This window comes from Tetrao urogallus (genome assembly GCF_951394365.1).
Source record: "Tetrao urogallus genome assembly, chromosome: 3".
Lineage (NCBI taxonomy): Eukaryota > Metazoa > Chordata > Aves > Galliformes > Phasianidae > Tetrao > Tetrao urogallus.
The window spans coordinates 70,588,188-70,732,366 of record NC_136815.1 but is presented as its reverse complement, the minus strand read 5'-3'; the positions used below and the strand labels follow the sequence as shown (position 1 = coordinate 70,732,366).

The following is a 144,179-nucleotide window of genomic DNA, read 5'->3' as shown; positions in this document are numbered from 1 at the left end:
GCAAGTTCCTTTGATGTAGAACGGTGAGCTTAATTTGCATAACATTACTGCTACTCCTATCAGTGTGTTGATGAGCTATCTTTATTAAATTTTCCACCATTTTGGGATTATTTACATACTTCCTGATTTTATAATGAGATCCTGTTTCACTACATGGGGAGCCTTCTGATGAACATCTGGTACCTTATGAGTTTTGATACTTCTAGCATGGTATTTAAGATTTTGCCGCTGTTACAAATTATTTCTCTCCATCAGAAATGACTGCCATTCTTAATTGACATGCAATGTCTTGTCAGAGAAGTGTAGATGATAAAACAAGTAGTAGGATAATTAAGAACAAGTTCAATTGATGGTTTTGCCCTTTATTAATACGAACTTATGGAATATTTCCAAAATTAAAGCATGAAAATAATTTGTTGTTTCACAAATTATCTTCTAAAGTACAATATTCACTTTTATTCTGACTTCAGCTTCCTTTTCACTTTATTTTCTATAGCAGAACGTGTTTTGAAAACAAGTTTTACTGCCGAGTGGAAGAGTGAAGATCTTTATTCACAGATCCTTTGAATATAAGGAAGATCCAATTTTTGTCCAGGAAGTATACAGGTTGCTCCAAAGGTAATGCTTCCTATTCATTACCATGGAAACTACAATAGATGCAGAGAGCACGATAACACTATTACATAGAGCAAATTCTCAGCTACAAAACACTATTTTTCTACATAGTCACCATCATTAGCTGATTCACATGTATGAACTGATTGAGGCACTCTTCATTTTGTGATGTGACAGCTGTGTATGGCTTTCTGGAACATGGCTTGGCTGTCACATCACTGTCACCACTGCACCACATCCACTATATAGTCCCCATCAATTTCCAGCAAGCATCAGTGAAAGTTAATGGGAGCCATTATTTCCACATAGAGGAATTCAGTGACACACCTTAGCTTCATACACACTCCATGTCAGAAACCATTTTGCCAGATTCCTTGTCTGCTGCCATCTGTCACACGGCAGCAAAATGCAAAGGAGAAATGGTGGGAAGGTTCAACCTCTGCCGTTATATCACTAACATCTGCCTCCAAAGTGGTGGACCAACATAATAAAATAGGAGTAATTACTTTTGGAGTGGACCTTGTAGATTAATATTTTTGACATTTCATTAAACTTCATGAAATGAACATTTACCATTCTCCATGAATTGTTGTGGTTACAATATTTAATGTTTTTCTTGAAATCGTCATGGAGCATCACTCACTTTCCAGCTTCTTTGAGACATTTTATCTTATTCTCTAGCATTTTTTCTTTGTTTTTGGCAGCAAATTGAAAGAAGAGGAAAAAAATTGCAAAAATAAAAGATTTCCTTCTTTATTTCTTAGAATTAGTGCAAGAGATGGAGTCTTCTTTATTGGCCAAAAGAAGTGAAAATTCCTTGGAGCTATTCTGTTCTCACCCCATAGGTGAGATATCTTTGGAACTGGAAAAGGGAAGATACCACTGCACCTAAGACTAAAATCTAATACTTGCTAAATTTTGAGGCTCATCAACTGTGAGAACTTCACTTGTGCAATCGGTAGTCTATTCACAATACACACCCAAGAGAAAGTCCTTACTCAGTTGCAGCATATGCATTTAAAGCATAAACATGCTTTAAAACAAAGATTCTGGACAATTGCATCAAAGAGCTGCAAGCTTTCATTTCATGAATGTATATGTGCTTATCTTAGCAAGGACAAAGTTACAGACCACTCTCTAGCTGGCAAAGAACCATTTTTCTGCCTGACAAGTTCTGTAATTTCTTATTTCGTAGCTTTCCTACTTGCCCGTCATTTAACTCAGAGTATCCTGATGCCTGTGATTGTCTGAAAGTGCCTGTTAGCAATGAAGTTCTTCTTCCTGGAAATCATATTCTGGGTTCACTGTGAAATTTAAAGAATCTGCTTTTTTTCTATTTTAAATAGCAGTCTCTTAAACTAGAGTTTACTGAATAGTGAAAGCTATTTGAGGAATTAGGTATGCAGGCTTAAATCAGACATCAAAGAATTACATCAATTACTCGTTCCTAACAAGTCTGCTTTGTAATGTGTAGAACATGTCCATGTAGATGAATAAAATACAATGTAAAAAAAGCAAGATTTTTATTTGGCTCTCTAAAACATACGACCATTTGTCCCATGTGATTCATTTGGGTTGGGAATATTTCCTCATTTACCTCTTGCGACACAACTAGTAATTTACAATTTGAGTGATAGTATGTGGTAAAGCATTACTATTTCAAAACATTTTTGCATATCTTAAAAGTCTAGAATAGACAGCAGGTTCTCTAATTAAAAATTAAGCACTATACAAAATTCTGTAATATTTTTCAAAAAGCAAAGCCTTTTCAATTGTGCTTTAAATTCTTCCAAAAGAATGTGAGGAGTTTTGAAGGGTACATGGAGAGGATCACTTTTTATTTGATGAGTCAAGTTTATAATAAAATGCCTCCAAAGACCAAATAAAAAATATTTGAGATGGCAGAAGGCAGGATATTAACGCATTGATATAATCTGGGTAATAATACAGCATGTTCCCGAGCTTGGAGTTTTTAAGAAACTTTGAGAACTGAAGTGACTGTGTTTATTCAGGTACCAAGAAGTTACAAAGTACATTTTAAATGGCTTAAAAGGTATATTTAAAAATAGGTGGTACATGGATTGATTCATGTGCTTTTAGTGCATTGTCCTGGTGAAGCTGCAGAGTAAATACACGGACATTGACACTCCCCTGAGCAAATGTCCCCTACGTAGAGCGCCAGAGCATGAAGGGCTCACGCAGCAGCTTCATATCCAACAATGCAGGAGGCAATGGCACACAGAAAAGTGGAAGACTACACTGTATGAATGTCTCAGCTGTCCTCAGATGCCATAACAGCCGTTATAGCAGCAGGTAGCTTATTTGGTGGCTATGTTTCTACAACAGATAGGAAGGCATAAAACTCCTTAAAGCCATCTGTGTGCCATTCTTACACTCACAGGCCGAGCGCAAGTCAGCTACATTGTGGCTCAGTTCTTTAATGCAAGTTATATTCCAAAACCCTCCCTGTTTTCACTGTTCTCAAGGGTTAATTCAATAAACAAAAGCACAATAAAAGCTACTGAAAAGTCTGGAGCAGGAAGGAAGCTGGCTTGCTGTTCCTTAGTTTCCCATGTTGCCTCTGTTATAAATCACCATTTTCAACAAGGTGTCTACAGCTGACCTAGAATTTCACTTTCTTTTCTTCTATGCATAACTAAGAATCAATCTTAAAAGCATGAGATTTGGCATTGGAAGAGGAAGGGACTGAATAGTTTCATTGCTGGTGGGGAGATGCTTATGTGAAACCATTATCCATCTTCAGTAATCACTAAAAGACGGAGTGAGAAGCTCATTCTTGGAAACCTTGTTACAAAATTTCCTTTAATGTCTATAACAACAGGAATCTGACTTTTTAGTTTGCAAGAAAACCTGATGGGCATTTTAAGAACTGCTAACACTCTCTTATATCAACTTTTAAAATTCTTCTTGGCTTTCTTGCTCTGCCTGCAACTTGATCTTGTTTATAGGAAGGACTGACATACCTTCCCATACCTCCATATTGCTATGCTTTCCCTCTGTGGTTTTTGTTCAGTTGATTTGCTGAGCAGCTAAGTGCTTCAAAGACATGTATATTGTACTAAAATATGTTTTTCCATCACCTAATTGCACTGATCACTTCATGTACAGTGCTAACTCTTGGATTATGGCTTGCACTTAAATAAAAATTGATTCAAGACAATAGTTGAAGCACCTCAATTTGTTTTAGATGGCTTACTTCATTTTTATGTAGATTTTTCTGAGTTTGAGTACGACTGAAATGTGTGATAACAAAGAAAATGATACCGATTGACTCAAATCAAGAGCAGTGAATTACTACAGCTCATACAGTGTATCTCTTCAATGTGGTGTGAATACATGCAGTCCTGACCTAAGGATGTACATTCTATATGGAGATAATTTTTGAAACTCCTGGTCATTGTTTGCAGGACATTTTGGACCGTGTTTTAAAAGACATGAGCAATATTCATGCTCTTTGTACAAAAAAAGGGCTAGTTCCTTTATTCGGCAGATTTTCATACCATCCAGAAAAACAGGGGCTGCATGGCATTTGAGAGTTAGGCCTTTGTTTCGCAGAATCTGATGTGCCTCTGGGACAAGAAGAGAGCCTGTGCAACAGGTTTCTGCGCCCCGGCCGACCTGTTCAGACAAATTAACTTGTTCTGACCAGTTTTGCTCCGTCTGACTGAGGGGAGGCAGAGGAGTGTGGAGTGTCATGACGCTGCCTCACTTTTCTCGGTGAATGTTGTTGACTTGTAGCTACTTAATTTTATTTTGCACCCGTGATGCTCCCCCTCCCATCTCTGCGGCTGCAGAGGCCTCATGTGCTGTAAGTCTTGTTCTTGGGGTAGGTGCAGACACAAAGGACAGCTGCTTCCACCTTCCTTGCAAAGAACCAGGTTGGTCTCACCAACACTGGATGCGTATCTGTGGTCTCCTGGCTGTCAGCTGTTGTAGTGCCCATCCTCAGCCTTGCTATGAGCACTCATTGCAGAACAGCTACACAGAAGCTGTGGGCTTAGGGCAGGCGCTCCTTAAAGCACGGCTAATAGTGCCTGCCGTGCAGGAAACAACACCTGGGGCTATGAGTAGCACCGTATGTTTATTTCAAGTATATATGCTACGTGGATACATGTCATGGGATATGTGGATACAGGAGACACGAGTCAAAATATTTGTACCTGGAAGCAGGAAATTAGACTCTGCAGTCTGTGTGTCTGTATATATATACACACACACAGATGTCTGTATCTTGTTTTTCAAAGACAGAATACACTGCAGTTCCCTGTGTAGACACAGATATTCACTCTGTACATCTGAAAATCAAACCAATTGAAAACATGGACTGAAAAGACCGCTGGCAGGCACGGCAGTCGTTTTGCATGTGGCTCTCATTTAGACCCGCATTTCTGTAAGTCTTGGTTCTTTCTGATCCCACCCAGGGTGAGACTGTGCCACCTGGAAGTGAAGCACAGGAGAAACAAGCTCAGCCTCTTGCACGCACAGCTTAGGCAAGACATGGAGGTGCACACAGAAGCAGACATTTACTTGCAGCTATGGGCAGTGCTGCTTCCAGCTTACCACTCACTAGTGAGCAGGCAGATTCATATTATCCATTCCCAGCGATGGACTTTGGGCCTGCAGCACACTTACCCTTCAGAGCCTTGTTCCTCTCTGCATGCTCAGTGTGAGGTCTCCTAGCTTCCTGCTCTGTGTGAGGGTGGGTTAACGCTCTCTGAAATGTGGGCTCAGTGATCACAGTGTGCTGGCAGCAGAGCAGCAGGAGGCCTTGCTTGTGTCCACAAAGGTCTCTTTGTAGGGTCCACAGCCGTGGGCGTACAGCAGCTCAGGAATACACTGCCTGTCATTAGCAATTACCCAGGTGTCGTAACCAAAGATCTGCTACAACACCTACAGTCCCAAAACGCAGTGTGCTTCTGTTGTGCAGCTCATTCTCATCTATTCATTACTATGCTGAGTGTCCTTTGCAACAATCTGACTAATTAGAGGTCCTATAACACACCACTACGTATAGCAGACATACGAAGTTCCCTAAATGTTAATAATGCTGGAAGGAGGTGAAAGAGCTACAGAATAAATGAAAACCAATCAGACATATACAGTGTATTCATGGTTAGACCTGTGGAAAACTGTACATTCCCTATTGTTTAAAAAATTCTTTTTGAATCACAGAGACATCCATTTAGAGTCTCAGAGCTCTTCACAGACTACTTTTGAATAGAGAGTGCTGAACAGCCACTGGTACTATTTTCAGTTTTTTCTTTCTTTCAGCAGTTGTTTAAAAGAAGAGATTTATTCATTTATTCAGTTAAATTCACCGGGGATGGCTGTGCTGGAGAAGGAACTGAAAGCTCCAATTCACTTTAATTTGTCTATTTGCTTACATTCTGTGTTGGAATGCAGCAGCAAACACCCAGAAGTTTTTTATTCATGAACACACTCTTTAAACAAGGACATCTGAAAATAGACATTTAGTTCTGTAACCACGAATGTAAGTTTTGATTCCAGCAATAAATGAAGCAATGAACAACACAGAATTAAGTTCTTTGTGAGACTCAGTGTGGCAGAAAGTGGAAGTGTAAAGTCCTGTAGCCCATGCCACTGAAGCATTGGTTTCTCTTTCACACCGGGGCTCTGCTTAGAGCTTGCTGTTGAGCTAAACTATCACTACGGGGTCAACAGTAAGCAAGTACCAAATGTCACTGAACTCGTGCAGGGCTGCTACTTAAATGTAGTGTTGACTCAGGCCATGAGAGAATGGATAAACCAAAGAAACAAACAAGAGAAGTAAGAAAACAGGTGAGATCAAAAACTCAGCACATAGATTCAGTAGTTAACGCACCTAATGACACTGGCTCTGAGGCAGAGCTGTAGGCAGAGATGACAAAAATACTTCCCTGATTCAGCAAGGCAAAACTTTATGCACAAACACAATGCATAAACAAAACCCAGATAAACTCCAGAGTCCAGTGCATAGGTCTGGGGTACCACCAGTCCTCTTCACCTATAAGTCCCCAAATGGTCCTGGTAATGCATTGGCTGTCGTCTCTGCGAGGCTCAAGGCACTGTAGCTGCCATACAAAACTTATCAGCTCCAGCTTGACCCTAAAGCCAGGGCTTTGCTGTGTGGCAGGCCAATTGCTGCAGCTCTGGAGCAAAAGTCCTCAGCTGAGTCAATGCCTGCAATGTTCGGTGCATAACAAGCTAGCTAAGTCATACATGGTAGGTGATCAGGGGGCTCCTTCTGGCCCCGGAAACAATGACCACAAATTGTCCCAGCTGCACATGGAGTTGCATATGTTCATTGATTAGCCACAACAACTACATGTTTTTCTCCTTTTTTTTCCTATAGGCATGATCTACAAAGCAATGACAACTTACTAAAGGGATTTAAGAGTGTGACTTTCTTAGTTGTGTGTTAGATATCAAGTTTTATCTATCTGTCTATGTCTATCTATCTATCTAACCATTTATCTATTGTAAAGTTCTGATTTTGTTTTGTTCCCTTTTTGTGAGCAGAGAAAGTGAGTGATATTTACTATATGATATACAAGTATGTGGTCATCATATTTGATACATAATTCTCTGAATAATGGCATAAAATATCCTGTTAACACCAGCAATTAGGAACTGAAGTATAATCACAGAAACAGGATACCTGTTTAAGTAAATGCATGCTGTTGCAATTACATTTTTATTTCATTTCCATGTTCTCCTTCAACCTAAGAAGCTTTTCAGAAATTAGAATTTGTTCCTATGTAAAGCCACTTCTCCACTTCTCCTTTTTTTCCTCAAACTATTTCACATGAGAGATATGATGTGAAATGTGTCTGTCTAATTTAAAAGTTTAAAGAAATAAGAATTTTCTGAGCCATGCTTAATCATGCTAACAATATTTTGCTGTCTGTGGAATTACTGTCCCACAGGACTTTTTCTCTGGATGTTAAAATAAAAGCCTTCTTGTGCAAGTATCAAATATTTTTTGTTGCATAAGGGCATAATCATTTCCTAAACATGCAAATTAAATAACCACTTTAGCCTCAACTAATGTACAGAGAAGGTGGGACACAAAGTGCCTTTGTACCTATGTGTCCTCTCTGATGTTACAGAATCTCCATACAGCATTGCTACTATTAAAAAAAATCTGCTGTTTCTCTGCATCCCAGATGCCAGCAAAGCCAAATGAATTAGCTATGTCATTCTGAAAGCAACTCTTTATCAGAAACATCACTTGTATTTTTGAGCATGTGAAAAAACAACAAGGGTTTAATTACTTAATTCAAACTTTTTTGAGTAAAATGTTTTTTTTCTTCATATTTTTCCATGGGTATTCACAACAGATATTTTTGTTCCCTTACTGTTGAGCTGACTCTAACTTAAATAAGCCTATGTAGTGAGGACATTTATTCCAAGCGGTTTTTTCCTCTTGGCACCAAGAGGGCTTACAGCCCTCAGCCATAACCTCTGCTCCCCATTCTACTTCTGGGATGTGCCAGCCTCCTGTGGAGCCATGTGCTGCATTGGATGAATGTCTTCCTTGATGCTACAAGCAGCCTTGTCCGCACTCAATGTGCTCCTCAGGAGCAAAAGAGAGAACAGTAGAGCCATACACTTTGGAAACCAGTTCCACAAAAAAACAGCCATCTCAGTATAGCTATATTTTTCCCTCATTATTTATATTTTTCTCAATACTCTTGACCAATCATCGCATAGCACATGTTACTGCATAAATATTTGTGTATCATATCAAGCTATTATGAGAAGTTCAGGGCTTTATTTTACATAATCATATAGAATCATAGGATGGCTTAGGTTGGAAGAAATCTTAAAGACCGTTGAGCTCCAACTCCATGCCGTGGGCAGGGCTGCCACCCAGCATAATTTGAAAATGAGCATTTTCTGAGTGCCTGCTTCCAAGCCCATGAAGAATCACAAAAGGATGAGAGTGAGGTTAATCAGCCACTCACAGACTGAAATACCCACTTCATGATTTGCCACAGGCCAGACTGAGTTAATTACTTCTATGGACAGGTGTACCACTCCTGATATATGAGGGCAGAACACACACATTTAAATCATGATTAATACAGGTGCAAAGGCAGCATTTCTTGAAGGCAGAGTGTGACCAAGCAGATTGTATGAATTACTTCAGAATTAGCTTATTCACCTTCATTTGGTGATACACTGAATTTTAACAGAATAAATTATTGAGGATTGCTATATGGTCATACAGGCATGAAAGATGCTCGAAGACAGCAGAAGAAAGAAAATACGGCACAGAAAATCACAGTTTTCCCATTTTTATCCTACCTTGGTAATTGAGTGGGAAATAAGCTCAGTAAAATTCTATTCTTTTGAACAGTGGGACAACACATTTGGTGGTAAAAAAGGGTAATCAATTATGTCACTGACATAAATGAATTAAAGAAGTCATCATCAAGTGCAAAGACTGTAATTTATGACTACTCGGAATTCTGCAGTGCTGTTAAATAGGTAACAGCAGGTATTGGCAGACAGACAGCATCAGAGGGGGCAGAGAGTAAGAAGATGGCTGCAAGTGGAAAGTGAGGTGTGGTTGTTCAGAAGTCTTAAATAAAAGCAGCTTGCCAAGGAAAAGTGAAAATGGAGGTGACTTTCACATTTTAAGGTCCTTAGAGAAATGAGCTGAAGTACGGCAGTCCTTGGTACAGCCAGGAGTATTTTAACTTGACAAAAATGCTCCAACTTTATGAAGCTGAAAGATGAAATATTTTATACAGGTGGGATTCTCTTTATTTGTTGTTGTTTTTAAAAATGTATCATACAAGTTGCTAAAACTATGATTGTGACACAACAGATAAGGATGTGACCCAGCTCTGAAGATAATCTTCCTTTTCTTCAGAAACTTGGAGTTTCCTGGGACATACCACTTGAGTTCAGGAAGGTCATACACTCACCAAGGCCTCAGAATGTCCGAAGCAGCCTAAGCTGACAAAAGTCAGTCTCAGTGTGAATCATTGGCCTTTAGATGAATCATGTAAACTGTGTGGCTTAAAAAAGTCCATTGGAAAAAAATGTAACTTCCAGGGACTAGGCCACTGTGTTTTCTAAGTTTTATTTTGCGACTTAACATCTTTTGCAACAAGTCACAATATAATATCCATTGGAGCTTAAATTGTCTTGTACATGAACCTGAGAGAAAGTTCATGATCCAATATTCTTCTTAGGCAAATGTTTCCAAAGCAATAGTAAGTGCTGATGTGAATGGCAGGTGTGGTTTTCTCAGTATTTCACTGCCCTGTTATTCTCCCTGTTACATTCACTAGAAATACATGTATTTTTCTCTTCCTTTTTTACATATTTCTTCTCAGTGATCAGAAATTGCAGATTGATTGAAAGAAAATCTAACTACAGATATTTCAGACAACTTTCTTTTTCTTTGCTTTGTCATACCATTAGTCTTTTTCTAAAGAAATCAGTCTTCAGCCAGGGCGTGTATCTGGAATCAGAGAGACCACTGACTGTTTTTGTGGCACCTTATATACTTCAAAACAAGCATTGAAAATAGTCTTTTTTCTTTCATTGTGAAGGAATTTCTTTCTGTTTGTAATTTCCTGCCATGAAAGATTTCATGCAGATAATGGTTTTCAAAGAATGCAATCACTTGCGCAATTTGAGACAATAGCTTAGTACTTTTGTTTCCTGTCTCAGCCAAAGAAAAATAAGGAAAGCTCAGCAGAAGCCTAGCAAATTTTGGACCGCTTTATCCTTCTCCTGCTATGAAACAGAAATAATCAGATATGCTGAAATATAAATCATATTAATACTGTCAAAGTAACATTATTATTTACTGAGCTACTCAATCTATCATGCTGCAGCTTTTTGTATTTTAAGTGGAAGCTCAGAATACTCGAGAATGCAGGATGAGGCTTTATTAAGTGGTAGGATTTTTGAGAATGGTGCTTCTGGTCAGAATGACACACAGAACTACATTACAGGCTTCAAAATAATGCTGTATTGTTGTATTTTTCTGTATATTACAAACATGGAAATCAGGTTTATAATTGTATTGTCACAGTAAGGATTGTTAGCTTAATAAATGTACTATGCAACATAATGAAAATAGCAAAATTTTAATAATATTTTATACAATGAAAAATAACATTAAAAATGTTTTTCGGTATGAAAATACAGCAATATTTATATGCCCAAGGTGGCTTGGTATTCAAAGCCCATGTTAACCTTACTTTGAGATTTTGCTACCCAGTGAATAATTTTGTTTGTATATTGAGAGGGCAGGTCTATACCTGGAAAATCAAAGAGAGTTATGAAATGTAATTGTCCATGGAATTCCAGTTCTGCATTGGTGTTTCCTGTGAGTTGCTTGTCAATTCTGCAGCCTTCAGCACTTCAGTAGTATTCAAGAACTTTAGGCAACAAACTGTGACCTGTAAACACTTTGTATAAAATGTTAAAATAATTAAATATGTACAGTTTATTCTATGATTCTGTCTTGTGAACATTGAACACTGTTCAACTGAGTGGAGTGTTTCACTGTGATGATAGTCATTGACTAAATATATACTGACTTTATAATGCGCATATGAATTCTGGACAAACAATAGGATCTTAGCTGGTTAAAAATAAGGAACAAATATTATACTTGCCACGGCTCAGTTTGACTTGAAATTCATCACCATCAAGGATCATGAATCTTCAACCCCCCTGCCACATGCAGGGCCACCTACCTCCACATTTAATACTAGACCAGGCTGTCCAGGGCCCCAACCCAGCCTTGAAGACCTCCAGGGACGGGGAATCCACAGTTTCTCTAGGCCTGTTTCAGCACCTCACTACTCTCATAGTAAAGAACTTCCCCCCGACATCCAACCTAAATCTTCCCTCCTTCAACTTAAAACCATTTCCCCTTGTCCTGCTGTTATCTACCCTTTCAAAGAGTTGACTTCCCTCCTCTTTGTAGGCTCCCTTTAGGTATTGAAATGCTGCAATGGGGTTACCCCGCAGCTTTCTTTTCTCCAGGCAGAACAGCCTGCCTTTGTAGGGGAGGTGCTCCAGACCACTGATCATCTTTGTGGCCCTCCTCTGGATTCTCTCCAACAGCTCTCTGTCTTTCTGGTATTGGGGGCTCAAGACCTGCATGCAGTACTCCAGATGGGGCCTCACAAGGGCAGAGCAGAGAGAGACAATCACCTTCCTGTCCCTGCTGGCCACCCCTCTTGTGATGGAGCCCAGGATATCATTTGCTTTCCGAGCTGCAAGAGCACACTGCTGGATCATGTTAAGCTTTTTGTCCATCAGGACCCCCAGGTTCTTCTCTGCACGGCTGCTCTCAAGGACTGCTTATTCTGAGTTGCATCAAAAGAAGAGTGGCCAGTAGGGTGAAGGAAATGATCGTCCTCTTCAAATTCACTCTTATGAGACCCCACACAAAATACTGTATCCAGCCCTGGGGCTCCCAGCATAAGAAGGACACGCACCAGTTGGAGTGAGGCCCACAGAGATATTCAGAGGGCTGGAGCACCTCTCCTGCAAAGAAAGGCTGAAGCAGCTTGGCTTGTTCAGCCTGGAGAAGAGAAGGTCTCAGCGAGATCTCACTGTAGCATTCCATTCAGTACTTAAAGGAGACCCATGAGAAAGCTGGAGAGGAACTCTTCATTAAGGAGTGTGGTGATAGGACAAGAGGGGACAGATTTAAACTAAAAGAATGAAGATTTACATTAGGAAGCAATTATTTACTCAGAGGATGGTGAAGCACTGGCAGAGGTTACCCAGAGAACTGTGGGTGCCCCATCCTTGGAGGCATTCAAAGCCAGGCTGGATGGGGCCCTGGGCAGCCTGATCAGGTGGGTGGCAGCCTGCCCCCAGCAGGAGAACTGGGACTGAATGGTGTCTAAGGACCCTTCCAACCCAAGCCTTACTATGATTCTATGATTCAGATTTTGAAAGGGATCTTAGTCTAAGGAATAACAAATTATTCAAGTAGAAAATTATAAAATGATAAAAGGAACAACTACAAAGAAAGGTACAAATTAACAGATGAGAGAAAGAACTGACAATTATATAAGATTAGTTGGTTTATGGTTATGTACTTTGTATCAGCAACTCCGAATATCAAAAACTGGTGAAATATTCACATTAACAATAGGGTTTCTGAAAATAGAAATGCTAGACATATAAAGTGTAAACAGAATTATATACAATTTTATCATTTGACATAGTGTCTCTATGTTCTTCTTGACATAGAAAATTCCTAAGTGTATGGGAACTACATATTAGACAAGGCTTAATAGTTTGGTGATCTAGATCATCTGAGATGTTTTCTTCTGGATGGGAATACAGAAAGATGTGAGGAAAAACAACTTTTCTTTCTTTTCTTTCTCCGATTTTAGGTCTTTTATTTCCTCCCCATTTGACTTAGTTCTGTATCCCAAAAAACATTTTCCACGAAATTCCCTTTCTCAGATACATACCAGAGGATCTGGTAGACTACCAGCTCTCTTTCTGGCTTTTTCCATTCAGGCCCTTCCACTGCTATCTCTATGTGTTCACAAAGCTGTGAGGGAAAGCACAAGAATTTTTCAGTACCTGTAGTTCTGGAGGAGCCAGAAGACCACGTGGGACTGAGCGCATGGCCAGGCAGCAAAGTTTTCTGTCTGAGCCCTGAAATCCTGTATACCGGGGGAGAAGACAGCAGGAAGCTTGTACTGTTTGTTGAGGTAAAAAGACACCATAATACAGGAAACAGCTGTGTTTGTCTGACTTTCCAGAGGATGCAGGAGAAATATGGGAGGAGCCAACTGTAAGTTCGAGTACTGATTTATTAAAGAGTCTAAAAACTCAGTTTTATGAGGTCGTCCCTGTGGACCTGGCCTAATTGTATCCTGGGTTTGTACTGTTAGCCATCACTAGTGTGTGCCATGATTTTGAATGTAGGTAGGCATGAAGGATGCATCCATGTCTAACATTTGTTTGTATTCATACTAGCATTTATTTCCTCAGAATCAGCCCAGCATTTCTATTTGGATAGGCAATAATACATGGTACTTCTCATTGGGCAAAAGCTAATTAGCAATCTCACTATGTTACAGGATTCAGTGAATATAAACTAAATTTGCAAACAGTTTAGAGGCAATAGAATAATTTCTACTCTAAGACTCACTGTTTTCTGAAGTCTTGATCTTTCAAAGCATTTATCTGTGAGGCTGTCCACATTTCCCAAAGAAAGCTGTGGGGCTGGAGTCCTACTCTTTGGTTTGACTTCTGCTACACCAAGGGAATTCAGTCATCGATCTAAATTGGCAGCACTTAAGTGAAGCTCCCAGAGGGCTCTCTTCCGCTTCCTGCCCTACCAATTGTATATGCTGGATGTGGATAGCACAGCTTGGCTGAAGAAACTCTCCTACAGCTGCTCTAATCTCCTGGGAGGCTGAGCAGGACACCTGAATCAAGAGACACAGACAAATATATCTTAGCATGGAGGGATTTTCTACCATCATAGTCAGAAAGAAGGATCACAGTCCAAACCAGCTAGTGTTGCACACAAAAATTACTGCAGATATTGGTGCAGATTAGACTCCATTAACTTTACAAAGTGTTAATCAAAAATGTTCTCATCCAAAATGTAATTCCCAGTCTGTGAAGACAAGAATTGAATTTAAATGCCACAGACAGAGATGGAGATAAGAGTAGTAGGAAAAGTTTACAGACAGACAGAAAGTATACATCAATTTTCAAATTAGTATTACATAATTGTATGAAAATGTTTCTGTTCCCTCTACTTTAAACAATTTCTCTGGGAAGGAAATCTTGAGAAACAGATTCCCAGTGACTTGCACCTTCCTGTCCAAGGCTGTCAGCCTTTCCTCAGCTCTTTTCTTGGTCTCTAACTTGTTCGGTGACTAAGGGAGTCACTTTGGCCCCCTTCCCAAGAGCTGTTTGGGGAAGGCGAGCTGCATGCCTTTCACTGCCATCAGAGGCAGGGCAACATTCCTCTGCTCGCGACCTGCACCCATCTGTCCCCCATCAGCTGGGGGATACTAAAATAAATCGGGAGTGGGCTGATGTAGAAGCAGTGTTACAGAAGGTATGTTCTCTACAGGAAATGTGTAAACAAATATTTGGATGGTCTAAAAATACGAACAAAGAGGCCTCTGTAACACAACAATGAACTTTGTGGCACACACTCTACATACTCCTGTTAAATAGCAAAATGAAATTGCTAAGTAGTTTTAAAAAGCCAAAGTTATAGACCCTTCAGCATAAAGGTAGCATCCTTAACATTTTATTTTGGAGTCCTACATGATGTTCTCCTTAGGCCCGACTTTTGTTATAAAAACAAACAAACAAACAAAACCACCACCACCACCACAACAACAAACTAAAAAAAAAAAAAACCAAAACAGGTTTATATCCATAAGATTTTTAAAAAATTCTTTAAAATATTTTGAGGCTGATAGCATGTCTGTATTTGTACCCACTGCTAAACTTCTGGGAATTTCCAACCTTGGCACCAACAGCTATGCTCCCTCACTGTATTTGATTGGCAAAAAGTTTGTGAGAAGCACAGTTTAGAGGCAGTGCTACAACATTCTACAACATTTTTACTCTTCCAGTCTTCAATCATTCTTCCCAGTAAAAGTACAGAAGTAATTCATATCCTGTTGCTCCAGGTCTGTCCAAGACATTCTGATGTCTATTACTCTTTTCCCTTGTGTTGAATCTCTGCCCAGCTATGTGTCATGAGCAGATTTCACTCCCTTATGTCCATATTCCTTCACCCTGGCCAAAGATGTGTATGTGAGGAATGAAGTCACTCCCAGTCATTACTGGTCTCTGTGGCACTCAGCTATTCATACTTCTCTTCAAATTCTTATTTTACACTATTGCTCTCTGCCTTTGCTACCCAAGCTAGCTCTTTTTTTGTGCTTACTGACCCTTCCAATTGAATAATTATTTACCTTGTAATGAGACTGTGACAAGCTCTTTAAAGAGGTTGCATGGGAAAAATGCTCTAAAACATCAGGTAAATTAGAATCACAGTTATTCTATAAAACAGTTTTGTTTTTCAAAAATAGTCTGATTTGTCAAGGATAAGCTCCCTCCTGTTATTTTACATTAATTATCTCCAGCTAAATTCTAACTTTCTGTGAGTTTCTTGACTTTCACACTAACCAGAGGTTTGTCCTCTTTGTTGACTTTGTATTCTTCTCTAGTATGATTTTCCTTGGCAGTGAAGGGCTGAATGTTAGTAATGGGATTTGTTTGTTAGGTCACAGCCATGTAGACATTTATATATTCTCTCCTTTGTTTAAATGTAACGTATTTAAGTTTGTTTTAGAGGCTTACTTTAGCAGCTGGAAAGCAATCACATACAGACTCTCATATCCTTCCATCACATCAATTATAGCTACTGTAACAACAACCATTCCCGCTACCAGATAGTTTTCCTAATGAAAAGGCTCTCAACCCCTCAGGAACAACACTAATTAATTTAGAGCTTCCTCTCATTTTTCTCAGCATGAATACTTTTGGGTCAGTTCTACGAGCGCTGCTCTGCTGCTCTCACTGCTCTGCCTTATTTCCTTGCTCTGCCTGTTGGGCCTTCCTTTTTAGAGAACCCATAAGGAGGGACAGAAGAGCACTCCTTTAAAGCACACTGATACTCTATGTTATTATCAGTGTGCTTCTACCACGTATCACATTTATAACTCCAACTGTAGCATAGTTTCTCATTCTCTTCTTAAGGTATGTTTCATAAGTTACTCACCTCTCTACAAGCCCAAACATTCTTCATAAAAAACATCTGGTCTGCTTTTGAGATGGACTATAACACCAGTGACAACTTCCAGTTACCACTTCTTGACCTTTCAAACCACAATCACAATTTCTCATTATGTTTACTGCTTAGACCTCCTGTCTTGAAGTAACTGTTATGTCCTCCTATATTTATTTTTCCTCCTCTGACAAATGCATGTAAGCTAATTTTTGCTATATGACAATCATGTCCAAGAGACATGTAAATTACTGGTTCATCTTTAGAACAGAGAAAAGTTCCAGATGCTTACGTCATCCAGTCAAAAAATCATGAATAAATCATAAAAAATTCAGCTTGTTGTTCCTCCTACTCACTCATAAGACAAAATGTACTTTCTTTTCTTTACTAAGATTATGATCATAATTATGGTGGACATTAAGTCTCTGCAGGCCTGCCATTCCCTTGCCTTGATTGATGGAGAAACAAATGAGACTAGGGAACTCTTGGAATGCCCAGAATGGCATGCGGATGCACAGGACTCTGCTAGAGTACATCTTCCTTGATTTTGTTTGACAGATTGCCTTTCAGGAACTGTAACAAGGTACAATTTCATACTGGTCTTATAATTTGCTTAAGAAATTATAATAAAATATAAAGTAATCCTCACATAGTCAAATGTGACCATGGATGTGTGAGGTGAAGATTTTATCATAGTTATATTCTGTTTTATTAATTTTATTGACATCAGAGATATAGATAATTGCTATGTTCCTCTTCTAGTTTTGATTGCTTTGGGATACAATACAATACAAGATGCCTTACCTTGAATATTGTGGTCTAGCAACTGCTGTAGAACCACCCTAATCTGGCTGACATATATAGAGGCGGAGAAGTGGGTGACATCACCATTATCATTAAGATATCACTAGATTTTTTTTCTCATGGTCACAGTACATGGACAGAAAAGCCATTGTAATTGAATACTTGTACTGTAAAGGAAAAAGTAGATTTTGGATTTGTGGTCATGGTGACAGCAGACTAGGATTTACAGCCTTTTCTAGCTAGGATTAGATGTATTCCAGTGTTTGGGATTACCTCTCCCTCTAGTGGTCGTTTTATATAAAAACTTGAAAACTACGATTATTCTGATTTTATTTTTTCACGGCTCCAGATAGAAGCAAACAAATTGATCAGTTCTTTTTCGCTTTGCTGGATTCAAGTAAAAGGGTAATGAAAAACAGGATAAGATTTGAAAGTCTTGAGTATCTTAAAAGCTTGATAGATTTAAATATGCCAAAGGCTGTCTTGAGTTTGACACATAAGCAAGAGTATGATGTCTGAACAGCTCTTTCATTCAACCCAGAATTAGTAAAGCAACATCTGGAACGTTGTTTTTTCCTAGAAATTAAAATTGGAACAAAAAATATTTCCATGCTTAAAGCTTTTCTGTAGGTAATATCTGTAAAACATGCACAGTAATCTTCACTTATAGAAATGTGTGGTAATAATTATCTCAGTAAAATAGTTTTCTGTTTTTGTAAGCATCAGCACTGTGCAAAGAAAAACAACCTGGCATCCAATTTACAATGACATGAATAGCTGACTGGATGAGAAGGGAGCAGTGGTTGTTGTTTATCTTGATTCTACTGTCCCACTTTAGTTATGGGATTGTCTCCTCTAAGATCTTCACAGGTAGACTGATAAAGTATGGCTAGATAAATTCAAATGGAGATGGACATGAGCAGGCTCATTTTAGTGGTGACCAGGAACAGGATCAGAAGCAACAGGCACAAATTCAAATACAAAAAATTCTGCTCAAATACAGGAAAAAAAAAAATACTACAAAGGTAAAACAGGTTGCTAAAATATTTTGATAAGTCTCCACCAATAGAGATATTAAAACCTCAGCTGAATATGGTCCTGGGCAATCTGTTCTTGTTGACCTGCTTTGAGGGGGGCTCCACAGGTCCCCTCCAGCTTCAGCACTTCTGTGATTCCGTATTACAGTGGAATCTTCAGTACCATTATTGATATTAGTCTCATTGAGGAGACTATGATATGTTTGTCCCAAGAGTTACAAAAAAAATTATAGAGAAAACATTAGTGATAAGGAGGAGTGCGAAATATGGAAATGTTATAATGAGCAAACCAAGGAGAGAGAAAATAAAAAAAGGAGTAATGCAGAATGAGCAGAGTATACTGCAACAAGTGAGTGGCTTAGGGAACACCACAATATTTAGTGCCTTTTTCTTTGGTCTTTATGAATTGCTGCGAATGACAAGTCTGTAATAAGAAGATGTAAGAATACAGCCAGAACAGAACAGCATCACATTCAAGAAATATTGTGAAATATTTACATAATTTAGAGCTATTACAAAAAATCAATTTCCCCCTCAACAAACAAACAAACAAAAACCCTGCCTTACAAAAAAATCATACACATGAACACTGAAGCAAACAAAGAAACAAAACCTAGGAATTGAAATATGCTTTTTACTGAGAATAATCTCCAAAACAAGATCAGGTATTATTTTTTTTTATTTTTGAGAAATATTGGTAAAGAAAGGTAGAATCTCAGGGACTTAAAAAATGTCAGGCACAGTAAATTTCTTTAGGAATAAGGGAAGAAGAGTTCTCAGTGTTACTAGAACAAAATATTATGCTACCATTTTCTAGCAGTTCAAGGGACAAGACAAAGAAAATATATCACACGGATTTTTCAAAAAGAATATGGGTCCAATCAAGCCAGCTATCTTCCCTGACAGTTTAGCTGCTTGACGGGCATGTATTCAACTAGTGGAAACTGATTTATAGCAAACCTTCCAACAGAACTTTCATTACATATATATAACATACTTCTAAGAAATGAGAGAGATACAATCTAGATAATATTACTATGATGAATGCCAGCAGCTGTTAAAAAATGTGTGTATGGGAAATGTTGAATTACAGCCTGAACCACTGATTGATCACCTGAAATAAGGATTGAGTCAGCCTTGGGAGCACAGGTGAAGGCAATTCAGCTGTGTGACCGGAAGGGGTGGAGCGTGGCTGCACCTCTCCTAGACCCATTTAAGGGCTGACTGCCAGTGGAAAAAGGATCTCTTTCTGGGGATCTCTCCTCTTGGGGTTTTTCTTGTAAGCCTTCAACATGGTTAAGCATTTTTCATCTGTTTCCAATTATCTCTTTCCAACATGATCATCTTTCCAGTTATATGATCTGTGGATACCAATATAACTATGCTATTATACAACATGTTAAAGGGCAAGCTATAAATTATTTTCTAAGAAATCCTGGGAAGATATGTACAGGGTCTTATTGGAGCCTGACTTTATAGGATACTGTTCAGAAGGGAACTGAGAATTTGTATTCATATACAATATCAAGCTGGGAGAGCTGATCCAGATGTGCATCAGAGGAGAATGAAACTCAAAGTAGTTTTCATTAAAGATGCAGGCATGAAAGAAAACTTCTGAAACCTAGTAATCTGAAGTGTTCCAGAAAGGAAAAATCAAATCCATAAAAATAGAGAAAATATGAATCTCCAAAAGTGTGTCAGAAAATTGTATGTGAAATCTTTTTTTCTGTCAAAAAGAATATGGAAACAATCCAAAGTGAAAAGAGTAAATCCTGTCTGTGATTTAAAATGTTATTTTTGAACCATTAGCAGGAAGCTGTTCCTCCTTCTCTATGGCTTCTAAGAACATTTGAACGTTCTTCACATGTCGCATTTCAGGAACAGGATTGGCAAACTGGAAAATCACAAACAACGGAATCTAGTAATTCCAAAGAAATGCTGAAATTATTAGCACTTGGTGAAATTAGTCAGCTTCTGTCCAGGAGAAAAAGGACGTAGAGAGAAAACAACATTTTCCACGGGAAGGAAATGAGAGAAGAGCTGGGTAGGACTTAGCTGTCCTCTCAGAGTTAACTTACAATAAGCATGCTAAAAATTATGACTAGGAAGATACTAGTCACTGAAGAAAATTATGATGAAATGTCTACTCTGAAGGAATAATTGATGTTAGTAGCAAACTAATGAAATCAACAAAATGAGAACTGCTTCAGGCTCTCTGGGCAGTTTGTGTAGTCCCTACCTTCCTAAAATTTTTAAGAGCAAGCTGGAAATTCCTGTTAAAGATTGTCTTGGCTCACTCATTCCTAAATGTTGAGTTTCTGCAGGTCTGCTGCAGCCCTGTGTGCACATTTCCACCGAAAAATGAGCAGGAGGCTCCCGAGTCCTCAGCTGCATCACAAGGAGCAGGAGAGATGGTGAAATATCAGCCTCAGGTTTAGGCTTGTGTTTCTTACCAATTTCTAAAAGAGCTTCAGTTTTTGCTGCTCATGAATCTATTGTCTGCTCTTCACTCCTAGTTTTCAGCTGTTGTGTGGACCTGGATTCCAGGTGAGCAAAAGCTGCTAATGCCTCAGTGTCAGGTTGCACATAATTAGTCTGCTGTTCATGTATATTTAATCTTATATAGCTTTCTGTACTGTTGTGTATTTCCTGTGGTGTATCATCCTAACTTCTTCATCCTGTTAAGGTGTTGAGGGGATGGAGACCTCCTTGGCTGCCTCTTTGTTTACAAACAAGTTTGGCTTATAGATAGGCAATTAACAGATTACTCTGTGTAACTGTGTGTCAGAGATCTTTATTTTCACTGGCAGATTATGGGAGAGAAACCTGATAACTTGATCCTCCAGCCGTTTAGGGGGGTAGAATTCAGTGTGTTACCCAGTTAGGAGAAAGCTTTTATGTTCGTGTGGCATCCAAGCATGCTACATTTCCTTGCTTTTTTGTTGTGCAACAGAAGGGCAGTGTTTGAAGCTGCTAGCTTCCCAGTTCCTTACTTAACTTCTGTAATGGCAGCTGTGAGACTGCAGAAACGCACATTTTTGGTAGTCACTGAAGATGCAATGTTAAAAGATGGGGACCTTTTTGCTATGTCTCAGGTGCTAAGGCTGCACCTGACATAGGCTTTTAGCAGGATTTATTACTGCGAGTAAATCAGGTCTCTCTCGTTCCAGAGAACGCTCCAGTACAAGCACTGCCCGTGAAGGGTTCACGAGGAATCCACGAAGCTACTTCCCCGGCAGGCTCGCCGCGGGGCTCCTGAGCATCTGTACCGCTGTCGCGGCTCTACCATAGCAGCACAGCCTGGAAAGCGGGACCGGCACACAGCGACGGCAGCCCCAAGCCCGCCCATCGCGGAGCTGCGGTCCTCTGGGGTCGGCAGGGGGCGGCGGCAGCGGCAGGACCCCTTGCCATAGCAACGGCGGCGGGCGATGGCGGCGGCGGGGCAGCGGCGGCTGGGCACTGCCGCTTCCCCCTCGGTCCGGCGCCGTCTCGGGCCGCAGACCCCCGCGGCGTCGGGCTGCCGTCACGAGGCTGCCGGCTCGGCCACGGCGCAGCTGGAGAGTGGCAAGGAGGTGCAGGTGCGGGGCTAGGGGCGGACTCTGCCATGTGCGGGGGCCGGCGGCGGAGGGGCGAAGACGAGGAGGGAAACAAACGGGATTCCGTGAGCGGCCCCGGAGCGCAGCGTGTAGGGGGGAGGTCGTGCTGGTGAGGGGGACGCTGCAGCTTCTGAAGTGAAAAATGAAGTTTGCGTCCCGGTAGGACTGTACGTATCGCGTGTGTTCTGCTCTCTTGTGCTCGTTCCTTATAGCTTAGCAGCTGCTAGATACCTGCTTGTGTTTGCCAAGATAGCTGTGGTTTGATAAAAGAAGGTCAGAAGAGGTGACTTCCATCGTGCCATCTCTCTGAGAAGCTACTCTGTAATAAAATTCACAAGCTGTTACAAACCAGACAAAATTTCTCGTGGGCAGCTGTTGGCAATAGCTGGTGATGAGACTTCAGGCATGGGAAGACTTAAGCTGTAGCTCTCACTGGAAGAGGGAAGGGGATGCTTTGGGGGGCTGCTGGGAAAAGAGAATATGATGTAGAGCACCTCTCCTATGGAAAAAGCTTGAGAGAGTTGGTCATGTTTAGCTTGGAGAAGAGAAGGCTCTGGGGAGACCTCGCTGGTGCCTTCCAGTACTTGAAGTGTATGCTTGAAGTTCCCAATGTTGAGGGATGGTTGGATTCCCTTGGATTCCCATAGCTATACAAGTATACAGCTATACAAATACACCTCCGTTAATTTTTACAATAACTCCAGGATGAATCCAAACACCAACAGGCTAATGTTTCTATACAATTGCAAATATCTCAAGATAAGCTATTAGAAAGTTACATTTTGATCATACCTTTATTCAGCTGAAAATTGGACTGCCTCATTTTCTTTATGCTTTCATGGATATCTAGATGTGTAATTTTATAGTCATTTTTTGTTTTTACTTCAGTGTACAGTCTGATCATATTTAACATTTAATACCTTAATGGGATGGAGACCTTTGTTCAGACCTATGTTTCAGCAGTTATAACATAGCAGGTAATTCCTAAGAATAATACCATATTCAGCAACTGAACAGGGAAGAAAGCTGCATGATATGTGTCTTTCTGAGAACATAGGCAAAGACACGAGGAGAGACAGTTTCAGCTATGGAAAGTGGAAAGAAAAAAAAATGTGTGAAAAGACAGACCTTATCTTTAAATATGCAATAAAAATAAATATTTTTTTTACTTATTTCTCTGTCTGTGGGAGTTGATTCTGTCTCTCTGCTCTCATGAGACCCCACCTGGACTACTGCATCCAGTTCTGGGGCCCCTAACAAAAGAAGGACATGGAGCTGTTGGAGTGGGTCCAGAAGAGGACCACAAAGATGATCAGAGGGCTGGAGCACTTTTGTATGGGGATAGGCTGAGAGAGCTGGAGCTCTTCCACCTGGAGAAGAGAAGGCTCTGGGGGACCTTACAGGAGCCTTCCAGTACCTGAAGGGGCCTACAGGAAAGCTGGGGAGAGGCTTTTTATAAGAGCACATCACAGCAGGATGAGGGGAAATAACTTTAAACTGGAAGAGGGTAGATTTAGACTAGTTATCTGGAAGAAATTAAATGCTGTGAGGTTGGTAAGGCACTGCAACAGTTTGCCCAGAGAGGTAGTGGATGCTCTCTCCCTGGAAGCATAAGATACAATTGTCTTGTGACCCATAGGTCATGGGAGTTACCCTTGTGATCTTAGTGCAGCTGTGAGTGGAGTTTCTAAAAACTTAGCTCAATTTAGTTCAGCTGTGTCTGAACAACTTTTGATTGTAGTGCAGAAGTACTGCTGAGTGCATGTACTTGAAAAGCCTGAATTCAGCACAAGTAATTAACAACATCAAGATGTTGGTATTGCATATGAAAGGGACATAAAAATTCCATTGATTAAATTATTTTACTTCTATGTGCACTTGTCTGAGCTTCTAGTGCTGGCAACTAAGTCTGAGTTGCCTGGCCAGAATCAAATGGTCTTGTCTGGTTGCCACTGATAACCAGGCAAAAATGTGTGCTTTTAAGTGGTTTTTGTTGGTAATTCCATGAAAAACAAACTATTCAAATAGGCATTTTATTATTAATAGCAAGCTACTCACAAGCTGTTATATATCAACTTTTGTATTATCTTATGTGAGTTGAATAGTAGCAAAAAATCAGACAAGTTTTTACTTTTGGAAATGTCTCTGTAGGAATCATCTGTATTTTATAGACTTGATGCCAACTTAGACTTAACTGGGAGAGAAGCGGTAACAAATTATCCAATATTAAGTCTTGGAGATCCATACTCAGAGCTACAAACAGTGGTTAACTCTTTTAGATTGTGAGATGCTTAAATAGTTGTAGAGAAAAGATATGACCCAAAACACAGCCATACCAGTTCTTCAGCTCTTGGATGTACGGATGATGTCTTGGATGTACAGATTTCTGTAAGCAACATTTCTGTAAGACACGATTGTTCAGGTTTGTATGGCCTGTTGAAAGTCCATTGGAGAGAATGTTAACTCCAAACATGAAGCAGATAGAACAGAAATGCTACTTGGCTTAACACTACATGCTACACAGATAATTAGCAATTCTTTACAATAAAAATAGTGAAATACTTTGCTTAAAATACTGAAATTCTCCAAATGGTGGAAAAGAAATGCTTCGTGGCTTTCTAGAAAATACACACCAACAGCACCTCTTAGCATCGAATTGTTGACCCCACATGGCATAAAGACAAAGCAGTCTTTGGGAATACAGAACTACAGCTTCTGTGTCACCAATTAAGAAGTTGACAGAGTTGTTCAGTCTTGAAAGGCTGTATAATTCTTTGTGATAGTTCCTCAGATAACTTAGTTTCGTTTAAGGCTTTGTTCTTACAGCTTTCCCCTTTCCCCTGCAAGTGCTTTGAACAATGCAGTTGCCTGGAAAACTCTGCTGGTTATCTCTTGCTTATGTAAGGACTTGCTCTTCGTTTTATTCCTATCCTCTTCTACCATTTAATCAATTTCCTTCCCTGGAGGATCATTTCCCTTATGCTCTTCTTAAAATCGTTTGACAATGGATCTTTCTGAAAGCTTTTTGCAAATCCAGGTCATTTAGATCAATCTTGTTTACATGAATGCTTATTAACCCCTTCAGTGAAACTCACCAGATTGTTATAGATGTTTCTCCCTTTTTCAAAAATCTTGTTCACTTCTTCTTGGGAAATAAAATCAATTGCCTGGCACTTAATTCTCTGATTATAATGCCTGTTATTTTACCTAGTCAGATTTTCTCATTCAGCTTGCAAGACTGAACAGGTTCATTTTATAAGTCCTCTGATACTGATGCAGATTATATGTCACTTCAGTGCGGGAGGTTGTCCTTTTTGCTTTTACTGTTATTTATCTGTGCTGGTTTACTTACACTTCAAGTGTTTCTGGCAGAAGCTATGCAGTTGCTCTGCATTTCTAGTACGTGTTTGCATGTTGTCTACAAGCATTTTATTTGTTTGACTGCTTGTCTTTACCATTGTATTTTCAGTGTTTCCTTTTTTTGAAGTGGTGTGATGTTTCCTTAGTGTACGTGAAGACTCCTGAAGTTCCCTGCTGATACTGCTTCCTGCCATAGGGGTTCCTATGATTGCTACTATCAATATTCCATATAATGTCTATTTAATAATAATTGTTGAAACTTGACTTCATTGGCCTTTAACTTACTGTCTGTTTGAACATGAGCTCTTTTACACTGATGTAAGCTTTTTAATCCTTCTTATTTTGTAAATATATTGATGTACATGATGCAGTGTTCCAATAATACCTTCTTTACGTTAAACTTTATTGCTCTTATGGAACATCTCAAGTTAGTGATTGGATTCCAGTTCCTCTAACTTTGTCCTATAGAACTTCTTAGACTTAGGTAGAAGCTGATGTGCACTTCTTTAGGATTTCTATTCAATTTTCTGTTTTCTTCCACCTGTCCTCTTCCTGCCTCTTGGTATGACTCCTGCTGTGGCAAGTGGCAGCCTCTGCTCTGTGACATGCATTGAGGATGCAAGGCTTCTGACATTTTATCCAAATGAGTATACTGATTGAAACCACATGCTTTTCAATGGCTACTAGCTTTTCCTCAGGATGGTTTTAAAAACTCCCCTCTGGCCCACTTTCTCAAGGGTCAGAGATCCTAAACTTGCTTCTTTCACAGCCACTCAATTTTAGCTGTGTCTCCAGCTTCCAATGAATTCGGACCTTGTTTCTCTCTCAGTCTTAAATTATGTGTTGAGGATTTATCCTTCTTATTAGACAGTTCTGTTTGAGGTAGCAAGGACATTTGAGCAATGTTAGGGGTGCTTGAAGAACATGATGGGTACAATATCCAGATAACTGATAGTGGGAAATGACAGAGAGAGTGAGAGATTCTGTAGCTGCTCAAAATGGAAAATGTATTATTTTGCATGGCTACTTGAACTGAAATCCATCTGTCCCTCAGAATGTTGTTATTCTATGAAATATCTTCACTGTAATGGCTGCCAATCTGATAGTTAGTTTGAGTTAGTAATTATTTGGTAAGGCCCAAACATCCTATCTATTCCTGTAAACAGAAGGTTAATTAATTTATTTTGGCTATTTATGTGTTTCTGCCTGTTTGTATATTCAGTATTTTTTGCTGTGTTTTAAATTGAGTTTTATTTTCCTAACAGTGCAGGAAACAGGAGAGCCTAGAGAGCTAATGTCTTGCATAAAGCAAAACAGGGAATTACATTTGGACTTCCTACATGATAGTTAATTTATCCTGATCAGCAGCAAGATGACATTATTTGCCTTAGGCATATCTTTTATCTCATCAAACAAATAGGTTGAAAAGATATTCTTACTCAGTAGAAATTGTATTTTTCAGCAATAATCGATTGAATATTTTGAAGCTTTAGTTTTGGTCAACAAAGCAGCTTAGAATTCCTTGTCTCAATTAAAGGTATTGAAAACTCCATTTGTTCAACTTTTAAAGAAGCTCAAGTGCATTAAGAAAGTCTACTATGAGCTTTGATTTCTTTCATTGCAGTTATATTAAAATAGAACAGCAGAGAATGATATACTTTTCTTTAGGTTCCTCTACTTTTATTCAGTGTAGATAATTATCTAGGATTTATAAGTAATCATCTCCATAAAAGACAACTTTGTATTTCAGTTTTCAAATGTTACCGTGGCTCTGTTTTGTGGTCTTTGAAAAAACAGCATAAATGTAATGTGCACTTAGGGCTTTCAACCACGAGATGGCAGCTAATTACCCCTAATGAAAGAAAAGTTGCTGCTGGAGTTCTGCATTGTAACACCATCAAAAAAATCTTGGCACAGTCAAGTGAACTTTCATAATGTATCAACTAATATGAGAACTGAATGTTCTGAAAGACACGATAGCACATGGAGAACCAAAATGATGACTGCCAACCACTGAAAGAGATTTCCAAGTGTCATATCCTGTACAACCAACCTGATTATTTTCTGTGACAGGATTATTGGCTGTAAGGACAAAGGGAAGGCAATAGTTGTTATTTGTCTTAAGTCTAGCAAGCTGTCTGATGTGGTATCCCTTAGCATCCTTAAAGTCAAACTGGTGATTTAAGTGCTAATTGTCTGAGCTAATTTAGGTGGAAAATTGGCTGGCATGCAGGTGGTACCAAAGCCAAGCTGATGGCCAGTTACTAGTGAACTCTCAGGGATGATACTGAGGCTCATATTGTTTAGTGCCTTTAAAAGTTAATTTAATTATGGGACAGAGCACGCTGTGACTCTGGTATCAAACTGGAGGGGGGTGATGTACCAAAGAGCATGGCTGCTGGACAGGCTTGAGAATAGATTTAGAGAAACCTCAAGAAATTCAACATAAACAAATACTAAGTCCTGCAAGGATGGAATGATCTTGTATGACAGTATATGTTAGTGGCCAGCTTGCTATATGCCAGGTTTACAGAGAAGTACTTGCCTTGAACATGAGCCAATAATGCACCTTGCAGCAAAGGTGCCACAGGCTGGGGTGAAACAGCCAACAGGTTGATAGAGCAAGTTTGGCAGTGTGTCATGACCAGGATACTGGAGTATATGATATATGAGAAGATGTTGAGAGAACTGGCTTTGTTCTGCACTAGGAAGAAAGGAGTAAGGGAGATTGTATTCCAGTCTACCTTTAAAGGCAGAGTGCAGACACAGCTGGGCTTTGAATGAACATGCAAGGTAATATGAGTCAACAAGACGTAAGTTGAAATAGAGGAAATTCCAGTTAGATGTATGAGAATGGTCTTCATGTTGGATGGTCAGATACCACTGGAGAAATTGTAAAATCTCCATCCTTGGATCTATTCAAAACTCAACTGCATACTTGTCTCGGCTACCCCTCTCTAATTGAACTTTTGTTGTGTAGGAGACTGGATTATATACAGATATCCTAATGTTTTTTTTTTGTTTGTTTGTTTCTTTAAGGTAGCTGCTATGACCTTACATCATTTTATGAAAATCTCTACTTTCTTAAGCTCTTCTTTGAGAGATGTTTTTCTTGGGATAACTTCTCTTGATGCAAGTTCAGACTGTTGGGCTGATTTTTTTACATTAGAAATCACACTCAAAATAAAATAATTCTTCAGTGATCTCAAATATATCCAGGAATCAATTCATTGTGTAATATTTAGTAACATCTTTAATATTAAGAGAGACCATAAAGAGTTTAGAGAATGAATGTTTAATTTTACACAAAGTGCATTTCTTTTAGATCTTTCTCTTTCAAATATGTCTATGTATCTATCAATATATAAATCTGATTTGACTGTAGTAGATGAGGAAAATTGCAAAGAAATTCAGGTAATGCAAGGAAAATGGCTTTTATTCATGAAAATGTTATCAATAAGGAGGCTGTTGAACGATTGTAAATGTGATTCACACTGATATCAGTAGGGGGAAAAATATTTAGAAGCGTTTTAAGCCTGAAATAGCTGTTAGAAAAAAAATAATAAAAAAAGGGCCTTCTTGTTTCTCATATTGGGTGATTATCTTGTTTTGCTTGGAATTTTCATGACATCAGATTTGGATTCTGTCACTGAAGTGGAAAAAATTGAAGTGATTTTGAGAAGAAAAAACCCAATATTCATTGCTGAAGAAAAATATTTTCATTAAGCACCCACTGTGCAACTGAAAAATAATTGAGACTGAGTGTGCTTGTATAAAAACTATGAATAAAAATTTGGTAGTTTAGTAGTCTGTAGGTAATAGCTATTTGAAAGCTGCTTGACTGCTGTTGCTATATATTTAAACAATCGCCTGTGACAAGGAAACAGAGATGTCTGTTGACATGAGGATTACTTAAGAAGCCTAAACACAAATCAGATATTGACTTTTGCAAATGGTTATGTTGCCCTTGAGCATGATGAATTGTATTAAGTGGTGTTTATATACAAACAGTATCACCTTAACAACGCTAGGTTGGTAGCAGTGGTTTTCAACTGCAGACCCGCTGGCAGTATATTCTCTAGTTTCTCAGTTCAGTCTTCAAGTAACTTAAATGCAGTTTAGAACTAAATTGAAGGGAAAAAAAAAAAAAAAAAAAGATGCAGTGCTAATCTTAGTAATTGTTAACCTTTTAGGTCTACTGTATTTTCTAGGTGTTTTTTGGTGTTCCTACAGAACAGGAATGAAAGAAATATGAACAAAAGCTGGGGGGAGAGTGCAAAATGATGAATGAAGAATCTTGTATCATAGTTTAAGGCTTATGTTGAAAATAGATGTTTATATCAAACAGTACAATGTTTAGAGCTGCAAGAAAGCAACTTTGGAAGCAGAGCATTGGCAGAGTTATAAAGGTAAGGAAAACAGAACTGTGGATTAGGTCCAGACTAGTAACCATGCAGCTTGAGTAAATGCTTAAATTGGGGTAGAGGGTCTGTTTTAATGTCTGTTTTAAAATAGTGTAAGTGGATGGTATTAATTTCATAAAACACTCTAATTAGACTTTGTTTTTTAAAGCAAGATATAGCATTTGGGATAGGTGTATGTCAAAGATAGGTGTTCTCTTGTTTGTCTAGTCTTGTAAATGGATCAGCCAGTCCGATAATTTAATTGGTATTAAGTATTAATTGGTATTAAATAACCAAGGCTTAGTTGCACAGTTTGTTTGGAAAGGCAGGTTTGTGCTCAGGTATTTGTACATTGATTGCTTCGAAAGTAATGCTTGCTATTTATTTCCTTGGAAGCTACAACAGATACAGAGAGCACAATAACAGTGTTTGAAACACTGTTTGATAAAGCAAATTCTTAGCTGCAAAACACTATTTTTCAACATAGTTACAACCGTTAGCTATGCTTTTTCATCAACCATGAACAGGAACCTGCGTGCCACGCTCACAAAAATCTGCTCCAGGGGAAGTGATCCACTGTTGCTGTTGCCACTGCTGAAATGCACCACCCACAACCTCAGTGCTCTTGCATCCATTGTTTGGCTCCATAAATGTTCAGAATTCAGTGACATGCCTTTGCTCCATCTGCACTTCCATGTCGTATGCCATTCTGTCAGACTGTCCCTCTACTGCCGTTTGTCCTGATAACAAAATGTAATGGAATATTGGTGGGAAGGTTCAGTCTCTTCTGCCTTACTACCAGTATCTGCCTCTGATATTGTGGGCCAACATCGTGAAATAGTAGGCATTAATTTCAGAACACCCTTTCATGTGTTTGTAGTATTGATACCTAAATCTTGTCCTGATTGTTTCAGTGCTATAAAATCACCAGTGTTTTAGTACAATATAGTACAATAAACATTTTCTTGCTGCATTTGACAACAAAGCAAGTGTGGGCTCTGCAACCGAGGAAATTTGATGGTGAGCATCAAGATATGGAAGCATGACAGACAGACTGTGTGTTCTTGAACTGTATTGTAGAAAATTATCAGGGAAAAAAATTTATCAGGGAAAAAATGCATGTAACTAACATTAAGTAGAGAGATATCCACCAGAGCAATGCAAATGCCTTACAAAAGTGACACATGATAAGTGCAAGTTTGTCTTAGACTGTTGAGAACTGTAGCTTTACTATCTTGTTCGTAATTGCCTGTGTTCTCTAGGGAAGGTTAATTGGTCTTTTAGAGATTTATGATATATTAAAAAATTCTCAGACATCATATATTGTTTAATTCTATGTGAACTCCTATATACAACAGTTAAAAGAAGTGCTGTAGGACTTGGGAGACTGCAATTATAGGATTGAATTAGAAAACGTTGAAAGAACTGAAATTAATACCAAGATGTGATTTTCTAGTTTGAGAAGATGCTCATGATTTTAGCTCATAAACAGCAGCTTGGAGGAGGAGCGGAGGCTGTGAGCATATGAAAGTTTATGCCTATGGGGGAACTGATAACCTGTGTATGATGAATTCTATTTGCTGCAGTGTATTTGGAACTCTGTACTGAAAACATTGCAGAGTACAAAAATTAATCTGACTGTATTTTGAGCAAAATACAAATAAGTTTTTGTGAATTAAAGAGAAACTAATTGGCTTAGTGCTTATATTTTTCCATGCTCAAGGTGCATAGCCAGTTGTGCTGAAGCTGTTGAAATAGCAAAGCTCTTGTGAACAGATTTGGCCAAAAAAGGTTGCTTTTTGTATCTAATTAGCAGAAAAATTTCATTCCTTCTCTGAGATATAGGCAAGGCCTACATCTAAAACACAGCTAAAAAAACATAAAATATGTATACAAATTAATGTACTACGCATTCTTCAGGCATATCTGTGTGAGAAATGCTATTTGTATATTTGTCATTAACCTGGAGAAACATTTCCAGTACGTTTAGTGTTTATGCAGATATCCTAGCAGTTATGAGTTTAGCAAATATCTGAAAATTCCTTCAGGAAGTAACAAAGAAATTTACTTAATGGTATGAAGTGTGCTATGCAGGTCCTATTAACTCTGCAGAAGCCTGTAGATAAGTCACTTGTGCATACTCCTTACAGTTACTAGATTTTTGACAGTCATCAAGGAAATAAAGATTGAACTTAATACCAATGGAACTTAATTCTAAATTTTTTTCTGAAAATGAAATTATATTAAATCTTGTAATCCACAAGCACAATAGCAGCAGTAACTATTCCAGAAGGCTATTTTGTCTGCAATATAATGAGGTGTCTTACATATGGGAATTCAATTTAATTAGAAGAGTAGGTATACTGCCTGAAGTATGGTATAATAGCAATAGTTAAGCACATTTATAAACACTTGAATACTTTGAGGCTTGTTGCTTGTTCTACTTCTAATTATATTAAGAGACAATGCATGAAATCTTAGCTTCCTCCAGCAGCGTTTATCTTTGCTGGTAAACACTTACGATATCTTCCACAAGTAACAAATACAGGTCACAATCCTGTGTTGATTTGGTGGTGCTATGTCAACAGATTGAAAAGCCAAAAGCTTGAATTGTGTTGAAGATGACTAGCAGGGTAATGGAGCTGTACTTATATTTTTTTCCCCCCTAGAGAGGCTTTCAACAAATAAGTAATACTGTACAAAAGGCCAGTGATAAAAATGTTATGATAAATATGATAATAGAACTCAGGAAATCATATGCAAAATTGCAACAGTCTGCTTCTAAAAATTTAAGTGCCTAAAATTTTAAACCACAAGTATGGAAGATGCAGTGCTGTTCATTTTTAAAATAAATTCCAAGATTTTCCTTATATTTGTCTTCAAAATTGTGATTTTTGAGTAATTCAAAACACTTTGTGTTTTATAACAGCAAAAGCTGAAGGAGGAAAGAGAGGCTAAGCGTGCTCGACTGGATGACAGGCATGATTACTTACTGGATATTGTTGCCACTTGTGTGAATCTCGACAAAGCAGAAATAGAGGAAGCTATTCTTGATGGTAATCAGGTAATCTGATTAATTTGCTAAGTGAAGCTCAGAGGGTGCTTTAAAATTGATGCCACCACTGAATACTTAGTGAGATAGTTGCCAGACTGTGGTTTCACAGATGCAGGAGAGTGCTGTCTGTGCTAGGCTGCATATTAATGTTTTCACTAGAGTGCTACCAGCATTTGTGAGACTATACTGTGAACTAGTTTAGGGAATTAAATCAGCGGAAAACTACTTGACAAAATAGGCTGGCTAGCGATCCCACTAAAGACATAAGTGTTTGTGTTGTTACTAGGTAAGTATTATATGCATTGGAGATGCATATATTTTGTGATTTGAAAATAAATCACTTTGTTTTTAAACTGAAGTTTTAAAATGTAGATATTCTCGTTTCAGTATGAATATATTGAAAGATCCAGTGGAAGACTACAAAGATGGTCAGGGACATAAAGTGTGTGAAGTATGAGAAGAGCAAGAACAAGTGATTGAAGGGCTGTCAAGTGGTTGCCTGCAATTGTTTGAAGAGTAGTTACAGATGGAGCTGAACTGTTCTCAGCAGTGTCAGAACATGTAACTAGGGGCAATAGCCACAAATTGCAGGTTGTGCAACTTAGAGATCCTTCTTCACCAGGAATGTAAATTGGCATGGTAGTAGGTTACCCAAGTAGTTCTGTCCTTGGAGACTTTCGAGACTCAGCTTCGGCAAGGCTTTGGATGAGCAGAGCTATTATTGGCAAAAAACGAGCTTAACCTAATAAGGTCCTTTCCAACAATTCTGTGATTCTGTATGAGACAGGAAAATGAGCTGTGGTGAACACTGTCTCAAGTTAAAGCACAGAACTTGTTTCAACCTTTTGGCATTTTATCTCTGGGTGGATTTCCTGAAAAATTTTATTGCCTGAGAATAATTATCAATGAAGAAAATATTTCCAGCTATTATACTTGGAAAATATTCTTGAGTAAAGCTATTACACTTTGTTTAACAATTTTATTAGTTGTTCTGACCTTCCTGGAGGGTTCAGCCAAAATTTCCTGAACATAGAGCAATTAAATTTATTCCAAGTCCTGTGTAGCCTATACATGAGATTCCTGGACTGCACTACCAATGTATAGTTCAAGGAAGACTGATGACAGCCTGAGGTTGATGGAGAACTGCAAAATTGACATGATGCTTAAAGTATAAATAAACATGGGCTTTCTCTGTTGCTATGTTATGGAATGTATGCTCTCTGTTTTCAGCTGTTTAGCTGAATGATGGCAAGAATAAAATGGGGGAAGGACTTCAGTGAGTTGCTGCTGCACTTTGACAAATGGAGAAATGCCCTCTGAGAGATGGCATGCAGTATGTGCATAAGTGGTTTCAATAAATGGAAGTGTGGCCTGACTATACTGAACTATGTTCAGCAAAAAAAAAAAAAAAAATCAAAATGCTTAAGTAGTGTGTGCTACTGAAGGAAAAAACTTGCTCCCTTTTTTTTTTTCTTCGAAAAGGCAGTAACTGATCCTGATGTAATGTTAGTACTAGGCATTGGTAATGTGATATGCATTTATAAGCACTTTTTGTTAAAAAGTTGATCACGTAAAATTTTTGTAGTGGATATGCCAGGCATAAATACTTTCACGTCATCTCAAACAGATAGAGCGCATTGACAAATTCTTGGACCCAGGAGGTCTGCGCCATCTGATGTTCTACTATCAAGATGTGGAAGCAACTGATACGGGTAAAGCTACATAGGGTTTACTGAAACATGTTGTGTTTCTTCTGAGCAGGTGTGCAAATTAAAAAAAAAAAGCTGATGTTTTTATTAATTGGGGCTTAAAGCGAGTAAAGTTTGGTCACTCAGGAATACCTGTCCTTGCTCATGAAATAAGGACTGATGAATTACTGGAGCTTATTAGTGCACTTCTATGTGGGTCTTTAGAGCCTCGCTTGTTTACCCTGGATGTACAAGAAAAGACATAGCTGACGTTAACACTGTTGCAGGAAAAGAGTTCAGATACCTAACTGTGCCCATTCCTTGCTACGAGAAGGAAGGGTAGTTCTGGCTCTACAATAACCAAACACAGAGTAATCTGGAACAGACTTCTCTCAGTGCTGGTCTGTGCTGGAGCCAGTTCTGCTTAAATTTGGCACATCTTTGGGAACAGCTATGAATGAAACCCATCTCAGGGAAAGCCCACTGTACTTCCGAAGAGTTGAGGAGAGTCAGCTCTTCCAGGGTGTGAAGTATCTATTTTTTATTTTAGAGATCTGTCTTTGAATATATGGAAGCCATTGCTGAAGTTCTCAGTATGTCTGTGTTTGCCTGAGAGACGCACCTGATCACATTTTTGCAATGTTTTGAGTGTGACTTTTAGTTTGTGGCTCAACGGCTTCTAACACAGTTTTCAGTAACAGCGCATCTCTTCTGAAGATATCACAGATTATCTACTGTATCTTTATACATCACGGAGATGTCCTGAAAATGAATTACTGTTGATAGTCTGGCCTTTGAAATTACTGAAGTGCGAGGATTGTGAAAGTTTGTGTTAATTAACAATAAATCAAATTTGTAAAAATCTCCAAGTCAAGACTGTTTAGGCGATGTACTTGCAAAGTAAAGAAGAAACTTCTTCAGGAGAAGGGAAAGAGGAAGATTATATGAACAGAAGTGAGGGGACAGATGTATGGGCATGTGATCCAAAATGGGGGATCTCTGCCACTCAGATCATATGACTGAACAAGAAAGGTGGAGTGGCACTGTTACATTTTGCCTTGGTTGACTATTTTCCTTTAATTACAGATACCAACAACTATTTTTAAAAATCTTTTTATTATTACAGTGGTTCACTGAAAAATATGTGCATGTGTGTGCACATGTGAATTTTTCTCTGAGGCAATGCTGGAAAACCATTAACAAACAAATAACGTGGTCAAAACCCAGACAATTTAAGATAAGACACTGCTACTTCTTGGTGACTCTTTACAATTGTTACCAGCAGTGTAAACCTGTGAGCAGCATATTCATGTTTGGGGAATAAGAAAGGTCAGGAAAGCCCTTTGTAGCTCCCTCATTTATTTTTTCCCCCAAGAATATTCTGTGGCATGACACTCCTTGTTTCCAGAAATGCTCCTATTTTTTTCTGCATTAGACTTAGGTCTGCATTTTCTTAAGGATAGACTGTTGATAACAGCTTATTTGAGGTAAACAATATTTGCTGATTTTTTTTATTTTATTTTATTTTAAGCAATAGAGCATTATCTTCAACTACACGATAGAGAGGGATTGCTATGCAAGAGCACCTTGACCCTGAACCTTTTATTAGAGTGAGCAGAAAACAAATAAATGAATAGGAAGAAAAGGCTTTTGATACGAAAATGACAAAATGAGATGAAATAATTCTAATGGTGCTCTGAGACTCTCGGTGCTGTGTGCATTCACTGGGAAGTTGTGGTGAAGCACCAAGGAACTGGGACTCATATATACATAACTTAGAAAGTTTTTCTTTGAATAAATGATAAGTGTTTATTAAATATTTGTTTTATTTCAACCTACAGAGCATTTTAGCTTTCCAGGAATTAATTCTCACTTGACAAAGAAGAAGAAACCTAAAGTATTTGTGACAGAGGGGAAGGAAGTTGCTTTAACTGGTGTATGTGTTTTCTTCATTAGATCTAGTGTTCTGAAAGCCATCACAGCTGAGAATATCTATCAGGTGAGAGTTAGTGACTACTATTCTTTGTATGTAATCTTGTTGAAAATTATTTTTCATCTTGGGGTATTTACTCTCAGCACATAAGTTGACAGCCTTTTACATGGTGAAATGAGCAAAAGGACAGTTTGGCTACATGAAATGCAGGGCAAAATGGAGGGGAATGGAAAAGCTGACACTGTGCAGTGGCAGCAATTTGAAGTGTATCATTGTGATGAAATAATGCTATGACAATTTGTGATCATGCAAGATGACGAAAAGTAACTGGTCACCTAAGTATTAAGTTTTTAAAGCAATACTGGATTCTACATTAAGCAAACAAAAATGCTTTTATTTTTATGAGTGTATAAATAAGTTATACACAAACAACTTTTTATCGGTGAGAGAGGTCTCTTATAAAATTATATTTTGGAAGTTTTCATGACAAACTGTGACCCTCTGCAAATCTCACAGGCCATGCTAAGAAGAATTCTTGTTATTGCATGAAATAGTAGTGCACTCACACATACTTGTAATTTTTGAGATGCTTAGGCTGTAGGACTGGGAAAAAAAACCAAAATGTTGTTTTCCATTTTAATATTTATTTTATGTCTTTTACAGGAAGTAAATTTTAATATGATGGATGTAGGCCGAGATGGCTTACTAAAAAGTGTTGAGCAGCTGATATTAGAAATCTTCGTTCCAGCCTTACGAATTACGGATTATGGCTGGGTTGGACTTGGTGAACATCAGCAAAATGACAATATTAAGAAAGAGTTCCTCACTTCCATTGAATCGTTTGTTAGTGTGCTCTCAGGAACGCAGCAAAGTCTGCTGGAGAAGGTAATATATTCAAGCAGCAGCTGGGAAACAAGCTAGCTGTGAAATGTCTTGGTCTGTAGTTCTTAAATTTACTGTTTTTGTAGAATACTTGTAAAATTGCTTTCGTTAAGCTGGTGAAAAGAAATAGTGTTTCTAAATATTGCTTGTTGTCATCAACAACTTGATATACGTGGATCTGTGGCTTTAACATCTGTGAAAGTTTATGGTTTTAACAATTCTGCAGCTGCTTCTGTTTTTTTTTTCATTCTGGTGCCAGTTCCTTTGAGCTATTCAGTTCTTTGGTGGCCTTTCTTATACCAAGACAATTAACATAAAACAAACAGTTACTTCAACTGTTAAGTCTTTTTGAAGGAGATGACAAGGAAGCACAGCTGCTGGGTTGGTGAGTTGTTCAGATTCTGGAGTTCAGTTCTAGGCTCAAAACAGTTTGCTTTAAATTGAAGTGGGAAGATGAAACGAGATACCCCAAGTAAGAAAATCAGTCTTTGTGTAAAGTTCCTGGATTGTTTGTCACAAATATTTCAGCATTTTGGAGTTCCTTAACTTGTGTCGTAGATCAGTCTGAAGAAATGTGAAACTTATGATCTGAAGAATCTGAAAGGACCTGCAGATTATCTGATGGTTGCTAACAGCACAGAAGATCTTGAGAGAATAGAGGTCTGCATGAAAGGATGGACCAAACAGATTCAGCAGGTAAATAATACACTGGACAGAGGTGAAATATGACTGATATGCATATTAGCAGATGTTGAAGTTAATCCTTTTGGCATATAGCAATCTACCTTTCTATAAAGATAAATGTGATTGATACCTTTATCTTAAGTTATTTTTGGCGTATTTTGTGTGCTTTCTTTTCTAAATCATAACATTACAAAGAGCTTTTTCCATCCATTTTTGTATGGAAAGTACAGTTTTATTTGGAGGCTTATTTCCCTGTTATTACTAATTGCTTCATCCATGCATTGATGAAACCTCTTCACGTGGTTTAAAATACTGTAAGGTCAGTGTACTTTTTACAAGTGCTGATAAAATTAATAAGTAGAAGTTAGTTATTTGTATATACATATATAAAAGTCCTAGTTATTTTCTGCTTTTCTGGGGAAAGGAAAGCCTTTTCTACAATGAGAGATGTGTGCAAGCAGAGCCTTATTTATATTTAAGCTTATAATAACTTATTAATATAGACATATTCTCACATTGTCTTGTTTTCAAAGGGACTTGAATTTGCATTTCTTCTTACGGCTGTGGCTTCATCATTTTTACAAACAAATTATTGTAAGAACTACTATTATTGAGTCAAACTAAAGGTCCTTTTAAACCAATGCCGTCTCTCTGGAAATGGGAAAAAGTTGATGGTGGAGAAAAGTAGAAAAGCAGAGTAATGATAGTGGTACCCACTAGATAAGGATCACAGTAATTATGCTCTTTCCTATTAATACTTCAGCATTTACTGTAATTTCCATCTGTCCATACTGCATTAGAGAAAATATTCTGACTGTGGTTATATTACGGTTACTGAGGTTCCTCTCTACTTTGTAATATACTCTTGGAACAAATGGACTACTAGAAAGATTCACCTTAGCCAAGAAATCGGTTTTTAATTCCTAGTGGATTTAATGGTCAAAATCATACTATGAAACCAGCTTTGTAGATTATTTGCAGAAAATTTCTGTACCAGCATTCTTGAAATACTTGAAACTCAAAACTCAAACTCAAAACAAAAGAAGGCTAGACAAAATTAAAGGCCTGAGTATATTAGGTGGTGGCTAGGCTAGGTGATTTATCACAGGAGTTAATACTGGGAATTAAATCATGAATTAAGCCACACTATGTGTACAGATAAAAGTATTAGTGTCAATCACTAATAATACTGTATGATAAAAGATTCTTGCAGAAAATGACCAGTTGAGGAAGGAAGCTGACAACCTTGGACCACGAGCAGAACTTGATTACTGGAAAAAAAGATTGTCTAAATTCAACTACCTTATGGACCAGCTGAAGAGCCCAGATGTGAAAGCAGTGCTTGGGGTGCTCACTGCTGCTAAATCCAAGCTGCTGAAGGTTTCTGTTTTGAATTATGACAGATGTAAAGACTAGAAATTTTCTGTGTAACCTACTTCAATTTGCTAATGTATATAATATTGCTGGTGAACAAAATACTGAAGTATCTTTGACTTTTGTTTTCCTCTGTCTTACATATTCCTCACTTTAAATATACAAAGTATAAATCTAGTTTAATTTCTTGCAAATGACTGGAAAGCCCCTTTGTCTAAAGTACAAGATCTGTGCTTTTGAACTAATTTAAAGGTTATTGACAAAAAAGGATAATCTCAAAATTTCATGGTCAAAATAGTATTTGAAATATGTTATTTAAAATTATTATTCTTCAAACTTTCTGTTCTTAGAATTGGAGAGTGCTGGACATTCGCATCACAGATGCAGTAAATGAAGCTAAAGATAATGTGAGATATCTCTATTCCCTGGAAAAACATTGTGACCCATTGTACAACATGGACCCTGTAAGCAAAACATTTAGAATCTAATCATTAATCTCTGGAGCCAACTGAAATGAACAGTCTGTCATTTATAGAATCAGTCTATAAATTGCGTAGTTAGCAGTTTAGTTATGCATATTCAGTTTGAGACTGTTCAGATATGCTGAAAGTTGGCTGAAGTGATTATAAAAGATTTCAGTCTAATGATGAAACTGGATTCTGTGCTATGGAATCAAGTAAAATATTTGACAATTGAAAAAAAAAAAAAGCCCAAACAACAAAACACTTTGTAGAAGATGATGGTTGTGTTTTTCTCTTCGTGTTGGTGTACAGGTTATGCTTAGGCTAACATTTATAGGGCAGTTTACGGCTTATTGGTACAGACTCACAATGCAGTCTGTTTATTTCCCATTGTGGCATAATGATAAAACTATTTTGCATTGGTGATTCCGAGTCCAGCATTAGAGGTTCACTAATGAAAGATTGGTGTGTTAAAGATACAGAACAAAGCACAAGTAGACATGCTTGCTACTGGCACTGAGCAGGGCCTGTTGAATTTTATCTCCACTGTCCTCCCCATTGCAGATTTTGTTATAAATACCAGTACTGTAAGGAAATTGTTCAGTCGTTGAGAGGCCGTGAGGCTTAATGCAATGTTACAAATTTGAAATAGGCCCTTGTCACTATCATGTTTATCTCACTGGCTGGAGTTCTTCCAGCCAAGCTGACGTCAAAATTATTTTCCCCAAATTGGACTTGTAGAGGTGGTGAGGGTAGGACAGGATTCACTGCAGGAGAGGCCCAGGGAAACAAGAGTCAGACACATTAGAAATACTGTGTTTATAACTATCCTGGACTCTCTAAATAGATGTTGAGCTAATGTATGATAACAGAAATATTTTGCTAAGTTCAGATACTGTGTGTGTCTTTGCAGGTGTCCATGGTGGATGCTATTCCAGGACTTATAAATGCAATTAAAATGATTCAGAGTGTCTCACTGTATTACAATACCTCTGAAAAGATCTCCTCATTGTTTGTGAAGGTAGGTGCAGACAGTGTGAAAATTGTCACTTTTTTGTTGTTGTTGTTGTTGTTGTTGTTGGTTGAATGAGAGAGAGAATACAAAGGGAAAAAGCGATTAAAGAGCTCTTTTATTGGTCAGTATAATGCTATTTTTTGAATGTAGAGAGATTTGGGAATAATGATAAACTTTCTTTGAAGTTAGAACTTATTTCACTAGGAATAATATGGAATTGTAAGAATCATCTCATGCTACTTGAAAATCAGGGCTAATATCAACCCTGACACGAGTAGATTTGAGGAACTTTTTTATTAAAATGATTTTTCCTACAACAAACAATGCTTTGCAAAAGTGCTTATGTTAACATAACCTTTATATTCCCACCTCCTTTAGATTGCTTGCAGAATAAACTAGAGTTGGAGAGACAACTTGTTATTTTCATGGTCCCATGGACCCTTGGTTTATCTTTTGTTTCAGAAATGTCAAAATCTTAAAAAGTTTTACTCTCAATGCCATTTTAAGGTTGTTACAAGGTGTTCAGGTTTAGGATGGATGGATGTAGCTAACCAATGACACTGTGGAAGCGCAGTAATCTACAGGCTGAATCCTGCAAGGAAGGCATGTGGTTTGTGTTGATGGTGTTTGGCGTTGCTAATTTGCAGGTCTTAGGCCAGTGGAGTAAGAGGTGTGGAATGAGACTGAAAGAAGGGTAAGAAGAGGGTAAGAAGTGCTTTGTCTTGAAGTGATTTTTCACAAGGTTAAAACTGCTTTTAGGTCACCACTCAGATGATCACAGCATGTAAATCTTATATCACTAACAATGATACTGCCACCATCTGGAATCAACCTCCAGACAGAGTTATGGAAAAACTACGTGCAGCCATTCGGCTTAAACAGGTAGGTAGGGCAGGAGAAAAACAGAGTATCGACTGAGATTTAAGTGTGCATGATTAGCAAAACTGTTAATTTTATACAAGGAAGGAATGTTATCATGAAGGAAAATGAAGCAACTGAAAAATGTCCTTTGACACTGGGTTGTTTTTGTTAGAGCTAATGGAAAAGTCAGTCCAGTATCTGATTATTTTCTGGAAACATAGATTTCCATACTTAAGCTAACTTAACTATGCTTCTTAAATGATGTCTACTTGTTTTTTTATATCTGAGTTTCTCTAGAAAGCTTATTCTCATATATGTAATAGATATGAAAATAGAGAGCCTCGCTGTGCTAAACGTTTTCTGAAGACAAATCGACAGGCTGTATCTTTAGAAAGGATGATGTAACAAACAAAAATCTGGCTGTTTGCGTTGACTAGACTTATTGGGAATATAGGCTACACTTTTTTAAAAACAATTTCATGATCATTTGGGGATTTTTTTTTTACCCTTTAGAATTTAGCTAATTCAGGTTGAAAGGGTTCTCAGCAGTTTTCTAATCTGATCTCTTACTCTAAGCCAAGGCAGAAGCAAGTATGAGTTCAAATGTGGTTGTCTAGGACTTTCTTCAGTCCTGCCTTTGAAATTTTCCAAGGCTGGAATCTGCATAGCCTTTCTGGGCAACATCTTCCACTGCTTGACTCTCCTTTGAGTGAAGGATTTTCTCCTTAACAGCCAGTCAGAACACCTCTTCTGCTCCAGTTTGCACACTGTCTCATGGCCACTGTCTGTATTCTACTGGAAAGAGACTAGCTTTGTCTTTTCAATAACCTCCCTATAGGTATCAGAAGGCTCACAACAGGTTTTCTCTTTTATTACTTTTTCATTTCTTGATAATAACATGCATTTATAAATACAGATTTTTATCCCGACACCTTTCTGAAGCAACAGGTCTTTCATAGTTATTGCAAAAATTAATATAAATTTATGACTTCTTACCATCAGAACAAACTGTAAACGTGTATATTTCTATTAAGATGTAACAGATTTTTCATCTGGGGATTAAAATATGTTGAGGGATTAGGTTTTGATAATTACAAAGTCCAAAAGCTTTCATAAAATCAATAAAAATCTGAGTCCTTTGTATTAATACCTGTCAGTTGTGATTATTGATACGTATATTTGATAGAAAATAATGGAGCTTGTATTTGAAGTACTACTCTTGAAAGAACCATTTCCAGCAAGTTTGTTGCCTATTTAATTTGAGAATAATTTAATTTTAACAGGTTTGGAGTTAAGTTTGTGCTCAGCTAATGAAGCAGAATGGAAAATTTAAGTTGCAGTGGAATAGCGTTTTAGCTTCAGAAGGGATTTATTCTGAAAAGTGATGTTGGAAATACATTTACTTAGTAAAAGTGCTGAATACATAATCATTATTTTCAGTCTCTGAAAAATGAAATCTGGTTTATCGTGTTAGATGGTGAGTAGATCCATGTCCTGTTTTAAAAGGAACGGAAGAAAATACCACACTGACTAAGGATGGAGTGCACAAATACATCTATGCAGTTTATTCATTTGATGAAATGTGTGACCCCAAAATAGTACTGTTGCAATGTTTGTTTATTGATCAAAATTCTACTTACTGTTGAATTAGAGGAGATCATATCTGTCTGCATAAATTTTATTCTACCTGTTAGCAATGTTTTTTACATGCTTGAAATTCTTCTTTGAACTTCTTCATTTTTAGGAGTATCAAGATTGCTTTCGTAACACGAAGAAGACTCTGGAGCAAAATTCAGCTGAAAGACAGTTTGATTTCAGTGAGGTGTATATCTTTGGAAAATTTGAAACCTTTAACCGACGTCTGGTAAAGATAATAGATATTTTCAATACTATGAAAACCTACTCAGTTCTACAAGAGTCTAAGATAGAAGGTTTGGAAGAAGTGATCACAAAATATGAGGTACATAGTAGCTTTTGGATATCATGTCAATCTGACTTGAAATTGAAACGTTAAATAATTTTGAAAATCCGCATTTATCAAGAGAGAAACTAATTCTGCAAGCAGTGCTAAAATTGCTAGGAAATAGTTAATATTGCAATGTGAATTACAATATTACTGGGATGTGAAAAAGGGCAAGTGGCCCTGTGAAGGAGCTGTTTTAAAATCAAAGTTGATTGAAAAATCAATGAAATAGGAAGAATTTATAAGAAGAGCAATTGGTGCCCTAGTTTTGTGTTATGGTCAGACAAAAAAGTGAGATATACAACATTTTTCTCTTTAACAGTGTTTTGTTGGCTATGAACGTGTACTGTGACCACTTCATCTCTGGCCCATTGCTCGTGGGGCACCTGGTCATTGCCTGCCATAGAGGCCAGTTATGTTACTCTGGAGGCTGTTGCTGCAGTCAGATTTTCCTTACAGCTTGAAGTGAAATGACATCCAGTCCAGTTTCAATGATGCATTTCTGCAAACAAATTTTGATTTCTTGAAATAAGTTATTTTTAACAAACAGAAAGAAAAACAACTTGAATTCTCAGATTTACTCCATTTCATTAAAAAAATAGCTTTATTTCAGCAAAGCAGATTATTAAATTTACGTAAAATTCTACTCACCTAGAGCATTGCCAATAGCTTTGTGTTTCATGAAAGAAACAAAGTGTTAAGTCATAGATTTTTAGGGTGAGGGAGGGGAAGAAATGATATAGCTTGTTTGCTCTGGAAAGTTATCCAAGTTTAGGCTTTTTTTTTGTAAGTTACTTATCTTATTACCTTTTTTTTTTTTTTTTTTTTTTTTTTAACTTCTTTCCTGGGATGTTTCTTTACAGCAAAGTAATAAAATTGAGGCTCAGTTGGCTTGTGGTAAAGTGGTAGAAGTCCGCTGTGCTGAACATGTGTTGAACTTTATAGTTGCTAGTAAACTACTAGCAACCTGAACAGCGATTCATTATCAGAAATCTTTAAATGTGTGTACAGCTCATGGGAGATGCTGATTAAGATGTGCTTTTGTTAGAGCGAACAGCAGCTATGTGAAGGAAGGAATGATAAGACATGGGCTATTAGCATGCTGCACCTTACTGCGATTTTTAAGTAGTCTGTTTTTCTATTAAATGAGTTAGAGACATGGAAAATACTATTATGAAAATAAACTGTTAATTTTGAAATAAATCTAATGATCTCCTGCATGAGAAAATGTTTAATGGGAAACAGTGGGTAACAAATGCCTTTTATGGAGTGGAAGTCTGAATATCCTGCCAATTCTAATTGACTTAAAGCAAAAGTAAATAAAAAAAAACTAGAATTCATATGGCCATTGCTCTAGATTGCAAGTATGTCATTTATGTCTTTTGCTTACATTGCTCATCAAATAAAGATAACTAATGACTAAGTTAAAATGTAAGTATGCACAACTCATAAAAATTCATAAATATTTTGATGTGTTTCTTGGGACGATTTTATGGTGATAATTCTGTTTTTCTGTAAAACTATTTAGAATATTGTTGACATCATGAAGAAAAAGGATTACAATTTCTTGGATCAACGGAAGGCTGATTTTGACCGAGACTATGAAGAGTTTTGCAAAGAGATAAATGATCTACATGTAGGTTTTATCAAAGAATTGAATTTACTAATAATTCCTGAAAAAAATAGTACCTCTGAGTTACCACAGAAAAATTATGGAAATCTGAAGATTTCTATTCTGAAATTGAGAAATAACTTGAATGCTGGTTATTATCCAGCATTTAAACCAGGGAATAGGCAAGGGTTTCTTGTTATTCTATTTGAATGTAATAGTGGGAAGACTGACATAAAAATGCTTGATTTAGTTGGTTGAATGGAAATACACAGTACAAATGGCTTAGACAATTAATTTTCCCTTTGTTCTGATTTCACAAAGTGATGGAAGAAATGTGTAGGGGCTTAAGTGCAAATTTAAATGAAACACTTCACTGGCTTTGTCTGCCCAAGAGTTAAGCCAGCATTCTTTTAGGGTCCCAGTATGGTGGAACCTTTGATGGTTCAAAAGCCTTTTCTGGTTGCATAGCTACAGAGGGAACAGTGGAAGGAAATGCCTTGAAAGTTGACTGTATTTTGTTTGAAATGGGTGGGAAAGAGTGAAAATTGATACTCACTGAGTAACTTTCACATAAACTTTGTTCTAATATAATACATTATAAATCATGTAAAATCACACCTGGTATATTTGAGGTACGTGCCTTATGTCTACTATAGAATTATTTGCTCTCCTTCAGGATCAGTTAAAGACTTTTATGGACAACACCTTTGAAAATATTCTGAACACTGAAAGAGCACTGTGTATGTTGAAGAAATTTGAAAGGTACTATGTCCTATTTACTTTGTTGGAATTCTGCCAGAAAATGGAAATGATACTTTGAGAATGGTGAGAAAGCAGGAAATAGAACAGGTATCTCCTTAAATACAAAGCAAAATCAATTTAATCTCCACTCCATCAACTGCTCAGCTCTGGTAAGGGATGTCTGTTCAGTTATGTAGATTAATAAAAAAAACCACATATTTTTATGTATCAAAAATGTAATGAATGGACTTCATGTTTTAAAACTATTATATGTATGGGAAAACTTTGTTCTGTTAGCATATTTACTTTAGTTTTCTTCTTGAATAACGAAACTAATCTGTTAGAATGCTTATATTAGGAAATGTTAAAATTTGCCTTGATAAATTCAGATTATTTCTCAGTCTCAGTTTTTCTTGCACCATTTTTTTTTTTTTTTTTTTTAACAATATTCTGCTTAGTAGAATAGACGGCTAGTGGCAGATTGGTTACAGTTTGCACATAATTTTAGTTCAGTGTTTGAAAACAGTGACAAAATGGAAAATGTGTAGGCTTACTTGGGAACTTCTATCATCTGGCCTAAATCTTGGTTGCTTGGAATCAAGTTGTGACAGTATTTGTTCAAGCTTTAGTGGAAAATCTGCTACTAAAGTAGTTATTTTCAAATGAATGCAAGGTTGTCTGGGAAAAAGTTCCAACAACGCATGAGAAGAATTTCTGAATTTTTCAATGATTGTTCTAATTATCATTTTTCTAATCAGATTACAAATCCCTAATCTTGGCATTAATGAAAAGTATCAGAAAATCCTTCAAAACTATGGATATGACATAGAAGCAGTCTGTAAACTCTACAGTAAGCAGAAGCAGGATCCTCCACTGGCTCGTAATCTGCCTCCAATAGCTGGTAAAATCTTGTGGGCACGCCACCTATTCCATAGGATCCAGCAGCCCATGGATTCTTTCCAGCAGCAGCCAGCTGTTCTGCAAACGCCGGATGGCAAGCGCATAATCCACAACTACAACAAAGTAGCAAGAGTTCTCATGGAGTTTGAGGTGATCTATCACAGGGGATGGCTTCAGCAGGTAAAATAGCTGATCTTGATTAAAATATTTCTCTTTAAAAATATGCTAGGTTTTTGTTGATGGTAGATCAGTGCAATCTAGGTTTGCAGACCAGACTGGATTCTGATTGTGCTAGGCATCACTAAAACACTGGGTAGCAGCAGTTCGAAGAAATCTCTGGTTAATAGTCAAGTGTGCTTAGCTGGCTTTAAAAGTATGATTCTTATGTTTTAAAGTGATAATCCACATTTGCCCTCAGTGTGGGCATATGTATAAAAAGCATCCAGTCTCAACTAATAGAGCATCTCATAGAATTAATAAGATATTAAGTATGCAAATGTATTTTGTACCAATTTGCTTCCTGTCAAACATCTGTTCAAGTAGAACACTGTAGTATAATATTCTTCAGAAAACACGGTTTGCCTTAACTTCTAAATCTCATTTGACCAATTCGATTTCTTGGTTTTTGTATGTAGAACCTCTGACTGCCTTCGTATTATCAGGTGGCTTCTTCAGACACTACTTTCTAGCTTTGAAATTTCTGCAAGTTTCTACTGTGCTATACACACGTTTTTCTCTTGCAGTTTCTCTGTTGCCTTGGCAAAATCACATTGTAGAAAAATTGGCCTCAGACTCTTAAATATCAAAAGAAAGGAATCGAAATCTCCTAAAAACTCTCTTGAAGGTTCTGGCTCAGTTATCAATGCAGATACTTGTTCTTGTAGCTCAACTCCATCTTCTGTAAAATATGAAGAACTCTGAGGCTGATAAATATCAGTTTTCTCAAAATTAGTCTTAGACTAGAAGACTACTTAGACTACAGACTGATGTAGACATAAATATCAGAGAACACAAGGTGGAGCTCATGCTCTGTTCCTGAACAGTAGTAAAATGGGAGATGGGCAAGTGTCATATGTAGAATACAAATGCAGTAGAAATAGGGCTGTGGCATACTAATTTTTATCCTTCTATTCAGTGGAAATAGATAGGTTTAGTGGCTCTTTCTTTTTCTCTTTTTATTTTTTAACCTTTTGTGAATACCAACCATTTTGTTTATCTGCTTCTTTTTACTGCATAAGTTTTAAAGCCATAATTTTCATACTATGCATAATTCTACTCGGACATATTAAACTAATAGAAGATGTGAAATTTACTATAGTACTATGACAGTGTAAGATTCTTGCATTTAACATACCCCTGATTTTTGTTAACAGTGTGTAACATCTTAGTAATGAGAACTGCCTAAAAAAACCCCCACGTTTACAAACGTAAATGGGAGAGGAAGAAAGTGAAAGTAAGATTAATGAGTTTCCAAAGCCCAGAGAAGAATTGAGTAAGATCTGGCGATGAACATTTTGAGAAAAAAGTCAGTTGCCATTTGAGGCAGTTGTACAGAGTAACTGGCTGTCAGTGGGTAGAACATGACAACTTTGTTTACAACATTTAATGTTAACTTGAAAATTGTGTAAAATTGCATTGTAACATATGAAACTGTTGAATCAAGGAGTATTGTCCACTGTATTTTAGACATGGAAAGAGGATGCAAAGTTTCAGGGAATTACATAGAGAAGGATGAAGTGCATGGAAAAAAGCAATGGGTTCTGAAACTGTTACTTAAAAACAATCTCCAACTAAAAGTAAAGTGATGCATGACATTTGAGAAGTGAATAATGAGCTGAAGTTATGTCAGCAAAAGGACAACTTGAAAACAGGCATAACAGGAAGAAATGACTGATGTCAGCCAAATTTTCCATGAGTGATCTTAAGAATCTTCTCCCCTCTAGTTACCTGGAGAACAAATGATATTGTTGTATTCAAATGAAACAGCTAAATCTATAGTGTGACTAGATTTCCCTTTTAAGAATAAAAGAATTATGACGAATGTGAATTTTAATCTTTTTTTTTTTTTTTGGTCACAAATTGCCCAGAAAGCTTGATAAAATTAGGGATTATAAAGCTGTTAAGATTGCAGAGTTATATAACTGTTAGATAATGGAAAAGAAGCTAAAGGAGAAACCAGGAATCAGTTATAAAAGAAGTCTAAAGAAATTATCCAAGTCTAAGTTCAATTCATCAAGGAGGTGCGCAGCTTTCAAAATGTGCATTAAGTTTTATGAAAATGAGACTTAGGAGAACTGAAGTCAAAATCTCTATGGTTTTGAATCTAATGTTTGCTTATGGAATGGGACTTAGGATATCCAGGAACCCAACAGAAAAAAATGTCAGTCAGATGATGAAAGTTCATTTCATTGTTAGGTTTTTGAGTGCATACAGATTGCATCAACAGTTTTATTTTTGATTCACCATATCAATCTTGATTGTCAGCAATACCTGATTTTATTATCTCTTTGTACCAAATTGATATTTACCTCCAAATCAAAGTGTTTTGTTGTATTAGCTTGTCTTATCAGGAATGATGACTTTGTTTCCTGCAGATTGAATTAACTAAAACAAGACTTCAGGCAGCTCTCTTGGTAAAATCTCCAGAAACAGGAGAGTTATTTGTGAATTTTGACCCTCAAATATTAACTTTAATTAGAGAAACAGATTGCATGGCTCACATGTGCCTTGATATCCCACCATTTGCAAGTGCTATTCAACAGAAGAGAGACTGGTATAAGAATATTGTCCACAATTTGCAGGTGGGTTCATTTTAGTTGTTTTATGTATGTATGGCGTATGTTAAAATGACTTGGCTCTACACACATGAGAATTAAAAAAAAGATCAATATTAAGACAACATTGATAAGTTGGGTTTTTTTTTTTCTTTCCTAAGACATTTTTAAAATGAATTTCCAGGCTTTGCATGTTCTGTGAAGTTGCTTAAAAGTTGCACAGGTTTAGGAAAGTACTGCAGAATTTGGGAAAGAGGTGAAGAGGGGGAGGGAAAGGAACTTACAAGATGCCTCACTCCATTGCTAGCTTTCTAAATGATAATCAGTTTATCTCTCATCCAACAATGGAGTCAATTATGGTTGACTCCAAGTCAAACAATACACTTGGTTTTAAGAGGATAGTTAGCAGATGGCGTGCTTTTAAAAAGTTCAAAAGATCCGGCAGACATCGTGTAACAACATAGTTCCTGCATCAGTGTTAGACGTAAATGTCTGTAGAGAAGATTAAAATAGAGCAGCTAAAGCTTCCTCTTCTCTCATTCCGTAATTCTTTTGGGTCATTTTGTCTCCCTGTGAACAGACAGAGTTCTAGATGAGTGAAGACAAGGATTCAAAGATAAAGCATGTCTGGAAAAATAGTGTTTCAAAGGGCTACTTGATTCTGAAATGAGATGAAAGTGTCATGTTACATCATAAAGCTATTACAAGGGTATTTTCTTCCAAAATGTGAAAATAGATCAGTGGGTTAAAGAGGCGTTTAAAACTAAACACCATATTGAAGTTCTTTTAAGACAGCTCTAATAAAACCGCTGAAAAGTTAACTTAGATGATTTTTTTCTTGGGATTTTTTTTCTCTGGGAACGTCCATTTAGGGAGTAAGATATTTACAAAAAAATCCTTCTTTATATCAGAAAAGGTGAATTTCCCTATGAATTAGTAATTCCACTATTGTAAAAAGCAGCAAACCTTGAACTTTTGCCAAAAATAATGGAAAAGATCCGAAGAATTTTATTATTTCTCACTAATTTCAGTAATGTGGAATAATTTTATGTCTTAAGTCACAATGAATGTATGTATTTGAAGAGGTTTAGAACAGTGTGTATTAAAATGCTTTAATCCTCTGTTTGTTTCAGATGATGCTAGCAGAGTATAAAAGAATTAAACTAAAAATAAAACACCCTGTTGAACGATTGATGATCCCTTGGTTAGCAAATATAGATGATGCTATCCAGCCAGGTCTGATGTTACTGACCTGGACATCATTGAATATTGAGAAATATATTGATACAATTTTTAGCAAGTTAGGTAAGTCATTTGCCTCTTTCAGTAATTTCTGCTTGTTTCTGTACAAATGCAAATTTCATTATGAAGTCTACTGCTATTTATATGATTTTTGCTTAATTGTAATTAGAATATTCACCTGTCTCCTTTACTTCATGTAAACTCTGCTTCTAAAAAAAAATCTTTATTTTTTTATTTTCTGACATCTGTTTGAAATTTTTTACTAATGTGAATGAGATGGCAGTAGGGTTTAACCAAGCATAAGGTAGTTTGCAGAAGTTCCTGTATATTCTTACATCAGAGAAAGATACCTCATTTTTTAATAATATCAAGGTTTCAGACTTTTTGTAGTCTATCCTTGTGTTTCTTCAATAAAAATTCTCAAGAAATAATATCTTCCCTGAGTTGGCACTGTTACTGCTCAATAGCTTTTCCTATTACATTTTCTTTTTTTTAAGTGAGTCTCTTTAACACTGATGTTGTTTCCCCAAAAGATGTGCATGCTTTAGAAAACAGATGAGCTTTTATTCTGTTAGTAAGATTGCACTGATATGTATTGTTTCTGAAGCTGCTAAATTCCTTTTGCTTTATCTCTATTATTACATCAACTTAGATTGTTTTTTAAAATGATGTAAGTCATAGCAGAAGTTTTCTTTAGTTGAAATGGCAAATTAAAATGCATTTCAGATGCTAGCCTGACATTATACTCAATTTAATTTTGAATAACATAAGTCGTTTGAGTCTGGAAGAGGCACCTTGCTGTTATTTCAATTTCAGCATTGAAAGCGAATTGGTATAAAACTGAAAATTCTAGTTATTGGTGTCCTTTAACTATTATTTGGTTTCTAACATTTTTTGAAGGATGGTCATTTTATTTATCAAAAATTTCTGTTGCTGTTGGGTTCTCTAAGTGGTAATTTAAATCACGCTATAAGAGTAGTATTACTGGAATGCCTCAGTTGAGTTTTGATGTCTTTATTTTTTTCCGTTTGTGTTTGAAATGCATATATTTCAAGTTAATCTTATATATTTGTGTGCAATTTTTGCCTACTGTCTTTTAGAATATGTACAGAATATACTAGATGAGCATATATTGTGCAAAACACTAGTTATGAGTCCACTGGTGAACCTTGCCAAGTAAGTTTAGGTGTTTGAAATAAAATGGATAAGATGTAAAATTAATATGAAATTGAATATGTTATCTTGTTTGAGTATGAATTTAATCAGGGCTCTGCAAAACTGTTATTTCAAACTTTTAAGCTTGTTTTGAATCTTCTCTTTGCCTCAAAAGCTGAACTGGAGTTATTGCTTGATAGAGTGAATGACTTGATTGAATTTCGTATTGACGCTGTCCTTCAAGAAATGAGTAGTGTGCCGCTCTGTAAATTACCAGAAGATGAACCACTGAGCTGTGAGGAATTTCTCCAAAAGACTAAGGTTATAGATAAGATTTTCGTAAATAAGTGTTTAATATTTCAAATTAACATATTTTCCTTTTTTAAATGAGATATAATAATTGCAGCATTGGTGGGAAAATGGAGAAAGGACATCTGCAGTTGTTTTTTTCACTGGAACATTAAATAGGAACAAAAATACAAAATGCTATGATATCTGAGCTGAGGCATTCTTTCCTCGCTTTATTAATGTCAAGCCAACTTCTGCATGATATTTCTTCTATGCTGTAATACCACTCAAGTTCTTTTCTTTTGTGATAGTATTTTTTCGGTCATTTTTGCTTGTTAGTGCCCTTACATAACAGAATTGCCTGTCTGATGCTTGAGAATAGTTCCATAATAAGTGCACTTGGTTTCCTGGGAGAGTAAATACTATGGAAATGATTGCGTACTGAATATCTTTCAACATCTGAAGCTGTCTTGAGTTTGTATATGCAAAATATGTTCAGAAGTACCAGGGTGAAAGTATTCTGGGAAATGCCACTTCATTTGCACCATCAAAAAAAATATTTCTGAATTTTGTTAAATCTCACTTTTTTTTTCCTTCACACAGTTAATAATTTTTGTGCTTATTCCATTCATGAATTCAACTTTGGATGGATTTTATCTCCTATCTGAGTGTAAAAGGAAAATACAGTTGGCTAATGCTCCCTGTGGCACAGCCAAATATTGCAAAATAGAAATGATCAAATGAAAGGTTAATGTCTCCCATGCCTACCTTGGAAAAATAAGAAAATTAAGCAGTACTTGCTTTTGAGAGCCCTTTAATGCAGTTATGTATTGTAAACATTAATTCATAATAGCAACTCTGGATTAGTTGTGTGATTTAGGAAACAAGTCACAGCAATTTTATAATATGTTTATGATGTTTTATTTGGGACAACAAAAAATCAAAAACTAAATAGAAATAGGAAATAAAAATCAGAGCAAACAGATTTTAAAATAACGTCGTACACTGATTGTGTTTTTCACAAATGTGAAGCCTTGAAATTTGTGCTAATAAAGGATGCTATGATTGTGAAGTAGAAATAAAACCAGGAACCATAAGAATATATGTTTGTTTTGATCTGATAAATAGGAGCTCTGTATGAAAGGTTCCCAGACTTTACATTTTAAAAGCTCACTGGTGGAAGAAGCAGCTAATGAGCTGATTAACATGTTACTGGACACGGAGGTACAGGTCAAAAAAGATGAGAAGTCAGTTGTTTCCACTGGTGAAAGAAGGGGAAAAAGCACAGGTAAGATTGTACTGCTCCTCTGTGCTTATTCTTGTGCGTGGTCGATATTGTTGGTAATGTAGAGGGGGGGGGAATGCTGTATCTCAGCTGGCTGTAGTATCCATCAATATATGATGTCTAAAGACTTCTGCTTTATGGATCATCTAATGATGGATCATCTAACAATCATCTGCGAAATAGGACAGTGTTGTCAGTCTAACTTTCATGTTCAAATATTGATAAATTGGAAACAGCTACTTACAGGCCTTGATTAAGTGCTGGACTTCCTAGAGAAAGCAAGAAAGATTGTTACTCCAGTTTGAACTGAGTAGAGAAGGTAGTTAGAAATAAAAGGACCAGCACATATAGGTACAGATGACAAATGAGTATTATTTGCACTTCTGTAAGACTTACCTATGTTTCACACACCTATGGAAGTGTTGCTTTATTGTGTCTTCAGTCCTCCTACATAGATTTAACTAACTTGATTTGTGATGTTTTAGCAACAGAGGAGGAAAGAAGATCAAAAAGCCTGACTTCCTCCAACAATTCATTTGAGATATGGGCTGGACTTTCTCCGTCGGCAAAGAAGAAGAGAAAAGATACAGAAATATTAGAGGAAGAAGCCAATGAACTACTTTCTTACTTCAATGGTTGTAATGTTGATGCCCTTCTGAAACTCACTCGAAATACTCTGGAGAACATACGGAAGCGTGTCCATGCATCTTCCATGATCAGCCTCCCAGGTAGCCATATTGCAGTACTTTGCCTGCTTATTTAGCCTATGGAAAGATATATGTAAATGTAGTATTGCAGAACTATATCATAAAAAGAGCCAGATAAGTAAGAGAAGGGAAGACAAGCCTAAGCGAGCTGTCTTGTTAAATCACAGTTGATAACACAGTATTTCTCCAGAGGATATTTTTTTCCCCTGTAAACACAGAAAAGTATCATTTTGATAAAGTTTCTTTTAGGACAGACCCTATGTTCTGGAACTGGTATTTGGAGCTGGACTTGACATTTAAGTTTACCTATTTGACCTTGACTTTTACATAAAACTATGAAAAAAAAGACAAGAGAGTGTTTTGTCTTTCTCTTACTAACTGCTTTCAGATCTTTCTATAGATTATGATAATGTACTCTTTTGAAGTATTTTTTTGTTACTTATAAGAAATAAAAATAAGGGCATTCGGTTTTGGTCTCTATGGAACATAAACCAAACAATATGAAGAGTGGAGTTTTCTTGCCCAATTTAATATGCTGTCTGTGAGTATAAGCCAGGTAACAAGGTTTTCTGTTGAACTGAGCTTAGCTGCAGAGAACAAGTTAACAAGGAGTTTCATGAACAAAAATAAGATGGCACTTAGTTTTTGCTTGTGCTACTATGGACTTAACCAATACATCTTGTAAACTACTCATGACTTTTTTCTTTAAGAAATTACACTCATTAGTCAATATTGTGCTGTAGGAAATGGTTTATATAATCATAAACCCTAGATGGAGGTCTTGAAATAAATGTGAAAAACTTTTTTTTGTTGCTGTTATTTTCTTTCATTTAGAAAATCATGATGCCTCTAAGAAGAAAACAAGTGCTCATCCTATCATTAAGACTAGCATTAACCTGTCTATCCCTAATATTGTCATGAAACCTTCTTTGGATGAGGTACAGCAAACGCTTAACAAAGCTGTAGACAGTATTGTGAAAGTAATGAAAGGAGTTGGGCAGTGGAGTAAGGAGAGAATATCCAAGGTTTGTCTTTATAACTGTCCTTAATACAAAATTAAGGTTTAAAAACTACTGCAAATGGAAAATGAACTTTTATTTCTTCCACAGAAAGAACTATTAGAGAGAAAATTAGCTATGTTGCAGTGTGAGAGTGGAGACAGTGATTCTGAAGATGGAATGAAAGAGATTGGAATGAAAAACACGCATGGTAATGATAAGCTCTGATATCGCTCAATTTGAGTTTTAGGTAAATGTGATTTATACAGTATGTGTAAAAGGATTTAGACCTAAAATACATCAAAAGCAAGGGAATAAAGACTTCACAGATTTTAATCCACCTTGGAGAAGAACTAGGATACAACAATGCCAGAGCTTTTCCTACGTATAGCAATTAAGGTGGCGTGAAGATATTTTCTTGTGGGAATTTGAGTAAGGAGATTTTGTTGTAAAATTCAGAGTTGTTCTGCTTTGGATTCTGCTTGGAGTGTGTGGGAAACTGTTAGTTTGCCAGCTTTGGCGGCACAGCAGAAATTTTGAGTGAATTTGGAAAACAATTATAGTCACTGCCATTGCACAAAATCTTTTGTGATTTGCCAGTGTGGTTTGTGACTTGGCATCTCAAGATGATCTTTAAAATTGTGTTAACATTCTTTTAAGAAGGATAAATTAGACTTAAACAAAAACTGTTGTTGAGTAGAGATATCTAGATAAATCTTAGTATTGGCGGAGAGGTTTGTGTGAAGGATTGAATAGACTAAAATTGCTAAAACTAATTAATATGTTTTGGGATCAGACTTGAAATTAAGTTATCAAAGACATTCATTTAAGCAAATTTAAGATTCTTTTGTCTTAGGTTTCTGTTTTTTTTTTCCTATCTGATTTTTTAGAATCAAACCAAATTAATTTTTCTACTTCGTACTTCAGGTAATTGAAAAGTATATAGATTGTTTTTAGGGTAACATCCTCTAGTATATCTAAGAAGTAGGTAAGTAATCTTTGAACTGCATGAGGAATTAAATTAGTTTTTCAAAACCAAGATTTTCTCTTGCTTGAGATGCAATATGAATTTCTGAAAACTTCAATCCTGTGGGTATTTCCTAGCTAAAGGACATTCTGCTTATCTTTTATTATATATCTGTTATTCTTTAATTTTCAGGCCTAACCCTTTCAAAATAATCTGCTAGGATTTAATGTTAATTTCTATTTAAAATGATCAATTAACCAGAGTGTTTAGAGAAAAATGAGTTAGTTTTGTTAGAAAAAAGTTTTTAAAATGTATGCTTATTGAAAAAGTCTTTATTTTTGCTGGTAGCAATTTGTACTAAACCTTCTTTTGTGTTTGACTTTGCCTTTGGAGATGGGGCGTCAGATACAGCATCTCTCAGTTTGTCTGAATCAGTGCAGAGCAAGAACTACTTCAAGAGTGTTTCAAATAACAAAGAAATTATTAAACTGGTATCTTTACTCACCACTGCTATTAATTCTACAAAAAAGGTAAGACAATAGGGATGTTAATTTAAGTTACTGTCTAAAGCATATAAATGTACCGATTTTAATATCTTTGGGGGAAAAAGGATAGGCATTGAAAGCCCTGGTTAAGCGTATGAATGAGAAAGTGTCGAGTGGTGGATGGCAGATGTGTTGCAAATTTACAGTTCTGCTTTGAAAGTAATGTTGGGTAACGTGTTCTCATTGTTCAAAGATGCATGAGATTTTGCATATTATTTAATGTTTAAGTCTGACTGAAAACATATCTACAATTACTAAAACACCATGAAATGTGTCTTAACTGTAGTTGGGTCTGCATATTTGATATAGAAATGGTAGTAATTGCACGAATGTGTTAAATACAGTTTTATTCATATAGAAGTTGTTAGTGACTGAAAAATCACTTTATTGTAAAATACTTTAACTGATTAGACGAATTGACTGTGGCTAGCAAACAGTGCTAAGGATTATGATTGCTGATGAGCCTACTTTAGCATAAGTTTACCAGCAGCCTTCTGTTTTACTAGGGTGAGGCAAACCGGCTCCTCTTATGAATGAATGCTTAATACACTAAGAAATTATGTGTGATGTATGGTTTGCTAATCTTTTTGTGAACTTGTAATGTGTTTCAGGAAGTTCTTACAGCTATGGAGAGTTTTAGTTGTTACCACCATATATGGCAGAGGGACAAGGAGAAGACTATTGAAAAATTCATGATGGGAAACCCATTACTCTCTGAATTGGAATCTCAAATTCTACTTGTCAAAGACTTGGAGATGAAAGTCAGTTCTGAGCCTGAATACATCTGTGTGGGAGCTATTGCACTGTACACTGGTAAAGTTCAACTTTGCACTTCTTTCTAGAGTATTATACTTTCTGATTCCTATAGGGAGGAGAAATGATGTTTAGTTGTGGATGAGTGAGCTAGGTTAAAGATATGAAGCAGAAATGTGGAGTGGCTGTATTGTTTGGATGTAAATGCATACAAAAATACATTAAGCAGGGTATTGTGAGGATCATTTGATGTTTCTTCCCCTGCCTGGACATTTCTGTTCACTTATGGAGTGGATAGTAGAGTTTATTCATTCTTATGTCATTGGCTTCAGTAAGTATATGTATTTTGAGAGGAGTATACTATGCTTATGTTGCTTTTCTCCTTGCCTGGCTGCACGTGATGAGAAGATTTCAAACACTGATTTCAAATGAAAAGTTGTCTATTTAATACAGTTAATTAAGCGATGCATACATGTTGTTACTGATTCCCTTTTTGCTGTGGAAGCCCAGCATCTTCACTTTTCTCTAGCTCAGTTTCCATATCACATAAGCATTTCATATTGCTATAACAGATATGACAGGAACTATGATGGAATGTAAGAAATATATGCAGCTGATTTACAGTGAATGACAAATCTGAGAGAGCAAAATGGCTTCTTCATTAGGAGGAAGTATCAAACAAATGTCTTTTGTTACATGTAAAACTTGGCTATTAAAACTCGATGGAGATAGGGTGAGTCTGATATTTTATAGATTGAAAATACCATCAGGTATAAGAGATAAGCATGGAAAGAGATATTGTGTAAAAAGGAGGAAGCACTAGTGAAATATGCACACTGAATGAACATCTAGCTGTAACAGAGTTGAATTTATATCCAGCTAAAATTTTATGTAGTGCTTGTACTGGTTTGGATTTTTGACTTCTCTTGAGAACAATGAGAAAGAAATCTGAACTGAAGGGCAGAGCTATAGGGAATGGGCTGGATTGCTGCAAATTGGGTATGAACTCAGCAAGATTTCAAGTTTCTCTACATTTTGGTCCTTGGTTCCACTGATGCAATGGAATCTTTAAAAAAGTATCCGTTTGGTGGATATAACGGTTTCATTAAATATCAGCTTCAGCTTCTATAGTCAGACTTTTTGATTCTACCCTGCATTCGCCCCTGATTTTTTTAAAGTTTATTTTTGAAAAGTTTTAGACATTGATAAGGCTATTAATGAATTTATTAGTAGTTTTTGGGACAAAAATGTATGTAATGCTATATCAACAAAATGAGAGAAATGTGGAGTCCAGCTTCCTACTGGAAAGATGATGTATTTTGAGAAGGTTATGAGGAAAACAATCCTGAATTGCAGGTAATCCTATAAATTACTCAAAGGTGTCAAAATAATTTCATCTTCTGTTTGCATGGAAAATTAGACTGAAAAAAAAAAAGCAAAAACAGAACAAGGAGTGAAAAGAATACATGTTGAAATAAGATTAAAAGTACATCTTAAAAAATATCTAAAATATTGAAATAACTATAAATGTTCACTGTTTTCAGCTGATCTAAAGCTAGCACTGAGAGCAGAAATCAAAGACTGGATGAGTGTTTTGGGTCATCATTGCAATAAGAAGTACAGAACAGAGATGGAAACAATTTTCACTTTTATAGAGGAAACTGACAGGAAGTTAAATCGTCGCATTGAGGACCTGGATGACATAAGAACAGCCATGTCTGCACTAAAAGACATCAGAGAATTACAGATTTCCATAGACTCTCAAGTTGGGCCCATTGAGGTAGTTAAAAAGAATGTTGCATTTCTGGGTAATGTTTCTGCACAGTATTTGTTTTCTGCGTTGGTACTTAGAGCACATTGAAAACATATGATTTCAGGTGGGTTAATGCTGGGTTGCAGACTTGCTATGTTCTGTAGAATACTGTAGTTTGGCAAAATGCAGGATTAACTAGATATTCAGAGGAACTTTTTTTGCCAAGACACGTGATAGTTCCTGGTTACTCATATTTATATTGTTTGTGTTGATTATTATTATTTTTAATTAAAGTAGATCAACACAAAATTCTGTTTTGGAAATGCAAAACTGACATCTTGCTCTCAGACAAATTTCTCACAGCTGTTTCTTCACCTGATTTTCTCTGACCTGAGGAAATTTATGAAATGTTCTATGTGCAAACAATTAAAAATCAGCATAGAGCCCTTCTATATTTCATTACAAAGAAGTAGTGAATCACTCAGCCTTGTGAAGGTCTCCATAGTTCCATGAAGGAGCAAAGTAGGGGACTAGTAGGTAAAAGGAGAAGCACATCCACAGCTAGAACTATCAATGGAATTGTTAATGGAATCTCTTGGGAGCTGACGTTTTAGAAGTTCTGAGAACTGTCATGGTTTGCTCTTACCATGAGCCTAGGCAATGAGCTTTGGTAGTCAAGGATTCCTAAACTTCCAATTCTGCAGACAGCTTCTTGGATTCTGTAGGCACAAGAAGTCATGGGTCAGATTTTTGGAACAGTTTAACCTATTTTCCACACAGAGTGATGGGCAGATAGTTCTGATTTCATGTTGATAATTTGTTTGCAAGTTGGTCAAACTGAAAAATGTAAACGTATTAAACATAAACATATAAAGAAATAATTCTTTTCAGAAAAAAATTCAAATGAAACTGCTAGCCCACAAAATTCAATTGCTGAACTAATTCATAATAAGTGAAGGGAACATTAAATAAATTTATAGTAATTAGAATTACTTTTACTGGGTCTTGTAATGCCAGGACAAGGAGCAATGGTTTTGAACTGAAAGAGACATTTGGATTGGGAATAAGGAAAAAATCTTCAGTGATGACAATGGTGAGACATTGGAACAGGTTGTCTGGAGAATTTCTGGATGCTCCATCATTTGATGTGGTTTGGACAGGGCTTTGATCAACCTGACTTAGAGAAAAATGTCTGTGCCTATGGCAGGGGGTTGGAACTAGATGATTTTTAATGCACCAATCCAACCCAAACCATTCTGTGTTTTCTATGAATGAAGAACAGTTTTAATGTTTGAATCTGTTGCTACATATTAGTTTTTGTAACTTTTGAAATGATTTATTGATGCTTTGTTGTTGAAAACAAAAAGTGAGGCTTCAGTATCCATATGGACAGATGTTTGTTTTCTTTGCTAATTTGCAGGCCTCTGGTTAGTTGTTTTCTCATGGCTTACATCATGTAATAAATATCCAGATTGGGTCATGCTGTACAATGGAAGACATGGATCTGAATAATATTCCTATTAAAATAAAACTAAAACCTGTAAAATTGAGAAGTACTTCAACTGGAAATTGTTTTTGGGGAGATGTAGGACACTGGAGCAAAGATAAAAAAGCAAAATCATAGAATCACAAAATCATTAAGGTTGGAAAAGACCTCTAAGATCATCTAGTTAACCACCTACCACCAATATTACCCTCTAAACTGTGTTCCTTAGTACCACATCCCCACATTTCCTGAACACCTCCAGGCACAGTGATTCCACTACCACCCTGGGCAGCCTGTTCCTATGCCTGACCACTCTTTTGAAGAAATTTTTCCTAATATCCATCCTGAACCTCCCCTGATGCAACTTGAGGCTATTCCCTCTTGTCCTATTGCTAGTTACATGGGAGAAGAAGCCAACCTTCACAGAGTCTGTGGAAAGGTTAGAAGTGAAGGAGAGGTAGGTATTTTTTTTCTTTTTATATTTCTTCAAGTTGGGTATTGCCTTGCCAGATTGTGCCAATACTATAATAAAAAGAACAAATTTTCTTTCTAGCAAATATTTTTCTGTACTTAAGTATTTAAAATATTAGCACTTAAATGTGTAAAATTAGCATCTGCAACTGTTTTGTTTATCTTGATCCAACCTTCTGACAGGAATCCTATGCTATATTAAACAAGTATGATCTACTTGTGACCAAGGAAGAGTCAGAGAAGGTGGATACTTTGCACTATACTTGGGAAAAGCTGCTGCTCCGAGCAAATGAAGTGCAGAATGAGCTCATTGCTTTGCAGCCAAAGTTCAGAGGAGAGCTTATTAGCTCTCTGAAGACTTTTACTGAAGACTGTGCACAGTTCTATTCAGATTATGAACAGGTAAGAGTTTGCGATATTGGAATAGAAGAGCTTTTGAAGAGCAGTGGAAGCATGGAAAGATTGTGGAGTTGACTAAATAGCATGATGATCCTCTACTATCTGAAAACTATGCTTATTCTTGTTAATGTGGTAGCTGAGTTTCAATGCAGGACAAGATTATGTTATTTTTTGTGTGTGACTGAAATTTATGCTGGTAATCAGCTCTAAAAGGTTGGAGACATATAAAGTTCCTAATACATAGCTTGTTACCATGTGCAAATATAAAAGTTGGAATTTAAGAGAAATTAAATTAGAATGTAAGAAGAGATTTCTGGCAGGGAATGTTAATACAAATGACTTCAACTCTTATGTTCCTTCTCAGCAGAATATGTCAAGCCAAACCAGTCTTTTAACTAATATTTATTCTTGAAAAAGGAGCTACTACTGCCTACCTTTTCTAGTACTGCCTACCTTTTCCAGTATTAATAAAACTTCTATATTAAAAGAAAGCAAATTGCTTTTATTTAATGAAAATAAAATGGTTGTTTTAGTAATTCTGTCATCTGTCAGATCAGTTGTTACCTGATGTAAGTATGAGGTCTTGCAACACCAAAAATGTTTGCATTTCAAATCAGCATTGTTGTTTAATTTGATGTCCTTCCCTCTCCCCCTCCTCTAAACTCGCTCTAATTTCATATATATCCATTCTTTTCAGAGTGGGCCACTGGTGGTTGGTTTAGAGCCTCAGGAAGCCAGTGACAGGCTTACCATGTTTCAGGTACTATTAATTCTAAGATTTTTCTTATTGCTTAATGCAAATAAACTAACAACTGAAGGCTCTGAGAATGAACTGGGAATTCGTTGAACTAATTTTTGTTGGTACATAGGGTTACTGATCGGTCAGAACTATTTTAATGTAATGAAAGCTAAGGTAACATTTTTTCCATGCATTTTCAAGCTGATTAAAACTATGTTTTTAGGACCTGAGTAATAGTAACTACATACAGATGTCCAGAGCTGTGCCTATTCTCAAATTTAGTGTATTTGGTTATAAGCTGTTCTTGTGTTTATTATTGTGTCTTTTTCACATCTGCATTTTTGCCCATTTCTGTTTGTTCTTCTTCCCTTAAAACAAAATACTGTCTGGTTCTCCTGTTCAAATATTTATTTATACTGGGCTAATTTATGTTCCTGTAATGATGACTTCTAGTTGTTCTCCTTTTTCTTCAATGCACCTCTAAGCATAATGCCAGATTTTGAATATTTAGTTACTTAAATACATTTCATTTCTCTCTCTCTCTTTAGAATCGATTTGATAATCTCTTTCGGAAGTACATTACTTACACTGATGGAGAAGATCTTTTTGGTTTGCCTGCTACACAATATCCTCAGCTACTTGAAATAAAGAAGCAACTGAATCTGTTACAGAAACTCTATAATCTATATAATAGTGTTCTTGACACAGTCAGTGGGTACTATGATATTCTTTGGTCAGAATTGGATGTTGGAAAAATTAGTGGTGAACTTATGGAATTTCAGAACAGGTGAGAAACTGGTTCTGTGAAAAGATGGCTAAATTTTTTTTTTTTACTTCTTAAATGTAATAGTTAGCACTATTAATTTTAATTGAAAAAATATATTCATTACTAATTTCCTAAATTAAGGAAGCTAGAATATGCTCTAAATAATGAGGATTATTTCATTATTGCTCCTTAGAGACTTTTGGATATATATTTTTTCTTCTCTTCATTTGAACATACGTTAAAGTTTATGCAGTTTATTTTGTTCATAAAGGAAATTTACCTTGTTTCTTTTAACATTATTAATCATGAGAGGTAGAGATTTACCTGAGATGCCTGAAGTAGCTAGAATATATTTGCTACAAAACTAGAGGAACAGACTTTTTGCAAGAGAATAGAGCAGTCCTTATCATGAACCTCACCAAAAGATGAAATCTAGATATAAAGTGATTCAATTGTATCTGGTGGTTCACTTGGACCTTCAATAGAATTATGCAGATACACTCCTTAGATCGAGCCTGTGAGTATTCAGTTATTGGTCAGTGAAATAATTTGGTAACAGATTTAGTTATGTACAAAATCCTCAAAATACAGGGAACCTGATATGTCATCTACTGTTAAAACAGTATGATGGTTAAGTGGGAAGTGGGATGTCTGAATATATGTGAAAAAGCTTGGATTATTTTTATGTAGATGCCATAAGCTTCCTCATGGTGTAAAGGAGTGGCCGGCCTTTTTTGACCTAAAGAAGACTATTGAAGACTTCTGTGAATGTTGCCCGTTGCTGGAACGCATGTCAAGCAAGGCAATGATGCCTCGGCACTGGAAGCAGATAACAGAACTCACTGAACACAACTTTGTTGTAGAAGGTGAAACACTGAGACTGAAGAATATTATGGAGACTCCTCTACTCAAATATAAGGAGGAAATAGAGGTATTTAGAAGGAAGAGAAATGGATGCATGAAACTAAACAATGTGGTCAGAAAGATATCTGAGTAGCAGTATTAAGAGGGAAAACACTGCAAAGAAAGAGCATAGAAATATGCTGTCAGTAAAGTTTTCTGTGTAAAATAATGACGCATATCGTAGTGTAAACCCTGTATAAAACATGTAGTGTGGCTCACAATTAATTCATTAATGAGGATGTTTTACAATATTAGAGGTATGAAAATAATCATTATATCATTCTAGTAACCACACTAACTTTACCATATTGTGAATTGATACATGGATTATTAGCTATGGTGTTCTCATGTCTTTAGATCTTCCCACTTAGAATCATAGAATGGCTTGGGTTGGAAGGGGTCTCCGCTTAAACAGTTGCTCTTCAGCCTAACTAGGGTTAAAGGAAATAACAGTTGGATTCGGATGCCAAAGAACTGAATAGTTTATAACTTGTTTTGACATTCTTTTTATTTAAAAGGATATCTGCATAAGTGCTGTGAAGGAAAGAGACATTGAACAGAAGTTAAAACAAGTGATAGCTGAATGGGACAACAGAACATTTGTCTTTGCAAACTTTAAAACCCGTGGGGAACTTCTTTTAAGAGGAGACAGCATATCAGAAACAATTTCTACCATGGAGGACAGCTTGATGATTCTTGGCTCTCTCATGAGTAACAGGTAACAAGAAGAGCAGAGTCGACTTGTATGTGTGAGTTATAAATACAAGCAAGAGGCTTTATTTCACAAAGGGGAAGGAAAGTAAACATCTAGATAAAAACTCGATGTCCTTGAACTGTTCATAGGCTACTTCTCATTGTCGATATTCCTGCATTAAAATATTTTGAAATGATTATTCAGATTTCCTGACTAATTAGTTGAACAGTTTCCATGGATGCAAGAGTGGAGACAGACATAAAAGGGAGCACTGTCCTGTTGTGGCAGGGGTCCTGTTGGGATTACAGGCATTGCTATTTTGCCCCAGTGAGGCCACCTCCTCTTTTACAAAGATTTTTTTCTGAGGGTACTGAAAATCCCTATTAAAATGATCTACATATTACCTTGTGCAGAAAGTCAAAGCCCCTTGATAAAACAAGGAACATAGATCCTGACAAAAATAAAAATGTCAAGAATATTCCTCCTTGTCATGTTTGAGGACTGTGCTGGCTTCTAAGAGACTTGTTTCCTTCTTAAATTAAAACAAATTGCTTTTGTTTATTTTAGATACAACACGCCCTTCAAGACACAGATTCAAAAATGGGTGCACTATCTTTCCAACACGACAGATATCATTGAGAACTGGATAACTGTGCAGAACTTGTGGATTTATTTAGAAGCTGTTTTTGTTGGTGGTGACATAGCAAAGCAGCTTCCAAAGGTTTTCAGATCTGCCTTTTTTCAGTTTGAGCTTCTATATCTTAAGAATAAAACGTAACTATGATGTCATAATGAATGAAGTAGCTTATGCTTCACTGTCTTAATGGTTAGCAAAATTAGACTTAGTAAGACATTAGGTAACAAATTCCTACCAAAATATTGCCTTAGAAAGAATAATAAAAGGTCCTCAGGTTGATCTCTTTATTTCTAGACTGTTAAATTATTAACCAGTACTTGTGTAAGTGTTGTCCCTTGTACTAGTATTAGGTTAATCTAGTAATATTTGTCACTAGCCCAGTACTACTTGCAGTTTTGCTAGGAATCTTAAACTTTTCTACATTGCTTTTTGAATTAAAATTAATGTAGTTTTTAGAAAAAGTCTTCAAATTTGGAGCGTGCATTCTCCAGAATAAGACATTTTCTATGTTTTTCTCTAAGAATGTTTGAAAGTGGATATCAGGTTTGTCAGTGAAGTATAAAATAAGTTCTATTATGCAAGCAGATTTGTTTTTCTAAGCTGAAAAATCTTTGGGACTGGACTCTTGTGATTACTTGTGAGAGGATTACTGGTGCCAATTCTTCCAGAAGGTTCATTTTTCCTTTTCTTTCTTTTTTTTTTCCTTCCTCCATTTCTTCACCTCTCTATATTTAAACAGGAAGCAAAGCGTTTCTCTAACATTGATAAATCGTGGGTAAGGATCATGACTAGAGCTCATGAAGCACCTAATGTTGTTCAGTGCTGCATTGGAGATGAAATCATGGGACAGTTACTACCACATTTACTAGAACAGCTTGAAATCTGTCAGAAATCACTCACAGGGTAAGATTACTACAATACCAGTCTCAAGGGAATGTTTGTAAATTGTTTAACTAGCAAAAGATCAAGTCCCATGGACTTCATAAAGATCCTGTTTTTATTTCACTATGAATTCAGTTGAACTGAGTAAACAAGGTAGCAGGCTGATGCAAGTCTTCCAAAGATACTGCCAGTTCCTTACTGCTGAGTATTTGATTAGTGACTAAGCTGTCACTGTCTTTCTCTGATGACATCAAAGCTGTTTGTGTCTGGTTTCAATCCAGCAGGCACAGTCTAAGTTTGAATATCTTTCCAGATCCTTCACAGGTCTAGGAGAAATTCAGAATAAGACAACTAAGCAGCAAGTAACTGATCTAAATTAAAAACACTAGCTTCATAATAATTTCTTTTCATTTTAGTAGTGTTTACATTATAGAAAGCAGCAAAGGTTTCAATGAAATTATTTCTGGTACTAAAAGAGTAGTCTTCAAGCAGGTGCTTAAAATGGAGGTATGATGGATAAGAATTGTTATTGCTACCACAAATTAAAAAAATAAAAGCAATAATGCATAGTGAGAAATACCACATTTAAAAAGAAAAAGATGTATAAAGTAACCTAATTCATTTTCTGTCTACTCCTTCTCCTCCTAACAAATATTTTTAAATGCAGGTACCTGGAGAAGAAGCGCCTCCTATTTCCACGATTCTTCTTTGTATCAGATCCTGCCCTATTAGAAATTCTTGGCCAGGCATCAGATTCTCACACTATACAAGCACATCTGCTGAATGTCTTTGACAACATTAAAACTGTCAAGTTCCATGAAAGGGTATGTACTCCCCAAACCTTGAAGTTGCATTCTTTCAGATTGTTAAACAATGCATGATATCTGTTAAATAGCAAGCTGAATTGTCTTCTGTGGCTTAATACAGGCTAGAATCAGAAGCTCACCAGAAAGGATGTTTTATAAGCATATTTGTATGTTAAGATTGCCTGGAAAAATGTTGTTTGAAGAACAATTTTCTTACGCTGTATGAAAAGAATAGATTGCAACACAGGTTTTCTTTTACCTGTGTATATACGTATTTCCTTAGACATTTGCTACCTCCCCATGCATGAAATTCTTTTGGTTGTCCATGTTCCTTAACTTCCATGTTTCCATTGCTTTTTATTTTAAGTCTGCATCTTTTGTTAGGATATGCACTAATAGGGAGAGGTTTCCTTCTCTTCTTACTGGAAAATGAGTGTCTTCATTGAAATGAAGTGAAATTTGAGTGTTAGCAGTGTACTGAAGTTTGTCTCCTTTAGATGGCAATGTTTTGTTTAAAGCCTTTATTCATACTTAAAGCAACAGTTTTATTGTGTTCACATTTTGCTTAATAGATAATATAATTTTGCATGTATCTAAATAAATTTAATGAAATGCTAGCATGAACACCAGTTGTAATAGACGTAATAATCAATCTATTAATCACAAATTGTTTTTTTCTTGCTTTTATTAGATATATGATCGTATATTGTCAATTAGTTCGCGAGAGGGTGAGACTGTTGAGCTGAGTAGACCTGTAATGGCTGAAGGTAATGTGGAAGTTTGGCTCAATTCTCTGTTGAAGGAGTCCCAGCTGTCACTGCACCATGTTATTCGCCAGGCAGCTATGCATATCCAGGAAACTAGTTTCCAACTGATTGAATTTCTTTCTACCTACCCAGCCCAGGTAAAATCACTGTTATATCAATGAAAAATTGCTCATATATAGATTTGTACATTGGTGGGATTTTCTTCTCTTTGAAATTAAGATTGCAACTGGATGCAAAACTGACATATAAATTAATCAGTGCAATCTTTTGAATTCCAATTTAGATATCTGAAAACAAAAGATTAAAACTTAGCTGAAGCTCCTGATTAAAACAAAAAAAAAAGCTGAGTACAGTAAATTAATGCAATAGAGCTAATGCTACTTCTTTTCACACTTAATAACTACTAAGGGACAAGTGGTAGAGTTGTATGTTTGTTTATATATTCAGGAAAATCTTCTTCACTTGTGATCAGGAACGTGATTAGAGAAGGAACTAGAAGTTACTGAATTACTAAAGAAATATTTTAAATTGAAGCATTAATTGTTCTGATAACCTATTGGCTATTATATATTATGATGTAAATTATATCGAACAGTTGTGTTGCCGTTGCTTGATAGGCTGTGTCTCTGAGGCTGAACTGCAGGCTTGTATAAATGTTTATAAATGGAGTTGGAACTTTTAAATGCATGGATTCTGTGACTTTTAAAAGGAAGCATAGAAAAATAATTTTATGCAAATAGAATGATTTCTTCTTATTACTATCTGTGTCTGTGAATGTTCATTTAAGAGGAAAGTGAAAAGATGAAGCATACCATTTTATATTTCCTAAGGTTGGGTTGTTGGGGATCCAAATGATTTGGACAAGAGACTCAGAAGAAGCTTTGACTAATGCCAGGTATGATAAAAAAATTATGCGAAAGACAAACCAGTTTTTCCTGGATCTTCTAAACACATTGATAGATATGACAACAAAAGACCTTAACCCAGTCGAACGAATTAAATATGAGACATTAATCACTATTCATGTGCATCAGAGGGACATCTTCGATGGTCTGGTAAGCACTGAAAAATGTACTGGGTTATGAGGTGGTAGCCATGTAAAACAGTATGAAATGTCAAGTAGACAGCACAGCTGTGCAAATGAATGCTTGCCTGTTAAGCCAAATAATTGCTGTAAGGACTGTAATGATGTTGTGACTTGAGTCTTACAGAAATGTTGGAGTTTATTCAATCCGTGTCACAGCTTCTCTATAGGAAATTTTGTGTTGTGGTCTGCCCCAGCAATAGAAGAATTTTACGATGTTCTGTGTTGGCCAATCTAAGTTAGATGCTGCTGTTATGTGGTTAGTTTAAAAAATTTCTTGTATACTGTGTTGAAAGTAATCATCCTTTATGTGGGCTACATTGTGATTCTGAAGGAATAAACAGAATAGGTAGTGTTATAATAACAGAAGAAAGCTTGAAGTTGGTTGAAGCTGCTGTCATCTCTGTTCTAGTTTCAATAGAAAATCTTATTACTTAGGGATTTATTTATTCACTTCACACCTTTTCATGCTGCCACAGGATACTAAAATTAGGAAAATGAAGGCATTTACTCCTTAAACATTCAAAATCTAGACTGGCATGCCTTTTCTCTATAGGAAGCTCTGGATTTGACTGAAATTATGTTGTCTGAGGAAGGGATTACTGATTTTTTTACCCACTGCTGATAGGTAGGTGCCAAAATAGGACCAGTTGTTTCGACTTTAAATCATCTTAACAGCAATCTTATGAAAAGTATCATTTTTAGTTACTTTACAGTTGGTCAATTTTGAACACCTTCCAGCTCTGTTGAATTTCTTGACTAATGTCTTCACAGCATCACACTGTCTTGAAATACCATTTTCTTCCATTTTGCATACAGAATGACTTTTGTGTTTTTACATAAAGCAGCAAGTCATATTATATTTCCTCAGATGTAAAAATAAAATGATAGAGTTGAAGATTGATTGTGTGAGTTGAACAGTAGATTTGTACTTTGCTATTTCCTTTGCTTTTAGCATAGTTTCAGAGACAGCAGTAACACTTCAAGAATGTTTGTGGTAATAATCAAAGTAAGGTCTCCACAATTCTTGTGTTACTAGGATATACTTTGCCTTCCAATGTGCTTGTAGTGCTACCTTTACAGTACTACTTAGATAACACAAATGCAAGAGTAAATGTTGCACCAGTCATGTCTTTTTCCTCTTTTTCTTTTTTAAGGTTTGCATGCATATTAGGAGTCCTACAGACTTTGAGTGGCTGAAACAGTGTAGATTTTATTTTAATGAAGATGATGATAAAATGATGATTAATATCACTGATGTGGGTTTCACATACCAGAATGAATTCTTGGGCTGTACTGACAGGCTTGTCATCACACCTCTTACAGACAGGTGACAAAGACTGATTTTATTCCTTTTTTCTTTGACTCCAAATCTGGTCTTTTACATGAGTGACTCAGTCATACTTTCTGGATGCAAAATGGATCTCTGCAGAGTTTATCCAGCACAGTCTTACTGAAGCCAATAAATTTGCATTAATATTTTTGTTTCTGTGTTGTATAATAAGGAATATTTCTGTTTATATGTATAATAAGATTTATTTCTGCCACAAGCTTATGTTTCCCATGCATATGATGCATGAGACTATGATCCTCATGTATACTAATAAAACTGTTTGTCAGATACATCCGACAGATACAATATGCAGATAGAGGACAAAGGTGTGTGTTTACAAGCAAGCTAATGGTAATAGCTAAGTAAGAATAAACAGGGAAATTAATTTCATTCAGCTGCAGTATATTGCAGGTTTTTGATTTAGAAGGATGTAGCAGTAATTGCAAGACTATTAAAGGAAAGATCCACTCATCTAACTAATAACACAAAGTGATTTATAAATAAACAGTAACAAAATAAGAGATTTGAAGAAAATATTTTTAAATGACATAGCAAATTCTAGAGCTTCTATTTATATATAATTGATAGAACATGTTTTATTACATCACATAGGTTTTGTTTGTGAAAATGAGATGCATTGTATGATCAAATTTTAATGATGGATAGCAAAACAAAAATAGCTCTCTTTCATTATTGTACTCCACAGTATAACACAGTTAAGAGCTGCATCAGCTTGAATAACCTAGGAACTAAGCTATCCAAATGGATTATGGAGATTTTCTGTAATTTTTTCTTTCATTCTGCATATTCCACTTTATATTTGAGGAGACTAATCGTGATACTACTCACATCATGGTTTTTCTTCTGATTGATTTAAATCATACTCACATGCATTTTTGCACTTCCTCATCTCCATCAACAAAGCCTTCCTCATATGACACACTTGAGTAAGAGCCTCTGGCACTGCACAGAAAACCATATGTTTCAGTCCTTTAGGTAATAATTGCTTGTTTTCTTCTAGATGTTACATCACTCTGGCTCAAGCTTTAGGCATGAATATGGGTGGAGCACCTGTGGGGCCTGCAGGAACTGGAAAAACTGAAACCATCAAAGATATGGGACGGTGCCTTGGTAAATATGTAGTTGTCTTCAACTGTTCAGATCAGATGGATTTCCGAGGACTTGGGAGGATCTTCAAAGGTAAGATGTGGACTATATGAGTTACAAATGCTCAGAGAATGGCTTTATAAATCAAGATCAACATGTAATCAGCAGTTGATTCTCTGCCTTTTAATACCTGCAAGTAATGAATACCTTGTTAATGTAAAATACCATTGCAACACTCCAAGAAATAGAAAAGTCTGAAAAGATTAGACAGCTTATGAAAGGATATATAAATATCTTTAAAATAATTAAGGAGGACTATCAATAGAAAAAGAAAAAGCTGTGTACTAATAGAATATGTTGGTTTCTGATTTCAATTTTTTTTTCTCCTTCCAAATGTCAAAGTTCTTGTCATTTGAAAGAAATGAATGAGTAGCAGTATATATGTTTAAACCAAGTCTTGGCATACCTTACTGAAGGTAGATAGATACAAGAAGGCACCAGAAGGTGATATCCATCAGTGGTTGCAGATGACATGTTAGAGATCACGTGGAGGTCCTTGACTGTTTTCTTGTTGCAACTCCTGATAATACCTGAGGAAGAATGGAACATTGGCACAGAATGACCCTCAGCTTTTTTTCTGAATGAAACTGACTTTGCTGTTTATTTTAATCTGAAAAATAAGCTGTTGATATCCTGTCATATTTTCAAAGATTTGTTACAGGGATTTTCTTTGGGTAGAGAGGAACAGGAAAACCTTGAAGATACTGATAGAAGAAGCAGAGATCTAATCATGTTGTGTCCAAGAAGGGCTTATAGATTTTTGAAAATTTGTATATTCTTGCTTTTCCTTTTCCCAATGTCTAAACAGAATTTTTTTCCTGAGCAGAGGAGCTCAGGAAAAAAGGATTACCAACATTCTGGACAAATACTTAGTTGCTCTTTTCTTTGAAGGTCTTGCTCAATCTGGCTCCTGGGGTTGCTTTGATGAATTCAATCGTATTGATTTACCAGTACTATCAGTAGCTGCACAGCAAATTGCAATTGTGTTGACATGCAAGAAAGAGCGTAAGAAAAGCTTTATTTTTACTGATGGAGATAATGTGGAAATGAACCCAGAATTTGGCATCTTTCTTACTATGGTATGTATTCAGTAGGTTTGTAAACACCAGTGATAATTGTATGATTGTTTCTAAACTGGTATGTTACCTGCACTTTCTAACTCTGTCAGTCAGCTCTTTGTACTCAGTGACAATTTGAGGAGTAAGTATTACAACAAAGACGGTTTACTCAGTCTTTTCTCACTGACATCAAACATCTTCAGTTAAGAAATTGATTTGCTACAGTAGCCATTCTTATAAAGGCAAGTTATCTAAGTGTCCCATAACTTCTGAATGCTACATTCGTGTTCCCGAAATATGCATTTTATTACAAATGTAGAAAAATGACCATAGAGATTTAGTTGGAAATAGCCAGTCAAAACAGGACTTGTAAGACATGTGAAATCTAGATTTGGAGTGTTTGGGTATAACATCTTTCATACCTTGTGGATATAAAGTGACTGAAATGCTGTAGGGATATGATGGTCAATCTGCCTGATAATTCACTTTTTACATGTAATTTAAAGCTTAAAAGTTACTTTTGTTTAATCTAAGTGAGTCCAACCCATAGCCCACTGGCTGCCTCCTGCGGCCCTGGACAACCAGTAATGTGGCCCCGCAAGATTGTAAACTTCTTCTGTGATATTTTTCATGACTTTGACAAATAAAACACAGTGGTTAGCAATAATAATATTTCAATAACATCTACACCTGTGCAGACACGTGTCTTTTGTTGTTAAGCAGATGTGTAAGTTTTTTTATTTAATTATTAAACTTGGGCTTCTGTCATTTCTTAATGTAATTTAATAAGTTAACACATTCACTGTGGAAGAAACATCCAGAGTACTCTTACATCTTCAAAAGCTCAGAGGAAGTATAAAATATGATTTTAAATAGTTTTGCAATGTGTATTGGATTAACGTTTCTGCAAATTGTCATCAAATCTGTGAATTTCATGAAGTCCAAGGGGTTGAATCACTGCTTATTTCAGGAGATCCTTAAAAGTTTGGAAGCTGATCATGGGGACATCCTTTACTTTTCTGAAGTAAGGTGGCTAAGTAAAGGTAAAAGAAAAGAAAAAAAAAAAAAAAAAAAGATTTTGTGATTTGCAAAATGAAATCAAGTCATTTATGGAATCAAAAGGAAAATTTATCCCAGAACATGAAAATCGAAGACTGTCCTTTGTACAGTAGAAAATATGTAGCTGTGCTTTCTGTTTTGGTAAACAAATCTGAAAAAAAAAAAAAAAAATCATCAATTTTTTGGTATATTTGCAACTCCAGTTTCAGTTAACATAAATACATTACCTTCAAATTTTCAAATGAAATGTATAAAGTTGCAATCAGACATTAAACTCAAAGAAAAATTTGATCATGTCTCTTTACCAGACTTTTGTAAGGCCTCTCTTACCAGAGAAAAATACCCCTCACTTCAATCATATCTTATTCATGTAATCACTTTTTGGCAGCACATCCATTTATGAACTGTTTTCAAAGATGAAGCACAAAAATAAATGTTAGATCAAAAATCTCTGATGAGAACCTTGAGAATTTACTGATAATTGCAACCACTTCCATCAAACCAGACACTGATGCATTCGTTTTGCAAAAACAAGGTCAAGTATTCCACTAGTTTTATATTTTTTCTTTCCTTCTTTTAAAATAAAATGTTTTTGTAAAAATATAAAAAATGAAATAAGTTTCATTATTTATATACATTAACTTTTATATATTTTATATGCGGACCAGGACAATTACTCTTCTCTCAATGCAGCCCAGGTAAGCCAAAATGTTGGACACCCATTGTCTAATCAGATAATATGTTCCTTTGTTGTTTCTTCAACTTGTGCAAGATGCAATTAACTTCAAAAATTGTTATTTTCTCCAGAATCCAGGATATGCTGGACGGCAAGAACTTCCTGAAAACTTGAAGATCAATTTCCGTTCAGTGGCCATGATGGTTCCTGATCGTCAAATTATAATTCGTGTCAAGTTGGCTAGTTGTGGTTTTATTGCTAATGTTGTGTTGGCAAGGAAATTCTTTACGTTGTACAAGCTCTGTGAAGAACAGCTATCAAAGCAGGTGATTTTCATTTGAGGAAAGAATTATCTTTAGGAAAAATTATAAATAGTGACACAAATTATTAGTGTTAATTTGTGTATTTACCTATTAATATGCCTTTATCTCAACCTTAAAATTTTCTCACTTTTAGTATTCCAGTTCTTTTTGACATCCCCCTAAAGGAGTGACTGTGAGGTGCTGAGAATCTGTTGTGAGTAACCCACAGCAGATGTTAGGAGACATTTGTGCTGCATGTATCACTTGTTATACCTTAAATGATAAAAAAAGAATTGTTTCATCCCTACAAACTAGGAGAAAGTTTTCCCAAACTTTCTGTATCTTCTAGGTGCATTATGATTTTGGCTTACGGAATATATTGTCAGTGCTACGCACATTAGGAGCAGCAAAAAGAGCAAATCCTTCAGATACTGAATCTACCATAGTTATGCGTGTGCTGAGAGACATGAACCTGTCTAAACTGGTAAGCTCTGAGGATCTGGTAAATTAACTACCCTGTACTTCAGAGCCATTTATTTTTGGGAAACACAGTTTAAATCTGTTCAGGTGTTCACTGGAATATTGCCTATGGCCTTTTACTCTGATGCTATCTTGGAAATGTTGCATTCCCTGTATAACTTGGCCTGTTCAGATTTTTTGTAATAAATGTATTTCCACTGCACCTTCAGAAATACATTACCAAATAGGAATATGTAAGAGCCTCTATGGAAGTTTTGGCCTAATGTTTTCTGCTTCTTGTATTTAATCATTCTTTTAAAACAATGTTATTTGTACTAATGAGTACCATTTCATCTGATTTAAATTGTTAATGAAATCTCTTTTCAATAACTTTTGATTATTGGAAGTGTCATGATCTCATTCTATTGTGTTCTGCTAGTACGTCTACCACTTGGAGGGTTACCATAGGTGGTTCCTTACATTTAGAAATATTTCTTCAACCCACAGGGGTTAAGGGTTGTCTTCCAAGATGCTTGGAAAAGTAAAATAGGTTTTAATTTTTTTTTTTCTTTTGACTTTCACTAGATTGATGAAGATGAACCCTTATTCCTGAGTTTAATTGAAGATCTATTTCCAGATATCCATCTTGATAAAGAAAGCTATCCTGAACTGGAAGCTGCCATTGACAAACAGGTAATATTTCTGTTGATTTATACTTTTGTGGTGTTGCTAGCATGATGACTTGTCTAAGAACATAACTGGTTTTGAATCTATCCAGTAATAGTAAGCTTTTCTGTCAATCTTTACCATTGGCATGTGTTGTGTGAAAAGGCAAAGAAGTTTGGCAGAAAATAAACCCCCTTGCTTTCCAGCTCATCCTCAGATATCGGAGTGGCAGCTTAGCTTAGATTCTGGGCACTGTCCAATTCAGTAGTATAAATCTGATCTAATTCAATATATGAGTTACTGCTGTTAAGGATTCACAAATAATGCACTGCCAATTATTCTAAATGGGCTCTCACAACTGCTTTTAAGGCATTTAGCCACACCAAATGAGAACTCTCCTGCTAGATTAGTTATTAGTCCAGTTTGTTAAATCACCGGATTATAAATTCTTTTGGATTGGCCGTGACAAACGCATTGCCTGCAAAACATGTGAGATTAACCAAGATCACGAATAATACAGCTGACTGCAATTGTGCTAAATTATTGAATAACTCTATAGAGACCTCTAAGTTTCCCACAGAAGCACTTGATGTTGCTGAGTGTGCAGATCTCATCCAGTAGAAATCCCTATGAGGGGAAAGAGAGGCCCAGCCTGTCAGCTGGTCCCAAAAATCAACTGTGGTCTTGCTGACTTATCAGTGATGGTATCTTCCCCCGAAATCCTTCTCTCTTAAGCCATTTTTATACTATTTTCTTACTTTAAGGTGGAGCTTGAGTGACTCTAGTCAAACATACCTTTGTTTTACAAAATTAACTCAGAGAACCTGTTTTTGACCAAAGGGTGGAAAACTGCTGGCTTGGGGCTGGCTGAGAGAAATAAGATAATTGATCAGCTCCATCAGTATCATCAAGTCTCCATCCCTGCAGAATGATCACATTTGGCCACGGGACCTCCACTCTGCTTCACGCTCCATGTTATTTTTTCCTTAGAGTTGGCATACCAGGCTCTCCTGGTGTTTGCTAACAGCTGAGGTCACAGGTCATGCCACTTAGGGGACTATCATGGAATGGATTTCCCAGGGCAAACTCCACCGGGACTGTTTGCCTTCTCTCACTCAAGAGGTGTGGATGTTTCAATAAGCCACCTCTAATAAATATTTCTTGGCACGTAATTATTAGTCTTATTCTAACAGATGTCACTGAATTGTGATTGTGACAGCTTGTGTTTTCTGTGTGAATCATTTGTGGTGATCAGTTTGGAAAACATGTCTGTGTACATTTGCCTTTACGTGAATCTGGATTTAATGGTTGTATGAAGTCTAACAGAGAACATGAGCTTAAGGAAAATGGCATTTCTTCTATTTTGGTTTTCATTAGATCTTTTGAAACACTGATAGGATTAGCATAAGAACATCAGTGGGAATAGAAAAGGTTAATGAAGTATGAACACTTACACAATCAGATTTATTGAACATTCCTCCAGAATTTGAAGAATTCCTCAGATAATTATGTAACAGTAAAGAAGAGAAATAAAAAAACTCAAAAAAAACCCACCCAACTCTTAATAAAAGGTTACTGCTTTTTTTACTGATAACATTTTCTGAAATTGGAACGTATTTGGAGCATATTTTAAACACAGAAATTATTTTTAAAATAAATTATAATTGTTATTTTGGGAATTTCAATTGTATGATATGATCGTGAGTTTTAAGAATTTTTTTTTACTTGGTCAAAGACATATACAGTGGTCTGAATCCTTTAGAAATTGTTCCAATTTTTCTCTTACTCATTTCCAGCTAAGTCACTTTCACAAGTAATAGTAATGTCATTGTAGTGAGATAACTTATTTAAGCTTGTAACTAGTAAAAAATGGGAAAACATCACATCTTTTCTCAGAAGGATCATGTGAAGAAGTTTCTCAAAGGTCTCTCTGTACACTGATAAATATCTAACAAATTTTTTTGTAGAAGAACTTTTGGGTATTGTAGACACTTAAAGAACTTTATAATTAGAAATGTCAACAATAATAGAAAAAAACCTTTCTGAGAGGTAAGTGAATGGCACTAAGTAGCTATGAAAGACTTTGCTAGCAAGAGCGTCTCTGAAGTTCCTGCCTTTTTTTAAAACGATAGAGTAACTCTCATAGAGCTAGAAAAAGAAAATACTCTATCAGAGCTTACTGTACTGAATACAAATTTGAACACCAAATAACTTCCTTTTCCAAATAGCTGTTATACATGCAAACACTTTACAGAGTCTTCTTTGATGAAATATTTATAAAATATCAAGATATCCTGTGGACTGAAATAGCGGTGTTTTGTATTTCTGAAACTATCTGTAGGTGGAGAATGCTGGACTTGTTTGTCATCCTCCTTGGAAACTGAAAGTTATCCAACTTTTTGAAACTCAGAGAGTAAGACATGGATTGATGACTTTAGGACCCAGTGGTTCAGGAAAAACTGCTTGTATCCACACTTTGATGAAAGCCATGACAGGTATGCGAGCATTTTTACTATAAAATGTTGTAACATTTTGCTTTGATTCTTTATAGGAAGCCTAAATTATATCACTGTGAGGATAAGTTAATGGAAAAATTAATTTCAATGTATTGTGAATCTAAATAGTATTGTGGTGGTATCTTTTAAAAACACCTCACTGACATTCAAAGTCATATAACATACAGACCCAGTTTTGCATACATCAGAAATTTTTATTCTAGTGACACTGAGAGCAGTGCTGTCTGGGTAGGCAGCTGGAACAAGTGGTTGAAATGTCTCACAGATTCAGCTGAGGTAATGCTCAAAGCTTCTCATCATCATGAGTACTTAGCCCTTTTCCTTTTTGAACACAATTAACAAGACATTGTCTTCATCTGCATTATAAAATAGCTGCTACTTCTATCAGTTTTTTCCAGCTACGAACTTTACCAAATAAGTACACCATTTCTTATAATGCTGAATACTTATTATACTATCCATTTGGATGTAAAGCTTTTGAATTTTTAAAAGTTCTCTGCCTACTGAGTATAAATACCAAAACTAACTGGTGATGTGCTTGCCTAGATTGTGGACAGCCACATCGTGAAATGAGAATGAATCCTAAAGCTATAACGGCACCGCAGATGTTTGGTCGTCTTGATGTAGCAACAAATGATTGGACAGATGGAATATTTTCCTCTCTCTGGAGGAAAACATTAAGAGCCAAGAAAGGTATGACAAAAAAATGTAATTGTACTTGAAAATTCTCCATTCTAAATGCGTTATGTTCAAACTGTGGAGAGCAAATACTGTTTCGCAGAATTTGCTGATCTCTTTCTTTGACATGATAGGCTCTTGCACAAAAGAAAAGTGAAAGATCAAAATCTTCTCCCCCAGCAATGAATCGTGACAAAATTTTGGTGCTGTCAGCATTTTTACCTGGTCTCAAACTGCCATAACAGAAGGGTGTGAATTTCCTTTGGTAGTGTCATATCTGGTAGCCCTGCACATATCATAGAACTCCCAAACATCTCATGCCTGAGAAACCTGCACTGTAGTTATGAAAAACTATAAACGCAAAGGTATTTGGCTCAGAGGTGAGGAGGCTACTTAGCCTGAACCATCTTGGTTTGTGCCTAGCAATACAGCACCTAGGCTTAGGAAGTAAGGACTCTGAGGCAGATGAGATTGGAATGATCTCTGACTACAGAGCCATCTGGAAATGCCCAGCAGGGCTGGAAACCTAAGAGGTGGGGAGCTGGAAGCCAAGGGAGCTGCCAGGGCAAGAGTGTTGCCCAGTATTTAAGTCATGCAAACAGGGCCTTGTTTCCTCCTAGGAGACACATGCAGGTGCTGAGATACATTTCCAGTACTAAAAGGAAACTTTTGAGAAACTTCAAAGGGAACAGGGTCATGTTCATAAGCATAGGTATAAAAAACAAGAATCTTGATTGACCTCCATTAGATATGAGATGAAGCATGCTACTTGAGAGAGTGGCTTTTCAAGTGTTTCTTTCATTTAATCTCACTAGCATGTTGGAAACAGATGAATGTTGGTTTAAAATAGGTCTATTGTTTCTATGTTTATGTTGCTTTCTGTAAGTTGAAATAAACTCAATTTATTATTAAACTGAAGATTAAATCCATAAAACTGTGTTTCAGGCTATTACAGACTGATGAATTATGCTTATGACACTTTATATACTGGCAAAGGATAATTATTATGGTAAGGTGACAAAAATGAAGCACTTAATTGAAAGTGAGTAATGCGAATGGAAATTGTATTTAAAGATGAGATTGTGGCTGTGTTCATGAATTCAGAATTAGTGCAAAATATATTTAAAGACAGAAGAAACTGATCCTTGAAAGAAACCGAAACTTCTTTCATAGGCATTTTTGTCAATCATTTTGGACTGCAGGTGACCACATCTGGATAGTTCTTGATGGTCCAGTTGATGCTATTTGGATTGAGAACCTTAATTCTGTCTTGGATGACAACAGGACTCTAACACTTGCAAATGGAGATCGTATACCTATGGCACCAAATTGTAAAATAGTCTTTGAACCTCACAATATTGATAATGCTTCTCCAGCAACAGTCTCAAGGAATGGGATGGTATTCATGAGCTCATCAGTTCTCAACTGGAGCCCTATCCTTGAGGTACAGTAGCAAATAATTATATTTGCTTATGTATGGAAAGCTTTATTTCTAGCATTCAGCAGTTCACTGCTGTTACTTTAGGACTTAACTTTGTGGTTAGATATGAAACAGCTTTTGTCCTGTGTAAATTTATATCTGAGAATTTAAAAAAGCAGAGTTTATGGTTGTACAAAAGATGGATTTTTTTCAGAACGTAGTCAACATACTTTTAAACACACTTTTAAAAACTTGCACGTTTCATATCTCAACAGATTTGTTATTCAAGGTATTTTATGCAGTTGAAGAACAACTCCAGTGTCAAAATACCAACTTTGTAGCAGCTCCTGCTATAATTTCAGAGCAAGGAAAAATAAAGAGCCAATAGGCTAGTTCAGGAATCTTGCAGTCCTCAAGAAAATAGAGGTCCTCTTGATATTTCATAAACTTGACTGCAGTTGGCATTTAGAACCATAAACAAAGTCAACGCAGGATTTACAAATTTTGATTTTTAAATGTGTATTCTTACCTGCTAAATTGTCAGTTTAATGTTCCTGGAAGCAAAATGTTTAAGAAAAAAAAAGCAAGCAGTGATTATGCTCTCTCTTTCTGCAGTTTTGTGTCCAATGGTACTGTTAGGAAAACAGAACATGTTACAGATGTGTTTTAGAGGGAAGAACAGTGTATAATATATTCAAATTTCAATCTGATTTATAAAGGTTTTTTCTTGTTCATGTTGTCTTCCACATGGCCAAAGCACATAAAAAAAAAAAAAAATCCTCATCTTGACTGATCACTAGTAATGACATCAATATAGTGAATGACACATTTAGAGACTTGAGCATAAATGTCTTGGTTAAGGAGAAATACAAGAGTTGACAAGAATCAACATAATGTTGCCCAGTAGTATCTCTCAACAGAACTTTCAACATTAAACTCCAGTTTTCTGAAATGGTGGAGACAATAGAAGTAAAGAAAAAAAAAGTTTTCAAGTTACTTTTATTTTTATTATAAAGCCATTTATTGTCTTAGAAATTTATCCATAAACTAAGCTTCTCAGGATTAACACTTTTTGCTTCTTTCATTAAATTAAAATAAATATTTATTTATCTTCATTTTTTGTCATATTTAGGCAGTCTTATTGATGGTGTTTTTGTTGCAATAAAAAAATGAATTTCCCAAAATTTTAGGTGATTTGTGCTTTGATAAAACATGAAATGTTTCATGAATATCAGAAATTGAAACTTTCTTTCTTCTTTCTAAGACTAATTCCTGTTCTCATAATGAGAGCTACTTAATTAGCTTCTTTTGAAAACCAAGTTAATGTACTTCTCTTCTGTATAATCCTAAATTAACATTTCTTCATCCTGGACTTTCAACTTTAATTTTAAGCTAGGAATAATGTAGTCTTCCTGTTTAAGAAAACAGAATATAATTTACTCCCTGTTTGCAGATTCAAAACAACAAACCTTAATGGGTTACTGTGAGTTCAAGGGCTGAATTTTGCTGTTCTCATTTTTAAGAAGTTGTCTATCACTTTTAAAATGAGCTTTATAATCTCCTTCACTCTTTTATTTTCCAATTCAAGTAGAGAATACCTGTGGAAAATTTAATTAAGGCTCATCTAAGCAATGCTACTTAACTAGTCAGAAACAAATACAGTTGGCTTTGTATTAATTTTCAGACATTTCAAATTTTAGAGGTCCTACTCTACATTCTCAGATTTCTTGTCTTTTTAACCCATAAAACTTCTTATGCACGTAAGTCTTACTAGCTGTCTTTGACAGGGTTCCTTGCTTATAACTTCCTGATTTGTCTGGCAATCCAGGAAAAGTTGATGTGCCCCAGGAGATGGTCTCTGGTACTGCCTGGATCAGCTGTTCTTAACATATAGAAGGTTTCAGTGCAAACAGAAACCAAAAGAGGGTGTATCTATCAGTTCAGGTCCTGAGCAGCAGACAAAGCCTGGTGCTCTTCAGGGAGTAGGAGGTGGTGAAGCCCCTGGGGAAGGTGTGTCCTGAGCATGAGTCTGGTGAATTCTGGGAAGAGTTGAGAAGACTTGATAATTCAGTAAGGCGCACACCAACCTGTAATATAAACTCTAGCTAAAAACTGCAAATGAATATTATAGCTAGGCAATTACAATCCTGTTCACCTAGTGAAATTCAACCAGAAGCAGAAGAAAGAATGTCTGGATCTTTTTCTTGATTTTCTTTTTCTTTTTTTTTTTTTTTGCCCTTGTCAGATTAGTGATGCAATCAAATATTCTTTCCTAGTTATTTTAACATTATTTTTTTCTACCTGAGTAAAATACCTCTAGCGTTCTGACCTAAAATTTTGGGGTATTCATTTTTTTTATTGCAACAACAACAAAAAGACAGAAGAAACTGTTCTTTTGCTAGTAAAACTAAGGAGAGAGCAGATTTCTACAAAATTTTCACCATGATTTCAGAAATACATTTGCTTTGCAGTGCTCAAAGATTGGGGACAACAGGAAATATTCATTTTTTCTGCTTTCCAGCCTGTTTATGATCTCCACCATTCTGTCTGGTAGTGTCTAGGAGCTGTTCTCCTTTCTCTTCATATGAAGTCATAAGAATCTAGCTGTTAAGTTGTTGCAACACTTGACAATCATCAATAATTTATTTTTTATATATATATATATATATATATATATATATATATATATATTTACCAAGACCAAAATGTTTTCATTGTTATTGGGGAAAAAAAAATACTTTTTGGTAAGTTTTCTAATAATTTGACTGTTCCTCAATTTTTACCAAGGCAAACAAATGCAGAGAACACAAGTGCCTTATGTATATTACTGCAACACTGTGCTTTTTAATTGTTTTACTTTTTTAAATTCATATGGCTATTTGGAAAAGTGTAAGTGAAAATTATGCATCTAGGACAGTGGTTCCCATGAGATTCCAGTTTCTGTATACTTACAACACTGCCTAAGGCGTATTGATGTTAGGATTGCACAGCTCTGCCTCCATACATTGGTATTCTCTCCTGTTTATTTGCACACAACACTCATAGAATGTTTCAGTTTAAATTGAGCTGTGGATTCATCAGAAAATACAGCAAAAACAAAGAAAATGGGCATTATATTCTGCTTTATCAGACCTGGTTTACCTCATCATTTCAGAGTGGTACAGAAACTAAATGAAGTTGTGTTGGACAAAGGAAGTTTCACTAATTCAATCTTTTGTTTCAATGGCAGCAACAAACAAAGGGAAACATGAAGCTGTTTTCTTTCTTTCTCTCTTTCTTTTTAATAAAGGATTTACTGATTTTTCCAACAGAATTAAGTGGAATTTTCTTTCTTTAGTTCCTATTTTTCAGGTGCAGAAGTAAACGCAATATTGGTTGAAGAACAGAAGAACTTTGAAAATTAATTAAAAAAAATATGGGTAGCTCAAGAAAGCATTGTAAATATTTAGATTTTCTGTCATAATTTATAAATACCTAAATATAAATTCATAAGCAACTGCTGAAAGCGATCTAAAACATTTTACATTGGTAGTCTTGTCTAATATACTTTAAAGCAGATTTTACAAATTGATCAAAGTCATCTACCTCTTCAAAAAACAATATTTTATCAGCTTTTGTGTCTTAGTATCTTCTGAACAACTGGTCAAGTTCCAGTTACCTGTGTTAAAAAGTGCTGCCATTTAATCTTTAGCTCTTTGTTTTCCATCTACCTGTTTCCAGAAAGCTTTTTCATGCATCTCCCTATTTGTAATAAGTTATTTACTTTGGGCAGTGAAAAATTGAGTTTCAGAAAATAATGAAAGTAGACATGTGAAAGAGAATCACAGAAGTGCATAAATAGGTGAGGTTGGAAAGGGTCACTGGAGACCATGTAGTTGAGCCTACTTCAAAAAAGATCAGCTGAAGTGGATTGCAAAGGATATCCAGCTGAGTTTTGAGAATCTCAATACACTAAAACTCCAGAAGTGCCCTAGAACTCTGTTCCAGTGTAACACCATAGGCGCACCAAAAAAGCCATGTTGAAATAGTATTTACTCTATTTCAATTTGTTCCAACATTTAGTATGAATTTTGGAGAAGCACCTGCAAGTGTTTTTAAAAATGTGTATTCTATATAGGAAATAAACTGATGGGAAATAAGAAAGAATTCTACCACCCAGGTGAGGGAAGACTTCAGAGTAACTCTAAGAAGCAGGTCGTGACTTTAAGCTAAAGGCATTAAAGCACAGATACCATTCTGTGACCTTATAAAGCAGTTTTAATTATATTTTGTTTACCCACTTTAACATATATGGGGATGCACAATAAAAATACTAATAGTCAAGCACACAGCATAATTTTATGGACACTCAGCAGACATCCTCCCTGAAATGCAACCTTTTTCTTTCCAACTTCCAGATGTTTCCGAGGCTCTCTCTATCACAGCTGAAAGCTAACATTGTGCAGAAAAAAATGAAACTTCTGTTAAATGCATATTCTTTCTTTGCGGAGTTTAATCACAGCTGTTGTGATTTAAAAATATATATATTTGAAAGAATTATTTTTTTGCTGTTTAAAACAGTGAATGCTTTTTATGCTTCTCTGTCCACATCCAGTAGGAGTTATTTATTTCCACATCCACCTTCTGCTTGCCAAACTCTGCCCAAAAGGCAGGGAATCTGAGCCCTACAACAAGAGAAATCAACTTTCCCCAAGAGATATCAATTTCCTATGTTTGTAGGACTTTTTGAATTAGTAGAGATTGACTTTATTATCTTGTGTTTGAAATAACATTTATTTTCTTGCTATGCAGGGGTTTTTGAAAAGGCGTTCTTTTCAAGAAGCTGAAATTCTACGTGGGCTGTACTCTTCATCATTCCCAGACTTATATCGCTTTAGCATTCAGTCTCTGCAAAGCAAGACTGAGATGCTGGAAGCCTTTGTGATTATGCAGAGCATTAATATGATGCAGGGCCTTATCCCACCTAAGGTAAAGTAGTGCAGATTTTTAATATTTTTGTAATCTAACGGAAAAAAATTTAAGTCATGGAGTTATATAGAAAGGAGATTTTTTTGGCATCTTGGAGTATTTATGAAAGTACAGGTTGTTAGGAGTATTTTCTTTCATTTTAAAGCAAGAGTAAGCCTGTGCCTGCTTTTCACATTTAGATTTGGTTTTCACACAAAGCATGCATCAGCAGCTTTCCTTTGGGGTGTTTTTTATTTTCCAAAGAGATGTTACCGGATTATAAACTAGAATTTAAACAGATCAAACAGTGTAATGGGTCGTTAAAAGGGATATTTGCTGGATCGTTTTCTCTATTTTGTAGTCCACTAGATAATTATTCAGTCTATTTGTTGATGAAGACATCATTAAATTTAAACATGACTGAAGGCTTCTAACCTACTGTTTCTAGTGATTATCAAGCAGAATTTTCAGGCTATTGATAATAAAAAATTAACTTAATCCTTCAGGAGCAAGGTGCGGAACTGACTGCAAAATACTTGGAAAGGCTGTATATCTTCTCTCTTATGTGGAGCATAGGAGCATTACTAGAACTGGAAGACAGATGCAAAATGGAGCACTGGCTTCGAAACTGTGCAACAGTAAAGCTTGATCTTCCCTGTATTCCAGAAGGCAGTGAAAATACCATATTTGATTATTATGTGGCATCTGATGGTTAGTTACCCACTTGAGTACTTCGGGGTAGAACTTAGAATTTCTTTTTTAAATTTTGCTTTTCAATTATTAATTTAGATGTATTTTTTGTAAGTTACCTTGTTTTTTGTTTTACAGTTGCACTTTATGTTGGTGATATTGTATAAAGCTTTTTTTCTATTCCCTTTGATAAATCATAATGTGGAAATATTGCTACAGAAATAGCTGCGTGAATGAATTATCAAGTGAATAAATAGTCAAGCTGGAAAATCATGTTCTTGTCATAATTTTAGGTAACAGCTGGAACAGTGGATCTTGTTGCTTCTCTCAGGGGTCTGAGAGTAGTGAGACAGATAATTTGTATTTATGGAGTGAGAATATTCTACTTAAGAGGAACTGACAGAGAAATCAAATTGATAGAAAATAAGTGAAAATATCTAGTTTTTATAAACATTAACTTTAGTTCTTTCCTATTAGGTAATTGGATGCACTGGAATACACGTGTTGAAGAGTATGTATATCCTAGTAGCAGCACGCCGGAGTATAGCTCCATTCTTGTGCCAAATGTTGACAACGTGAGAATGGATTTCCTTATTGAAACCATTGCTAAACAGGGCAAGGTACTTCATCTGCATTTCACATCTAAATACTGCTAATAGTATGCATGGTGGAGTTTTTGAATCAGGAGAGAAATAGGAAATTACTGAAAAGGAAGAACATCATTTTTGTGATAAAAAACCATAATCGTGATTCTGGAGCTGTATTCATGTGAATATACTTGAATTCTATTACTCTCACTGCTCTCAGCCTTTTGTAGCTTCTCACTACCCATCCCTCCAACCATCCATCCCTCCTATTCCAGAAATAATGGGAATGCAGTGTAGCCATGGTGGAACAGAAGTGGTTCAGAAGAGAGCACAGAATAGCAGAGCACCAGGCTCAATTGCTAGGAACTCTGTCCAGACGGGTCAATGACAGAATTCATAGACATTTTTTTAAAGAATAAAACTCTTTCATTACTAAAACTGTCAAATAAGGAGGATATGGTAAATAACACCAGTGACTGAAGTGGTTCAAATAATGAGGCTCTAGACAGTACATCATTTTTTTTTAATCTCCTTCTTTGTTCTTTAAATTGTAGTGAGTGACAAGACCATTTGCTGCCAAAGGTGAACAATTGAGGCCTGCAAAGGCCTATGAAATGTTAGCTATTTTGCTTCCACATGTTCTTTGTTGAGAAGATATGTGGAATTAGTGAGGCTTTGCCAAAATACACCGCTCTTATGTGTTATCTTACTTCCTTGTTGTCTTTGTCTAGGCTGTTCTACTAATTGGTGAGCAAGGAACTGCAAAGACTGTTATCATCAAATGTTTTATGTCGAAATATAACCCCGAAAGCCACATGGCTAAGAGTTTGAATTTTTCTTCTGCAACTACTCCGTTAATTTTCCAGGTATAGTAGTCATTCACTCTGCAATAGTACGTGACTGGATTCAGAGATTAATGGAGGTATTGAGAATTTGTTGGCAAGATACTTCTGAAAGTGGTCTATTTAGCTGCAAATGAGCACAGAAACAAAAAATTACCTACTCAGATGGACAAGGCGCTTGATTTGAAAGACTTCTGTAAACCGTCTCACTAGTTGTTGAGCTATTCTTAGACTATTACATGCCTATTATTTGCTTCACCATACTTAATGATTTTACGTCAGATGTAGTGGTTCTCACTAATTGGGTAGAGCTGTCAGCGACTTTCCTTAGATTTCACTAAAACCCATGTGTAAAGTAAGTGCTACCCGCAACAATCTGTCATAAAGTCTGTGCTGTCTGCAATTTGAAGTAAATTACGTTACTCATTAAAAAGTAACACATGCAGCACAGCTGCTCTAAACAGAGCTGTGAATACTTAAATCCTGAATTGTACTGCCTGTCCAAATTTCTGCTGAGCTACTTAGATTTATTTCAAGATTCCTTAACCTACTATCTGCATATATCTAGTGAATGTTTATAATATAGTTCTGTTTGCCTAGCTTAAGCACTGTCTGTGCTGTAAGCATAAGTCCCATTCCTGAGCCTGAGGTGTCATCTGTAAGCTGGCTTCATGGTGAGAAGCTGAAAAAAACAGTGGTGGCAAGCATGCTTCTAAAAAAAATAAAATTATTTCATTAAGTCTATTCAGTTTACATGTATGAATATAATTATCACCTTATGATTTTATGTAGTGTATTGATGTCTACTGGAAAGGTCATTAAGAATTAAGCTTCTGTCAGACCTGACAGATTATTAGTTTGATCTTGCAATATTAACAGATATTTAATTTGTTATTCTCAGTATTTACAGATGCTAGCTAGCAGGTGGTTGAATTGACAGAGGATAGATAAAATGAATATGTATCACAATAAAAGATTCTTAAAATTCATTAAAAGTTTTATATTTTACATTATTCAGTCGAATAAGTCAAAAAGTAGTGCTAAAAGCTTTGGTGGAGCTCATACTGCCCAACTAGCATTAAAAAAGCTGAATTTCAGAGTTGGAAGCTTTGGCATGACATCTCAAACAGATGAGCATGGCTGCCCTTCTACGCTTTTCCTCTCCACTTCTCCTCCTTTGCTTTCCCCTCCGTCTCAAGATGAATACTCTTCTCTTAAACCTCAAGTGGATGCAATGATTATCTAAGGTCTTCCTCAACTACATGGACTATAAAATAGTTCAGTAGAATACAAATGTAGATGAAGATATTGCATACACTTTATGATCCTCATTAGCATCACTGAAATTGAAACATCTCTCAGTGCATTTCACTGTTTGTATACACAAAATTAAGCCTCATGGATTCTCATTTATTTGCATTAGTCTCAAACAAGTGTGTTAATTATGTGTTAAAATACCATTCTAAAATTGAGAGGCTCAGCAAACTGACAAGTTTGAAACTGGAAAATAATTTGAGGTGGTTTCAAAATTACGAAACTGAGGCATGGTTGTCTAAACTTAATATTTGGAATATTTTATACCAACCTCATGGTGCAGCATGATATTTCAGGTGTTCCAGTTGGATTACTGCTATTACCAACAGCACTTAGTGCTGTATAAATTTTCCTTTGTAAAACTCTGTGTAACAACAGTTACACATACTATATAATTACCTGTAATGTGGTTAAATGAGTGACTCATATGAAAAAGTGTGGCTCTTTGTAATTTTTCTGATAATTTTTTCTTAACAGCGCACAATAGAAAGTTACATGGACAAGCGCATGGGCACAACATATGGTCCACCTGCAGGCAAAAAGATGACAGTCTTCATTGATGATGTGAATATGCCCATAATAAATGAATGGGGAGATCAGGTTAGTTTTTTAAAAGAGAAAATAAGATGGGAAAGGCTATTTTCTTCCTTTCTTTGTTTCAGTGCAAAATGCCTTTTCAATCAGCCAATGGGGAGTAAACTAGGTACGTACACTTGATTTTTAAATGGTATTTTTAAAGAACACATGCAGCTCTATGTTTTCATAAACTAAAGTAGAATGAATATATTGACTAAATAAGCAGCTAAAATAAAATGAAACGGTTCAGTTGGAAGGGACCTTCAAAGATCACTTAGACCAACTGCTTGATATCATCAGGGCTCACTGAAAGTTAAAGCATATTACTGAGAGCATTATCCAAATACCTCTTGAGCACTGACAGACACCTCTCGAGGAAGCCTGTTTCAGCATTTGACCACCCTCTTGATTAAAAAAAAATGTTTCTAGTGCACAGTCTGAATCTTGTCTCTAGCAGCCCTGTGCCCTTTCCTTTTTGCCATCATTGACCAGGAGCAGAGCCTGGTACCTCCCTCTGCTTCCCCTCCTCAGGGAGCTGCAAGGAGCAGTGAGGTCACCTCTGAGCCTCCTGTCCTCCAGACTGGATAGCGTAATGTCCTCAGGGTCTCCTCACAGATGATGCCTTCAGCCTCATTACCAGCTCTGGTGTCCTCCTCTGGGCACTTTAAAGGATCTTAACATCCTGTTTATATTGTGGTGGCCACAACTACACACAATATTCAATAGCATTGTCAAGGCCACACCAACAGTAAATACAGTGGGAGAATCATCTCTTCTGGCTGGCTGCTTTTGCTCTTATTTATGCACACTGGAATGCAGCTTGCCCCTTGGCTGCCAGGGCACACTGCTGGCTCATGTTGAGCTGCTGTCACCAGCACCTCCTGATTTCTTCCTGCTGAGCTGCCTTCCAGCCACTCATCTCCTGTCTGTGCCTGAATCTGGCATTACTCTGTCCCAGGTGTAAAACTTGTCATTTTCCATTATTGTAGTTCATGCTGTTGCTAGTCACCCAGTGTTCCAACCTGTCTAGGTCTCTCTGCAAGGCCTCTGGTTACCCCAGAGAGTTAATAGCACCTCCCAGTTTAATATCAGCAAATTTGTTGAGGATTTGCTCTAATCCTGCATCCAGATCACTGATAAAAACTGGCCCTAGAACTGAGCCCTGGGGAGGCTCACTTAGATGGTTGGGTATTCCTTGAAATATGGCTGTATGATTTTAGAATTGTTTTTAATGGTATTCATTTATTGCTCACAAAATTGAAAACCTTCAGTTAGACAAAAAAACCTCTTGGCACACAAATCATGACTGTGTAGGTGATAATTAAAATACTGTGACACACAACCATCTGCTTTTGAAAAAAACTGAAGTAATCATTGTCTGCATTGATAAGGTACTTCTGAAGTATAATGCATTGGAAACTAATGTTAGAATTTCTAGAGAAAAATACTCCCATAGTAAACTCTCTATAGGATTAAGAAGGGGGTCTCATCTATATCTGATAAAAAGAATCTTGCATTGCTTTTTATGGAAGTAATCCAACGTTTGCAGCTTGAAAAACCATATTTGCTGTTGTTGCACATGGAAGTTTTGTCAAAATACTTGGTATCAGACGCAACATGTGAAGATACATGAGGTTGAGCTTGTGAAAACTGGAAATTTTATGTTAAAAGGGAGAAGTATTGAAACTGTTTTCAATACTGTTATGTTGGAAATCATGCAGTGTTCCAGTGAGACTGAACTGAGATATGAAGGATTAATTTTAAATCAGGAATTCTTTTCTTCCACCAGGATTATTCTTCATAGGTATTATCAGGGAAAAGTGCTGTCTAAATTATTTGTAGCAGTGCATTTTTCTACAGAAACAAACAAACACAAAAGTGGGAGCTTTAGAGAGAAAATAATATTTATATTCTATATTGGGACATTCAAGCACAGAAGTATGTTTTCTATTCCATTTTTTTGTGTTCTGTTACATACTGCCTGCTTATTTTACAGGTCACTAATGAGATAGTTAGGCAGCTCATGGAACAAAATGGACTGTATAATCTGGAAAAGCCTGGAGAATTTACCAACATTGTGGACATTCAGTTTTTGGCTGCCATGATCCATCCTGGGGGAGGTCGCAATGACATTCCACAGAGACTCAAGAGACAGTTTTCTGTGTTCAACTGTACTCTGCCTTCTAATTCTTCTATTGACAAAATTTTTGGTAAAGAAAAATTAGCTTTGTATCCATATGATTTTTGAAAATATTAGGTTTTTTTTTTCCACTCCTCTATGTATAAACATTATTATTAACACTAAAACTTAATCCCTCTCTAATTTGCTTACCAGCACATTTTTCCTTCAGTAATCCCTCTGCACCTGCAACTTAATTATCTGTAAATTGTTAGACCTCAGAATCTATTTGTATGCCAGAGTTAAGAAGAAATGGCATGAAGGCTGCTCCTTGTTTTGGTGACAATGCTGGAGAATTGCAAAGGTGCTATTGGTGTTAAGAGCAAGGTGCTAATGACCAGACTTTCAGAAAAAGACAGGATCACAGTGCTCTCAGTGAAGTGATTCACTATACAAACGCTTTGTAAGAGCTAAATATCTGGTGTGTTTGTGGCTCAAGATTCTGCAACACCAACTGAATCAAGATGAAAGAAAGGGGTTAAAAAAAAAAAAAAGAAAAAGGAAAAAAGGAAATAAAAAGGAACAGATATGCTTGAAAAGATCGTAGCCCTTGATGTTGCAGTAATGAATTTTAGAAAACCTGTCATTTGGCAATTTTCTTTTCCAAAGGTGTAATTGGAGAAGGGCACTATTGTAGTGAGCGAGGATTTTCAGAAGATGTAAAAGAAACAGTATCCAAGCTAGTACCGCTGACCCGCAGGCTGTGGCAGGTTACCAAGCTGAAAATGCTGCCCACACCCGCCAAGTTCCATTATGTCTTCAACCTTCGAGATCTCTCAAGAATTTGGCAGGGAATGCTGAACGCTACATCAGAAGTGATCAATGAACCAAAGGTAAGTGCAGCACATCAGTGATTTTGTCATAGTCAGTGCATAATTAGGTAGTGTATAATTAGATGGCATTAAAATTACATTAGAAAAAAATTATTTTTGATTGAAAAACATTTTTCAGCTTTTTGGAGGGAATATTTTTGTCCGGCTTTTACAGTGCCACATAAAATGAAAACTTCATTTCCTGACTATAAGTTAAACTTTTTTGACAGAAGAGGCTTAGCTTCTGTCTGCTTGTATTGTTGCTGACTAATGCTTATTTAAAATGAATAATGCTTATTTAAAAGCAGGGAGCAAAGAAAATTATGACAAACAACTCACTTTTGTTTTAATTCATTGAAAAGGCATATATCTTCATTAAAAAAATAAGCATTTATCCTCTCCCTCACTAGTATCCTATGGCTGGCAATCACTGCCTAATACTTGTCTAACAACTAACTTCTGGCTTTCAACTTAAAAACAAGAGGAAATAAAAAGTCATCGTGATTCTTTTTTTTTTTTTTTTTTTTTTCCATAACTCACCTTTCCTTCAGAAAAATCAAATACTTTATGTATCATTTCTTCTTCAAGTATTTTAAGGAAAATTAATTCAGTTTTTTGAGCAGTGAAACATGAAATTCTGGAAAAGCAATGGTTATGGTAATCACAGAAAAAATGTTTTATATCTGGGCTACACAGTCACTTAATATTTAGTGTAATTTCCTAGTTGTTGAATAAGCAAGCTCCTGCCTCCTACTGTATCTACAATTTGATTGTTAGAATTGATTTTAATTTCCAAAATCAAAAATAAGCAGCCCAAATGTGATTTTACATGTGAGTATTGTTCAAAATCTCATTATATGAATTTAAATATCAGATCTGACTTGACATAATTTTACTGGCAAGCCTTACCTGATTGAAATCATGGAGATTTTTTTTGTTTGTTTGCTTTCTAAAAAGGTATTAATAAAATTGTGGAAGCATGAATGTAAAAGTGTTATTGCTGATCGTTTCACAACCTTGGAAGATGTAAAGTGGTTTGACGCAGCTGTGGCAAAACTCATTGAGGAGGAATTCGAAGGAAAGACAACTTTGTTGAATCCTGAAATTGATGCATTCTTTGTTGACTTCCTAAGGGATGTACCTCAAAGAACTGGTAAGATGGGCTCTGGTAGTCATTGTGGTGGCTGGAGTGGGGAAAAGGATAGAATTTAGAAAATGCACAAGTAAGGTTATACTTTGAGTGCGGCAGTCTTGTCCAGTGACTTTGAAGATAGATATTACATTTATTACTGGATATTACCAATTTTTGGAACATGCTTATGGGATTTTAAGTCCATATTTATATTCAGATAATCTGTATAGAAGGGTCTTGTTTCCATTTCCATCAAGGTGAGTAAAACTGGCAAATAACAAATATGAATTGTTTATTCTAAAATGTTGAAAGAAGTGTTGCATGATTTGAGTTGAGTTGCAGTATTAGATAAAACATAGCACTATAGCTAACACAGAGATGTGGTGTATGAATAGTAGCACTGAGCTTACCCAGTACTTTTTTAAAAGTACACAATATATTATTTTGTAATGAATTAGTATTATTTCAGAATCTCCAGAATACTAGTAAAAGCTCTTGGATTATGCGTCTGGTTTATAACAATGTTCTCGTTTATTTTAAATAAAAATTTTGCAGCAGACCCAGCTAGCTAAATAACCCAGGAATACTTCTCAGTAGATAAAAAAAGAACAGAAAACAGATTTTGGGGGGATTTGTTGAAAGTCATTATTAAACTGTTGGATGATTCAATTATCTGTTCATGTCATTGTATTGATGGGTAGTGGAAGCTGCAAAAGGTTGGCATAACTGTTGAGGTTGGAAAATACCTACAACATCATCCTGTGCAACCATCCACCTATCACCAATCACGTTCCTTGAACACCTTCAGGATTGGTGACTCCACCACCTCCCTGGGCAGCCCATTCCAGTGCCTGACCACTCTTTCAGAAAAGCAGTATTTCCTAACATCCAGCCTAAATCTTCCCTGGTGCAGCTTGAAGCCATTCCCTCTAGTTCTATCGCTAGTTACACGAGAGAAGAGGCTGACCCCCTGCTCACTACAACCTCCCTTCAGGTAGTTATAGAGAGCAATAAGGTCTCTCCTGAGCCTCCTCTTCTCCAGACTGAACAATCCCAGCTCCTTCAGCCTCTCTTCATAAGGCCTGTGCTCCAGACCTCTCACTAGCTTTGTTGCCCTTCTTTGAACCCACTCCAGGGCCTCAATGTTTTTTTTTTCAGTGAGGGGCCCAAAACTAGTAGAAATCGATCTGGTGTGAGAAAGTAGCTAAATATGTCTTTAAATTATGTGGAAACTGAGAATGCAAAGAAGACTGAAATGTAAATCAGAATACATACTGAGTGACTGAAGAGTGACTTTTAATATGGAAATTTAAACTAGAAAGTATTACATTAATCTGAAAAATGAATGTGAAAAGAAGTATGTATTTCTCAGACTAGCTTTTGTTACTATTTAACTGTACCTGCCTGAGTAATGCTCCATCTGGAATGAAATTTCATGAAAATACAAAGTAGAGGGCCTCTGTTTAGAAAGGGTGTGTTTTGTCTTCAATATGTTTGGCAGTCTGGAGAACCTCTCCCTGTTTTGACTCTACGAGATAAGCATAAAAATGGTTATTTTGTTTTAATTGTCCCTGTAATGGAATTTAGTATTGCTCATTATTACGAAATATAACATCAAGAATCAGGTTTCTGAGCTCTTAAATGCATAGAATATTCATCTAACATCAACTTTGAATTATGTGCTCAGACTGGAGGTAAGTTGACATACATGCCCCGTGTTTATTTGGTTTGTACTACTGCAACATATTCATCCCTGAGAGACCTGAGATGAAGTAATCCAAACATCAACCTTCAGACCTTTGCTTCACAAAAGTCGTTAGAGGTACTAGAGTTCTACCAACCCTCAAGCTGTTCAAATGTGTTTTTTATCAATAAGTTTTGATGTTGCAATTTAGTAGTTATAATTCTGAATCTTTGAGCTAGAGAAGAGTTTAAAACAATATATTTCCGTTGCTACCTCAGTAAATAATTTAAATGTCTGCCCTTTCTTAGGTCTGGTACTTGACCATGCTGTCTTTTGTCATCAATAATAAAACTGCAGGAACAGGATTAAACTGGCATCATTCTCTTAAATGGTTCAAAAATGTAAAAACATCACTACTGTTTAACTCCTTGCTGTATTCCCTATTAGTTCCTTATCAAATATCTGAGTAAGTTGTTTAAAAGTCTCATTCAGCTTTTAAGAAACTTATTTACGTCTGGATTATTCTAATATTCAGATGCTGAAAAGCTGTCTAGACATGCCTCCTGGGTTTGAAGTGGCCCTAACTGAGCTAGGTTTTTCACCAGATGGCCTTCAGAAGTCACTCAGCCATTCTGTGATCCTATTTGCTGTAACAATTTTGTTTAGTGAAAGGCTGGTCTCCTATAGGCATGATTGATGCTTATGAATGGATATGGGAGATACTGCAATTTCCTCCTTTTCTCTGGACTGGGAAGTGTCGAAAGCACTATGTGGTTTTCAGATCCCTTGCTGTAGCAAGCATATGCTTTTTCACAGTGAACGTACATTTCTTTGCGTGCTTAAATGATTCATTTTATTAGTAAATTTTTTTGACCACTGAAATGATTTTATTGGCTTAGAATATATTTCTTTTACAAAAAAAAATTATTTGCAATTTTTAACTGCAATATTTATTTACCTTTATTCTCCATTGTGACTGTTGCTTCTAGCATCGATGTTATTTTCAGATTTTCACTATTCAGGTTTTGGAGGCAGAGAAAGAAGGACTGCTGTTCTGTATAGGAAAGTATACGCAGTACTGTCATATGTATATCTAATATGAAATATTATGTACAGTAAAACTAGTTTTGAATACTCAGAGTCCTTCAGTTAACTTCCCTTGCTCATTGTAGCTACACTGTAACTCCGTCAGTCATTTGAACTGCTGAGGTTTCATTATGCACTTTTTGTTCTAGGAGAAAAATCAGAAGTTGATGTAAGGATTCCCAAAATTTATGAGCCAGTTTACTGCTTTCGTCAGCTACGGAATCGTTTAAATACATTTTTACAAATATACAATGAGAATGTCCGTGGCACTGGAATGGACATGGTTTTCTTTGAGGATGCTATGGTTCATTTAGTAAAGGTACAATCTTGCTTTGCAATTCATTATTGCTGTTGCTGTTTTTCACTTGTCTTCAGCACAAATGAATTCAATTGTGTTTCAAAATGAATGAAGGTATGCACAAATCAAGGTAAATTACTTGTATTATTGAAGCAGGTCATTTTTTGCTATTTTGTCTTTTACCTTCTGACCAAATATTAAAAACTCAGCTCTTCCTCAGATGGAAAAATTCCGTCTTTCATGTCTAGTGAGGTCATGTTCCAAAGTATCCTAACTATTTTTCAATGTTTCTTCTTATTAATTCTTCTGAGAGCCTTTCCTCTCTTTGGAATGAGTGAAATAAAAATCAAATTAGGACATAATTGGCCGCTGATGAAGGAGTATGAGTAGGAATAAATGTATTCCAAACTTCCTTTGTAGATCCCCGATATGCTCACTTCTTTTAAAATTCCTTTGAGGATAGACTAAACTTGACCATAATTTTTAGTACAGTTCAGCTTGAGAGGATTGTTCACATAGAATAAACTTCTTACAAAAGAGAAGCAGGTTTTTCTTCTGTTTTTTCTTCTTTTTTCTTTTTTCTTCTTTTTTCTTTTTTCTTATTTTTTTCTTTTTTTTCTTCTTTTTTTTCTTTTTTTCTTCTTCTCTTCTCTTCTCTTCTCTTCTCTTCTCTTCTCTTCTCTTCTCTTCTCTTCTCTTCTCTTCTCTTCTCTTCTCTTCTCTTCTCTTTTCTCTTTCTCTTTCTCTTTCTCTTTCTCTTTCTCTTTCTTTTTCTTTTTCTTTTTCTTTTTCTTTTTCTTTTTCTTTTTCTTTTTCTTTTTCTTTTTCTTTTTCTTTTTCTTTTTCTTTTTCTTTTTCTTTTTCTTTTTCTTTTTCTTTTTCTTTTTCTTTTTCTTTTTCTTTTTCTTTTTCTTTTTCTTTTTCTTCTTTTCGGAAGAAAGAAAGAAAGAGAGGGGGATCTATTTGTGGAATTTTCCATGGTTAACAAATATTTATGCTGATAAGAAGCTTGATTGTAAAGGCCATATTTTTACTTACTGCAAAGTGTGCATTTCTTCCTGAGTTTACTAGTCGTGGTACAGCTTATCTGTCTGGCTACAACAAAGAAGGCTAGAGTCTTACAGACCACTTACTTGAAGTGGTCCAGGGGTATTGTATGAGGGAAACTATAATTTAGTTTCCAATTTTAATGATCTTTCATACTATTGTAGCCTGTCACTGCTGAGGTTTGTTTGTGCTTTTTGGAAGTATGAAGTGCAGTTCTGTTGATAACTGAAAGTTTGCAGTGATGGAATAAAGTGGTTGCTGTTGGAAGGTTTACAGAAAATATTTCAAAGTGAAAATGCTCATAGGTATATTGATAGTAGTATAGAATCCTTTAATGCAAACTTAAAATTTTGGTTTGTTCTGCATTTCTAGTATAATTCTATTATTGCAGTAGCACTAGATTTTTGGGTGTGTAACCGTTACACATTTCAGTAATAAATGACTGTATACAGATTAATGATATGATGATTAATGAATTTAATAAATGACTTATACAGATTTCTCGAGTGATTCGTACTCCTCGTGGAAATGCTCTTTTGGTTGGAGTTGGTGGCTCTGGAAAGCAGAGCTTGACAAGACTAGCATCATTCATAGCCGGCTACGATACATTCCAGATCATGTTAACTCGGTAAGTGTAAACTAAAATTTAAGCAACTAAGTACTTACTCACTGAAGTTCTCCTATAAATAAAATGTGCTCCCAGTCTCTGCAGTGGAAGAAAGAATAAGCACAACATAGGGCAAGTGCTATTGCCTAGAGCATGTTGTCCAACGTTTTGGCTTGCCTGGGCTACACTGAGCAAACAGGAATTGCCTTGGGCCACGTGTAAAATATATAATAAATTTAATGTATGTAAGTAACAGAGTTTATTTTTTAATGTTTTTTTTTTTTATTAGAATGTTAAAAAAAAAAAAGCCAGCAACAAAAAGCATAAAACTATGCTTGTGTGATGTTTCTGGCAATGATTCACCCTTTGGACTTTACATAATTCACAGTTTTGGTGACGATTGGCATGACATTATCTATTTTTGAAGTTTTTGCATGTAGATCTTCTTGATGTCTGATTCAGTGATATTTCATGAAATGCGAGGTATTGGTAATAATTGTATCGTAAGTCTTTTTTTTTTTTATCAACCATCACTGGGGCACCATTGGTAGCTATACCAGATATGATGACAAAGGTTAAAGAAAATTGCTTTAAATTATTTTTTTACTGCTTTTTACAAATCAGGAGATTTAGTTATGTCTTTCAGTGGCGCCAAAGAAGCCATTTCTACAGTGTCGTATTTGTTATCAGTGCCTCTAATAAAAATGTCAAGTTGAGCCGTATTGCTTAATAAACTCACCATCAGGAAATGGTGACTGATTTGATTTTTTTTTTTGCAATCAGATTTGCCATCACCTAACTAGCTTTTATAACAGTCCTTTTGAGTTTTAACTTATTGTATAAAATATTTTGTTGAGATTACGCACTTTTATCAGCTCTGCTATTTTGTCTTTATGAACCATTCCTTGATATGCATCAGATTTGGTGGCATATTTCTGCATATAATGTCTTTTAAAATTGTAGTATTTGAAAACTGACTCGATTTCCTTCCACTGCCATATTATTTGTCAGCACTGTACTGTGACTTCCTTGTGTCCTGTGTCCAGGTTGGGCTACTTGGCAGGGCAGAACCACCACCATGATGATGCGGCAGAAGGGGGTGAGGGCCACATTGTAAACTGAGCTGGGTATGTGGCCTGTGGGCTGCGGGTTAGACATGCCTGGCCTGAAGTGTAAAGTCATGAAAATCTTTCATACTGGCTAAATTCGATTGATTTTCTGTGAATTTTTATTTTCTATGGTGGCCAGTAATATTGACAGTGTAAAGTTATCTTTACACTCTGTTTTTATACAGTACCTTGCACTGTACTGTATCTGTAGGTGGTATCTATCCACCAGTGTTCCAAGAAATTATTTCGTATTTAAGTTTTCTAGTTATTTTTGTTTTACCCAGAAACCTGTTTTAAAGGGAGTGAAGATTAACATGACTCTTCTTCTGCAGATCTTACAACACTTCAAACTTGATGGAAGATCTGAAACTTCTTTACAGAACTTCAGGATTGCAGGGAAAGGGCATATGTTTTCTCTTTACAGACAATGAGGTCAAAGATGAGTCTTTCTTGGAATACTTGAATAATGTTCTATCATCAGGAGAGGTAGGATACATTCTTACGATCTTTCTCATTGCTTTTTAAATTTTATAATTCTGAAGCAAAATAACAGAATCTATTTTAATGAATGCACATCATCATACCATACAAAGAAATTGTCTTGTCAGACCCTCCTAAGTGTTGATAAACTGCAGAACATGATAACAATTTAAAAAAAAATATTACGACTTAGGGAACATCACTGATGCTTATCAAAACTATATGAGATTAAAAATCTCATTAATTTGCAGTTAGTTTTTATATGGAAAATGTGTTTAGAATGGGTAGGATGGCTTTTTTTGTTTGTATTTTATTTTATTTTTATTTTTATTTTTGCTTTATTTTTCACATGGAAGAACAGATTTTACTTTACAGCAAGTTTGATTTCAGTGTTTTTAACAGAGTCACTTCAGAAAAAAGTTCTTGTGTAAAAAAAAGTGGGTTGGGTCCTAAGAACTTCTGTATCTGAAATGAGTGTTCTTTCCTGAAAGGCTATGTATTAAATCAATCATATGTTTATATATTCTCCTTTGGGTCATCTTCTACAACGTGAAAAAAACGTTCTCTTTTCTCAAAGGTGTCAAACTTATTTGCTCGTGATGAAATAGATGAAATCCTGAGTGACCTCATAACAACCTTCAAGAAGGAACATCCACGTAGACCTCCAACCAGTGAAATTTTGTATGACTACTTCATGACTCGAGTCTGTCAGAACCTTCATGTAGTTCTTTGCTTTTCACCAGTAGGTGAAAAGTTCCGAAACAGGGCCTTAAAGTTCCCTGCCCTCATTTCTGGATGCACTATAGATTGGTTCAGCCGATGGCCTAAGGATGCTCTAGTAGCTGGTAGGTGTAGGTTTTTTCTTTGCAGTTATTTAATTCTGACATTTATGGTCATTAAGTTGTTCTAAATGCTTTGAATGCAAACAAAGCTTGTTTTGCCAGCACACTGGCAGAATAAATTAGATATTGGTGTTTTCTTCTTGCTGTATTATGCTGCTGAAATGCTTTTGACAGAAGAAAGGATATGAAGAAGAAAAATTCTCCTTAAAAATGACTGAAAGCATTATTAAAGAAAGCAAAATATCACCAAAGACACTTGGTGACAATGCCTGTGATGAGACACAGAGAGAGGCTGTGGTTACCCAATTTGTGGTAGCTAGCAATTGGGCAGGTTCATAGAGAAGTAGATGCACATTTTGGAAATTAAAGGGTACCAGATCCTTGGCCATACATTTTTTGCAGATATGTATGGAATAATTTAAGAATCTGCTGGTGCAGATTGAGGAAGGCTAGAGTTTCAGAAGCTATGTGAGCTTGGCATTATATCTCACTCATGCAATGTAAAAGCATTTCCCATGTCATAGCTATCAATAAATTGACTGGTAATTCTTCCTTATGTTCAAAATTAAATTTATAGAAGACAATGATAAGATGAATCTTATATCCTCAATAAGTTTAGTATGAAGATTTTATTTCCAGAGGTATTCTCTTCTCTGGAGCTATTACTTGGTGTAATCAATACTATCATATAAATGACAAAATATTGGATGGAGAAGTGTTAAAAATGTAATGCTGTTTAAAGTTTAGACACATATTGAGCTAAATATGCATAAGTGGTGAACAGATCAATTACTTAGAGCAAATGAAGATTTAAGTTTGCAACAGAGTTGACCAGATCAATCTATGTCCGTGACAGGGGCGACAGGCCTCTGCCCTCCCCCCCCACCCCAGTCCCACAAAAATGGGAAAGGAGGAAGGGAGGAAAAGAACAGCGGCAACAATCTATGGAGGAAAAACTTATTTTACTATAATATCGGAATACAAGATAACACAATATATACAATTTAATTGAAATTGGGATTAATAAATCAGACAAGATGAGAGAGAGAGTTCCCGGGACTGATTCAAACCTGAAAAGCTTGGAACGGCTAGGAAAGCACCCTCCAGCACCCACTGCCAGGCAGCAAGAGAGCGCCCCCCCCACCCGGAAGGGCCAGATCCCGTGACTTCTGTAATGTACAGGGATAGGTACTTGGAATTGGGGCAGTGACACTTTAATGCCCCATACACTACATGATGTTTTGATGTGGAATACTGAAACCCAAAAACAAAAAAAAAACAAAAACAAAAACATAGAACCATGACAACCAAGTGAAACACTTCTGCTTGTCATGATAGGTAGCGTGCATATTGATTGCTTAGTTTATAAACTAAACGTACTTCCTGAAGATTTACTTAAATTTATGCTTTTCTTCTTTTTCTAAGTATCTGAACATTTCCTGTCCTCATATGATATGGACTGCACCGCTGAGACAAAGAGAGAAATTGTGCAGTGTATGGGCTCATTCCAGGATGGAGTGGCAGAGAAGTGTTCTGATTACTTTCAAAGATATAGACGTTCTACACATGTGACTCCCAAATCCTATCTGTCTTTTATTCAAGGTTATAAAACTACATATGAAGAAAAACGTGCAGAACTGCAGATATTTGCCAGCAGGTATATACTGCTCAGTTTACTGCTGTCTTTTTGTTGTTTTCTCTCTCAGATAGATATATTCTGGTGTACGTATTTCAATGCCTGCCTGGTCTCATTGCATAGCAAATGTTTTCTTTGAAGTTTCCTAAAATAGTATAAAGATGTTACTTGAACAAATATTAGAGATGCTCTTGACATGTAGCTTGAAGACTCAAGGGAAGTGATGCACTGAAGAAAATGGTGGTGACAAGATATGAATATAAATTATTAATGTGTATTTTTAATGAATAAAAGAAGATATTTGCATGTTATTTGATAACAAATTCACAATAAAATTCAGTTTACCTGAGAACAACTTCTGTTTTCCTGCTGAACAGTTGTATTTTTCTGATATGAACAGGTAAAAAAGAACCCTGGCATTTTTGGTTTAGTCATCACATAGTGTAACTATGTGATTATTGAACCTTTGCTTATGGATTTTTAGGTGTTTTTGATATATTAATTATGCTTTTCAAACACTTTATTAAGCTACAATCTATTTGCAGATTTAATGATATGTGAGAAATACTCAAATAGAATGTGAAATTGTATCAGTTGGCATCACCCTTAAGAAAGCCTATCTTCTTGATTGTGAAAGACCAGCACAAAATTCTAAAAGCCTTAAAGAAATACTCAGACTAATTTATTTCACTTTGAAACACTCTTTGTTTTAGAAGTCAAATTGAGTTCATAATCTTCATGGTATCAATGAAGACTTATAAAATGGGAGATATCTAATCCACCCTTACACATTCTGAAGTTAAAGTGCACCAGATTATTCCATACTCATAAATTTGTTTCACTTCACCTTAATTGCATAAACTGAAGGGCTTTAGCATATGTTATTCTTTATCTGTTATGTATTTTTAACCTGTTCCTGTCCTGCTTAGACTTTGAAGTTGCTACATTTGTAATTCTTTCTGACTCTGCAGTTCCAAATGTGTGTTTTCCTAGATTACAGATAAACTTCTTTGAAGAGCCTGTATACGAGTACTTAGATTTTGATAGAAAAACAAACAAACAAACACTTTTTGAAGGCATGTTAATGAGAGAATGAGAGAAGTGTTAACTTAGTGCTATTTTCCTGTTAATCTCTCTTGTTTGGTCTTGATTTTGATGTTTTGATTTTATTAACTTTTTTAATATCCTCTTCAAACAAGAAATAGTGATTTGAGAAATCTCAGGATTTCTCAAAAATTCTTAGGATTCTGGTGATCCCAAAATGCTTTCTGCTGTGAATCAGTCCTATGAACGTATCAGGTTGGAGCTCAGCAGGGTCATTGACATAAATGGAGCCAAAATTTAGGATTTGAATGTAATAATGAATGCATTCACTTTGAGTTAAAGTGTGGAATATTTCATGTCATATGTTCTTTTTTTTTTTGAGAGAGAGAATTGTTTATTGTTTACTTTCTTGATTCTGAAAATAACAGAAATGTATGTGGTAGTTTCTGAAGAAATTTTTTTTTTTTTTTTTTTGTGGGACAGATTTTGGTATTAAATCCATCTGATTCATTCTACCAATGAAATGTTTTGGAAAGGAAAATGTAAATTCTAAAAGGAATTATGTACTACTATTTTTATTTTTTCTTTTTTAACTCCAGAGTTAATACTGGGCTGGAAAAGTTGAAAGAGGCCTCTGTGTCAGTGGCTGCTCTAAGCAAAGAGCTGGAGATAAAGGAAAAAGAACTTCAGATTGCTAATGAAAAAGCTGACATGGTATGTACAAACATTAAAGTATATTGCACTTAATTTTGTGTGTGTGTGTAAGAGGAGGTTAGGCTGTGGGAAAAGAAGCGATAATAGAAGCTTAAAAAGGTGACAGCAAAACCATCTTTTTTAAAAAACATTCTGGTTCTGAAAATTGAATTCAACAGATCAAATATTACAATGAAAATATAAATTCTTTCAGTGAGATATTTTCTTTAATATGTTGTTTGTGAATTTTCTCTTTAGGTATTGAAGGAAGTTACTGTAAAAGCACAGGCTGCTGAGAAGGTGAAGGCTGAAGTTCAGAAAGTGAAAGACAAAGCCCAAGCTATTGTGGACAGCATCTCAGTTGACAAAGCCATTGCTGAAGAAAAGTTAGAAGCTGCTAAGCCTGCTTTGGAAGAGGCAGAAGCAGCCTTACAGGTTGGTACTAACTTCGGACTGAGCATAACATTTTTTCCACCTAAGAAAATGTGCTCCTTTGAAACATGTAAGGTTTCAGATGTTCTGTGTAACTCCTTGATTGGCAGAAGATGTATACAAATAGATACATCTATCTGGAGTTTGTTTAGGTTTAGTTTTGTTTATCTTTTTCCACCCAAATGCCAAATCCCAAATGGGCAATCAGTTGTTCAGCAAATGGACAATTTTAATTTTCAATTGAAACTCCGGTTGATATATTTTGTGCTGTTGGTTGATAATGTGCCAATAACCAAATGTACAAGTTATGGTGTTAGATTTGCACCCTTGACTGACTTTGCCATATATAATAAGACAAAGGTTTCATACACTATTATGATTTATTTAATTTTCTCAAAGGCTCACTTCAACATCAGGAATTTATCCAGAGCAATAAAGTAGAAGTTGCAGAGATGCACTTACCAATTATCAACAGAATGCATTTTCCTTTCTAGACTGAGTTTCCTGTGTGAATAGGTTTGAGTTAAAATAGAAAAAGAATATAAAATTTCAGAATATTTCTGTCTTCCTAGGTTGGAGTCATTTTAAGAATTTAGGTGCTGCTATGAGGTGGCTGAGCTGCTGTTTCCTAGCAGGTGCTATGAGGTAGTAGTCAAATTATAGTTGAAGGATCTGTACAGTTTCATGCTTCTGAGAGATAAAATTATTTTAAATCAGGAAGAGAAAGTTTCTTCTTCTGAAGTGGATTAATGCTGTTGGTGACCTTTTTCCAGGTTTAATAAATAATAACAGTATTTTCTTTTGTTTTAATTTTGTAGACTATAAAGCCTGCAGATATTGCCACAGTCCGAACACTTGGTCGACCTCCTCACCTTATTATGCGTATCATGGACTGTGTGTTACTGCTTTTCCAACGAAAATTGAACAGTGTAAAAATTGATCAGGAAAAGAGCTGTACCACCCCGTCATGGCAAGAATCTTTGAAACTGATGACAGCAGGGAACTTTTTACAGAACCTACAGGTATTTGTATAACCTGTTTTATGTCATTTTAACCTTAAGACAATAGGGAAATGTATTTTCTTTAGTGTTCCTAGGAGAACAATTTGGAAGAGAAATCAGGTACGCAAGAAATCTGAAATGTCAAGGGCTTAAATGTATGATATAATGAAATAAAACTCAAATCCATGTGGGAAAATCAGGTCATAAGTCAGTTATAGCTTCTCCTAAGTAAGGAAATGAAATTAACTTCAGTGACAAATGATTCAAAGCTTTAAGCATTTGAACAGCTAATACTTGCCTTTGTTTAGAGCTAATCAAGATTTTTTTTTTTCCTACCTGTTGAGCATTGTAACATGTTTAGTGGCATACACAAAATCAGTGATTATTAGGATAGATAAAATCAGAATTTTTTGAAATTTGAGATTTTCAGCTTTGTATCATGTCTGTAGAAATGAAATGAGTATTTGGTGAATAAATCTACACTGGTCCATGTTTTAAACTACTAATATTAGTATTAATCTACTCTGAGAATTTCTTATGTTGTACTGTACCACTGAACATAATCTGATTTCTGTATTTGGAGAAATGATGTTCTCATCTTGAAGTGTATATTTTGGTTAAAACATCTCTATAAAACAGCAGTACATTTCTACATTTATGATCACACTGTTTCTGGTCCAGTGGAAAATAACAGATGAATGGCCTGACCATACAAACTTGTTTGGTTCATAGTACCGTGGATACTATTTATACGATGTTCATTGTTGCATCTACTCATGTCAGGATCTTTGTTTACTGAAAGTCTTCAAGGTTTTATTGTTTATGCACAGAGAACAGCTATTTTTCAGTTTCAAGGATATACTTTTATTATACTTTGTAAATAAATCTTTGAAAATAGATAATTGAGTAGAATATCTGTTGGTCAAAATTTCTAGTATAAAGTTGGAAGCTATTGGGATGAACATAGGAAAGGCATTGTTTAAAAAAAAATAAACTGTCAAAACAATTAAAATTGAAACACATTGTACTACTAATGAGATAAGGTAATTTAAGGGGAAGCTGGCTACTCTTTGAAAGGACTATCTCATAGAATGTTTGCCTGTTAATCCTCTCTTTTAGAAGATTTTTATTTATTCAGTATTAAAGGAAATGGAATTTCAAAGAGAATCTCAGTGATATTTCATACTTGACTGCTAGTTTGTGTAATTTAACATTAACAGATATGATAAAGACGATCAGAAATGAACTCTTTCAATTTTATGAGAAAACAGAATGGAGTAGAATGTCTTTGGAAATCTCCCAGATATGCACAAGATAGACAACTTTATATTAGCTGTTTTTAATTAACATTTCTGATTCTGGTAGTGTTTTGTTTGCACTAAAATACATATTTGTGTAGTTTGCTTGTATTACTTGTATATTGCATGCGTTTTTTTTAGCAATTTCCGAAGGACACCATTAATGAGGAAGTAGTAGAGCTTTTGAGCCCTTATTTTGAAATGATGGACTACAACATTGAGACAGCTAAGAGAGTATGTGGGAATGTTGCTGGGCTTTGCTCGTGGACCAAAGCTATGGCTGTATTTTTTTCCATCAACAAAGAGGTATTACCCTTAAAGGTAAAAAGCGACATACACACTTTTGCTCATTCTCCTCCCTACCCAAGTGCAACTGAGGATTTAATCTGCTGGAAACATCAGTTGTCTTATTCAAATTGGTGCATGCCTCTATAGGAATTTATTATGTTGAAAATAGTAACTCTACAGTGAAATATGCATCAAATGTACTACTTTTCGTAGGCTGTAAAGATCGTTAAATAGATTATGCAGTTTTATGCCTCTGGGCTCCTGAACTGAAGGGCTGAAGTCGCCATCTAGTTTAATTCACAGTTGCAATTGCTTTATCTTAAGAAAAAAACTCAGGATCTAGTTCTTTTAATGTTCAGCATTTTAATTCATAAAGAGACTGTACAGAGACTTTACTCATCAGTGTTATTTAGGGGAAAACAGGCCTAAATAGTCATTGGAAGGTAAGAATGAAAGTCAGAAAGAACGTGGTCAGGCATAATTTTGAATGTATGTCAAAATGGGGGTGTAATGGAGGTGACCTAGAGTGAAGGAAGAATTGTTGCTAGTGCTAGTATCTTTCATTAGACTAAGCATAAGCTTTTGGTGACACTGGTCTTTCTAAAGGCCAGTTCAGACCAAACTTTGTTGGGAAATGGCTGGTTTGCCCTGAAATTTTTTTATTTGTTTTTCTAATTTACATTAGAGCAATTAACTGCAGCTCCCTGCAAGGAGTTAGTTTATTATAGAAATGATAAAACGTTTTAATGAATCATGAAATCTCTATTGATTTTGAAATACAGTGCAGTGAAACTCTCTTTGGCAAATGCTTTGAGATGTTTTATGTGGGAATGTATTTATTTTATTTATTTGCTTCACAGGCTAATTTAGCAATCCAGGAGAACCGCCTAACCACTGCTATGTTGGATCTGCAGAATGCTCAAGAAGAACTGAGTGCAAAGCAAGAAGAATTAGATATTGTACAGGCAGAGTATGAAAAAGCCATGAGAGAAAAACAGGTGAACGTATTGTTGCAGAAAAGAGACTGTTACAGATGGCTGCCACCCATGCTTTGAGCAAAACATAATGTATTCCCTCATAACTCTTCATTATTCCTTGGAAAAAGCATTGATAGACAGTGGAAAAGAGTGGTTGGGTACTTCCTCTCTGGATCCCTCTCTCCCCTCCTCCTCCTCTTCCTGTCTCCCACCCCTTCAAGAAGTATTTTATTTGTGCTATTTTAGTGTCCAGTACTGTAACATTATGTTTCATTAATATATGATATAAACTTATAATGTATTTGAAATGCAGGGCAGATTTTCCCATAACTAGTAGGTAATAGGCTTTATCACCCATGCTTTAATATATGTGCCAACATGAAAGTTATGAGAGGATATACTAAAAGGTTGAACCATATTTATGGCAGGTATTTCTAGTGGGTTTTGATGTTCTTTTTCCCTGTCACTTTCCCTCCAAATCTATAAAGTGATATGATATGTAATTAAAAATAAATTGTTGCGCTGTTGTTATACTGGATTCATTAGATTTAGAGATTTTTCTGGCCTATCAGATACATAGCTGTAAAACGTATTTCTTGGTTTATGGTTTTTTATAGGCTTTGCTTGAAGATGCTGATCGTTGCCGGCATAAAATGCAAACAGCTTCAAGTCTAATAAGTGGTCTAGCAGGTGAAAAAGATAGATGGACAAAACAGAGTAAAGAATTTGCCTTGCAAACCAAGAGGCTAGTGGGTAAGCATTTGTTCATGTCCTTGATCTTGGAAGTAAATTAGTTGATTTACTTGTAATGTGTAGTGAAACTAAAAACATTTGGAATTTCAAATGTTTCCTTTGTTCCTAGTTCAAATTTCTCATTTCAAAAATTGATGCAATTGTTATTAATTTTCTTGTTTAAACACAGCTAGGAGAAGTCTGCAATCAGGCTGAAGTTTGTTTAAATCCTACAATACAATAGTCTATTTATGCTATGCAGAAAATGTTACTTGCATAAGATGCAGTACATACTTGTGACACTGGTATTTTAACTTGACTGATGTTTGTAGTTAGTAGTCCATAGAGTGATGTGTTAGGAAGCACCAGTAAAATTTGTATAAGAGGATATACGTGGAGAAAATGAACACTAATGTTAAGTCATACTGACTTCTAACTATAAAGTCAGTAATTTTAAATGCAGTTATTAATGTTAATGAAACTTCTATTTCGTGGAAGTAATTTTTAATTTTATAAATAAACACTTGGAAATGCAGTGGCAATGGAGCTGTTGGAGCCAGTTTAACTGTCTGTTTCTGGGTATGTGGCTGTCCCTGCAACTCCCTGCTATCAAAACCTTGCCACATAAAACCAATATAATATGTTGTATTAACATATTCTTGATTCCTAGAGTTGCACTGAAAAGGTGCATGTAAATAAAAGTGTAAATATGTTATCTAGTGGAATGTATCATTGCTTTATTATATAACGATCCTGGGGAAATAAGCTCATGTGTCATCTGCATGAGCCAAAGTACATTCCTCCAGTTACCATCAAAAACATTAAAAACTTGAGAAGGAAGAATCTCCATCAAGAATAGAATTTGAAAATTTATATTTATTTCTTCTTTATTTATTTCCTTTTCTTTTTTCCCTTTCTTTTTGCTTCACTTTCTTTTCTTTTTTCAGGTGATGTTCTGTTGGCTACAGCATTTCTATCCTACTCTGGTCCTTTTAATGAAGAGTTCCGCAATCTGCTATTAAATGACTGGCAAAAGGAAATGAAAACCCGGAGAATTCCCTTTGGTAACAACCTGAACCTCATAGAAATGTTGACTGATGCTCCTACTATTAGTGAATGGAGCCTGCAAGGATTACCAAATGATGACTTATCCATACAGAACGGAATCATTGTCACTAAAGCATCTCGTTATCCTTTATTAATTGATCCACAGGCACAGGGTAAAATTTGGCTTAAGAACAAGGAAGGCAAAAATGAACTTCAGGTAATAGGAATGCTTGTGATTTCATAGCCTCTAGAAACTCTCAGCTGACAAAATGTGGCAAATCTGTGATTCAAATAATAATTAAAAAGCAGTTTTTATGTGAGAAAGGACATCTTGAGAAATATCATAGAATCATAAAATGGCCTGGGTTGATAAGGACCACAATGATCATCTAGTTTCAACCACCTTGCTAGAGGTGCCAACCACCAGACCAGGCTGCCCAGAGCCACACCCAGCCTGGCCTTGAAAGCCTTCAGGGATGGGGCATCCACAACCTCCTTGGGCAACCTGTTCCAGTGCATCATCACCCTCTGTGTGAGGAACTTCCTCCTAATACCTAACCTAAACCTCCCCTGTCTGAGATTAGAACTATTCCCCCTTATCCTTTCACTATCCACCCTAGTAAACAACTGTTTCCCCTCCTGTTTATATGCTCCCTCAAGCTTTCCTCAGAGGAGAGGTGCTCCAGCCCTCTGATCATGTTAGTGGCCCTCCTCTGGATCCATTCCAAAAGATCCACATCCTTCTTGTGCGGGGGGGCCCAGGCCTGGTGTATAATCAAGATGCTATAATTGCAATATAGTTGTTTAATCAACAGATATCAAGATGTTGTAATCACAATATAATCGAGAGAATCAAGCAAGGTAGACAATGATCACAAAGAGAATAAGCGGAAGAGCTTACCCTTCGGCTGAGCTCACCAGAAGACACCAAGAGAGGGGATCTCCAGAAGAGATCCTTCCCCTCTGGTAGCCAGCTCTTAAATAGGTCTAGGAGGGGTGGAGCCTGGCTCCACCCCTTCCGGCAGCACAGGTGAATTGCCTTCACCTGTGCTCCTCTGGCTGACTCATGGCTCGCCTCAGGTGATTAATCAGAGGTTCAGGCCGTGACTCAGCAGTTCCCATACACCTGGACGCAGTACTCCAGATGGGGCCTCACAGAAGCTGAGTAGAGAAGGACAATCAGCCCCCTCTCCCTGCTGGCCACTCCTTTTTTAAAGCAGCCCAGGATATAGTTGGCAACCAACTAAGGCTGTGGCTAACAGGAGATGCTGTGAATTTCTGGTCTCATTGCACTCGTAGGATATCGAAACTTTACATACTGAGTGTTGTTTTACTGAAAAAGTTGAAAATTAGTAGTTTGCATTCAGTGGCATTTGAAAATATAATACATTTAAACTTATCTTCTCTTGGAGTCACAGTCTTTGCCTTGATTAAGCTATAGGACTGTTGTTGTCTAATTGTGTAATTTATCTGAATAAAATTAAATAATCTTTAAATGTAAAACAGGCTAAGTGTTTGGTTTCTGGACAAAACTTATCATATAGCTCCACGATTCTATTTTTAGATCACTTCTTTGAATCACAAGTATTTTAGAAATCATTTAGAAGACAGCCTTTCTCTTGGAAGACCTCTTTTGATAGAAGATGTTGGTGAAGAGCTTGACCCAGCATTAGATAATATTTTAGAAAGAAATTTCATTAAATCCGGTTCCACCAATAAGGTAAAAACAAAACAAATGATCAAACAACTGGAAGCAGTGTCCTCTCTGTCCTCCACAAAATAACAGCTGTTAGAGATATGCATCTAAAATGTTAAAAGTCATTAACGCTTGATTAACAGTGATGCAAAGAAGAGTTTAAGTTAACATATAATTAAGACATTTAACCTATACTGCTTCTTATCCCTTTGTTTATGGTAACTTTTAAGTGGAGAAAGTACCAACATTCCCATTTGCTTGCTTTTGTGCTCTCAATTTGGGATGTCTCAATCAGAATTGACAGAATATGTTAACCTATCAGTTAAAGTGTTTAATGGATATTTTCAACAAATTCATTGCATCAGACCTGTAATTTTAAGCTGTATGTTTGTGCTTTTGAATAGAAAAATACATTTGTTTCTACATGTGATGACTGAAAGAATGCGTACTGGCCCTTGATGTCTCAAGACTTCTTTTTCGTACTTTTCTTAAGGTGAAAGTTGGTGACAAAGAAGTAGATGTGATGAATGGCTTCAGACTTTACATTACTACAAAACTGCCAAATCCAGGTTACTCTCCTGAAATTAGTGCTCGAACTTCCATCATTGACTTTACTGTGACCATGAAAGGTCTTGAAAATCAACTCTTGGGTAGAGTCATTCTGACTGAGAAACAGGTAAAAGAAATAATTACTTTCCCCTTACTTTATGTGTTTACCTCTGGAAGAATTCACTTTGATTTTAGTTTGTTCCTCTTCCCAGTTTGTAGAGTAACTTTCTATCTCTCTCTGTTGTGATGTTAATATAGCCTATTTAGAATGGTTTAAAAGTTGGGTTGGAAAAAAATGACTTTTTTGTTGTTGTTGTTGTTGTTGCAATGATTGTTGCAAATGTTGCAATGTTGCAAATTTTTCCTGCCTTGTTGACATATAACATGATGAGCATGATCTGTGAAAAGGAAAAGGAAAATGATCCAGAACAGAAACTCTTATCTATCCATCTAAATACTGTGGAGCTCCTGACAACATAAACTGTTGCAAGGGACATAGTTTACTTCCTTATTTTGAGAAGAAATGAGCTCAGTAGTTAATTTGAAAATGCAGCTATAATAATCAAACAATTCCAAGTTCAGAATGGCAATACCAATAAACGTACCACCAGTGGCTCTGAATGCTGGTTGGTATCTTTAAAATTACTGGACACTTAATCTCTCAGACTATAAAGTCAACTGGTGTTAGATCAAAAGAGATATTATGCATTTATAACACTATGAATCTATGACCACATTTACTAAAATTTTGGCAGTGGTTCCAGTTTACTTTCTCTGGAGAGGAATGCATTCCTGCACTTCGGAAGCTATTGGGGTCTTATGGTTGTTTATTTTATTTTATTTTATTTTATTTTTTGATAGAAGACTTTCCTACTTAATGGCTTGAGTTTCCTTGTTAATGTGAAGTAGTTACATTTCCTCCCTGATCAGTCCATATTGCTCATAAGAGAAACAATATTTATTCTGTGAAAGCTAGCATTTTGTCAGACAGCTTCATTGCTCTATTAGATTCACTTCAACCAGCGACAGATTGTCAACTCACTATGTAATGGCATTATCACCATCTGAAACATCCCATGATGTGTATGTACACAAATACTTATGGCCAAACTTTACTTCTGAGTCCTGCAACACAACATACTCCTCAGAATGACAGTTGTTTTATTAGCAGATTCCTTCAGTTATCACAGTTTCTTTTTGATCACTCAGGCAAATGCACATCAGAAGGCATATGTTTTTTCATCTTTTTCTGCCAATAAAAATAATCACTCAAAATGGATCAGTGAGCCCATTCTAGTGGTCTGTTCTACAAGCTGAGAGCTCTGAAATGAAAATATCTTTGTTTTTATAGAGTGGTTAAGAGTTATTGCCTACTGTACTGTCAGAATTGTTGTTGAGTTGTTGGCATTTTGTTTTCCCCACAGTATTTTCATTGTGTTTAATTTCACAGTTTGAATGCTGAATAATTCCATTTTATACTCTACTTGTTCTTCTCCAACACACTAAAGCAAGCATAGCAGAAGGCCAGCACAGCTGAACATAAGAACTCTTGACTGAGCTCAGACATAAAAAAGAAGTACTGTGAAGATGAAATCAGTGGCATTGCCTGTACATGTAGGAATGAAGTTAGGAAAGCTAAAATTCAGCAGGACCTTAAACTAATGAGTGAGGTGAAGAACAAGAAAAGTCTCTGTAAGTACATTGGCAGCAGAACACAGACTTAAAAATTTGGTGCCATTCTTCCATGGGGCAGGAACCCAGTGGCAGGGGCTGTAGAGAAAGCTGAGGAACTCAGTGCCTTTTTTGCCTCAGTTTCCACAGGTAAGATTTGCCAGCAGGCCTCTTAGGTCTCCAAATCTATTAGCAGTCTCCTAAGAATCGAGCAGTATTCACTGTCGAAGATAGCTTTAAGGATCTCTTAAGCTCATTAGACATACCCAAGTCTGTGGGATCAGATGAGGTGTTACTTAGGGTGCTGTAAGATCTGGCTAATGCCATTGGATTCTGGTCTCTATCATTTTTGAAAGGCTGCAACATCAGGGGCAATTCTTAGTGACTCCAGCTGTCTGCAAGAAGAGCAAGGTATATCCTAATAACCACATGCAGATCAGCCTCACTTCAGTACTTGGGTAAGTTATGGAACAAATACCCCTAGAAGCTTCTTCTAATTACATGAGGGACATCAAGTAGAAAGGCAGCCGCCAGTTATCGAGGGCAGATTATGCCTAACCCAGACCTATTGCATTCTTCAGTGAGAATGACTCTGTGTAGGAGGGGAAAGCAATGGATGTTTTGTTCACCGTGACTTTAGCACAGCCAGCAAAATGGAGGAGAGTTTCTGTTCTTCGGCATGCATATGTAGATCTTTTTCTTCCCATTGCACTGTCTCTAATACTGATCTGCCCTGAGAACAAATGACCTGTAGATGTGAGGAAAAGAGGGTTTCTGCCAAGTGTGATTTTTAATTTATTTGCTTTCTGGCATGCCCATTGGTAGAATCTGTGTGTCATACATTTAAAAGAATATTGATTACCAGGAAGAATACTGATGCTGATTTCTTCTTTTCCTTCAGAGTGTTAAACCAATCTGTAAGATATGAGCTAAGCTTGTCAATGGGTAGCTGCTATTTCTGTGAAGTTACTTAAGTTAACTTTAGTTAATCTTCATTTCTTAGAACATTTGGCTTTGAGAGACTTGATACATGTCTGAATGATATGTAACTTATACTGTTTTAGTTATATGATTGTTTTCTTTACTACATTGGTCGCTATGTAACTTGCAGAAGAAATTTCTTATTTAGCATACTAGAAATAGTTATGACAGGTTAGTAATAGAGTTATAGTATGCAAGAAATATTTGAAGCTGTGTACATTTTTACACTGATATTTCTAGATTTGTGGTGGGGAAAGGCACACAGCTGATGAAAATTTTTGTACTTGTGAATAGTTTTGTGACAGCCATGAAAGCTATTTAGCAGCTTTTGTTACATAATTTTAAGAACTAGCATTCCTTGGTGAAGCTTGTAAAGTGACATCAACATCTGAAAGCACTTAGACAACACTGGATTTGAAATAGCTTCTTTGGTGCAAGTTCCTTCAGTTTAGCAACATGGCTTGCTTGTTTGCATTCCAGATACTACAACTAGAAATATCTGAAGATTTGCAGAAAACTTTCTCATGTGTATTCTTTCTGATCTGCACAAAGTATTTTGAAAACTTAATGAATGGATTTTCACTTCAAAATCCAGTATTGCTTCACTTGCTTTATTTTGATCATTTTGTATCAAATATGTTTCTTGGGCTCTTCTTGCAAGGAAAACAGCTTTCTTTTGTTTAAATATGTTGCACTCTAAAATATATTTAACCTTTTCAGTTGCACTCAGTACAACATGAAATTTAATTTGTCTGGTTTTTCAGCATAATTATTTAATTGAGTGCTAACCTTCTTTTAGTGCTATACTTTAAAAAACTGTTTCTGCTTCATGAAGCCGAAATAATTCTTCTCTTGCTTGTAATTGCTACCTGCTTTTTTTTTTTTTCATTTCCATTAGACATCAGATGATTGAAACTGAGTTAATAGCAGGTTTTTTTTGTCTTTTATTTTATCTGCTTTTGTCAGAATCATTGAATTTATTTCTACATCTGTTACACTGTTTGATATTTATATTACTCTGTGACAACAGTCCCAGTAAATCTTTTCTACCTGGTGGTGATATGTTTCATTGGACCTTTTGCACAGTGACAAGAAAAAGAACTAAATATGATAATGAGATTAATATTTATTTATTTTTAGAATATATATTTTTTAATTTCCTTTTTAAGATTAAAGAATTTACTTTCAAAAAGAAAAATCCTTCAAATATTTAGGAATGTTAAGCAGAATGTAGGAGTGAGAAGACTGTAAGTTCAGGAAGCAGAAAAAAGTATGTAGCAGTTGTGTTTAAATGAAGGCTATTGGAATGGTAGAGTCAAAAATTGTTTGTAAGCCTTGCTAAGGTCTCAGGTTCATGATGCCTCTGGGACTTTATAAGATAGGATATCATATCCTGGTTTTATACTTGCTTGGAAGAAGCAGCAGCCTAAATGCAGTGCTTGGATGGACTTGGCAAAGGTGGAGTGAACACAGTCTCTAACTTTGAAAATATCCACCAGACCTTTGTAAACAGTGCAAGAGACTTCTTCTTTAGACATAGCTAATATCTCTATCATCTTTCTCAGTAATTATTGATAACTGGGCAGAGATTCATATTTATTTCTGAAAGGCCCTTACCCTTCCTTTCACATTTTTCATCCTTCTTACCTCATTGTATTGAAACATATATATTGTTTCAATGGAGTATTTTTCTTTCTGAGGAATTTATATTTAAAAAGTTTTTTTTTTTTTTAATTTTATTTTAAGAGAGACAGAAGAATAATCTAAAAGTCATTGCATCTCTGAACATTTTTTTTGAATGTTTTAAGCAGGTTTTCTTTTTGCCTTTATGTAAAGCTGTTGGTCAACATATATATTTAACTTCTAAATATGACTACTGGAAAACAAAGTATACACATGACTTTACTTGTATTTACTAAAAGCAACAAGCTAAATAAATGTAGCAAAAAATTCAATTTGAGCTTTATATTCTTTCTTTTCTTAAATAGTAAAGCATTTTATTGAGAGACTAATGTTATTCCTGTCTGATGGAGAAGTATTTCAGATGTGCTGGAAAGCTTTGATGCTTGATTAGTTGATAAGAAAGATTCTTGTTGAACAGACTATATTTACAATATAGTAATTGAAAAACAGGGCATAAATGAAGACAGCATTAGATTGAGTGAATTCAAAGGATGGTTTTTGAAAGATGTTTGCACCTATCTTCATTAGAAATAGAATAAGAAAAGCAGTTAATTTCTTGGACTCATAGATCTGTTAGAACATCAGCATTCTCCATCCTGCTTGTTGGAATGATCTGTTAATGCGTATCTACATAGAAAGTTTGGAAAGATGGCAATAGACCTACTGTCAGAAATACAACTGGAATTCTTTCTATATGTTAGTGCGGTTATTCTAGACATCCACTATTTCAGTTGGAGTAGCACTTTTAGAACTAAGTACCTTGTCATATTTTGCTTTTGATTTCTTTTCTGTTTTCCAATTATTACCATGTATTTCAACAGGAATTAGAGAAAGAAAGAACAGATCTTATGGAAGACGTGACTTTAAACAGAAGGAGGATGAAAGAGCTGGAAGATAACCTTCTATTCCGACTTACAAGCACTAAGGGTTCTCTGGCAGATGATGACAGTTTAATAATTGTACTGAATAATACTAAAAAGACAGCTGAGGAGGTAACACAGAAACTGCAAAATTCTGCTGAAACAGAGGTACAGATAAATTCAGCTCGTGAAGAATACAGACCTGGTGAGTGCAAGGTTGCCAACTATAGTTGCAACTATATCCTGGGCTGCATTAAAAAGCGGTCACCAGCAGGGAGAGGGGGGTGATTGTCCTTCTCTACTCAGCTTCTGTAAGGCCCCATCTGGAGTACTGCGTCCAGGCCTGGGGCCCCCAGCACAAGAAAGATGTGGATCTTTTGAAATGGGTCCAGGGGAGGGCCGCTAAGATGATCAGAGGGCTGGAGCACCTCTCCTCTGAGGAAAGCTTGAGGGAACTGGGCTTCTTTAGCTTGGAGAAGAGAATGCTCTGGGGAGACCTGCTGTGGTCTTCCAATACTTGAAGGGAGCATATAAACAGGAGGGGGAACAGCTGTTTATGAGGGTGGATAGTGAAAGGACAAGGGGGAATGGTTCTAATCTCAGACAGGGGAGACTTAGATTAAGTATTAGGAAGAAGTTCCTCACACAGAGGGTGGTGATGCCTTGGAACAGGTTGCCCAGGGAGGTTGTGGATGCATTCCACAAGGAATCCAAGGATCCCAGCATGCACTGAAGACCAGGCTGGATGTGGCTCTGGGCAGCCTGGTCTGGTGGTTGGCAACCCTGCCCATGGCAGGAGGCTTGAAACTAGATGATCTTTGGCATCCTGTTCAACCCAGGCTATTCTATGATTCTGTGATTCTATGAAGGTAGTGATAGAAGGGAAATGGCTGGAGCATATGATTAAAAGAGCAATACCTAGAGTAAGAGAAATGACCGGGTGAAATCAGGATGACCATAATGGATGGGAAGCACTTGTGTTTTCCTGTAAGCAAAATGTATCTAGGAAATGGTGTACTGAGTTATGGTGGACAAAATAATCAATGTTATACTTCATGTCAAATTTTTATAAATTTGAATCATCTATTCTCTCCCCAAACTTCCTGCTGCTCCTTATAGGAAGGTACCTGTCTTTCTAATCTACTGCAGAAGAAGCTTGGATGGCTTGATTGTTCTCTCTCAACTGTGAAAATGTTGACACTTTTTATGGACTGTCAGTAAAAGTAGTCTTTAGGGTATTTGAGTAACTGTACGGTTGAGTTCAAAACAGCACTGTTTTAGGGAGCAGTATAAAGGTAAATGCTTTGTGTCTGTTTTGTTGATATATTTTTTTAGACCCTTAAGGAATTATTGTCAACACATTTCATCAGTCTTTTGGCTTTTAACTGGCAGGTGAAAACATGAAACAAGGTGCTATCTGGAATGTTATACTTGGATTTTAGGAAATGTATAAAATGGTACAGTTAATGTAGCAGAAATCATTGTGGTTTTTATAAAATCTTTGTATTTAAAACCAAATGGCTTCTGAAAGTAATTTAAATCAGTGCTGGGTAAGTTAAATCAATTTAATCCATTTGGCTTTTTTATGGTTCTTATAAAATTCTGTAAGAGAAACTGGTTTGAATGCTCAAGCAGTTCTTGAAACTATCATACTTTTTATAATCAAACGTTTAACGGAATATCCCAACAACTAGTTTTTCTCTAAGTATGCTCGCATTTGTAAACTGAACTTTATATAGTATGCATTAATTACAGTAAAGATTTTGTTTTGTGCGTGCATAAATGAAGATTAACTTAATATAGTGTTTTTCTGGCCAGTAAAGAGCGGAGCAACTCAAAGACCTCCAGATTACATGTATTCTTAAACTCAGTGTTTTTGTTGGAGAGTTTAAAGTTTTCTACATTGAAAACATGTTTTCTATTCTTCAGTTGCAACTCGAGGTAGCATCTTGTACTTTCTAATTACTGAGATGAGCATGGTCAATGTGATGTATCAGACTTCACTTCGACAGTTTTTGGGCCTTTTTGACAGCTCCCTAGCCAGGTAATTTTGCTAACAAGTATTGTTCATACTTATCCATTCATGGAGGTGTAGTAGATTAGCTATTAAAATATTAGGAAACATTATACTGTGTTGATTTTCAGTTATGTGGAATGACTTCATAGGAACTGAAATCTTTTTTTTGTTGTTCCTTCAATCTGAAAGTTGTTGCTAATTTGCTGTCTGATATTTCAGAATTCTGAGCTATGCCTTTTTCTCTTCTACACAGCATTCTCTTTAGTAAGGTCTATCCAACTTGACATTCAACCACAGATCTTTTTTCCAACAGGTCTGCCAAAAGCCCTATAACTAGCAAGAGGATTACTAATATTATCGAACATATGACATATGAAGTGTTCAAATATGCAGCCCGAGGACTCTATGAGGAGCACAAATTTCTTTTCACATTATTACTTACTTTGAAGATTGATATACAAAGAAACAGAGTGAAGCATGAAGAATTTCTGACGCTTATTAAAGGTTGAAACTACAGAACAGTTTTTAGTGGAGTGTATATATTATTGCAGAAAATTTATGAGCTGTGATTGTGTCTCCTAGCCTAGTGCTTCCTTTTTGAACATGAGAAGTCAGTCAAGCAAAGGAATACGTGCTTATCATTCTGTACTAGTGACAGACAGTTTCATATGGTAGTTCTAATTTATAGGGGCACATAAAATTTTGATGTTTAGCTATGAGAATCATGGAAATTTAAAAGGAAAATTGATAACTATCATTTCAGTTGATACTTATGTCTGCTGTTCAAATACCACCATGTATGTGATTTTACTTTGAAAAATAATTATACTAACCTTTTATTTATTTGGTAACTGTGGACTGACAAGCAAGCAAAAAGGAAACAAAAGCAAAACTAACAGTTTAAAAGAATATCTGACTTCTCGCTGAACATGACACATTCATGGCGTTAGTCTTCATGGCATGCAAACAGGGTACCTGCAGTGAAAATTGTGGAGTGGCTTCATACTTTTTTTCCATGGGTTTCTAATATGCTCCTAATTTTCTAGGCAACATTTATTTATGGATTAGAACTGTTACTTTTTTCGTGTTGAATCTTCAGAAAATCTTAATTTCTCAAATATGTATTTCTCAGATAATGTTTATTTTCAAGCACGTTGTACAAGGACATGTCTAAGTAAATCTTAATGAAAGAAACAAAGATTAAGGTACAAAGAAAACCAAATTTGTGTAAGTTAACCATACTGCAGACTGTATTTCACCAAAGTTGGCTTGACTTACTGATGGTTAATCCCTGTAACCTCATTTTTATTTGTGTTGCTTTCTTTTAATTTGACTGGAATTCCAAGGAACGCAAATACGCATACTGAATAAATCATCATATTTTCTACAGCAATAAATGTTCGAAGAAAAGTATTAGAAAAAGAGCTTAAATGTTTGAAGAAAAGTATTAGAAAAAGAGCTTTTTCCTCTGTAAACTCAAGCTTACTCAGAAATTTATTGATGACTATCCTATATTATAAAGTATATCTCCAGACTGGAGGACAGGAAGTCATGTGAAATTGTCTTGTGGTATCTACCTTATGTGTTCCAAATTTTCCTCTCCTTTTTCTTTTTTTTTCTTTCAGGTGGTGCTTCCCTGGACCTTAAAGCTTGTCCTCCCAAACCAGCTAAATGGATCCTGGATATGACTTGGCTGAATTTAGTGGAGCTTAGTAAACTTAGCCAATTTTCAGATATTCTTGACCGAGTAAGCAAAAGCTTTTTAAAATAATCTGTTGTTTGGGGATGATTATTTGATAATGATCAAGACATAGAGAGAGAAACTGGTTTATTTTGTAAACAGAACGAAAACGATGGCTTCAGTGTAATTAGTTTTGGCCCTGACTGCTAAGCAAACAGTATAAAAAGACTTCAAAATAAGAAAATGAGAAGTAGCACCAAAAAAAAAAAGCCACCACTGAACAATCCCCTCCCCAAAAACCAAAACTATAACAACAGGCAAAAAACAGTCACAAAACAAAACCAACACAGGAAAACTGAAAAAAAATAGAAGCTTTCACACTCTATAGTTATACATCTTTACAACCTGCCATTATCCAATTCACATTTGAATTTGACTCTTCTTCCTCAAGAGTATTAGAATTTCTTGCATCCCTGTCTTGCTTTCTTAAACTATGCTTTATGTTTGTTCCAGTATTTTACTGGTTATATGCACCTTGAAGAGCCTTGATGATACTAAGTGTAGTAAGTGTAGTAGTAAAGTACTATTGTTGTAGTACTGTAGTCCTATTCACATATAATACTTGCAATTTACTTATTCCACATAATAAAGTGGAGTAAGTAAATTGCAAGTATTACATGTGAATAATACCTTCTGTACTGTGGGGAGTAGATATGTACCTAGTGTTCTCAAAGCTACCAATCAAGCTATCTGCTTTCTGATCTTTCTATGTAGTTATTTCATTAGAGGAAAGTACTTAGCAGTAGCCCTTCTTTTCAGAATATGAATGCTTAGAAAGATACTGTTGCATTGTGAAGTTTTGTACTGAAAAGCTGAAAGCTTGTCCTCTCTTTTCTTAATAACCATACTAAATCTGTGAATAACGCTGATAAATACTTTGTGTGTGGATTAAGCATCTTTGACCCTCACTAAAAGCTTGCGAGCTTGCAGTGTTATATGACTTGTATATGACATTTATTCCTTTGTTGGTGTAACTACAGATTTCTAGAGCAGAGAAAGAGTGGAAAATCTGGTTTGATAAAGAGAATCCTGAAGAAGAATCAGTTCCTTGTGGCTATGGTCAAACCCTGGATTGCTTCAGACATCTTCTTCTTATCAGATCTTTATGCCCTGACAGGACCATTGCTCAGGTACATTTATATGGCCAGCATAATCTATCCAGGTGTTGTTAGATAATAGTTAAAGAATTCCAATTCAGTACCTTTTTATTTAATACTTAAAAGGAATTTTTCTAATGGACCTTTGCACTGAATTTTCTGAAAATCTTATCAGACAGATAACCTATGCATTTTTTACAAGTTCTCAAAATGATTCTGATATAGTTTAGTATGGATATGGGATTTCATCTGGAAGCTGATGTGTTTATCCCTTATCAATTCAGGCTTTATTCTTAACTGTTCTTGCTAATGTTACTCACTGGTATTGTAGAAGTGTCCTCTTATTAGGCTGAAATAAAATCTTTTCATTACTTTATTGACTGAGGAAAGACATAACATGAAAATAATTTAACTGAGGAATCAGTTCTTGCATCGAACAATTGTAAGACCAACCTTAAAAAAATCCATGTTAGTGTCTGTTCAAAATTTTTAATTTCAAATAATCTATTTAGAAAAGAGATAAATGTAAAATTAAATCTTAAAAAAATAATAAAACTTTTTTTTTTAAAGTCAGGTTCTAGGAGACTATTCTAGGAGTGTTTGTGTTGCTCCAGTGCAGAAGAATAAAAATTATGCAACTGCTGATAATTTCAGAGTGATGACTGGTAATTTACTGAAGTCAGAATACATCACTAATAATGTGGTATTCATTTTATGGATGCAAGCCTTTAGACATTGCAACTGAATTAAAAGAAAGGCTCATCATTTATTGGGATAGTCAATGAAAGGCTAAGCGATGCTGTGTAATGAATGTCTTAGATGCGTGCAGTGAATCTGAAACTAGTCAAGCAAAATTAGCTCTTCCTCAGTTCTGCTAATAGGGGCAAGATATCTTTTCATCTTACAATTGTTTTATGAAAACTAATAAATTATCAAATGCTAAATATGTTTTTCTGAGAAGTAACACAAAGTCTTACATTAGACTTGATATCAAAAAGACACTTTTTGCTGTAAGGGTGTTGAGACACTGGAACAGGTTGCCCAGTAAGGTTGTGTGCTGTGAGTGCCCCCTCCCTGGAAGCATTGAAGGCCAGGATGGATGGGGCTTTGAGCAACCTGGTCTAGTGAGTGGTGTCCCTGCCCATAGCAGGGGGTTGGAACTACAGGATCTTAAAGATCCCTTCCAACCCAAACCATTCTATGATTCTAAGTATTAATTGGAAGATTACTCTAAGAGACAAGCAATGTACTGGGAAAGCATACAAGAAAGATTATCTGAAGCTGTTTGAGAAAGAGCCTTTTACGTTTTGTAAAGGAAGAATAATGTGTTTTTTTGCAGTAAATAAATAGGGTATAACAGAGGTGATCTTCTTACTTACTTCTTGATTTTTTCACCATTATTACCATTTATTTATAATTTGTTTAAGCATAAAGGTGGGAAAGACCTAATGACTTTGAGGCTTAGCTTTTTTATTTTTTATTATGTTTTTTATCTGTTCCCTAAAATAGGATCTTCAAATATTTAAACCCTATTTGTCAAGGTTATTTTTTTTATTAGTCTGTAATATATGTAGGTATTATATGTGATATATTATATATATAACAATGCATGGAGATATACGCAATAGAATATTTATTTAGTAAGTTTTAAGTGATTTTATAAAGCTGTGAGAACTTTTGAAGACAGCGTGGAATGTTACCAAACAAAACAGATTAGTTGCGTGTTTTTATTTCTGCTATTAAAATGTATACAGTAGAGCATTCTATATTTTATACTTTTTTATGTAGAGTAAGGCCTATATAAATTTTACATCATTTGTTCTTCAGCACACATAGCAGTTGTATTTGCACTGGGAAGAAAAGAATATTAAGTGATTATGTAGTATGGTAAATTTACCCTTTTTAATATAGGCAAGAAAATATGTTGTTGACACTATGGGGGAGAAATATGCAGAAGGAGTCATCTTGGACTTGGAGAAGACATGGGAAGAGTCAGATCCACGTGTTCCTCTCATATGCTTTCTTTCCATGGGCTCTGATCCAACAGACTCCATCATTGCTTTGGGAAAAAGGCTGAAGACAGAGACACGTTATGTTTCCATGGGCCAGGGGCAAGAAATCCATGCTCGTAAACTTCTGCAACAGACAATGGCTCATGTAAGAGACAAATATGACAAATATCTGAATGCTTTTTTGGAAGCTTATCAACTGAAACTCTTGCCATAAAACAAAGATTTTTGTTGTGTAGTTAATACTGGTTTAAGAAACTGTATTTATTTGCATAAATACACATCCTCAGCAATTGAACTTTCTTTTCACATTCACTTAATTGAACATAATAAACTTCTTGATTTTGTGCAGACATGATTGTTTTATACAAAATGTAATTTTTGGTGCCAGTTCTTGACTGATGAGCATGTTTGAATTGCTCATGAATTCATGAACTGCATGAATTTTACATTTTCATCATCAGGCAAAACTGGCTGTGGAGAATTTCTTCCTTTAATTTCTTTCATAAACACGTAGAGTGCTTATACTCTGTTCTGATTTGATTAAGATACATTGTCTTTGTTCTTAACCTACTTCATAAACCAAGATTGATTTCAGTGCTTTTAGTGTGCAAACACTGTTGATAATATATTGATTCTGCCATTTTAAACTAGGGAGGTTGGGCACTTTTGCAGAACTGCCACCTTGGACTTGACTTTTTGGACGAGTTGATGGACACAATAATAGAGGCAGAGACTGTCCACGAAGGCTTTCGACTATGGATGACAACTGAAATCCACAAACAGTTCCCCATCAGCCTGCTCCAAATGTGTATTAAATTTACCAATGAACCACCACAAGGGCTGAGAGCTGGACTAAAGAGAACATACAGTGGTGAGTGCTGGAGTGATTTAAAATTAAATTTTGGTTATTTTTGGACTCTTCACAGTTAGTATGTGGTCACTCAGTAGCCACTGGTAGTGCCTGGAAACAACTATGAGGAACTGATCACAACAATGTCAGGACATGTCTTGATTCTTTGAGCTAGAAATTGTGAAAATTAGAAGGAAGAGAGGATCTACTGAAGTTCTGATACCAGAACTATATAGATAGCAAAGCATGGAATTACTTTTTCTGTTCTCAAATATTGGCTGTTACACAGTTCTGAATGTTTAAATTTTTAATCTCCTTATGTATTTTGGCAGAAAAGCAACACGATTTCTTTGCTGGCAATTAAGTGCTCTTTACTGCATTCAATAAAGGTCTGTATTTAAAGAGTCTTTGGAGAAACCAACTTAATGTGGATTCAACTACTAGTAAATTGTTTGTTTTCTGAAGCTTACTCTTTTTGTCTGGACTAATTTATAGTACTGTTTTAATTTGTGCTATTGGAATGAAAAATCTCCAGCATAGAACAATATGTAGGACAGTAATTTTCTCCTGGGTGATGCAGATAGCCAACTAAATATCACTAGGATTGATGTTTTAGTACTGATTTGAAGTACTTTTTAATACTATTCCTTCTTATAAAACTCATTTATAACCAATAGGTGTCAGCCAAGATTTGCTAGATGTCAGTGACACGGTACAGTGGAAAGCGATGCTGTATGCTGTAGCTTTTCTACACTCCACTATTCAAGAAAGACGCAAATTTGGATCTCTGGGTTGGAATATACCCTATGAGTTTAACCAAGCTGATTTCAATGCCACTGTGCAGTTCATTCAAAACCACTTGGATGGCACAGATTCCAAGAAGGTAATTAACATTTCTGGCGAAGGTAGATTAATGCCATGAATATTTTCAATAGTAGAATGTATTACATAGTTTCCAATAACTGAAACTCAAGCACAATTTTAAATTATTATTTAATTTCCACAAATATTCAGTATTTCAAATATACATGCTTGCAGCACAGGAGGTTTAAATTAGACTTTTAAATCCGTGCATGTACAATTTGCAATACTGTATATTTAAACAAAACAGAAACAAAAAACAACGCTCCAAGCCTTCTCTTTCTAAAACTTCACAAGTATAATATAAAAATAAAAATATAGATCTCCTTTTCAATGCTGACTATATCAGATAGTTAAAAACAATCCACTTTTATACTTTTTTGTCTGAGTCAGTGTTTTTACTCAAACTGATTCGACTTCTCCAAGCTATTTTGGCAGCATAATGAAGCAGATGGTTGCCTTTACTGATAGCATAGAACTTCTTACTTTCCTCACTTTCATATGGTCAGTTATATAAAGAGAGATATATGGCAGATCACTTTGCAATTAACCTTTCAAAAGAACCTGAAAGCATGATGGGAATGTAGTTATATCCCTCTTTCTCAGGTGCCACAAGAGCATTTGAGTTAGTTGTCAAGGTATTCCATTTTGAGAAATCTGGTCTAGTACTAGATATGGAGATTGGTGGCTCAGCCTGCGCCAGAGGGGTTGGAGCTTCATGATCCTTGAGGTCCCTTCCAACCCAAGCCATTCCGTGATTCTATGAAATCCTTGAGGATGTTCTGCAGACACAGTGTTATAATAACACAAGAGTAGTAAGAAAATAATTATCTTCCAAAAGGGACAGAAATGCAAGATTTACTGTATCAGATGATCATACTAAGGGAGATGTAAATAAGAGAGAAGAGGATTAGCTGAAGTCAATTCTTTTTGTCTGGTTGTAGGGGATTTCCTGGAGTACTGTTTGTTACATGATAGGTGAGATCCAGTATGGTGGCCGTGTGACAGATGACTATGACAAAAGGCTGATGAACACCTTTGTAAAGGTCTGGTTCAATGAAAAAATGTTCAGTCAAGAATTCTGCTTCTACAAAGGATATGGCATACCCAAATGTACTATGGTGGATCAGTACCTTCAGTATATACAGGTTGGTAAATGAAAGCTGCTTAACAGGAAGAAAAAGTTTCCCTTAAGTTTCTCACAAGTTCCTGAGTTCTGGAATTTTGTCTTCTGAGTTTATGTATTCTGTCTCCACAGACTCTTTATTGCCTTTTAACTGTTTGCTTATCTGTTTGTGTGAGCAGTAGTTATTGCTATCATCGCATCAATACTCTTTTCTGTGATTTGCTGGAGGGATGTACTGAAAAGGATACAGTTATTAAAGAGAGTATAGAATGGAGTCCAGACATTGAGTACATCCTCACAGAAACAATGTTGAGATATGGCAGAACAAGGTGACTTTTAAAATAGTGTATGGAGGTAAAACCTGAATTTATTGTTAACTTTAGTGTGACTTGAACTGTGACATAACAAATAGCTCAAAGCAAGATATTTGCAGTAAGTCTATTTGAAGAAATCTATTCTCTTAATTTACCTTTTTTTTTTTTTTTTTTTTTTTTTTTTTTTTTTTTAGAATATAATTAGTATATAAATCTATCTCTAGTTGTGCTCTTTTTATTTTTCACTTTATAGAGTCTTCCTGCTTATGACACACCAGAGGTATTTGGTTTGCACCCCAATGCTGATATCACTTATGAAAGTAAACTTTCCAAAGATATATTGGACATCATCCTCAGTATTCAGCCAAAGGACAGCTCTGGTGGAGGAGGTGAAACCCGAGAGGCAGTTGTAGCCAGACTAGCTGACGATATGCTGGGAAAGCTTCCTGCTGATTATGTACCGTTTGAAGTGAGTTATTGAAATTCTGTCAAAGACATTTGCTATATCTTACTTTGTATGAATTAAAAAAAAAAAAAGTTATATTGGATGTTCTAAAAATGTGTTTATACTCATTCATCCAGACTATACTTTAAAAACATATTTCATAGTGGTCTGACCAGATACTTAACATCTATAATGAAGTCACTAAGTATGGACTGAAGACTTTTTTTAAAGAGCTTTTCAAAAATATGAAACCACTTAATGCTCAAGTTGTCATTTGCAGTAGGGAGGGCAGAATGAGTCATTAGTGTTTCAGGTAAGGTTGTTGACATTGTAGTAGGTTACAAGTGTACTTATGCTTCTAGAAGTGTTACGACATTAATACATGTATTACTCTGGGATTCTGCTTACAACATGTAGGTAGTTTTAGGTTGTTTCACTTTTCAGCAAAAGGATTTGATTTTGTTGTTGTTGTTTTTTTCTTTGAAGAAGGAGCAAGGAGACCTGTACAATCTGACAGCTTTCTTTCTTTTTTTTTTCATAGTAATAACTTTTCAAATACTCTCTTTAGGTACCCGCACTGCTATATATTTTCTGTAGCCCATTATTAGTTACGTAGTCTCCCTTCACTCAAATGATATAATTATGTTAATGTACTTTGTCTGAGAAGATGATTTATCTGAATTTTGAATAACTATTTAGCAGTTTCTCAAAGGTTTGTACTTGCTGAGGGTTCTGAACTATAGTCTTCCTAGAAGTCTGAATTTTGTGATTTTCCGAAAGGCCATAGTTACCGAACCAGAAGTCTGAGATCTGCAGAAGATTGTAAGCTTCTCAGAGTTGTATTGCTATAATGATGGGCTAAATTTCCTGGTAGCTGTTAGCCCATCTCTCTTCAGCTTCTTTTTATCATCTCCAGATATGACAGTTAATAAAGGCGTATTTTATACGTTATCATTATATAAGTAAACTTAGCCTTAGAAAAATCTTTTGGGGAGGATCAGCTCTGATCCTGATTCTGTTGTAAACTAGGGTTAAAATGACAAATTCAGATGTAATTTATAGTAATCAAAGTGAATGTGAAATACAAAAATATTTCATTAGTCAATAACTATATTAATTCCTTTTCTTGTTGTTGTTTTGGAATATATGTGTAGCAAAATCTGAATAAACTGGTATGTAATTTTTTTTTACTTACCTCACAAATAGAATCATATAGTCAAAGAATAGCTGTAGTTCAAAGAGACCTAAAAGATGATTCAGTTCCAACCTCTTGCACAGGCATTGTTGCCACCAGCTATATCAGGCAACTCAGGGCCCTATCCAATCTGGTTTTGAATGCCCATTCCGTGGGCCCATTCCAACAGCTCTACGTCTTTCTTGTCTTGGGGGCTCCGGGCCTGAACTCCAAATGGAACCGCACAAGTGCAGAGTAGAAGGCCATATAAATTTAAAAATATCTATTGTTATTGTTATCTGTTGTTATTAAATTGTTAAATTTTCACTTTTGATAAAAATATATCAGCACTTTTTATTAGAATACAAGATTTCCTGCCTTTGTAATAGTTCCCAGACACTGCTGATAAATAGTGCTGATATTCTGATGCAAAGTGGCTGGGGTAATCACTCTTGATTGGTTTGTACAGAGTGAACCATGGAAATTACCTGTTGGCATTAAAGTTGAAGTTCTTGAGATGAAATATGGCCTAAATGCTGCTTAAATTACCTTAGCTTATAGAATTATATAGAGACTGAATCATAATTCAAACTAAAACTACGGCCAGTCTCAGTATCATAGATTTTACTTAGAACAAATGCTGTATTTCTGTCTTGCAGAGCACTTGAGAAATATACCAAGCTGACTGTTTAATTCTTTAGTATTATATTTTAAAAATTGTTTCGATGCCTGACCTGGACATATATACACCCTTGGCTTTTATTTCTGTTGAAGAGTCTTTGGTTTACTACTTATAGGTAAAAGAGAAACTGAAGAACATGGGACCTTTTCAGCCTGTGAACATATTTTTGCGACAGGAGATTGAACAAATGCAGAGAGTTATTTCATTAGTAAGAAGCGCTCTGACTGATCTAAAACTTGCCATTGATGGGACAATTGTTATGAGTGAAAATCTGAGGGATGCTTTAGACTGCATGTATGATGGGAGGATTCCTGCAAGCTGGAAAAAAGTAAGTGCACATCTTTTTTTTTTTTTTTTTTTTTTTTTGTTAGAGGAAATTATTATAACCTTCTAGACATATAATAACTACTTGTTTTAAACACAAGTGTACATGTTAATTAGGATATTGTGCAACTGCTGGGATAGAATTTGGGCAAAAATAAACATAGTCAAAGCAAGTCCTCTTTAATTTATAAAACCAGAAATGCGTGTGGGAGATACAGGCATTTCCCATTTTGACAAACTATTGCTTGTTGGTGGTTAGAAGGCTAGAGAGAAGAGTATAACATTAAATGTAATGATAGATTTTCAAAAATAGCACCTACACTGATGGAGTACAGTGTTGCTATTCTTTGAAATTAGGACAGACTAGTAGAAGTTGGAAAGGACCTCTGGAGATAGTCTAGTCCAATCACACTACTTTAAGCAGGACTAGAGAACGTATCATAAGATTCTCCAAGAATGAAATCTACAGCCTTTCTATCCATTCTGTATTCTGGTGTTCAATCACCCTCACTGAAGAAAAAAAGATTTCTTAAATCTAAAAGGAAATTTTTCATGTTTTGTATTGTGCCTATTGTCCTTTCACTGTGAAGAGTCTGAACTCTGTAACCTTCATTCTCTCTTCATGAGCATTGACAGTATCTCCCCTGAGCCTTCTCCTCTGCATGTTATACAGTCCCAGCTCTCTCAGCCTTTCTCATATGATAGATGCTCCAGTCCCTTAGCCATTGTCATGGCCCTTCTGAAGACTTGCAAAGTCTTGATCATGTCATTTTGCTTGGTTTGATGTGGTTGATATTGAAGTGGTCTTTACTGCAACATCAATTAAGATCAATTAAATTGATTTTCATATTCTAGCATTGTGCTAGGCTAGCTGTCCTAGTACCTTGAAACTGAGCTAAAATTAAATATTCTGTAATAATTATACACTGACACAGAATAAAATAAAATGCCATCTGTCTCAGAGGAAAGAGTGTCTGATGGATATAAGTGGCATTGGGTTTTATTAAGCTGCTTACTGTAATTTTTTTATATATTGAGAAATTCATACTCACTGGACAGCTCAATAGACTTGTTTAATGGACATAAATGTGCTCCCCTAACTTCAGATAGAATTGGGCTTCCTTTGAATTAGTTAACTGCTAGAATAATGGAAGAATCCTTCCACTTGTGTATTTTAGTGTGAATATTTGATTATATTTGAAAACATTAACCAGCCATCCAGCTAATTTTCTTTAAAAGCAATTAAGTTTTTTAATTTAAAAGATTTCATTGTATTACATTTGTCTTCAGCCCATGGGTTGAATTCTGACAGCTCTCTTTGATTTAAAGAATGTAATTAGATTATTCCACTCTCTCACTTACAAATCGGAAATATAAATTGTTTTCAAGGAGAACGAGAGCTGTTAATAGCAACTGATGGAAATAAACGTAGAGAGGGTTGTTTTGCTTTGTTTTTATTAACTAAGTGTTTTCATGGTACAAAACATAGAGCATAATAGATGCTTCACAGCACAAGTACAATAGGACTACTCAAAGAGAGAAATAATCACAAATCTTTCCATAGTATAAGCTCAATTTTCCTTACTTTTTTTTTTTTTTTTTTTTTTTTTTCAGAAAAAAACCCAAATAGGTTCCAAATAGCAGAACTCCTAATAGTCCTAATAAACCAAATAGCAGAAATCCTAATAACTTGAGGCACTGACTCTGACTTTAGAAAGATACACATAGGCAGTGATTCTTTCTAGTTCTCACAGTTATCTAATTTTGCAAAAATGTCTTAAAATAGACAATTATCTCTGGGAGCATTAAGCATATCTAAATGGGATACTAGCCATGAATTTGAGCAGAACAAGAATTTTCTTCAGGTTTCTGTATGAGGCAACTATCAGACTAAAAGTTAACTTATGAGAAATGAACTTTAAATATGCTTTACTAATATCACATTGTTTACTACCTTGTGAAGAGTCGCATTCTATTGACTTGAATATGATGTTTTAAAACTGCTGAACAAGATTAGAAAATGAACATGTTGTTTATTATTTTTTAGGCATCTTGGTCTTCCAGTACACTTGGTTTCTGGTTTACTGAACTTCTAGAAAGAAACAACCAGTTTTACAGTTGGATTTTTGAAGGCCGACCAAACTGCTTCTGGATAACAGGTTTTTTTAATCCTCAAGGATTTTTAACTGCAATGAGACAGGTAAACAGTGTTTAAAGTCTCACTCTGTGTGTTATTAGATATACTTTTTATTTTTTATATATATACGGCTGTGTTGAATGCTGAGTTATGCGCATGACTCTATCTTATCAACCAGGAAGACATAAGAATGCTTGACTGTTTAAGACTTTCTGAGTGTTATTCTGCCACATGCTTTTTCATTATCGACAGCTTGTAGGTTAATTTATTTTTCCTACCTTGAGTCTGGCCTTATGTATGTAGACACTGCCTTACAATATTATTAAGTTAGAGTGGATAATTAATGTCTCATATCTCATGAACTTCTTTTCCTCTTTTATTTTTTTTTACACTTCTGCAATTCAATAGCTGAATTTTATTTATTTATACCTGTCAAGTATGAACTTTGGAGCATTTATTACTGTATGTGTTTCTGCGGATTTAGTGATTGTGTTTTGTCAGCACAGTTTAGCAAGTGAGCCACATTTTGCTTTAAAAGAGAACAGTAAGTATCTATGTTCATCAGCATAGATCATAGTTCTATCTGTTTTGGGCAGGAAATAACAAGGGCTAACAAAGGATGGGCTCTGGACAGTGTAGTGCTGTGCAATGAGGTTACTAAATGGATGAAGGATGATATCACAAGCCCTCCTGTGGAAGGTGTCTACGTGTATGGGCTGTATTTGGAAGGAGCTAGCTGGGACAGAAAAAACATGAGACTGACTGAATCTAAGCCCAAGGTGCTCTTCGAGATGATGCCAGTTATAAGGATATATGCAGAGAATAACAGTAAGTAGCTGTATTGCAGAAGACATTAATTTGATAGACTTCATTGTCACCCTTTTATTTCAATGGCATGAAAGACTCTTGGGCTTTAGGAATTTCATCAGGCTGTATCCCATTCATGTAAACATCTTGAGTCTTTTTGAACAAGGGAGACTTCTTAGTCTTCCACAAAAAGCAAGCTATTGACTTTTTTGATAATAAATAATGAGTACTTCTTGCCCTAATATTTAGATAGATTAATTGTATTAAGAACTTCTAAAACATATTGCAGATCAACTGTTCTTTGCCTCGTGACAAACATGCTTGCCTTCAGTCTTCCATTGTGACTAAAGGTCTTAATTCCCAGTAGAAATTAATAATTTTAACATTAATGTACATGCTAGTGGTGCTATTAATATACAACTTTGGAGATACTGTTGCTTACTTTTCTCAGATTATTTGGGTATTGTGTGGCACTGGAGTGAGTTAGTCTATTTTCTCACTGATATTTTGAAGTAATTGGTAAACATTTGATATGATAGCTTAAAGATCAGAAATCTGGATATTTGCAGAGTGCAGCTCCTAGATTGAGAAGATGTTTGAATCAAAATTTATGTGTACAGACTCTTTAGCGTCTGTAACCCCAACACAAGTAACCTTTCCCATACACTAAAAGCCAATGTAATATACAAGTTTTTCATATATATCAACATATGTATAAATATATGTATACACAACATAGATGTATGTATATATAACGTGTATCACACACTTAAAGTATTTATAAATAATGTCTTATATGTGTACTGTTTATATAAAAAATTATACTTTTTTTTTCCTGGACTGAGCTATGCTGAGTTAAGACAGGTAAGGAAGCAGTGGAGGGATGTGATGAATATCACACATTTTGGCATTTGAGGCAGAAAAGGGCTGTAGGAACTGAAAGGAAATTAGGAGGCCAAAGGACAACAAAAAAATTGTTTTGTGGATATATATGATTTAGATTAATGTTTGCTTTTGTGGCATATGTGTGTAAAATAGAAAGGGTCATTGAAGAGAAACATGCAGTAGGACGGGAATACCCAATATTGAGTCTAAAATTGGAAGCTTCTGTTGAAAAGTGTTCCATCTCCAGAAGCAGAGCTTGCTTACATTATATTTTGCCAGGGTTTTGTGTAGGTAATATTTTATAAGAGACATAATCACTGTGAAAGCAGCCAATGTACCAAGTAATGAGCTCTGAGATACTAAGCAAGACTAGACTATTGTTCTGATTCCTAAGTGAAGAAGACAGTGATGCATACTCTGAAATACTAAATGCATTTCAAAACAAATTGTTCACTGTTTTTCCTTTTTTTTTTTTTTTTCTTACACAATAATAATATATTATTAATACCTAATATTCAGTGGACAGGTTGAACTAGTAATTGTGCTAATCAGGCTAGAGTGTCCATTTTCATTTCTTGCTATATCCTGTTACTGGTGGCTGACATTAAATCCTAAATCTCCCAGAATTTCAAGTAGTATGTAGCCTTCATTGGCAATAGCATGGTGGTGAACAATGTGAGAATTAAGTAAAATTTTTTTCTTTGGTGTTTTTTTTATTTCCTTGTGCCCAGTCTGCTAAGATCCTGTTTTTATAACCCAGTTTGATTTTCTTCTACATCTTTTCTGTCATCTCAGCTTCAAAAGATCCATGTCTATATTCGTGTCCAGTCTACAAGAAGGCTATTCGAACAGATGTGAATTACATTGCTGCTGTGGATCTTAGGACGCTTCAGCCTCCAGAGCACTGGGTACTGCGTGGGGTAGCACTTCTCTGTGATGTCAAATAGTGTTCAAAAAAAGGTTTCTGAGTATTTTTTTCTGATTTTAAAAGTTTGTATCAATTAGATATAGGATGGATCACTTTATTAAAATGTATTTACTAAGTCGTAGACTCCATTATGGTAATTTTAGTAAATCATTCTCAGTGAACTTGTGCAACAGGCTTACATAGGCTAATACTTAGAGTAATAATAATTTATTAAACTGATTCAAGCACCTCTTTGATATCTGTCTTTTAATGATAAATATCTCACTACTGTGTGCTTTATTTCGCCTTGAATAAAGATTGACTTGAACATAGTTATCTTTTGGTGCTTAATTATGGTTGTATCAAGGCTTACCTTTAAGCAACTAAATGCATTATTTGTCAATTTATTCCACTCTGAAAAACTAAGTTGAGTTGATCACTTGTACTAATTAATATTCTTCATGATGACATTCCATGATTGTCTTGTGGCTGATTGTTTATAGTTTGCTTGCTGTCTAAATACGGAAAGTAAAAATGAAATAATGTTGCATCTGTTCCACTAATTTTGGAGAACAAATTCATGGTATAACATTTGACAGCTGCTGGAATTCCTCATTACCTGGTTCTTGACTTATAAGTATGTGCTGGAGGGGAAGAAGTTTTTATGTGTCTGCTGCAGACTTTTTGCATTTCATCTAGATAGGTCCACATAGGAATCTATTTTCAAAGAGAAATGTTATTACCTCTACTTAGTTTCCAGGAAGTCCTCTGACTGCTCATCAGTGTTCTAACTTACCATAAACTCATGTCTTTCACCAAGTCCTTCTTCTCCTTCAAAGATACACAATATTCTTGTGCAGATCATCTACACTAAGAATATTCAAGTCATTTCTATTTCAAATGACACTTCTCAGATCATGTTTTTTTGTACCATTTAGTAATGTAAAGAAGATAAGAAATACTGTGTGATGATGTCAAACCACAAAGTAATTGTCAGTGAATGAACTTCACGTGCTTTTTTTTTTTTTTTTTGTGGTATTTTCTATGACGCTTACACGGGGATTAGGGAAGTTCCCCAAATGAATATGTGTTGGTGATACTAGTTATGCCGAAGGCTGATAGATCAGTGAAGCAGTTACTGTTATTTCTATTCTCCTACCTCCATTTCTTATAAGGTTTGGCATCAACTTTTTAGGTACCTGCAAACAAACAAACAAAAAAGAGAAGAATGGAAAGGTTTTATGAGAAGCTCTTTTGAAATGCAGGATCATGTCTGGGCTCTGAGTGCATACTCCTGCTCTCTGAGGGGCTTTGTGCCCTGGGCTTGTGTACAATTTGGTACAACTGAAGATCTGGTAGGAAGTCTCACTGAAGGCTGCCTCTCCTTGCAAGTGAAGCTGTTAAAGTGAAGTTCTTGCCCTTGGTCTATACCAAGGACTTAGTTTGTGTACTTGGTCCACATCTAGGAGCTAAATTGCAGCTACACTGCAGCTGTGCCTGTGCCCATGTCGGTGGTCCAGACCTTGCCCCTCACCTACTCTTTTGGCTTTCTGACTTGACCTTGGATCTGCCTCAATGCAATGGGCTTGCTTGGCAATCACTGACCTGTGCGTATACTGGTTGTCTTCAACAGATTACTCTGCCTTGTAAATCCATCTTTTTGGCATGACATCAGATCTACTGTATTGCTATGGACTCATCTATTAGATTGGTTTGGGAAAGGTGCTGTAAGAAATCATAGAATCACTAAGGTTGGAAAAAGATCTCCAATATCACCCAGACCAACTATTCACCCCCTACCAATATTTCCAAACCAAATCTGTCAGTTTCCTTGCTAATCTGATCAATATTTACTAGGAAAGTAAATAATGAGAAATGGTGAAACCTGTTAGCTCTTGTATAAGATTATAAAAAGAGTGCATGCAAAGCATGTCTAAGAAATGCTTTGTGAAATAAAACATGTTCAAAAATTCTCCCCTTCCTAAGTCATCATACATAAAAATCAATTTCTCTTATATTAACTTACATAAATCAATATTGTTTCGATTGAGATGTTTTGCAGAAAACGTGCAGACAATAAAAAATTTTTGCAGTCAAAATTGAAATGACTTTGTGCCTTCAAAGAAAAAATGTTTACTTCGTTTCACACATAAAATAAGTTGGTTCACATTTCTTCTTGACACTCTATTGAGGAATAATCAAGCTCAAAAATATGTATCAGAGTAGACAGAAACGTGTTGAGTTTTACTTTTAAATATTTTTAAGTTATTCTATCATTTTGGAAAAAAGTGACCCAACAAAGAAACAATTCTTATGAAGAATAAGAAATCACTTCATGCTTACTTTTCTCATTTAGTTCTCCAAATTCTGCGTTGTAATCTTTACTTGGGAAAGACCAATAAAGATACTGCTTGAATAAAATTAGGAGAATTTTTAGAAGAGAAGGGTCTATGACAAAATGCAATAGAAAATAAATCCTTATGAAAGGAAAAAAAAAAAAAAGTAGTGCTTCATGAGCTAGTTGTTTGCTCTGGATATGCAGTTGTTTCTGTTCTTTATAACACACAAATGACCAGATGGAAAATCAGGCCATGGAAATATCATCCAACCCTTGTGTTTGGTGTTTGCAATCCAGTACAGCCAGAGGCTGTCTCAAAGTAGTACTTTATGAGCAGGGCAGTACATTTTCATGGGACTGAATGAATTCTTGTAATGAGGAAGGAAAAAAATGTCTGAGAAGAAGTAGAAGGGATCAAAATCACCACAATATTTTATTGTACATTCTTTTTACTCAATTAGTTTTATTTTCAGAAATATTTTCTCTAGATCTATTACTTCTAACCATGGTTGGTAGCTGTGGATATAGCGAGTATGAAGATCTGGATATTAGACATGTATAGAGTACTTCTGTTTTTCTCAAAAAATATATCAGAAACTTTAAGATACACATTGTTTCCAGTGATTGTACCAAACCTTCAAGAACTCTATTATCATTCTAAATTGTCTTGATGACTTGATTGGATGGTAGAGTCACAGTGGTGATGGCTATACAGAAAGTAGCAGGATTTCACAGTGTATATCCTAGAGTGGGGGCATCTGGATTTTGGATGCAGTTCTCACTCTACTAAAACACACTGATTTTGTTTCTTTTTCTCGCACCTGTCCATTGGGAATAGGGAAATCAGACATGTTCCATGTATTTTTGATGTTGGTATTAGCAAAAGCTCTGATAGTGAAAAACATAGGAACAGCACTAATATTTTTATAATTAGTTCGGGGATATGGTCCACGTTATCACATCTTGTGGGTTTTACAATGCAAGCTGTGGCACTGGGGCAGTCAATAAAAACCATCTCTGTACTTTTTCTCAAGAAGAGGATGTTCTTTGTGTGAAGGGGAGATAGGGGCTGAGGAGGGATCAAGACAATCGAAATAGGTACTGAGTAGAGAGAAGTTTCAGCCATTCAGTTAAATAAGGTTAATGCTCAGAGGTGGAAGCTTTTGGGGAAAAAAAAAAAAAAAAAGCCATATGCCTGTACTTATCTGATAAAATAATCTTGTTTGCCCTCTGCTCTCTTGCTTTATCTGCTTTTTCTTTTCTTTCTTTTTTTTTTTTTTTTTTTTTCCCCAATGGGGATATTTTATTTCCTTGATTATAGTATTTAAACTGTAATTATTGTGGTGAAGGATGAAAGCAGAAGTGACTAATAATTTTGGATGGATTGATTACTGTTAATAGAGAGTTCAGTGAATGACGTATTAAATGGTCCTTTTTTTTCAATAACCTTTTGTGGCTCAGGCTGTGAAAGTGATGTATGAAAAATAATAATGTGTGAAAGAAAAATTCTGAATGTGATTCAGTTTGTCTAATGGAGGTGTTCATCTGATTTGATATTTGCCTGTGTTCAATCTCAGGATTAACCAACATTACTGAATATATGTGATTATAAGATGGCATTAAGGTATTTACATTAATACAAACCTGAATGAGTTTCCTTTAATAGCAATTAAAAGTTATTTGTCTTTGTAATCATCTACAGGCGCTGTTTTCGTGTTTATTGTTGGAAGGAAAAAACTATTAAAGAAGAGCGTGATTACTACAGGAGAAGTGCTGAGAATTAATTTATCCAGAGCTGTGTCTTATGCATGATAGAAACCAGTCAAAGAGATTCTCTGCAGGTTTCTTTAATTACAAAAAGTCATGTGTGACTGCCCCAAGTAGAATATTTTATTGAATTTAAACCATTCAAATATGAAATAAGTAGAGGAAGATTTGTTTTCCATAACAAATTTCTGAATAAAGGAATATTTTTAATTAAAAGAAAAATATATACCAGTGTAAAAATTGAGTGTTTTTAAATTGGCTTTTGATGATAGTGATTTTGTTGAGTTGTGCAGTGGATTATGAGCCTGAATGTTATCACAAATAAAGGTGAAATATATCATTGTGCGTTGGAGATAGAAGCGAAATGTCTGTGCTTCCCATTTATATGCAGGATTCATTCTGACTGGCTGAAGCACTGTGGCCAATACCGAGCTGTTGAGGAAGGACTTCAGCAGTGCTGATGTAGGTAGTTTCAGCTATGTCTGAGAAGTACATCCACTCCCTCCATGGGCACCTTCTCATGTGTGTTCTCTGTTGTGTTGTACTCATATTTGGCCTGTGCAGTCCTTAGGATACTTGCTGTTGATGAAACTGTGAAAGATGTAATGCTGTTTTGGAGATGTCTTTTACTTGTCTATCTATCTAAGAGTTCAGGCTCGTTTACCCTGACTCGTTATCCTTGAAAGTTTAGAGCAGGTGTTTCTAAGCACCCAGAAAAGTGTGAGTCTTGTAATATGGTTGTCATTCACTTGAGCCATTTTCTGAAAAGTGAGATGCCCTCTTATTCATCACTGCTATCCCAGATCATTAGCACTTTGATTAAGTTCATCAATTTCTACTTAAAACAGGAGCACTGTATTTAAAAATGTTAGTTTGTGTGTTTGTGGTGAGCTGCAGGATTCCTCAGCCCTGGGAAATACTGTGACATCCAACTCGTGCCATCCCCCAGAAATATTAAGCAGCTTCAATGAAGCGGACAAACTTGCTTTTCTTTCAAGCTAAGCCAAGGATCAAATGTCATGCTTATACTATTATAATGATAGGATTAGAGTGGAAATAACTTTGAAACATTAATAAGCAGTTGCTTACAGTTCATATTTTACATACACAAAAACATACAACAAAGGAGCTAATAACCAAAAATTATGGGCAATGAAATATCACAGTTAAATACGTGAGGCAGGAAAAGACCCAAGTCCCAACCAGTGATGGGTTGCCTTGGGTCAGTCATCCTTGTAAAAGGCATTTAGGCTGCAAGGAGAGAACTTCTACTGTTACTTATTTTCAGTGTGCTTCTTTTCTCTTTCTCCTCTTTAACACACTTCCATATTTTTCATCTCTTATCAACATAATCAGCATTGCAGTCTTCTGCAGTGAGTTGATGCGTGACTCAGCACATTGCTGAATCTTAGTTGGGGCCGTTTAAGTACATTTCACTGCAAGGAGAATGCAAAGAGAGGCTGTTCTGTCACCATCTCTTTTTGGGGGGCTCATGTGCCCAGAGCTGTTGGAGCAGAGGCTCACTCACTAGGTGTCAGCAAAGCAGTGCAGAAAAAAAGCTTTTTTTCCCTGAGAAATAAAAAAGTACGTAGTACTTACAGCTTCATGCAGGTAGCTGGAAATGTAAAGCCTATTAAGTTGTTGGGTTAAGATCAGAGTAACCTAACCTAGAAAACTGGTGTTTTCCATGCCATTAACTTGGTTTTATTTCATAGACAAACGGCTTTCTGTATTTGTCATTGGTGCCTAGGGAAGAGTGTCAAAGTGCTGCATTTAAAGCAGCAAATGTGAAAGACTACTGTTAGAAAAATTATCACTTTCTAAAACATGCTGTCTTCTGAGTTCAGAGGTTTGTAGTCCAACCTGAATAACTTTCTCTTCCATTTCTCTCTGCTATCAAGTTCTACTGTTTCTTCTACTGCTTGGATTTGGGTTCCACTGATTGATAAAAGCTTTTTGTTTTCTCTGGCTTTCAGCAAGCTTCTGCCACAGATGATTGCATCTGCCCCTATGCTTGAGGCAACTGTGCTTGCCAGCCATGCAGATGTCATCTTCCATGAGTACTCCTAATTCTGGCTAACACTGGGCTCAACAGTGAGTTTTTCTTTTATTCCATGACAAATATCATCTGACAGATCAGTCCCCCTCAGAACTTTTCCTTTCTTTCCCAACACCTTTTTAACATTTCGGTCTTTGCTTAGGAATGCTTGTGAATGCTTGTCTTGCTATTCAGTAGAACCAGACAGTTCAGAAAAGCCTGTCTGTATTCATCACAAAATCAGCTTTGCCTGTAATTACCATAGCACCAGCAACAGCTTGCATCTGGAGAACAAGATGCTTGTACTTCATGATACACAACAACATGGAACTGATACTATCCAAGTGTAGGGTGCGCAGCTGCATAAATATCAGAATATATGTATACAAATTGTATGTTTTAAAAAGATTGAAATGCTGGGTAGATGACCTTCTCTCAAATGGCTTTTTTTTCTTATTTTTTTACTTTTCTTATTCTTTTTACTTATTTTTTAAACTGAACTCTTGGTATTCAGAAGCAATTGCTGAGTAGCTTAGGGAATTGTCTGTGGAAAGTGGAGCTTATTGCTGTATTTATTTATGGAACAGATTCAACCTCCGTCTGATCAGGAAAACATATATATTGGCTTATTGAGGAGGCTGAAAAGTTCATCCTCTGTGTCTGACGAAATTTGTTGAGTTAGAGATGTGTGATGCTATAAGGCAAGAATTAATGACCTCTGAAGCTTAAGGTAGAGTCCCAGTAAAAATTAGTTGGCCAAATCTAAGGTGATGCAATATTAAATATGGTCTGTGAAACTGCTGTTTAATGTTACGTTATTGCAAATATTTGTAAAGGTGCATTCTCTAAAGAAGTAAAACACCAAGTTTAATTACTACTGCCTGGTATTTAAGGTTTCAAATTTACTTTTGAAGATACAGCTTTGAAGACTGTGTGTCACAAGACTAGTGCAGTGTTTAACTTCTGTTGTGTTGGAGGGAGCAGCCTTACTTAAAAGATACCAGTAATGCAAGCATTGTTGTTATTACTGAATTACTGCACACACAACAGAGGATAAATGTTGTCTTTTGCTTTTCCCCTGCCTGGAACATTTTTTCTGAACACTGAGAAAGTCCACAATGCTATAATTCCTTTGATGGTGATTCAGAAAAGGAACATATGGAATTTCTGTGTTCATAAGGTTATGATGTTTTAATTTTTTTTTTTTAATGTGAGAAAATGTGTATATTATTTATTTTTGACAAAATAATATCTGTGCTTAAAAATAAGCAACTACATACTAAAGATCTGGTGATCTAAGATTTGAGAATGTGGAAGTGATGTGAGAGTCAGTGTCAATAATACAAAAGAAGAATCCTGTAAGTCTCAAACTGTGACCAAATATGTAGATAAGTGTAGCTCACAAGAAAGAATTCCTCAAAACTGTGGTTTTAAGTATGCACAGAAATACAGGAATCAAATGAAAGATCTGTATTATTTTCCAAAAATCACTTTAAATAACCCTGAACACCACCACAACTGACTGCATGCTTGCTTGTTTAGAAACATAATGTCAAGAGGCGCATTTCAATGTATATTCTCTTTTGATCAAAATTAATTCCCAGGCTTGATGTTTCTGTATGGGCACTTTCTGCTTAAAACATAATAAATAAGATTGAATGGTTATGTGTACCATATTATATTGAGAGGAGTGGTTTCTTCACTCTGTAAAAGTCATGTGCACCCATGTTCAAATCCCCTCAAGTTAATCTCGACTAAGTTTAAGGGAGCTGTGTTTGTGATAAAAATCATTAACTATTTTGTTTGTGTATCTCTCAAATGCTGTGTAGAAAATCATTTCTTGTGGCCCAAGTTGGGGTTTTGTTACATGAGGCTGATTTCAAGTCACGTTGGCATTATTCATAATACAGCAAGAGATTTCTTTTTAATCTAACATTGATGAAAGTGCCCTGAATAACGGGGCACTGAATAATCATTGACAATGTAGTTGCTTTATCTTTCCATAGTTAAGTTTGGAACACCACATACAATTTTTAGTATTGTAAGAAATATTGTAGGGATTATTGTCTGAAATCAATCTTGCTGGCAAATGGAAAATAGGAACAACAGACGAGACAAGCGTAGTGTGATTGCAACATGATGTCTTCAGCTTTTGATGCATATAAATACACTGGTGTCAGAGATAATGTCATTAATTACAGAGTAAGTACCAGAGTACCCAAGCGAGAGAATAGCTATCCTTTAGAGCAGGCATATCTAGCTGGTGATGTTTCTCAGGGCTGAGTCAATAAGGGGCTCAAGTGTTCAGTTTGTTGCAGTGCATATTCTGTGAAACAGTCTTTAGTTTCAAGAATATGATGAAGAGGGATATTCCGTATAAAATGTGTTTTATTCTTGGAAGTGAGCAGCTTTCCATCATCTCAGGGATTTTATGCTATCAGAACACTCCAACTTGGTCTCTGGTGTGTAATTTTATAGAAGGAAGGCTTTGGAGAGAGGGTAAAAACAAAAAAATGTCACTTGCTGACCAATAGGTGGCAATACTAAGCTATAAGGCATGGATGTCCAACATTTTGGCTTGCCCAGGTTGCATTGAGTAAAGAATTGTCTTGGGCTGCATTTAAAATATATAATATAGTTAATGTATACAAACAACAAAACTTATTTTTTTATACTTTTTTTAATTAAAACATAAAAAGAGAGCAACAAAAGCATAAAACTAGCAGAATATTTGACCTTGTTTTTGAAACTAATGCATCAGTGTCTGGTTTGATGGAAGTGGTTACAATTCTTAGTGAGCTCTCAAGGTATTCATCAGAGATGTTTGATGAAATTTTACTCTTCCTGTAGTTCATCCTTGAAAATAGTTATTCACAAATGTTGCCAAAAGCAATGACATGAGTAAGGAGTGACTGTGAAGAGAGAGAGATATGTTTCTCTGATAAGAGAGGTCTTATAAAAATCTGGTAAAGTGACATGATACTTTTTTTTCTTTGAGTTCAATGTCTGATTGCAGCTCTGTATATTCCATTTGAAAATATACAGGTAACTTATTTATGTTGAATGAAAATGGAGTTGCAAATATACAAAAAACATGATGATTTTTTACCTGCCAAGTAGCATAAGGGCATATAATGTGTGGCACACGCAGGTTTTGATTCAACTGATGTGTGTGGCAGTGTGAGAAGTGGGGTTAGCACTGCACTCTGCCCTCCGCTCCGCAGTGTTCTTTTGTCATCTGCACACTTCATGTTTGCGCTACATGCAGCTGACTCATGAGAAATATCACAAAAAATCACATAATAATGTTTAAAGCTTTTAGGGCTATGTTACTGGCTGTCCAGGGCCATGGGTTGGACGTCTGATTTAATGGTAGACTTGGCAGTTCTAAGTTTTTGACTGGGCTTGATGACCTTAGTACCAACCCAAATGGTATCACTGAGAGTGAGGCTATCACATCACCAGGAGATAGATTGTGATTGCATGGCCCTCACTGCTTTTATTGGGTCACTGACAGAGCCTGGCTCACTCTGACTTGTTTCTGCATCCTGCTGAGTGACTCTGTGAGGCTTGGAGGCCCATAGATAATGTCTTCTTCTTACCTAAAATGGAGCTGGTGCTGCCA

The 144,179-nt window shown here is 35.9% G+C and overlaps 1 protein-coding gene across 1 annotated transcript; it reads left to right on the top strand.

Annotated features, from left to right (window-relative positions):
- Positions 1-29,557: 29,557 nt before the first annotated feature.
- Positions 29,558-134,451, top strand: DNAH5 (dynein axonemal heavy chain 5; the record flags this gene model as incomplete). The annotated part of the gene is made up of 79 exons (XM_079533475.1): positions 29,558-29,614; positions 32,538-32,672; positions 34,291-34,375; positions 36,193-36,350; positions 36,948-37,169; positions 37,725-37,862; positions 39,054-39,230; positions 39,575-39,688; positions 40,599-40,706; positions 41,460-41,582; positions 43,306-43,521; positions 45,053-45,160; positions 45,813-45,898; positions 46,636-46,957; positions 49,372-49,578; positions 50,685-50,856; positions 52,124-52,269; positions 53,365-53,524; positions 54,007-54,249; positions 55,063-55,253; positions 55,338-55,437; positions 56,587-56,723; positions 57,350-57,551; positions 59,036-59,271; positions 61,385-61,603; positions 62,298-62,360; positions 62,888-63,126; positions 63,796-64,036; positions 64,527-64,726; positions 65,270-65,423; positions 66,079-66,242; positions 66,889-67,045; positions 67,719-67,931; positions 68,625-68,849; positions 70,036-70,208; positions 71,233-71,411; positions 72,270-72,457; positions 74,303-74,497; positions 74,823-74,957; positions 75,518-75,625; positions 77,940-78,093; positions 78,661-78,807; positions 79,995-80,236; positions 85,004-85,180; positions 85,666-85,870; positions 86,327-86,469; positions 87,168-87,302; positions 89,070-89,192; positions 91,165-91,378; positions 91,957-92,180; positions 93,117-93,312; positions 96,211-96,380; positions 97,904-98,034; positions 99,455-99,608; positions 100,180-100,447; positions 101,870-102,101; positions 103,724-103,838; positions 104,076-104,252; positions 105,068-105,271; positions 106,690-106,869; positions 107,697-107,834; positions 108,431-108,566; positions 109,493-109,809; positions 111,157-111,312; positions 111,782-111,964; positions 116,994-117,237; positions 118,962-119,076; positions 119,363-119,553; positions 120,675-120,796; positions 121,771-121,920; positions 123,799-124,044; positions 124,551-124,770; positions 125,427-125,632; positions 126,555-126,758; positions 127,304-127,519; positions 129,467-129,679; positions 131,723-131,875; positions 132,409-132,640; positions 134,300-134,451. The coding sequence occupies 79 exons, from the start codon at positions 29,558-29,560 to the stop codon at positions 134,449-134,451; spliced, it is 13,881 nt and encodes a 4,626-aa protein (XP_079389601.1).
- Between the last annotated feature and the right edge of the window lie 9,728 nt (positions 134,452-144,179).